Source organism: Phascolarctos cinereus, unplaced genomic scaffold (genome assembly GCF_003287225.1).
Source record: "Phascolarctos cinereus isolate Bilbo 61053 unplaced genomic scaffold, phaCin_HiC Scaffold_4;HRSCAF=312, whole genome shotgun sequence".
NCBI lineage: Eukaryota > Metazoa > Chordata > Mammalia > Diprotodontia > Phascolarctidae > Phascolarctos > Phascolarctos cinereus.
This window is the reverse complement of record NW_027555847.1, coordinates 678,947,699-679,079,209: the sequence shown is the minus strand read 5'-3', so window position 1 is coordinate 679,079,209 and position 131,511 is coordinate 678,947,699. Positions and strand designations below refer to the sequence as shown.

General features: G+C 48.6%; 1 protein-coding gene across 1 annotated transcript; it reads left to right on the top strand.

Annotated features, from left to right (window-relative positions):
* The first annotated feature begins 39,982 nt into the window (after nt 1-39,982).
* MAST3 (microtubule associated serine/threonine kinase 3) lies at nt 39,983-123,234 on the top strand. The gene is given in 29 exon segments (XM_078154158.1): nt 39,983-40,123; nt 40,763-40,852; nt 65,370-65,458; nt 65,694-65,766; nt 66,330-66,350; nt 68,148-68,226; nt 69,114-69,274; nt 69,566-69,641; nt 71,080-71,289; nt 72,526-72,627; nt 74,151-74,283; nt 76,888-76,955; nt 79,739-79,824; nt 80,173-80,381; nt 81,312-81,450; nt 82,882-83,014; nt 84,726-84,891; nt 85,760-85,861; nt 86,873-86,995; nt 91,474-91,583; nt 96,270-96,418; nt 98,615-98,859; nt 99,294-99,491; nt 100,631-100,857; nt 104,938-105,060; nt 105,492-105,628; nt 109,351-109,532; nt 114,032-114,741; nt 114,743-123,234. Coding segments are annotated over 29 exon segments (4,596 nt in total). The 5' UTR covers nt 39,983-40,076; the 3' UTR covers nt 115,151-123,234.
* Nucleotides 123,235-131,511: the final 8,277 nt, after the last annotated feature.

Here is a 131,511-nt window from a genome sequence, read left to right as displayed (position 1 = left end):
CTGGAAAAGGAAATGGCAAACCATTCCAGTCTCTTTGCCAAGAAAACCCCAAACAGGATCACAAAGAGTCAGACACAACTGAACTATGATGTAGGAACATACTATGAACTTGTGCAAAGGGAAAGGAGCAGAAACCAGAGAACAATACAAATGATAATATAGTATTTATATAATTATAATAATATAAAAACAATACAAAGAAAGAAACATGGTTAAGAAATACATCTTTGAAAGACTTCCGAACTCTCTCAATGGAATGACCCACCAGAAGACCTATGATGATGCGTGTTACCCACCTCCTCACAGAGCTGGATGAACACAAGATGCAGAGACACGTCTGTGGACACGGCCATGCTACGGGTGTGTTTTGCTTGGCTACGATGTCTATTGTGAGATTGTTTTTTGCTCTTAATTTTTTAAATTGGAGGGGCAAGAGTTTGGGGAGATGAAGTAATAATGAACTCAAAAAATGAAGGCCATTAAAATATTTTTAAATGCCCAGAAGAGACCAGAACAAAACACAGATAAGCAAGACAGTTATAAAAATATTGTGTAGAATTTCTTATAAAATATTTTAAAAAGCAAATGATATGAAATGGAGCTTTGTGATTTCATATACAGTCCTCTGTGTACTGCTATGTCTATAGAGTTTGTTTGGTTTTTTTTGGTGTTTAACTTCAGAGCAATAATAATAACAATAACAATATCGAACATTTATATAGCACTTTAAGGTTTACAAATTGCTTAAATGTTATCCTGTTTGATCCTCAAGACATTGGGAGGAAGGTGCTATTATGATCCATATTTAACCAATAAGGAAAAACTGGCAGACAGAGGTTAGGTGCCTTGCCCAGGATCACACAGCTAATAATAATAACAGTAGCTAATAGTTAACATTTATATAGCTGTTGCTATGTGCCAGGTACTGTGCTAAGCACTTTACAATTTTCTCCTTTGGTCCTCATAACAACCATGGGAGCCAGGTGCTATTTTGATCCCCATTTTACAATTGAGAAAACTGAGGCAAACAGAGGTTAAGTGACGTGCCCAGGGTCACACAGCTACTAAGTGTCTGTGGTTGGATTTGAACTCAGGTCTTCCTGACTGCAGGTCCACTACTCTATTCACTGTGCCACATTGTTGCCTGGATAAGAATAAAATGATAGAATTTTTTAAAATTAATTTTAAAAAATTTCTTCCAGCTCTCATCTTATCTCCTGAGGGTCCTCCTAGCTCTGACATCCTCTATTCTAAGGCTCCCCACCCTTCTGTGTTCTAAGAGACCTCTCAGCTCTGACCTTTCTGTGTCCTACCACTGGTCACCAGGAGAGGGCTGCCTACTCAGCTCATTGAACCCAAAGGTGACTGAGGCTGCACCTTATCCTTTAGCATCAGTAATTTGGCACAAACCAGGGGTTCCTAACCCTTTTCTAGTACAAGAACCTTTTTTCTCTCCCCTCCCAATTCAGCAAATATTCTTAAAATACCTGCTTTGTGCAGAGCCCTGAAAGAGAGGTTAAGCTGAATAAGAGGGGGGTCCCCATCTTTGAGAACTTGGACGCTAGCAGTCATGAGAAAAAGCAGGACCCCTTTATCCTCCAAGAGTCCCACTGTACCACTACCCACCCAGACCCCACCAAGACCTCCCCCTCTCCACAGTGTATCCAAAGGCCTGCTGGACTTTTCTTTATACCCTGCTGTAGCACCCGACAGAGCTCCAGGCTTCTCCATCTGCCATGAACGCCTGGCTGAATCCTACAGTGTATGTGCTGTTTCCCAGTTTGACTGTGAGCTTATGGAGTGCAAGGACTATCTTGTCTTTCTATTTATGTTTCGAGTGCTTAGCACAGAAGGATTATGTGTTTTCTCAATGAACAGATACAGTTAGTAGGTCTACTTTCATGAAGGGGTCCAAAAATATTGATGATGATGATGATGATAAGGAGGAGGAGGAGGAAGAGGAGGAGGAGGAGGAGGACGAAGAGAATAATATTTATATAAAGCTTTAAGGTTTGCAAAATGCTGTATATATGTTATCTCATTGGATTCTCACAATAACCCTGGGAGGGAGGTGCTATTATTATCCCTATTTTATTTTTTATTTTATGCTTTTTTTTTTGCTGTCTTATCCCTATTTTACAGGTGATAAAACTGAGGCTCATAAGAGGTTAAGTGACTTAAGGGTCACACAGCTAGTCAGTGACTAAGGCAGGATTCAAACTCAGGTGTTCCTGATTCAAAGTCTAGAGCTCTATTCAATGAGACCTGAGTTGAAATGCCACTCCAAAAGTTTGCTAGCTACGTGACCTCAGGCAGGTTATATAACCTCAGTTGCTCCATGTGAAGAATGAAGATCAACCAATCACCAAGCATTTAGTAAGGTCTTACTACGGGGAAGCTAGTGCTGTGAATTGAGCTCAGGGCCTGAAGACAGGAAGACCCGAGTTCAAATCCAGCTTCAGACACTGACTAGTTCTGTGGCAAGTCACTTCACCTCTGTCTCTTCATCTGTAACATGGTGATGATAATAACACCCACCTCCCAAGGTTTTGTGAGAATCAAATGAGCTAATTATTTGTAAAGCACTTAGCAGCACATAGTAAGCACTATATAAATGCTTATTCCCTTCTCTTACCTGGTCAAGTTATTTAACCCCTGTCTACTTCAGTTTCTGCCTCAGTTGTGAGAATCAAAGATATCAACTGTAAAGCACTTAGCACATAATAAGCACCGTGTCAATGTTAGTAGTTAGTAAGAGAAACTGATCTTAGGTTTGTCAACATAAGGGAAGGTAATAACACACTACCTGCGCTACCTGTCCACAAGGCGAGGAGAGTGTCTTGTCGACATTCCAATGTGAGTTATTATAAAGCAAGGAGCAGAAAGCAGAAAACTTGGCTTTAGCATGCTCAGAGTCTCATTCTGCCAGCTTGTAAAGACTGTAAGCTCCTCAAGGGCAGGGACTAACTCATTTCACTGTAAAATGACAAAGTTCAGCTAGAATGGCATCGGAAGTCCCTTCCAGTTCCAGCACTGTGACCCCATAATCCGTCAAGCGAGAGAATTAGATTTAAGAGATTCAGACCTCTTACAGCTCTAAATCCTATGGAGAAAAACAAAAACAAAAAAAACCCCTTTAAATTCCCTGAGCTTCAAGTGAGGTCGGCATTATTATTCCCATTTTATTGACGGGGAGTAGAGTCAACTGATACTTAGTCACACCACTGATAAATGCTGGAAAAAGGATTTGAACCCAGGTCTGTGTTGACTTCAAGGGGGGGGGGGAATGTCCTTTTCCTATGTTCCAGGCTGTTGTTGTTTATCCTTCATTCTCCAAGAAGACATGACATCAGGAAGGCGATGCCATGACTGGCAAGCGCATTCGATTTGAGGGAGGGAGGGCTGTGCAAAGTCACCAGCCTCACTCTCTCCTCTGGAGCCTTCTGCATCCAGTGGCAAGATTTAGATAAGAATGACTGGAGATGGCCCTGGATGCAGTGTGGGACCTTGGCCTTTTTAGCTAAAGTCTTTCCCAGGTCTCAGTTTGACTGAGGCAACACCCAGTCAATGATCAAGGCTAGGTAAGAAATGAGGCAAGGAATGGCATCTTTTACCTAGTCAAAAAAAAAAATCAATCTGGGAGGGGAAGACCCTCAGGGGTTTCTGGCAAAAACAGGAACAATTACTATTTACACCCACTCTGAGCCAATCAGGGTCCAAATAATGACCAAATGGGTCTTGGCCTGGGACCTATTGTTAGCCAATCAATGAGAGCCTGCATGATTTGGCTTTGAGGCATTGTCCACAAGAAAGAAGTCTAGGCAGTAAAACCCAAGATATCTTGGGATGTTACAGGCACTGAGGATATGAAGATACTAGTTATGTCCCAGGACTTGCTCTAAGATCATAAATTACAGAACTGTTTGCCTCAGTTTCTTCAACTGTGAAATGAAGATAATAATAGCACCTACCTCCCACAGTTGTTATGAGGATTAAAAGGGAGAATATTTTTTAAAGCACTTGCACAGGGTCTAGCATGCAGTAGGCACTATATAAATGCTAGCTATTGTTATCATCATCATTATTATAAAATAGCTGCAGATCTGTGTTGGTAAAAGGAATTTTTATATTATGAACTTTCGATATTGATGAGATCTTATTTCTACCTCCCCCCTCCAAAAATAAAGATCTTATTGGACTAAATACAGTGTCTTAGCCTGTCAAAAGCTTTCTGGATTCTATTTTTGTGGCATCTGCAAATCTAATAAGTAAGCCATCTCTACTTCAATCCAAGTAATTGATAACAATGTTAAAATGCACCAGGACAAGCACAGACTGCTAGGATATTCCATTGACTCTGAACCATTGATGAGTACTTTTTGGTATTAGTTCCAAATTTACCTGAATCCAGAACAGAGGGGGAGTATAGAGCCCCAACCCCTGGGGGCCCAGTAGAGGCTTCTTATTATTAGATGTGGGGACTTCCTCCAGTTTTTGATAGGATGATTCCAGTAAACCCCTAGCATTTAATCTCTTTGGGGAATCCCACACAAGCTGAGGCTCATATGACTTTGTTTGAATTCTTTTTTAATTAATGCTTCTCTGCATCTAATCCTATAAGTTAAAAACTCCATTTGGATTGCTCATGCATTAGCAGGGATGCTTTGGGGGAAATTTTGGGTGCCCTAAAATACAGAGAACCAGAAAAAATTTTTTTAGTCTGGATTTCCTGTAGGGTTGCCCTAGTTATGCTGGGATCCCAGGAAATTTTCTCCTTGCAAGAAATATACTCCATCCTCTGAGTCAGGCATTTTTACTGGTTGTCCACCATTTCTGGAATTCTCTTCCTCCTCATCTTTCCCTCCTGACTTCCCTTACGTCCTTCAAGTCCCAGCTAAAATCTCACCTTCTATAGGAAACCTTTGCTAATCCTTCTTAATGTTAGTGTCTTTCCTCAGAAACTACTCCCAATTTGGAGTAGGGGGTGTATAGGATGTTCAAGAAGGACTTGCACCTCTAGTGAGGGCTTGCTGAGCCCTTTTCAGGGCCGCTCATCCATGTTTGGTATCTACCTGGCACTCAACTCTCAACTCTCATCTGTGGCTCCAAGAAACTGTAGCACGCACAGCTTCCACATCCCGGTAAACCATCTTGGCAGTTGGACTGAACCAGGTTGAGGGTAACTGACTGGCCTCAAATCCATCACTGAATTAGCGGTTGTCTACCCCTAGTATGGGAAGACTTTTCCCCAAGGAGTGGTGGATGAGAACAATTTGTTCCAACAGCCATGAAGGTGGCTGAAGCAGGCGCTGTGGTGAACTTAGAGCTTGGTCAAAGATGCCAAGTCATCCACTGTATCCCAGGTCATCACCAATAGTCCTGACCTTTGTCTTGCCATTGGACTTCGATGACTCTGGAAGAGCAAGTGAGCCTGATGACTTTGTGCAGCTCTGCCTCACCGAAATCCAATTTACCCACAAGTCATCATCCCATGATGTCACTGGACCTCTTCAAAGATGAAGGATGCACAACTCCCAATTTATCCTGTGTTTATATCTTATTTGTACATAGTTGTCTACATTATTGTTTCCCCCATTATTAGGATGAACTCACCGAAAGCAGGGACTGCCTTTTGCTGTTCCTTGTATGCCCAGCACTTAACACAATGCCTGGCACATAGTAGGTGCTTAATAAATGCTTCTTGACTGAGGGATGAAATCTGATACCCTTTCTCTGCTAGCCTCACCTCACTCAAAGACAGGTACAATATTCTATGTCTCCTGCTGTCTAGACCTCCTAGTAAATGCCAAGTCCAAGATCATAGCCCATTGTATGACCAGCTAAATTCAATCAATTATAATCAAATGTAGCTTTAAAAAGTCTAACCAGAAACGAAGCAGATACCCATCCATTGGAGAAAGGTTGAAAAAATTATGTGGGTAATGGGAGCCCCAGAGAGGTTTTGTTCAGACATCTGCTGCTGGGTTCCCTAAAGGGAATCATGGAAGAATTTTCAGCCAGGACAGTTTGGTTTCTCACCTGGGGATGAGGAGGTGACTTCAGGTCAACTCCAGGTCCCTAATCCCTTTGGGGTGGGGTGCGGCAGATGAGCTGGAAGCTCATTCTGGACTAGAATTTCTCTCTATGACGGACAGGCTTGGTTTTCCCTTTCCCTTCCTCTATTTAGCTCTTTTGGTTTTTGTTTTATTCTTTTGCTTTTGCTTTAGTTGCTTGGATGTGGACAAGCACTTTTTTTTTTTTACTAAGTCAGTAGTTCCCTGAAAGCAGGAACTATCTTTTGCTTTTCTGTGTATGTTCAGCATTTAGCATGATGCCTCGCACATAGTAGGTGCTAAGTTTTGGGTTGAGTTTTTTTTTAATCTCTGCTAAACTTCATGAAATGCCATTTGTGAACTAGCAAACTTTGTATTTGGGGATGATTGTGACCTCTAGACCCACCAACTGCAGTAGGCCTTTCCTTAAAGTAGGATTCTCCCTAATGATTATTTAAAAATTGTACCACATGGACTGTTTGAGATTCTGGTGAAAGACACTGTAGGATGTACGTGCAAAGACAATGCTTGACTGTCTCCAAGACCCCAGGATTGGAGATATAAACAAATGGGCCAGATGCACCCCAGTCAATTTGCTGAGGACAGCAAATATGAGGGAAGAGGATAGGGAGTGCCATCCCATGCACCATTCTCAGAGTTGCCATGGCTGGCTCTAGTCAATGCAACTTTGGAAACTTTGGTGCTTGCTTCCAGTCACATGATCACCAAGCACCAAAAGAACCTTGCATTTTGGTAAAACGTGGCACACCCCAAATGGTCCATTGGTTTTCCACTACCCTGTGACAATGGCAAGGGAGGAGGGCGCTCTCTCAGTTAAAAGAAGAGGGTTTCCACCTTGTACTCTTCCTTTGACTCTTTAGCTAGCATCACATAACCGTGAGACTCCAAGTGAGAGATGGGGAAGGGCTAACTTTTCTCTACCACAACATCATGATGACAGTCTATACCCATGTGGCAACTAAATGAAATTATATCTGGACCCCTAACTGCCCTTTTTAAACTTTTGTGTTTCTTTACTGATTTTAGGTGTATGGGTATCTACCCAAAACAGACATGTCTGGGCTTGGAGGTGACCTTGTAAATCTGAAAGATTGAAATACCTTGTATCCCACTGTGTCCAAGCTGAATGATGGCAGTAGAGAAGTCCCCAGACACCACTCCAGTCCTCTCTGAGAGGAGTAATGTTCAAAAAAACTAGGAAGGTGGGAAAGAGTCAAACTGTGAAGAGTTTTAAAGAGAGGAATTTGTATTTAATTCTAGAAGTAAGAGGGAGCCACTGAAGTATTTTGAGGAGGAGAGTGGCAGTTAGATCTACGGTTTAGGACTATCAATTGGCCAGTTGTGCGGAGTCTTCTTCCACATTACTCCTTTCCGTATGCTCTATGGCCCACTGCTGGACCACCAGGGGCTGGGAGACTGCAGGATGCTCTTTTTTTGTATCTAAGCATGTGATTTGGACTAGACTCAGTCCTGGGGAGTCTGGCCTCTAATGAAAGGATTTAGGTTTCCTTTTCTTGCACTTTTCCGTTCCTTAAATTCCCAACCCAATGCTCCAGGAACAAATGTACTGATAGTTTTCTTGGGCATACCTCTCATCTGGGTCTGCCCACAAAATGGGGGAAATAAAAAGATACTTGATATACAATATAAATCATGCACGGTACAAGTAATTTGTTTCTATATACCCAAGAAATACTAAACATGAAAGACTCATGTTAACAGAACAACTTAAACAGGATTCAGTAACAACTTAAACTACCTTTAAAATCTGTAAAGAGACTGTTCCATAAACCTCATGAGAACATGGAATGGGTTGCAGAAATGCTAACTGGGCATTCTACCTTTCACTTCTCTGTCCTATCCTAGATTCAGGCCTGGGATCTTTCTTTTGCTGCTATCAGAAAATAAATGCCAGCATTAGGTCCGTATCCCAAAGAGATTTTTTAAAAAGGAAAAGGAAAAGAACCTCTTCAATACAAAAATATTTATAGCAGCTCTTTTTCTGGTGGCAAAGAATTGGAAATTGAGGGGATGTCCATCAATTGGGGAATGGCTGAACAAGCTGTGGTATGTGATTGTGATGGAATACTATTGTACTATATGAAAAGATAAGCAGTAGGCTCTCAGAAAATCCTGGAAAGAGTTACTTGAACTGATACAAAGTGAAATAAGCAGAACCAGGAGAATATTGTACACAGTAACAGCAATATTGTACAATGATCAACTGTGAATGATTTAACTATTCTCAGCAATACAACAATCCAAGACAACTCTGAAGGATTTAACGATGAAAAATGCTATCCATCCCCAGAAAAAGAACTGGAGTCTGAATGCAGATTGAAGCATACTTTTAAAAAAATATATTTTATTTTTCTTGGCTTTTTTCTTGGTTTGTGTCTTCTTTCATAACATGACTAATATGGATATATGTTTTGCATGACTGCACATGTATAACCTATATCAAATTGCTTAACTTCTCAATGAAGGGGGAGGGGAGGGAGGCAGGGAGAGAATTTGGAACTCAAAATTTTAAAACATGAATGCTAAAAATGTTTTTTACATGTAAGTGGGGAAAAATAAAATATTAAAAGAAAAAAAAAGAATGAGGAGGCCTCAACCCCAGGGTCATACTATAGATTTAGGTGACTATACAGGTCCCTGGAGAAGTGGTGCTCACCAGAGGAAGGAGTTTCTAAAGTCTCAAGCAACCCCATTGTTCCTGACGAACTGCCTTCCTTGGGGATCTACACAGTCCTCCAGACTCGGAGCACTACTGCTCCGAGGTTGAGACCTTCCAGAGTAAAGGATTAGGGATGAGTTAAGAGACCACACTCTTCCTCTGTGAGCCCAAAGGATGCATCGCCCAAGGATACAAACATTACTAAAGATCTGTTTACTAGATCTCCTTTGAAATGGCAAGTCCAAGGTCATAGTTCAGATGATGACTAGCCATGACTCAATTAATCATATTCAAAATTGACTTTAAAATGTCCAACCACAAAGCAGATGCCTACCAACTGACTGTTCCACAAGCAAGCCACTCCATCTCTTGCCTCTGGACATTTTATCTGGCTGTGTCTTATGCCTGGAATGGACTCCCTCATCTGCTTCAACTGAGCTCCCTGGCTTCTTTTAAGTCCCAACTACAATCCTACCTTCCAAGTGAAGTCTCTCCTACCCCCTGTTAATTCCAGTGCCTTCCCTTTGTTAATTATTTACAATTTATCCTGAACCACAGCTTGCTTTGCATACTGTTGTTTGACTATTGTCTCCCCATTAGATTGTGATCTTCTCAAGGGTAGGGACTTTCTTTTGCTTCTTTTTTTATTCCTAGCACTCAGCATGATGCTTGGTACATATCGGACATTAATAAATGTTTCTTGATTGATTGAATTGGGGAAGGGTTGAAAAAACTAAGGTATCTTAAGGTAACATGAGGATTGTTGGAGATCATTTGAGCCCTCCATCACCTGAAAAGGCCCCAAAGCTGGACTAATCAACCAGAAGAAGCACCCTGCTTGGCATAATAGACATGCTTTGCAAGTGAACCCAAAGGTCTCCTGCTGGATTTCGCTGATAGGGAACATTCTTCTGACAAAGACTAGGCCCACCGGATATTTCCTTTATCTTGTCTTAAGATTCATGACTCTCCTTTGTTAGCCATTATCTTGAATAATGGCACCCCTCTTTCCTGTAATTATATTATGTTATGTCATGTCATGTCATGTCATGTTATGTTTAGGATAGAGGAAACAGACATCCTGGAATAATAATTTGACTAACAAAAGGCATCCTGAGTCAGGAAGGAGTTGGGGAGGAGGCTTGCTTTGCTCTGAGAGTATAAAGGTTCCTTCCAAATGTTCTTTCTTGGAGTTCAGAATTACTTTCTGACTCCCATGCATGCATTTTTTACTAGTTTAAAGGAATAAACAATATGTGTGTGTGTGTGTGTGAATACACACACACACACACACACACACACACATATATGAAACCTAATTGTTTGCTTCCTTTTAACCAAACTCTGAAGGTTGACAAACAGAATATTATTGTGTTGTAAGGAATGAAAAATATGAGGAGTTCAGAGAAGTATGGAAAGATTCATAGAAACTGATACAAAGCAAAATAAGCCACACCAAGAGAACACGATGGACAATGGTTATAACGACCAATAAAAATGAAGAAGAGCATTAAAAAGAAGTCAGACTCCAAGTAACTGAAAAACCAATGAGGTAACAGGAGAAGCGGTCATGAAATATCCCCCTGCCCCCAATTATGTTGAAATACAATTATCACAATAGATTTTTGGGTTTTTTTTTTAGGTTCAGAGACCCCAGGTTGAAGAAGCTCTAGTGACCTTAGATGCACAAGATCTGAGCTGTGGTTGATAAGAAACAAGGTCCTGTTTTCTGACTATAATCGACTGATGCCCTGAATTAGAAAAATAATCCAGCTTGAAAACATAACTGAGAATGGGATGGAAATTTTTGACTTATATTTTGTTCTGCTTATCTGAATCTCTCAAGGGCCCAGGTGACTCAGAGGAAGGAGCAAGCTGGAACAGATTTTGAACCTTTCTTCCATGAAGGGACTGTCCTGGGGTAAGGGTAAAGAGTTAATCAGTCAGTCAACAAGCATTTATTAAGCACCTATTATATACTAGGCACTGTGCTAAGTGCTGGGGATACAAAGAAAGGCAAGGGGACAGCTGGGGGGTAGTGGATAGGGCACTGGCCCTGGAGTCAGGAGGACCTGAATTCAAATCCAGCCTCAGACACTTGACACTAGCTGTGTGACCCTGGGCAAGTCACTTAACCCCATTGCCTTAGCCAAAAACAAAATACAAAGAAAGGAAAAATATAGTCCCTGCCCTCACAAAGCTCACATTCTAATGAGGGAGACATAATGACTAGCATTTATATAAGCACATTAAAGTTTGAAAAATGCTTTAGAAATATTTTATCTTCACTACAACTCTGAGTTGTAGGTGTTATTATATCCCTATTTTACGATGAGGAAACTGAGGGAGATGAAGTTAAGGGACTTGTCCAAGGTCACACAACTAGCAAGCGTCTGAAGTCGAATTTGGACTCAGGTCTTCCTGACTCCAGGTCCAGTGCTCTATCCCCTTTACCAACTAAAAGTTTTGACATGTAAATAACAAATAAGCTAGATACAGGCTAAATGCATATATGGTATAATTCCAATACCTGCAACAGAGATTGATTATAATTTCAGGCCCCTTTTTCCTTTCCTTTTTTTTTTTTTGGCTAGTAAGTGTCAAGTGTCTGAGGCCAGATTTGTACTCAAGTCCTCCTGACTCCAGGGCTGGTGCTGTATCCACTGTGCCACCTAGCTGCCCCTCAGGCCCCTTTAGAGGAAGCTTCTGGGCAGAGTAGAGATACCACCATCATGGCAGGAGGAAAAGATAGACGCCTGTGGGATCACACGAGGCTGAGCTGGGCCACACTGAGCTTCCACTCAGAGCATGCTGTAGCTCAAGAGGCGCTAGAAATTCTGCTTGACGATCAGCCTGGGTGAACTGGCTAAGAGCCTGCTTCCTTTGTCCCTGAGGAATACTGTGAGAATCCGTCCTCTCCCCTCAAGCTTTATGAGCTACAAGAGTGCATAGTGAATTTTTCAGCTCTCAACCTGATGGAGGATAGGAAAGAAATAGCAACATCCATCCCAATGAGGAGTAGGAGAATATGTTGATTTTATTTTAATTTCAATTTTGCATACAGCAAAACCTCAGTGACATATGTTGTCTCTCCAACTCATTTGGGTACAAAAGAAGAAAATGATGGGATGAAGCATCTTAAAGGGTGAGGGCAGAGCCACGATAATTGTAGCAAATATTTTCTTTATATTTAATTAATTAAATTTTATTTATTTAATTTATTTATTTGGATATTTGTTTATTTTATTATTTTTTAAAATTTTGATTTATTCATCCATTAGATTAAAAGCCAGGAGGCAACAACAAGGGGGTAAATGGGCTTAGGGACAAAAAAAGAAAGGCAAAAAAGGTCTGACACCATGAAGGAAAACAGGCCAGGCTTTGAGCAGCACCCTCTAGTGGCCACAACAGAACATTGCAGCTAGCTGAAAGACACATCCTTCTCTTTTCCCTCTATACTATTTCGTTTGGTGATCTCATCAGCTACCATGAATTCAACTATCATCTCTATGCTGATGATGGCTAACCTCTTTTCTGAGGTCTGTTCTCACATCTCCAACTGTTTTCTGCACATCTGTGGGCAGCAGAGAGAGCTAAAGGAACTCCATTGTGCCCATAGTTCCTTTATCTTGCCTCTGACCCCGTTTGGACTGCAGCCCCTGCCCCTATCTGCGACCCCTTACTGCTGAAACAACAAGGACAGTCCTATTTATGAAGATGGGTTTACAAGAGAAAAATAACCTGAACAAGAACTCTTTCTGTTACTAGCCACCCCTCGCCCCCCCCGAAACAGCCCTGTTGGATCTAGAGGTACCCCATACCCAATTCACCTCCTGCCTAAATTGAAGCCCACATAAGCTTTGTCTTTTTATTCCTTCAGGGAGTCTCCCCACCCCCAGCACATGGTGAGGCTCCCTTGCTGGCTTAATAATAGTAGCATTAGTAGTAGTAGCAGCAACAGTAGCAGTAGTGGTATAGTAGTAATAGTAGTAACCATAATAGTAGCAGTAGTAGTAGCAGCAGCAGTAGCAGCAGCAGCAGTAGTAATAGTAATAGTAATACTAATAGTAATAGTAGTAGTAGTAGATAACATATAGAGTGCCAGACCTAGAGTTAGGAAGATTACTCTTCCTGAGTTCAAATATGACTTGACACTTACTAGCTGTGTGACCCTGGGCAAGTCACTTCACCCTGTTTGCCTTGGTTTCCTCATTTGTAAAATGAGCTTGAAGAGGAAATGGTGAACCACTCTAGTATCTTTGCCATGAAAATCCCAAATGGGGCCATGAAGAGTTGTACTTTACTCAACAACAACAACAACAGGCATAGAAGTAATAGTAATAGTAAAAGTAGTCGGTTGGTTGTTGTCTTTTGTGCTCAGAGAGGACCAAAATGACACCTCTATGTTGGAGTCAAGGTACAGTGTGTCCGACTGTGACTGATCAGACCAATAGGAGCTCAGAAGGCTCTACCACAGGTGGGCACAAACACTACACATGAACATTTGGAGTGGAGAGGTCTCCTAATTTGTGCCACTTATGTTTCTTTTGAGCTACTGCAATTCTGCCTTGTTCATAAAGCATAGCACCTTCTTTGATGCCGGCATGCCATACTGGGGGGTTCTCTGCCAGTGTCTCCCATGTCTCACAGTCAATTCCAAAGTTCTTCAGAGAGACCTGGAGAGTCTCCTTGTATCACTTCTGACCTCCATGTGAATGCTTGCCTTGTGTGAGTTCTCCATAAAATAGTCTTTTAGGCAAATGTATGTCTGGCATTCAAATGAGGTTGCCAGCTCACAGGACCTATGATCTGCAGTAGAGTTTGAATGTCTGGCACTTCAGCTCAAGAAAGGACCTCAGTGTCTGGTATCTTATCCTGCCAAGTGACCTCCAGAATCTCCTTAAGATAATTCAAATGGAAGCAATTCAGTTTCCTGGCATGGCACTGGTAGACTGTCCGAGTTTCACAGGTATACAATAACGAGGTCAGCACAACAGCCCTGTAGACCTTCAGTTTGGTAGGCAGTCTAATACTTTTTCTCTCCCACACTTTCCTTTGGAGCCTCCCAAACACCAGACTAGCTCTGGCAATGCATGCATCAACCTCACTATCTTTGTGGACATCCCTGGAAAGTACACTATCAATGTACATGAACTTATCCACAGCATTCAAAACTTCTTCAATTGCTGTAACTGATGGTTCCACGTATTAATGGTATGATGCTGGCTGGTGGAGCACCAGTGTTTTCTTGGTGTTGATTGTTAAGCCAAAATTAGCACGAGCAGCAGAAAATCGATCCCTACTCTGTTGCATCTCAGCCTCAGAGGCTGAATTGAGTGCACAATCATCTGTGAATAAAAAGGCACACACCAACTGTCCCTCCACTTAAGTCCTGTCTTGTAGCCTTTTCAAGTTAAGTAATTTGCCATCAGTGCAGTAGCTGACCTTGATACCTTTTTTACCTCATTGAAGGTGTCTGACAACATGGCTGAAAACATGCTACAAAGCATGGGAGCAAGGACACGGCCCTGCTTCACTCCACTGGTGACTGGGAAATCATGAGAGCACTGTTCATTAACCAGTACTCCCGCAGGTGTGCCATCATGAAATTAATGTACGATATTCATGAACTTCTCTGAGCAACCAAATTTTGCCATGATCTTCCACAAGCCCTCATTACTGACAGTATCAAAGGCCATTGTCAGATCAATGAACATTGTGTCCAGACCCCTGTTCTGTTCCTAGCATTTCTCCTGGAGTTGTTGGGCAGCAAACACCACATACACCATCCTCAGCACTTTCTACTAATGGTGTTTTTGTTTTGTTTTGTTTTGTTTTTTGGCTAGGCAATGGGGTTAAGTGACTTGCCCAGGGTCACACAGCTAGTAAGTGTTATGTGTCTGAGGTCAGATTTGAATTCAGGTCCTCCTGAATTCAGGGCTGGTGCTCTATCCCCTGCACCACCTAGCTGCCCCTAATCCTCAGTACTTTCTGAAGCTACACTGGCTCTCGGGTAGATGGCCATTTTCCAGGTGAAGGATCAACCTATCAAGGAGGACTCTGGCAAGAATATTGCTAGCAATGACTAAGATAGAGACTGTCCTCCCTCCACTGCATTGTCACAGGACAACAGATTTCCTTTTCCTTTCTAGAGCTGGACAATGGAGGCATCATTGAATTCCTGGGGGATAACCTCCTTTTGCCATATAAACCAAAAGATTTCAGTCAGCTTTTATGTGGGCAATGGACCCCCATCTTGTAAATCTCAACTGGAATAGAATCAGCACCAGGTGTTTTGCCACACAAAAGGAGTCTAATAGCATTCAAAACCTCTTCTTCAATTGGCAGTTTGGTTAAAGAGGAATTGACCTCAACCTGAGGTAAATAGTCAATGGCTTCAGTGTTGGCTGACAACCGTCTGTTAAGAACACAATTGAGGTGCTCAGCCCATCTCTCCAGAATCACGTCCTTATCATTGAACAGTGTGGTTCCATCAGCACTGAAAAGTTGAGATGCGCCATAGGTCTTTGGCCCATAAATAGCCTTCAGGGCCTCATAAAAGTGCTTTAGATTATTACTATCAGCATAAAACTGAATTTCATCTGCTTTCATACTGAGCCCAAAATCCTGCATCTCTCTAAGCTTTACTTGCACTTTACTTTTGATGGAGTTAAACTCTGCCTTCTTAGAGATGAATGAACCTATCCTACTGTGGAGTTCTTGTTTTTCATTTAGCAGCTTCTGAATTTCCTCATTATTTTCATCAAACCAGTCTTTTTTTTCCCCAGGCAATTGGGGTTAAGTGACTTGCCCAGGGTCACACAGCTAAGTAAGTGTCAAATGTTTGGTCTGAGGCTGGATTTGAACTCAGGTCCTCCTGACTTCAGGGCCGGTGCTCTATCCACTGTGCCACCTAGCTGCCCCTCATCAAACCAGCCTTGCTGTTTCCAAGTGTTCTGGCTCAGATGGGTAACTGCAGTGCTGTACACCAAATCTCTGCAAACCGCCACTCCTTTTCTGCTTCACTGTTGCCAGCTTTGTGTTGACTCAGCTTCCCCTCCAAGCTAGCAACACACTGTTCATCATTAGAAGAACTCTAATCTGTTGACAAGTCTTCTGGTAGTCTTCTTGCCTCGGGGCCACTCCTTTTGTTGAATGTGAATGTTTAGCTTAGAGAGGATAAGTCTATGACTGGTCCAGCACTCTGCACCACCCTTTGCCTTTGTTACTCTCACATCCTGGCTGTCTCTTCTCCTTATAATGATGCAATCTATTAAATGCCAATGTGTGCTGCTAGGTATCCACGGAGTTTTATTTAGTTTAGGTAAATGGAAGACAGTGTTGATGATAAGAGCATCATGAGATGTGTAAATCTTCAGTAGTAAGTGACTATTCCTGTTGCTGTTTTTCACTCTATCCCCGCCAAGGATTCTGCCATGTCTGACAGCCTGTGCCTGCTCTGGCATTAAAGTCACCCAGAATTACAAGCTTGTCCACTTTCAGCACATTGTTGATGAAGGTCTCCATATCTTCATAAAATTTTTCTTTGACCTCATCAGGGTTCATCATGGTGGGAGCATGGGCACTGATGATGATGGCACAGTACTTTCCTGCAAGTGGCAATCACATCATCGTGAGCCTATTATACATTCCTCTTGGGAGGCATACAAGCTTTTTGACTAAGTTAGTTTTGACTGAGAAACCTATGCCAGCTTGACAGTGCTTCCTATCACTTCAGCCACTCCTGAAAAATGTGTATCCAGCTCTGACTTTGGTAAGATAGCCTTCATTTGCCAGCCTTATTTCACTTAGGGCTGCTATTTGGGTGTGATACCTGCTGAGTTCTCTTAAAACAAGTGCTACTTGTCTTTCAGGTCTAGTGTATTTCTTATTGTCCGTAAGCATATGCACATTCCGTGTACCAATGGTGAGGGGAATCATCTTTGCAAAAGTTTTTGTACATCTTCTGTGTGTTTCATCCACAGGCTAGGATCCCTGCCTGCTACATTAAGCAGATACTTTTTTGGGTGTCTCTTCTAGCCCCTTCTTCACTCTAGGAGGTGAGCAGTGCGGTCATTAAAAAAGGCTGCTCAGACACCCGGGGGGCTGCTGAATTCCAGTGCTGCTTCAGTCTAGTAAGAAGACAGCCCTATGGCCCAGGCCTACTGTGTGCAAGGTTGTGACTACAGCTCCCGGTGTATCTGCATCTGCTGATTAGTCACTTGCCTGTTGCAGGACCCTAGTGTAGGTAAAAATGGTAAAATGGTATGGGCGATGTCTTTTGACTTGTGCATAAATTAGATTTAAGTGAAGCAGAAGTGCTCAAAGTCACGGCCTCATTTTCTCTTCCAGTCATCAGAGTCTGGTGGCAAGACACAAATCAAGATGACTGGTGATGGCTTGTGATGTGGTAGATGACCTGGGCGTCTTCAATGTTTAACCAAGCTCTAAGCCCTCCACAGAACCTGTTCACATCCACCTATTCTGCCAGGGAAGTCTTCACATGCTTGGGATAGACACCCCCCCCCTAACTCACCAACAATTTTGTGACCCCTCAGTTATGCTCGAACTGGTTTAGCCTGACTGCTGAAACAGTTTATTGGAGTGTGACTACTGTGCATACTGCAGCCTCTCGGTGCCACAGGTAAGAATTGGGTGAATCAGGTGGACATCTAAGGTGAAAAGCAGCCTTGAAAAGTGCTCAGCAGGTACCCCATCGCACCTATCAGATTGGCCAAGATGACAAAACAAGAAAATGATAAATGTTGGAGAAGATGTGGGAAAATTGGAACACTAATACATTGTTGGTGGAGTTGTGAAATGATCCAACATTTGGAGAACAATTTGGAACTATGACCAAAGGGTATAAAAATGTGCATACCCTTTGACCCAGCAATAGCACTTCTAGGGCTGTATCCCAAAGAGATCATACAAATGGGAAAAGGACCCACATGTACAAAAATGTTTACAGCAGCTCTTTTTGTGGTGGCCAAGAATTGGAAATTGAGAGGATGCCCATCAACTGGGGAATGGCTGAGTAAGCTGTGGTATATGAATGTAATGGAATACTATTGTGCTGTAAGAAATGATGAACAGGGTGACTTCAGAAAAACCTGGAAAGACTTATACGGTCTGATGCTGAGTGAAGTGAGTAGAACCAGGAGAACTTTGCACACAATAATAGCCACATTGTGCAATGACTAATATTGTAAACTTAACCCTTCCCAGCAATACAAGGATCTAAGACATCTCCAAAGGCCTTTTGATGGAAAATGCTATCCTTATCCAAAGAAAGAACTATGGAATTTGAATGCAGATCAAAGCATACTATTTGGTATTTTTTTTCTTTTCTGTTGAGTTTTGTTTCCTCTTTCTGGTGGTTCCTCCTATTGGTTCTAATTCTTACTTACAACATCACTAATGTGAAAATATGCTTAATAGGAATGTATATGTATAGCCTATATCAGATTGTGCACTGTCTTGGGGAGGAAGGGGGAGAAAAAAGCATATGGAAGTGATTGTTGATAAATCAGAATAAATTAATAAAAAAAAGAAAAGTGCTCAGCAGCCCTGATACCAGAAGTAGTAGTCTTCTCTGAACTCCTGAACACCTCAGTAGCAGTAGTAGTAGTAACAGTAGTGATAGCAGCAGTAGAAGTAGTAGTAATAGTAGCAATAATAGTAGTAGCAGCAGTAGCAATAGTAGCAATAAGAGTAGAAGTAGAAGTAGTAGTAATAGTAGTAGAAGTAACAGTAGTAGTAATAGTAGTAGTAGCAGTAGTAGTAGTAGTAGCAGCAGCAGCTAACATTTCTATTGTGCTCACTTACTATGTATCAGGCACTGTGCTATTATTATCACATTTGATGCTTTAGATACTATTTCCACAGGAAGAAGGAAGTGGGGTGGTTTGGGTCAGTTTGGTTTTTGTTGCCATTGGAGTAGTAAGAAATAGAGAAGGGGAAAGAGTTTGAAATTGTTTCTATTAGTGGACTAGAGAGACAGGATGATTGGGATACAGTTTCCATTGGATGACTAAGGAAGAGGATGCTTTTGAGTAACAAGTCATCTTGAGAGATAAGGAAGAGGGACAGTATATTCATGAGCAGGGTCCTTTGAAGTTAGTCAGTAGGTTAAGCAATTGTTTAAAGCTCTCCTGAAAAGAATCAGGGTAGTCCCTACCCCTTACCCCGCCCCCAGCCTAACCTGGGCATGAAGCCCTCCGGTAGGCAGGGATGGGATGGGGGGATAGTTTCCCTTTTAAAGTCTGAAGTTCTGGCTTAGGGCCAGCCCCTCTGATCATGCCTGGCCCCGGATGGAGCAGCCCTGCCCAGGGAGGAGACAGGGCCAGAGGGCCTGTATGAGCTCAGAGCTCACAAGAAGCCTATGTCTCTGGGAGCCAGGGTGCCCAGTGCAATGGGACAGAGGACCATTCACCCAGCGCCCAGGCAGGAACAATTGAGGTCCTTTATCTTGGTTTGAAGGGAGGGCTGGGAGGAGGAGAGAAGAAGAGAGGGAAGTAGTACTTGGAGCAAAAGGCAGCCCAGGTGGAAATGGGATCAAGGGTCCATCCTCTCACAAACCACTGAGAATGATTGGCCAGTGCTTAGCTCTATCACCTGGCCCCTTTTTGAATGCAAAATAGGAATGTGTCCTTATTGTTACCCTTTGGGTGTGGGGGGGCACCATCATTGTCTTCATGAGCAGCAATGTTCTGGGTGGCCCCAGAGGTCAGGAATAGGACCAGGAAGGAGTGAGGGGAATTATCCAGAGGCAGATTTCAGCTATCTATAAGGAAGACCTTCCTACTAGTCAGACCTGTCCATCAATGGAAAGGGCTGCTTCTGGGAATGTTCAAGCAGAGGCTGAATGACACCCCTCCCTCTTAATCAGGGACATGGTAGAGAGTATCTCTATGCTGGGCAAGGGGGTTTGAGCTAAATGACCTTTGACCTCCCTTGTAGCTCTGGGATTCTGAGTCTCAAAAGTGGGACCAGTGATACATCACTAGCCACCTTGATTTTTCCCTCCTTGCTCCTGGCACACAGAAAGCCCTTTCTTCCCCCCTCCAATCCATCAGTCATCTGATCATGGCACTCCTCTGCTCAAAAGTCTTCAATACCTCCCTACCTTCAAACACTTCTATTATTTTCTGGCATTCAAGTCTCTGCAATCTGACACCACCTTATCATCCTGTCTTATTTCATAGCCTTTCCTCCATATGAACTCCAGACAAAGCGGACATGACTCTATTCTTCCCATACCCACTGTACATACTATGGCTGATGCCTAGAATCCTCTGCTTTTCAGGCAATTCAATTTGACAAGTATTTATTTCAAGAAGCTGAGGTTACAAAGACAAAAACAAAACCTGCCCTCCATGAGCTTCGCTCAGGGCTCTGCATGCCCAAGGAGTTTAACCAATGTTGGGTGAATGAGAGAAGGAATGAATAAATGAATGAATCCAGCATCCAATCCCAGGGTCTCTTCCCTTAGACCAGGGGTTCGTAACATTTTTTGTGTCATGGTGCCCTCTGGTAGTCTGGTGATGCCTATGGCCCCCTTCTGAGAATCATGTGTTTAAATAATTGAAGGAAATGCTAAGTTTCAGTTAGAGGTTAGTGAAAACAAAGGTGTAATCTATTCACCGAATCTGGGGGTGGGGTCCATGAACCCCAGGTTAAGAGTTTCTGACTTGGATCCTGTTCTTCCATCAAGGGCTATTTGATATGTAATTGGGGAAGGCAGGTATTAATGGGTCACAATGGGTCCCACTGACCCACTTCTTCCACATAGTTTTAAAAAAAACCAGCAATCATTTATTAAGCACCTACTATGTGAGAGGGGTGGGGCAGCTAGGTGGAACAGTGGATAGAACTCTGGGTCTGGGGTCAGAAATACCTGAGTTCAAATCCAGCTTCAGACACTTACTAGCTGTATGACCCCAGGGAAGCAATTTCATCCTGTTTGTCTCAGTTTCCTCACCTGTCCAAAAAGCTGGAGAAGGAAATGGCAAACCCCTCCAGTATCTTCACCAAGAAAACCCCAAATGGGGTCATGAAGAGTCAGACAGGACTGAACCATACTGGGCTATCACAGTACCACTGATACAGAGCTGGGAAGGACCTCAGTCAGAGAGCGTCTAGTACAAGCCCATAATTTTATGGAAAAAGAATCAAACACAAGGTCACACAGGCAGTATCAGAGAGGATCTGTGCCTACCTCCTTTGATGCCAGAGCCATTGAATTTTTCACTCTCAAAACAGAAAGCGCCTGGTAGAATGAATGGGAGAATTTTAAGAAAAGAAAAGAAAAGCATTCCTTAAGTATTTACTATGTTCCAGGTACTGTTAGGATGGGGATGTAAATACAAACAAGCAAGATAGTATCTGCTCTCAAGGAGTCTACATTCTAATGCGGAAGATTTGGGGAACTCAAGCTAGAAGATAAGGAGTTGCGGGAGGGAGAGAGAAGATAGGCAAGTGACAAGGTGGCCTCATTCCCAGTAAGTTAGGATGAAAGTTCAAGTGTATGAGCCCAGAGTCCCAGGGGTGAGAGTCTGAGTTGGGGGGAGGAGAGGGTCAAAGTGACATCGTTCGTAGCTGTCTGGATTTGGAGTCAGGAGACCAGGACCTGGCTCTGACAGTTACCACCTGAGAGACTTTAAGCAAGTAACTTAGCTTCTCCTGGTCTCAGTTTCTTCATCTGTCAAATGAGGGGCTTGAACTAGATGACTCCCCCCCCCGCCCCAAATTCCTTCCATTTCTAAATTCTGTGATCTCCAAACTCTGAGTACCTGAGACTCCGCAAGTAGGAGGGACCTTGTCAGCCCTGGCTGGGCCACCCAATCAAATCCTCTTATTTGGGAGAGAGGGAAGGGAAATCGAGGCCCAGAAACGAGAGGTTTGCCTGAGGTGGCACGATTCAGGACTTTCCAGGAAACTCTGATGCTTCGGCACAAAAGGAGGGGTGAACATTTGTTGGTGTGATGGTGGACAATCCCCTTCTCCTCTCTGGGCCACAGTTCCCCTCTCTGTAAAATGGGAGGAAATAGTCCCTGCCTCCCTCCCATGGGTGCTGAGAAGATTCGATCAGAGAATGTCCAGAAAAGTGCGCCCTGGGGCCCTGAGTCGCCCGCCTGCCCCTAGTTCCGCCCCTCTCTTTGGGCCCCCGAGCTCTCCTCTTTTCTCTGGCTCCCTCCCGCCCCCTCTTCTCCCGGGCCCTCCCCCGTGCTAGGGCTTCCCGGGTTTGGGGGGCCGCAGGCGGGAGGGTCCGAGAAGGATCAGCTGACCCGCCGCAGCCCAATCGCGCAGGAAGGAGGCGAGCGCGGAGCCCAAGCGGGAGCGGGAGCCAGAGCCGAGAGTGCGGGCCGCCAGCTGCTGCGGAGGACAGCCAGCTCCATGGACGAACCGAGCATCCTGCGGCGCCGGGGGCTGCAGGTGAGACTGGCCGGAGCCCCGCCCGTGGGAGAGGGAAAAGGGGAGGCACTCTCCCCGCCCACAATGCACTGGGCTGGGGTGGGGAGAGCATCCCTTTAGCTGCTGGGGAGCTGGGTCTGGCGAAAGGGAGGTGGGTGTGGACTGGGTCCCGCCCTGGGCGTAGGTCTGGTTTAAACCAAGGGTTTGGAAGGGTCTGACGGTCAGGAATCCAGTCCTGCCCCGTGTTGCCCTAGTTAGGACTTCTCATTTCTGGACCCTTGCCTCAGTTTACCTTCAGTGAAGACTGTGGGGAGGGAGGCTGAGGGGATGGTGGGGGCTAGGGAGCTTAGGCGACAGAAGCTGGGAGATCAGGAACTCTGAGGGGACAGTAGGGACTGGAGGGAAATGTTAGGATCCCTTCCCTACCACCTCTGAACTGGAATCTCTTCAATTTACCTGCAGGGTAAGGGTGGGGTGGTTATAGGGTTCTGGAGCAGGAGGAATGAATCCTGGGAGAAAGAGTCGGACAATAGAGGGGAACTGAAAAGATAGCCTGGGACTGAGAGTCAGTCAGGAGACCCCCCCCCACACACACACACAACCTTGAGGGGTGTAGGGCTCAAGGACTTCCCTCAGCCTAGGCAGAGCCCCGAGGGGTGTGGTCTGGGCCAGGCAAATCTAACCACAGGCAGCAAAATGATGAAGTTACTCCATTTCCTTTCGGCTGCTCTTAGCCTTCCCTTCATGTAGTTTCCTGCTATCCTCTCCCCTTGAGGCAGGGGCTGACTTCACGCTGGCAACACCCTCCTTGAACCCTCCATCCCTATCCCCAAATCTCACACCTGCATAGCACCTTACAAAGCATTCTTCTCTCCATTCTCTCATGAGAGCCTATAGCATCCCTCTGAGGAAAACAGGGACTATACTCCTCATTTTACGGATGGGAAAACTGAGGCCCAGAAAAGGCATAGGTATTGCCCTTAGTCACACAACAGATTGGTGTCAGAACTAGGCCTGATACCTGGGTCTCCTATTTCATCTGTCTTTCCATTGCACCAGCATCCTGTTCTCTCCTTGTGTCAATAACTTATGTCTTCCTCTGAATTTGTATCTGAGTTCTGTCTTTCACCACCCTCTCTCCTCTTTTAAGCATACCCTGACATGCAAAAAACTGGGCAAAAGCCCCCATCTCAAACCTTCTCACTCTTCAAGTAGAGGAGGAATGGAATGAAGTCATGTCAGACATAGGAGGGGCTCACCCTGTTTGTGGAAGATCTCTGGCCTCTTAACTCATGCTCCATCCTCAGATTCTTCCAGAAGTCCCTAGTCCTGGTCCTAAGTTCCATCCCTGGCAGAATGGGATTGTGCCTGAAGAAAGGGAGGCCTTCACCAAATATCTGAAGGGGGCTCACTCAGATGGAAGGGGAATTAGGCTTGCTCTGTTGGCCTCTAAGAGCAGAAGTGACAACTGTTGGAGGAAGTGCACCGAGGCAGGTTTAGGGTCAATGGCAAGAAAAACTTCCTAATAATGAAAGCTGTCCCGGAGTGTCATGGAAGGCCTCTGGACATCTCCAAGCTCAGCCCAGATAGTCACTTGTCAGTTATGCTGTAAGGGTTACTCTGACTCAGCCCTGGGTTGGACTAGATGTCTTTTTCTGAGGGAGAGAGAGGGGTAAGGTCCTTTCCAGCCCTGAGAGTCTAAGATTCTGATTCTGCGGGTTTATTTTCCTTCTGATCTTCAGGCAATCAATCACCAAACCTACTATGCATTTAAGAGGACTGGAGTAGCACTAGGAATACAAAAACAAAAATGTAACATTTCCTGCTCTCAAAGAGCTTACCGTTCTGGGGGAGGAGGAGAGGAGAAGGACAATAGATACATATATAAAGTGGATACAAAATAAGTACCAGGTAATTTTGGCAGGAAGGAGAGGGGAGTGGAGGGAAGTTGGGGGTGGGGTTGCAGCTCAGAATGGACTTCATCCAGAATGTGGACCTTGAGCTGAGCTTTGAAGAAAACTAGAGATTCTAAGTGGTATATGTGAGAAGGGAGGGCATTCTCGGCAAGGGGGAGAGCCTGGGCAAAGGTTCAGACAGAAGATGGAGTATCATGTATAAGGAACAGTTTGACTAGATTGTAGAGTCTGTGAGGAGGAATAGCCACTTGTAATGAGGTTAGAAAGATAGGTTGCGGCAAAATTGTCAAGAGCTTGAAATGTAGAAGTTTGCACTTGATTCTTGTGGTACTAGGGAGCCCCCAGAGTTTGATGAGTAGATTAGTGACACGGTCAACAATCACTGTAGTGCCTATGTAGAGGGTGAACTGGAGAGGGGACACATGTAAGCAAGAAGAACGAAATAAGAAGCTATTTCTGCATGAGGTACTGAGGACCTGAATGGGGGGGGGGTGAGGGGGAGAAGGGACCAGATGGGAGGAATGTTAGGGAAGTGGAATCACTAAGAGTTGGCAACTGATTGGAAATGTGGGGTGAGGAAGAGTTCAAAATTGAGGAAGACCCCAGGGTTGCAAACCAAGGAGACCAGAAGGAGCAACTAATACAAAAGATGCTGGTGGTAATCTTGGTGAAGGGGTTCGTTTTAGAGGAGAAATAATGAGGAATATGTCTCCAAGATGTCCAGTTTGAAATGTCCAACAGGCAAATGGTGATGCAGGAACCAAGCTCTGAATAGAGCCTGAGATCAGATAGATACTTCTGGCAATCATCAGCACCTAGGTGATCATTGAACCCAAGGGAGAGATTAGCCAGAGACAACTGAAGAGGATCGGGCCTGACCTTGAGAGACACCCACAGTTAGAGGGCAGGATAGAGGCCCTTATTATTTTAGCCTCCCTAGTAGACTGGCATGTACCTCCAGTGTACATCCTAGGAGCCCTACAAATGTCCAGAGAAGGCTCTTCAAGCTGTGGGCTAACTGTACTTGAGATCCCCCTGTATCTGCTAGGGGCTCCCCCTCCAAATTACTTTGCATTTTATATATATCTCTGTGTGTGTGTGTGTGTGTGTTTGTATTATATAAACACACACACATATAGTATTTACTTATGCCTCTGTTCAGTTTTCCTCAATAAGATTGTAAGCTCTGTAAGCAGGACCTGCTTCACTTCTGCCTATATATCCCCAGGACCTAGTATAATGCCTGGCATACAGTAGGGGCTTACCAAATGCCCATTAATTGATTGGTGTCTGAATAGATTTGAGACTGAAGATGTTGATTAGTGTCCTTAGCCCTCAGGATGTTAGAATCCCAGAATCCCAGAACTGAAAGGGACCACAGAGGGCGTCTAATACAACACCAGGACTCCATTCCATAAGCATGTATTAAATGCACGCTATGTGCCAGGCACTGTGCTAGGTGCTGGGGATGAGAAGATTAAAAATTGGAGGAACAAATCCTTTCTACAGCGTCCCCAGGCTCTTTTTGAACAGTTTGTCTGTCCCTTGTTGGGCCATGTGTGAATGGCTGTGTCAGGCAGTAAGCATTAATTAAGCACCTACTATGTGCTAGGCATGGTGCTAAGGCAGGGGATACAAATATGTAAAAGAAAGAGAGCCCCTGCCCTCACTGTGCTTACAATCTAATGGGGGTAGCTAATGCGGAAATTTGTCTGCATGACTATACATATTTGTCATGGATTCTATTTTTCTTGTCTTCTTAATGGCTAGGGGAGTGTGGGAGAGGGAGAGAATTTGGAACTAAAAATAAAATTGAATTTAAAGCAATCTAATGGGGGAAAACAACACCCAACAGAAAGCTAAAGGGGGAGTGAGGAGGTGAGGGATGGTAAAGAAGTCCAGAAAATTACATACAGCCAGATGGGAACTGAAGAGATAACTGGACTGAGTGCCCTCCTTACATGGAAGTTTGGGGAGGAGCACCTCCAATCAGAGAGATCCCATGTAGAGTTTGTGTATGTATTGTTTGTGTATGTGTGTACTAGTCAAAAATAATGTCAATGGTGCATATAGATTGTTTGCACAGCCATATGTATACAGGTCTGTGTGAGCACGTGTGTGAAAGGAAGCATGGGCCACTGGATAAAATGTTGGTCTTGGCCCCTTCAGGAAGATCTGGATTGAAATCTTGCATCTGATGCTTACTAACTGTATGACCCTTGAGTAAGTCACTTAACATCTACTGGCTCTCAGTTCTCTGAATCTTAGCTGTCTTAGTAGGTAGTGCTAAAACTATCTACCAAGACAAAGATGACAAATAGCAGATGGCTGTCCCCCTATTCCTGAAATGCCCTGCCTCCTCATCTCCGCCTCCTGGCTTCCTTCAGGTCCCAGCTAAAATCCCATCCTCTGCAAGAAGCCTTTCCCAGCCCGCTCAGTACTAGCTAGTGCCTTCCTTCTGCTGATTATTTCCAATTTATCCTGTCAGTTTCTTATTTGTACCTGGTTGTTTGCCTGTCATCTCCCTCCCTGTGCCCATTAGACTATGTTTGAGACCAGGGATTATTTTGACCTTTCTTTGTATCCCTAGTACTTAGCACAGTGCCTGGCACATAGTAGGCACTTAAGAAATGCTTGTTAACTTGACCAGATGAGTTTCAGCCTGTAAGTTCTATTCCTGTGCACTTCTGTGTTTTGAGTATTAATTTCAACTCACCAAATATCTAGTAAGTGCCTTCTGTGTGCTAGGCACCCTTAGTAAACAATTCCTCCAAATTCTACTGGGCAGATCAGACGCATTCACAGATAAGTATGATATCATACCTGGGCGTAATGGGACAAAAGAGAAATTGAGACAAAGTATTCTGGGGAAATGGGAAGGGGGAAGGGAAGCTTTAGGTTGGGGGGGAGGATCAGGGAAAGCTTCACAAAGGGACTGACCTGAGCTAGACCTTCTTTGAAGGAAGAAAAGGATTTAGAAAGGCAGAGAGGAGGAAGGGAACAGCTTGTGGAGAACGTGTGGAGGCGGGAGACAGTATGTTGAGTTTGGGAAGCAGAGCAGTCCAGTTTGGCTGGAACAGAGAGTCCCCGTCATGCTTCCGTGAACTCGATGTTCCAGCTAAGCTGGCTTGCTTTTTGTTTTCTGTAGTCTGTCTTCCATCTCCCATCTCCATGTCTTTGTACGGGCTTTCCCTCATGCCCAGAATGCCCTTGCTTCCTTACCTCTGCCTCCCAGAATCCTTAGCTGGGCACTACTCCACATTACTTTGTAAATATTCTGCACATAATTATCTGTGAATGTGTTATTGCCTTCCCCCAAATAGAATGTAAGCCCCCTAAGGAAAAGAGGGCATCACTTTTGTCTTTACATCCCTAGCCTAGTGCCTTGCACACAGTAGGCATTTAATAAATGCTTGTTGGATGCACGAATTGGAGTAAATTGAAATAAGCCTGGAGAGGTAGGATCAAAAGATCATAGAACTAGAGGTGGAAGGACCCTTAAAGGGTCATTTGGTCCAACCTCACTCATTTTACAGATGGGGACACTGAGGCCCACAGGGATAAAAATGACTCGCCCAAGGTCACACAGCTAGGAAGTGGCAAATCTGGCATTTAAACTCAGGCCTTCAGACTCCAAATCCATGGAACCTCTTTGGGAGAGGGAGTGGCAGGAAATGTTATTCCAGGCTGAGAAATTTTTATTTTTCTTAGAGGTCATTTTTGAGCTGAGGAGTGACCTGGTTAGACCTGTATCTGACTTAGGGAGATTCTTTTGCCAGCTGTGGGAAGGATTGATTGGAAGAGGAAGCAACTGAAGGCAAGGAGACAATTGGCAGGCTATTGCAGTCCTCCAGGCCGGTGGTGAGGAGGGACAGACCTAGGGTGGTGGCTGAGTGGGTGGAAGTGTGAGATATGTGGATGAACAAGAGGAGAAAACTGATTGGATCTGGGAGGAGGGGGGATGGAGACAGGGACAGGAACAGAAAGGCTAGAGACAGAGATCTCTGAGGTTTCAGCTAAAATCCTACCTTCCATAGGAAGTCTTTCCTGATCCCCCCCAGAACGCAGCCCCTCCTACCTTTCCAGTCTCCTTCCATCTTATTCGTACTTTTCAATCCAGTGACACTGGCCTCCTGCCTGTTCCATGAATAAGATTCTCCCCATCTCTCGGCTCTGGGCATTCTCTCTGTCTGTCTCCCATGCCTTCCATGTTCTGTCTCCCACTCTGACTACTGACCTCCTCAGCTTCCTTTAAGTCCCAGCTAAAATCCTACCTTCTCCAGGAAGCCTTCCCCAACCCCTCTTAATTCTAGTGCCTTCTCTCCTTTAATTATTTACTAATATATTGTATTTAGCTTGCTTTGTATAGATTTATTTCATGTTGTCTCCCCCATTAGATTGGGCACTCCTTGGGGGCAGGGACTTTTTTTTCCCCTATAGCTCTTACAATTCTATGTAGAGTGCCCAGTACACATTTTTTGTTTAGTCTTTTCAGTCCTGTCCAACTCTTCATGACCCCATTTGGGGTTTTCTTGGCAAAAATACTGGCGTTAGTTTGCCATTTCCTTCTCCAGCTCTTTTTACTGAGGCAGACAGGGTTAAGTGACTTGGTCAGGGTCACACAGCTAGTAAGAGGTACATAATAGGCACTTCATAAATACTGATTGATTGATCGGTGCCTTCCTTTGAGACTGTCTCCAATTTATTCATATAGTATGTTATACACAATTGTTTGCATGTCGTCCTCCCCTTAGACTGTGTGCTCTTTGAGAACAGGGACTGGGGTTTTGTGATGTAGCTGTTGTTCTGCCTTTCTTTGTATCTCCAGGGCTTAGCACAGTGCCCGGCACACAGGAGCCTTTTAATCACTGAGAGGCCTGTGTGCTGGAGTTTATGCATGTGCACAGTTTGTGTGCAGACGTGTGTGGTATGTGCATGTAGTTGGGCGTGCATGTGTTTCAGGGTGTACACGTGCCTGCGAAAATGGACTGGGGTGCTGGAGCCAAGTTTCTCTGCCCCGCCCCAGATCCTGGTGTGCCAAGCTCTTAGGGGCTTTACGGTAATGAAGGCTCCATTTCCAGGGGCTGACACGTGTGTTTGTTTACTGAGGGATGGCTTCGGACCTCTTCCCTTGGGGCACAGTAAACCCCTGAGTCCCAGCCAATCATATAGAGCGTTGCTTGAGTCCTAGCCAAGCAGATCACCCCGAGGCACCTGTCGAAAGGCTTGTTGCTGCTCAGACCAGGTCAATTCACAAAACTCCCTCGGCAAAGCCCGAGCTTCGTTCTTACTGGCCAGTCCAACAATAGGGCCGGGTAACTTGACCAATCAGGGTACAGCAGATCAGGAAGCGTAGGTAGATGCTGGACCCTGGATACGAGTTCTGTACTCCATCAGTTTCTGCCCTTAGAGTAGGGGTCCTGGTAGTGACGTCTCTAGGAGCCTGCTGAGACAGGGGAAGGGGTATGGGAAAATAAACAGTCCTATTTTCCCTGGAGTGAGTGCCGACAGAGTCTTTCTCCCCACCTCCAAGTTTCCCCTCTGCTCTGCTTCCCCTTCCTGCCCTAGCCAGGGCCTCCTGCAAAGGGAGAATTACTCCTGTCATCCATAGTTTGGGTTTGGGGAAAACATAGACCAGATGGACTGTGATGAATCGGGAGGCGGTGGGATGCTTTGGGAAGAGTGCTGAGCTAGGAACCTGAGGCCCTGAGTTCCAGGCCAGCTCTGCCACCTGGGTGACCTTGAGCATGACTGACTCCGAATCTTTAAAATGTTGAGTGTGGACGAGATGGCTTCTGAGGGCCCTTCCAGCACTAGATCTCTGATTCCTTCTTCTTCTTCTTCTCCACCACCCTGAAAAGTGTGCTTCCTAAGCTTATATATGTGTCAGTGTGGAAAAAGCAACTTGGGCAGAAGTTAGGATATCTTGACAGGATAACTCTCTTTCTCTCTTTCTCTTCTCTCTCTCTCTCTCTCTCTCTCTCTCTCTCTCTCTCTCTCTCTCTCTCTCTCTCTCTCTCTCTCTCTCTCCCCCCCTCCCCTCTCCCTCTGCCCCCCCCTCCATCTTAGTTTCCACCTCTGTAGATTAGGGATAATTATATTTTACTTCCTGTTCGACCTTCAGCAAGCCCCTAAACCTCACTGCGCCTCTGTTTCCTCATATGCAAAATAAGATAATCATTTGGATCCCTTCAAGTTCCAAATCTACAATCTGAGATATCTTTTCTCCATCCCCTAGATGATTCCATATTCGTGCAGAGGTAACTGGCTGTGGTCAGATGATCAGCCTAGCTAAGATCAGAGAGGCTCTGGGTCTGGTGGAGGAATATTTTGGCTACAGCCACCTAAAAAGACCATCTACAGAAAAGGAAGGAAGAGCTTGGAAATGCCTAGCTGGAGACTGAGGGAAGTAGTCATCCTAATGAAACAGCAGGAGCAACTGGTGATAACAGCATCTGGGTCCTACAATACATGGTCCTGGCTTAAATTCACTTCTCAAAATAGGGTCTTGGGGCAGCTAGGTGGCACAGTGAATAGAGCTCTAGCCTTGGAGTCAGGACGACCTGAGCTCAAATCCAGCCTCCGACACTTAACACTTACTAGCCGTGTGACCCTGGGCAAGTTACTTAGCCCCGTATTGCCTCACCCCCCCAAAAAAAAAATAGAGTCTTGTCAATTTTTGAACGGGAGTGGACATGTAGGGAAGGGAGGAGAGGAGAGGGTCCAGAAAAGAAGGTACCTACTTTGTAAACTGCAAAACTTCATTAATTCAGGCCCCATTAGTTAAAAATTAAGGAGAACTGGAAGAAGCCTCTATGGGCATATCTATTTAAATCCAGAAACTGCCTCTGCAACATTCCTGATGGGGAGATCTCCATTCCCTATCTGAACATCCCCAGTGACAGGGAGCTCACTACCTTCTGAGGCAGCTGATTCTATTGTCGCCTGCTCTGATTGTTTTCCTTATACTGGAGCTGAAATCTGTCTCCTGGTGACTTTTCTTCCTCCAGCACTCCTCATTATAATTATAGTTCCTATTTCTCCAGCAGTTCAAGATTTACAAAGCATTTACCTCACCATCATTGAAGTAGGAAGTATGGGCATTGTTATCTTTATTTTTGAAACAGACTTATTTTAGGATGTGCCTAGCAGGAGATAGAAACTGAAGGGCAAATTGTTTAAATGACTTGCCCAGGGTCACACACCTAAAAGTTTTGCCTCCTGAAGACATAAAGAAAAAATCAGTCAGTGAACAATCATTTATGAAGTGCCTACTATGTGTCAGGTCCTACTCCAGAGTGCCCCAAAAATGTGAATTTAACTGTCTGCATTAGAGAGGTACTGAGGACTTTTGAGCAGAGGAGAGGTATCATCAGATCTCTGCAAAAGGATTGTTATTTTGGGGGGAAGGGGAAGCACAAGAGAAACCAGTCCCTGCCCTCAGGGAGCTTACATTCTTTTTTTGGGAAAACAAGAAGTACATTTATAGGTATCTATGAAATAAATATAAGATGATTTAGAGGAGCCACTAACTGGTGGTATCTGAAAAGGCCTCCTCTAGGCATCTGAGCTGAGCTTTGGAGGAAGCTAGGGATCCTAAGAGGTATGGGTGAGGAAGAAGGCCATTCAAGATAGGGGGGACAACCGGGGCAAAGGTACACAATGTGGGGGATTGAATGTTATGTAGGAAGTATGACAAGAAAGCCCCTTTGGCTATAATGGAGAGTAATGTATAATAAGTCTGAAAGGATACCTAGGAACCAATGTGTGAAGAAGGGCATTAAATGTCAAATAGAGGAGTTTGGTCCTAGCAGAAATGCATTTGTAATTGTATTTGATAGCCATTGGAGTTTATTGAGAATAACCTTCTTGGACTATTTTTTGTTGGTTCATGGATCACAGAATTTCAGAGATGATGGAGTGAGTTGTAAGGAACCTCAAAGGGCATCTGGTCCAGCCTGGGCCTGAGCAGGGATTGACTGTACAAATCCCTGACCAGGGCCAATTCTGCCTTTCCTTGAAGGCCTCCTATAAAAGGAGGTGCCCACCAGCTATTGGGATATCCCTTTTCACTTTGGGACAACTCTGGTTTTTTCTTACCCTGAGTTGCACTTTGCCCCTATATAACTTTCTTTTTCTGACCTCAAGGGCCAAGCAGAGTAAACCTACTCTTTCTTCTGTGTGATAGCCTTTCAAATACTTGAAGATAGGTAGTAAAGAACCTGTCGTCCTCTGGTCTTCTCTTCTCTGGGTTTCTTCAGCTGAGCCTTGAATGCTCTATGCCCCCTCACCATCAGGAGTGACCTCCTTTGGACATGCACCTGATTGCCAATGTCCTCGCTAAAGCTGGGGCCCTGGAACTGAACACGATACTCTTGATGTTGTCTCCCCAGGGCAGAGGGCAGGGGAACAGTCCTGGCCTTCATCCAAGACACTCTGCCTCTCTTAATAATGCAACCCAAGATCTAATTAGCTAATTGTGAAGGCCATTCCACTTTTCGCCCCCAAATCTTCTCTTCTTCAGGCCATATATCCCCAGTTCCCTTCCTCCAGCAGAGGGAGTCTTCAGAGATTTCCCCCCCACCCACCCCCACCTGTGTTTGGCTTCAAAGGGAAAGCTGATCTTTTGTCTCTCTGCCAGTGACTGGAGATCTTTGACGTCATCCGTTTCCATGGCAAACGCCTGTTGCCTCCCAGGATGTTGCCAGGAAGGCTGGGATGTGGGCAGCCCTGAACCTCCCTGGGCCCACCAAACCAACCCTGGAGGCAAAAATAGCTGTGTTCCCGAACCAGCGGCCCACCCCCAGCCCAGCACCCAGCCCACTAAGCACCCTCTGGGGCCCTGGGGTGTGGGGGGAGAGGGTGGTAGGAACACCTCCTTCCCCCATCAACCATGTGTCCTGTCCCTGTGGGGGAAATCGTGGGAGAGCAGGGAGTGAGGGCCTGGCAAGCCAGGGGAATTCCTACAGAACACAAGCTGTTTTCTCACCTGGAATGAACTTCCCCTTTCTCCCCACCTCCCCCCCATCTCCACCTGTCAAAAGCTTCCTAATCCTTCCAGGCCTGGTTCCAAAGCTACCTTGTCCTGGAAGCCTCCCCAGGCCCCCCAGCAGCTGGATGTGACTGCTCTCTCAAACAATCATAACGTGATTATAGGCTTTAGAGCTAACAAGGACAGAATCCTAGAAGCTGAGGGCTCCCGAAGGTCTTAGAGATCATTCAGTTCAGTCTGTTCTTCAGTCAATTTAACGAGCATTTTTTGCCCCCAGGCTTTGAGACTTGCCCAAGGCAGTGTGGTCAAGCAGTCAGTAAGCGTGTGTTAGCCGTAAGGTGGTACACAAAGAAACACAAAAACATGCTTGTGCCTGCCTCTGCCTCTGGCGCAGCTGGCAAAGGTCTCCGGGTTAGGCATTCAGTCAGTCAAGCAACAAGCATTTATGAGGCACCTGCTGCGTGCCAAGTATTGTGCGGGGTTCGGAGAGTATAAAGAAAAAAGTGCAAGTCCCTGCTTTCAAGGAACTTACATTTTAAAGAGGCAGACCTCATGAGTACACACTCAGGGACGCGCACTCGCGCACTCGCGCACGCTTGTCAGATCCACTTGAAATTGGAGTTGATTGTTCAGTTTGTATGGTGAGCTTTTACACCTCCAGAATCAGTAAACTTGTTTTACTGTTTGTTGAATGTCTAGACTTAAGAAGAGAGTGATAGAAAAAATGTTAATACTGCAGATTAAATTTAAACGTATGCCCTGCATCCATTTCTTTTCCCAGAGGGCTGGTTGTTAAACATTTACCAGCACACTGCTGTATGTCAGTATATATGAACACATACAAAGCAAATATTCTCTAAGGTGGCCCTGGAAAAGAAGGCAGAGCAGCTGGGGGGACCAGGAAAGCCTTCAATTCAGTAAACATTTATGAAGGACCTTCTACATGCAAGGCATTGTGCTAGGCTTTGAGCTGGCTGATTCCCCTACCTATGCCTCAGTTTCCCCCTTTAGGTGGTTATATTAGACAGTCTCTAAGGTCCTTTGCAGCTAAGCTTAGAATGAAGAAGAACTTGCCTTTTTTTCAAACAAAAAAAATTTCTAATAATTTATTTTTAGTTTTCAACATTCACTGCCATTAGATTTGGAGTTTTACATTTTCTCTCCCTCCCTCTCCTCCCCCTTCCCTAAGAAGGCATGTAATCTGATAACAGGCTCTACTTACACATTCATATTAAGCATATTTTCACATTAGTTATGATGTAAAGAAGAATTAGAACTAATGAGAGAAACCACAAGAAAGAAGAAATAAAACAAAACTACAAAAGAAAAGGAGAGCAAATAGCATGCTTCCATCTGCATTCAGGCTCCATAGTTCTTTTTCTGGATGTGGATAGCATTTTCCATCATGAGTCTTTTGGAATTGCCACATATCCTTGCACTGCTGAGAAAAGCTATGTCTATCAACCTTAGTCATTGCACAATGTAGCTGTTACTAGGTACAACGTTCTCCTGGTTCTGCTCACTTCACTCAGCATCAGTCCATACAAGTCTTTCCAGGTTTTTCTGAAGTCCGTTTGCTCATCATTTCTTATAGCACAATAGTATTCCATTACATGTATATACCGCAACTTGTTCAGCCATTCCCCAATTGATGGGCATCCCCTCAGTTTCCAATTCTTGGCCACCACAAAAGAGCTGCCATACATATTTTTGTACATGTGGGTCCTGTTCCCATTTGTATGATCTCTTTGGGATACAGACCTAGAAGTGCTATTGCTGGGTCAAAGGGTCCTTCTTGCCTTTTGAATCCTGCCATGGACACTTACTACTATTTGACCCTGGGTGAATCAGCCTCAGTTTCCTACTCTGTAAGATGAGGGGGTGGAACGCAATGGCAGCTTTCAGCTCCCGTGATTATGGCTAAAGTAGTCAGACCAGGATTAGACTCTGGGTCCTTGCAGTACAAAGCCAGATTCCTTGCCATGGCCACCACACTACCTCTCATCAAATCTCACAACTAGAAGGGACCTAAGAGGACATAGAATCTTACCCATATCTGCTTGGAAGTCTCCTTTAGAAAACCCCTGCAGGGACTGGGAAGCTCACCATCTCTGGAGGCAGCCAGTACTCCCTTTTGGACAGCTTTTCTAAGCTCTCCTAGTATTTGGAGAACATGGAGGGGGAAAGTGTGATCCCTGGCCCCTTCCCTGTTCCTTGCCCTCTCTGTGTCCTCTTAACCCTTCCCCCTCCAAGTTATTCAATAGAAAAGCCTGTGCATGAAGATTGCTAGGTTTGGGTTCTAGTTCCAGCCCTATCACTGATTCACTGTTCTCTTCTTCCTCCTGGGGCCTCAGTTTCCTCCTCTGTATAATGGGCATGCTAATTCCCCTAGGACAATTATAAGGAAAGTTATTCTTACAGATAAGGAATCACTGTTATTTTTGTCATGGTTTGTGGGAAAAGACCTGGACCAGGAGTTAGGATCCCCCGAGTTCCATTCTTGACTCTAGGAAACTGCGGGTGAGGTGGGGAATGGGCCCCTTGGGCCACCTCTGGCCCCTGGCATCTGCCTGCAGTTCCCCTAGTCTGACCTGCTCTCCTTTTTTCATTGCAGAAGGAACTCAGCTTGCCTCGACGGGGAAGGGCGTAAGTACCTGAGATGGCTGATAGCCCTTGTGAGGTAGGGCCGGGTTCTGACCAAGGTCTGGAACCTCTGTACCTTGACAGCCTCCTTAGGTAGTAGAAGCACTGGCAGATTAGGGTGAAGGTAGGGGAGAAGGGACAAAAGCAGAGGAAAAAGAAGGGGGAAGAGAGGACACCATCTGCATTAGCACCTACCAAGTGCCAAGAACTGGGCTAAGTGTTGGCAATACAAAGACAAGAGTGAAATAATGCCTGGCCTCAGAGACCTTACATTCTTTTCTTTTCTTTTTTCTTTCTTTTTCTTTTTTTGTGAGGCAATTGGGGTTAAGTGACTTGCCTGGAGTCACACAGCTAGTGAGTGTTATGTGTCTGAGGCCAGATTTGAACTCAGGTCCTCCTGACTTCAGAGCCAGTGCTCTATCCACTGTGCCAAGAGCTGTCCAAAAGCTTACATTCTAAGGGGGTGGAAGTAGAGGAAGAGACAACATGTACATATACAGGTGTATACAGAAGATAGATACAAAGCAGGTAGAAGGAGACCTTAGAGGCACTAGCAGAGAAGGAGATTTTCCCAAGGTCACGTTCTGGGTTAGTGGTCTTCTCTGAGCTTCCTTCTATCCCTGATTTACTGTAGGACCTTGGACAAATCACTTCCTGTCTCTGGACCTCAGTTTACCAATTCTATAAAATGAAAGAGTTGGACCCCAAAGTCTTAAAGTTCCTCCTACCTCCAAAGGCTGCTGGGGAGGAAGGAAGAAGAAGAGGCAGCCTAGGTTTGGGACCCAGCTCTGTCACTCACTCGCAGTGTGACTTGGGCTAAGCCTCTCTGGGCCTCAGTTTCTTTCTTTAAAGAACAACGGGGATGCTCTGTGTGAGCTCTCAGGTCCCTTCTAGCTCTAGCAGTGTGTGTATCTGCAAGGGAAAGGATGATACAGAAAGGAAGAAGAGGAGGAGGGTCCAGGAGAGAAGGGAGGAAAGGGACTCCTGGCCCTGGGCCACTGCTGTCCAGTCTGGGGCATAGGGTTTTGGAAAACAAAAACAAAAGACAGATTTGGGGGCAGCTAGGTGGCTCAGTGGATAGAGCACTGGCCCTGGAGTCAGGAGGACCTGAGTTCAAATCCAGCCTCAGACACATTAACACTTCCTAGCTGTGTGACTCTGGGCAAGTCACTTAACCCCAATTGAAGAAAGAAAGAAAGAAAGACAGAAAGACAAGACAAGACAGATTTGGGGGGACACCAGTACCTAAATGTCCTCCCACCCCCAAACTGTGTCTTGGCCTGAAGCCAGAAACCCCACCCTTGAAGGCAGGCTCCCGGGGGAGGGGGGTGCTGCCTCTAGAAGTCTCCTGTGAAGTAGCCTGGGACTTTTCCTGGGAAGGGGGACAGGGAATGTTGTTTTTGGGGGGGACACAGGGAGTCTTGACAAGTAGGGACATGGCAAACAACGAGGGAGTTAGGAAGGGGGAACCAAAATTCAGGACTTACCAAGAGCTCCCTACCTGGCCCCAGGAGAGATGAAGGCTTGAGTACAAACCACCTTCTTCTCTCTAGGCCTCAGTTTCCTAATCTGTAAAATGGGAGCTCTATACCAAAGAGTCTCTAAGGTACTTTTCCACTGTGGCCTCTATGAATTGAATTGAATTCAACATGCGTTTATCAGGCATCTAGTGTGTACAAGGCGCTGTGCTTGACACCAGGGATACAAGATAGAAGGGAAAAATAATTGAGATCCAAGCTTTCCTATTGTGTTGTGTCAATGAGTGGCCCCTAGTGGGGAATCAAGGAATAGCAGCTCAGCACTGTGTGACTCTTGTGGATGGGGTGGGGGAACCTTCCACTGTTTCTGTACTCAGGGCATCTTAGGGCAAGTAGGCTCCAATTGAAAAACTCTCTTTCCAGTATGTGTATCCCCAGTGCTTAGCATAGCACCTGGCACTTAGTAAGTGCTTAATAAAGGCTTGTTGACTGACCTAACCCCACCTCTGACCACCCCTTAGATTCTGTTCATGGCGACAAGGCATTGTTTACAGTAGCCTCCTGCAAGGATGATCATGCATTCATGTATTCATTCTTGCAACATGTATTGAGATGGGCAAGAAAACAGATAGATAGATCCCAGTCCCCTGCCTCCACAGAGCTTGTAGGATAACAGCGAAATGATGCCTTGTGGTTCACTTCTCATGTGATCCTCACAGCAATCCTGTGAGAGGGCTAGGACATACATGGTTATATTAAATTCCCTGGGCCTCAGTTTCCTCCTCTGTAAAATGACAGGTTGGACTATATGGCCACTGAGATCCCGAAATCTACGAGCCTATGATGCCTACAGGTGGGGAAGTTTCAACCCTGAGAGGGAACATGATTTACCTTTTGATACGTATAGAGTGAGTGGGGGAGCTGGGGCTAGGACCCAGGCTTCCTGAATCCCAGCTTAGGCTTTTTTCTACTACTCTCTGCAGAGCTGGACTCCTCATCCTACCACTGACTCTTTATGTGACCTAGACCAAATGCCTCAGCCATCCTGGGCCTCTGTTTCCTCCTCAAAAGGAGAGGGTTGGGCTCAGAGGTCATCCAGGTCTTATATTCCATGTTCTGTGCTCTAAGGGCCCTCCCAGCTCTGACATTCTGCATTCTAAGGTTACCCCCATCCAGCTCTTACATTCTGTGTCCTAAGCCCCCTGCCCCCAGCTCTGATAGTCTGGGTTCAGAGAGCAGGCCCTGGGGAGATGACATAGAACCTGGGGAGTTGGGATGGGGTAGGAGGAGGGACAGCTGTCTCTGAATGAAGACCTCTTGGGTTCACTCTTGGGCAGCCTTGATTTGGGACGAGGCAGTGCTAGGTTCTGGCAAAGCAGCAGATGGCTGTTCTCCCTTGAAATGTCAGGGCTGGCGAGGGAGACCAGGACGCACCTTGCTTCCTTCCCAGACCCTTGGACCTGGGCCAGGTTGGGATGGGCACTTACTCCTTGAGCTTCACCGAGACCCTGGGAGGCTAATCTCTTTAAGAAGCAAGGTGGGGCCAAGTGCCAGGATCACATGAGAGTCAATGAGACAGGACAGCCTGGTCCCATCCTGCCACCCCAGCATATTTGCAGACCTCCAGTGTGTCTAGAGCGTGGCGGTACTGGGTCCCAGACTTTGAGCGACGGCAGCCAGCCTTGGTGGCCTGGCTCCTTGGAGATACCACAGGCCTCTTGGGTGGATTTTTGGGGATAAATCATTCATATTCCTTCCCCCCTCCCCCAGGTAGCTCTGGAGCCTGTAAAGAACACTGGACTTTGGAATCATAAGAGATCTGGGTTTGAACCCTGCCCTGACTCATACTAACAGTGTAGCCACAGGCAGCTCACTTAACCTCTCGAAGACTGAGCTTCTTCCTCCTCTGAGAAATGGGGGGAATCGCATCAGTAGTACTCATCTCTGAGAGGCGGCTTGGACAGAATGCCAGCCTTCAGCCAAGAAGAACCCGAGTTCAGGCGCCACTTCTGACACAGGCTGGGTGACCTGGGCCTCTCAGCGCCCTAGCCACTAAGACTTAACCACATTAGTAGAGGGCGTTTTCCTCGCCATACAAAAAGCATTTTGTAAACAAACCTTAAACTACTATATTAATATCAGCTATTATTATTAAGGAGAATACCATTCTGCTTGAGGAGGTACTATACTGAGTAGTACCCCCTTCCACGGAAACCAGCTCTATCCTGTGTCCCCCTCCCTCCCAGTTGGTCCCCTTATTATTAGCCCCACCCTGGGACAAGTCCCTATTCTGCCCAGCCTTCCACCTGGCTCCCCCCACCATTGTCCTTCCTTGGGGCAATTCCCTTTTCTGCTCCCTCCCTTTCCTATCTAGCCTTCCCCCCATTCTGAGCCCCTCCTTGGGGCAGGTCCCTATTCTGCCCCGCCTCCCAGCTGGCTCCCCCCACCATTGTAAACCCCTCCCTGGAACAGGTCCGTATTCTGGCCAGCCCCTTACCTGGCATCTGGCCCCTCTTCTAAAGGCCCCTCTTTAGGTCAAGTCCCCTTTTCCAACTGGACCCCCGACTCCAAAGGGCCAGCTTCTCTTCTCCCGGGAGGGCTCAGGGTTCTGAGGGCCCAGTTGTGCACGCGGGGCGGACTCCCTGGAGGAGGTGCAGGGAGTGACGCGCGCGTAGAGGGGGCGGGCGCGGCGCAGCGTGGAGGCCTTCGCCGGGCTTCTGTTGGGGATCCGCGCCTGGGACCGCCCCCCCCTCCACTCCCACCTCCTCCTCCCTCTCCCTCCCTCCGCCGTGGGGACAGGCGGATTGACAGCTCAGGAAGGAGAGAGGCCACCGGCCTTCCCTTCTTCCCCCACACTCTTAGCCCCCTCCCGTAGCCATGAAATCCCGGCGGGACAAGCTGAACATCCCGGCCCTGACTTTGGAGTGAGTAGCCTGGGGGGCTGTCCGGAGGCGGCGGCGGCGGCAGCAGTTTTGAGGGAGGTGGGGCTGGTGAAGCCCTGTGCACGAGAGTGCTGGCCCCTCGGGTGAGAGTTGGCTGGCTAGGGGGATTCTGGAGATCCTAGTCCTGGCCACTGTTTCAGGTTGCTAGGAGACTTGAGCTGGGCCCTTTAGGGTTGATGGGGGCACGGAGAAGGTCCGTGATTTCGCCTCTTCTTGGGGTATTCCAAACTCCCCTTCTCCACGAATCCATAGCCTCCCAGTCTATGTCTTCCTAATGATCCCTGAGCCTCCTGAAGGAACCAAGGAGGCGGTACTTTCCCTCGGGGAATTTGGGGCAGTTTGAGGGAGAGGTTTCTGCTCCCCAGTCCTCAGCAGCGCCCTTCCCTGCCTCCTGGCCTGAGATGAACCTTTCTCTTGACTCCCGAGCGCCCCCTTGCCCAGCCGGTTCTTAGCGGATTGGACCAGGTCCTCTGGGGACCCAGCCTTGATATCTCTCTTTTCCCCTTCCCTCACATCTCTCATCTGCCACTTCACAACCAGCCAGGATGTGGGGAGCTAGCAGGGCAGGGGGTACCTGGCCCTGGGAGAGAATCATAAGGCTCTGGTCCCTCTTAATTGCAGTTTGTCTCCAAGTAACCAGAGCGCGACCCTGCTGAGCCCATGCAGTCCAGCTAGCCCCTGCAGCCCATTACTGACCCTGCACCCCTGGAGGTAAGACCAGGCCAAAGAGGAAGACCTGGATTGCCTTCTATGGGGGGAGGGGGACTCTTGCACACGAAGGACTAGTCTGGGACTCTGCGTCCTCTACTTTTCCAGGGAACCTGTTGCCTATTACCTCCAAGGATGTGTGTGTGTATGTGTAGGGAGGGGTGCCCACTGCATCTCTGCCAGTTGTTTGATGGTAATGGCAACCTCAGCAAAGGATGGCTATGCCTAAATCTGACAATGAATGTCAGAGCTGGGGAGGGGCCTTAGAACACAGAATGTCTGTGTCCAGAGGGGCCTTAGAACACAGGATGTCAGATCTGGGAGGGTCCTTAGGACCCAGAATGTCTGAGTCCAGAGGGGCCTTAGACCCTCAGACATGGAATGGCAGAGCTGGAAGAAGTGGGAGTGAGGAAATGCTTAGAAAATGGAACGTCTCATGTTGGCCTTCCAAGGTGATTCCAACTTATCTCCTATATCCCAAGCCAAACTAAATGACTCTTAATCATTCTTATCTTCCTCTCTGGGTCTGTTTCTGGACCTGGAAAGGACTCTTTATCTTCAAGCCCATCTGCCTAGGCCCCTCCTTCAGAAGATTTTACTGCTTCTACCTGGTGAAAGTGATTTCTCCCATCTCTCCTCACACTTTGTCCTAGGCTTCTCTTATCTCATTCATGCCTGTCTATACTCTTGGACCTGCGATATTGCAGTTTCTACCTGAGTTCTAGCTTAACTGTTTCTACCAGAGTTATTTGTGAGCTTGTCTTCTAGCCCTCCCCTAATCAGACTGTAAGCCCCTGGAGGTCAGGCTCTATGTTTGATCTACCTTTCTATCTCAAGCGCTGAGCATGGGGCTCTCTTAGATATATCTTTGTCGGAATTTAATTTGTTAGAAGGGAGCCTAGCCACTCATTTTACAGATGAGGAAACTTAGGGTCAGAGAGGGAAAAGACATTTGGGGAATGTCCCACACCTAAGTTTGTGGCAGACTGGAACCCAGGTCTCCTGACTGGAAGACCAGGCCTTACCATTTGTGCGATATCTCCACTCCCCACCCCCTTTTGTAAATAGGAGTAGAGCTATAGACCTTCTGCTGGGGAGGACTTTTCCCTTTAATTACTTTATCAGCCAATTGACAAACATTTATCAAGCTTCTACTATGTAGCAAGAGCTGCTGCAAAGAAACAACTTATTGATAGCAAACATTTATTATCTACTATGTGCTAGGCACTCTATTAAGTGCTGTACAAAGGCAAAAACAAAACAATCCTTGCCCTCAAGGAGTTTATAGTCTAATGAAGGACTGTACATGTGTATTATATATAATATGTAAATGCAAGATAATCTTGGAGGGAAAACAGCTGAGGGAAAGTTTCCCTAGAAGGGGGGAATATGCATTTTTATACCTCCTACTATGTGCCAGGCACCATGCTAACCACTTTTATAAATATGATCTCGTTTGAGGTAGATGCTATTGTTGTCCCCCTTTTACAGTTGAGGAAACTGAGGCAAACTGAGATGAAGTGATTTGCCCAGGGACACACAGCAAGTAAGTATCTATAAGGCTGGATTTTAACTTAGAGCTTCCTGACTCCAGGCCCAGCCCTTTGTTGACTTCACCACAGCTGCATTCTAGACTCCAAGTGAATGAGGGCTGAGTTCACTTTCTTGCCAGAGTGGAAATCTCAGAGTCCAGTGAACGCCTGAGAGTCAGCCAGGACGGGGAGCTGCCTTTGGGCTTCTAGGACAGGACAAAATGATGTGTGAATGTCAGCCACCATCGATATGAATGTGTAGGGGCCTTCTCGAGGCCCTTTCATGGCCATGATATCTTAATGGGTCCCCTGGTTTAGGAGATAAGAGCAGGTGACAAATTCCCATTACAAGCATAAGGAAGGGAAAAATCATTTACTAACTGTGCTAAATGCTTTACACATATTATCTCATTGGATAGGATATGATATTTACAAGTATTATCTCATTTGATATCTTCACAACAACCCTGAGAGGTAAGAGCTATTAGTATCTCCATTTTTACAATTGGGGAAATGAAGGCAGACAATGGTTAAGTGACTTGCTCAGGGTCACACTGCTAGTAAGTGTCTAAGGCTGGATTTGAGCCCAGGCCTTCCTGATTATCTATCTACCTGGTCAATCTACCTGGCTGAGATTCAGAAAAGGGAAGGGACTTGCCCAAGGTCATACTGCAAGCCAGTGGTAGAATTGTAGAATCCTACATTTTGAACTAGAAGGAGCCTGAGGTCATCTAGGAGAGGAAATTGAGGCCCAGAGAAGCTTGCTTAAGATCTAAATGATGGGAGCAGGATTAGAACCCACATCCTTTCAACCCAAATCCAGGGTTTGTTCCAAGAGCAAAGAAGTCACTTGCCCAAAGTCACATGGGGAGTTAGTGGAAGAGGAAGCATTTGAATTGAACTCCCTTCTTCAAACCGAGTTCCCTTTGCCATATCACCCTGTCAAAGTCAGGGCTAAGATAATGAATCCCTTGACTCTCAGGTCCCTAGAGCCTTATCTCTACTGGACCAGCTGTTTGGTGTCTCATGCCTGGCCTTTCCTGGCCCCTACCCAGAATGAGGCTGACCACCCCACTGAGCCAAGCCAGAGGAACAGCTCCAGCTCCAGAAGGGCCGCTTTGGGAGCTGTGGAATCTGGGACTCAGGAACCCAGCTCCCCAGGCCCAGTTAGCGAGAAATGTTCCTCTGATCTGCCCATATGTTAACACTAGCAGCAGCATGTTGCCTGTGGTCTCCTCAACAGGGCCTGGGAACTGCCAGGGCCTAAGAGGCATGGCAACCAGATGGAAGAGGGAATCCCAGCTGTCTTTGTCCCTCTAAGTCCCACACATCTGGCAATGAATCAAGGCAATGGTTTGAGGCACCATGGTGAGGTGGAGAGACTGTTTGATTTGGGGTCCCTACTGCTCCATTTTACCTGTGTGACCCTGGGTGGGTTAGACCACCTCCCTGGGCCTCAGTGTCTTCAGCTGTAAAAAGAGAGGGCTGGGCTAGGTGACCTGAGAGGTCCCTTCCCACTCTTAATCTGTCAGTCTGAGGGTTTGGAATGTTCTGTGGATCTGAGATTCTTTGGGAAGCAAGATGGGGGGGAGGGGAATGCCTTTGGCCCAGACTGAGGCAGGGCTATTGACTCCTAAGAGGATGGGTCTCAGAACAGAGCCTGAATTGCAGTGGGGAAGAGAGGGAGCAGGATGTATTGGAGGGCTAGAAAACAGAGGTGACAGGGGCAGCTAGATGGCACAGTGGTTAGAGTACCAGGAGGACCTGAGTTTGAATCTGGCCTCAGACACTTACTAGCTATGTGACCCTGGGCAAGTCACTTAACCCTGATTGCCTAAAAAAAAAAGCTTCATTCCTTTTTCTGGGTTTTCTGAGGGCTGGCCCTAACCCTACTTAAGCCCCTTTCTTAAGAAAACAAAAACTGAACAAATAAAAGAAAGAGAAAGGAAACACTTGTAATCAATCAATAAACATTTATTAAGTGCTTATTTTGTTCTAGGCTTGTTCTAAGTGCTGGGGCTTAAAAAAAAAAGATACAAGAGGGTCCCTGCCCTCAAGGAGTTTATAATCTAATGGGAGAGACAAAATGCAAACAAATATATACAAAGCAAGCTCTATACAGGATAAACAGGAAACAGTTAACCAAGGGAAGGCAATAGAATAAAGAGAGTTTAGGGAAGGCTTCTTGTAGAAGGTGGAATTTCAGTTGTGACTTAAAGGAAGCCAAAGAGGTCAGTACTGTGAATGGAGGAGAATCAGCATTCCAGGTACGGGGACAGCCAGAGAAAGTGTCTGGAGATGAGGGTCTTGTTTACAGAACCGACAAGGAGGCCAGTCAAAGAGTATATGTGGGGGGGTAAGGTATATGAAGGCTGGAAATGTAGGAGGGGGCCAGGTTATGAAGGTTTTTGAATGCCAAATAGATCATTTTGTATTTGCCCCTGCAGGCAATAGGGAGCCGCAGGAATTTATTGAATAGGGGGGAGTGACATGGTAGGACCTGAAGTTTAGGAAAATCACTTTGGTGGCTGAATGAAGGATAGATTGGAGTGGGGAGAGACCTGAGGCAGGCAGATTTCCCCCCTACCCAAGCAGGCTATTGAAATAGTTCAGATGTGAGGTGATGAGGGTCTTCACCAGAGTAAGGCCAGTGTCAGAAGGAAGAAGGAGGAATATTCAAGAGATGTTGCAGAGGTGAAATTGACAGGCCTTGGCAACAGCTTGGAAATGGGGGTGAGAGACAGTGAGGAGTCCTGGATGACTCCTAGGTTGGGAGCTTGAGAGACTGGGAGGATGGTGTTGTCCTCCACAGTAACAGGGAAGGTAGGAGGTGGGAAGGGTTTAGGAGGAAAGACTTTGGGCATATTGAGTTTAAGATGTCTACTGGACATCCAGTTTGAGATGTCTGAAAGGCAGTTGGAAATGAGAGATTGGAACTCAGCAGAGAGATTGGGGCAGGAGAGGTAGATTTGAGAATCATTAGCATAGAGATGGTGATTAAACCTGTGGAAACTGATGAGATCACTAAGTGAAATAGTATAGGAGAAGAGAAGGCTGAGGGTTAGAAGGCATGATCTGGTGCAGAATATGGCAAAGGAGCAGGGGGGCAAGGGTGGGGGGAAGCAATGAGATAGGTAGAAGAACCAGGAGAGAGTGGTGTCCTTAAAACCTAGAGAGAAGAGAGTATCAAGGAAGAGAGAGTGACCCACGGTGTCAAAGGCTACAGAGAAGTCGAGGAGAATGAGGATTGAGAAGGGCCATTGGGTTTAGCAACTAAGAGATCACTGGTAACTTGGAGAGAACAGTTTTGGTGGAATGATGAGGTCACAAGTGGGATTGTAAGGGGTTATGAAGAGAGTGAGAAGAGGGAAAGTGAAAGTGCCTATTGTAGGCAGCCTTAGCCTTTTCAAAGGGTTTGGCCATAAAGGGCAGAAGAGATATAGGAGAAATGTTAGTAGGGATCATATAAGAGTTTTTCAGGATGGGGGAGACATGTAGGCAGTAGGAAATGAATAAAAATATACATATCAAGCAAAGCAAATTCCCTCCCTATGTCCAAAAATCACATCTCATTTTGCTCCCAGGTCTATCACCTCTCTGGCAGGAGCTTCATCATGGGTCCTCTGGAAATCATTTCATTGATCAGAGTGCCTAAATCTTTCAAAGTTATTTTTCTTTCTCAATTCCATATTATCTCCTCTTCCCCTTCCCCTTCCCCTCCCCCCATTGAGAAGGCAACACATTGTATACTTTATTTTGCTCATTCTGTTCACCTCACTCTGCATCAGTTCATAGAGGTCTTCCTAGTTTTCTCTGAAACTGTCCATTTAATAATTTCTTAAAGTGCGATAAGATTCCATTATATTCATATACTATAACTTAAGCCATTCCTTAGTAGATAGATACCCCCATAGTTTCTTCTTCTTCTTCTTCTTCTTCTTCTTCTTCTTCTTCTTCTTCTTCTTCTTCTTCTTCTTCTTCTTCTTCTTCTTCTTCTTCTTCTTCTTCTTCTTCTTCTCCTTCTTCTTCTTCTCCTCCTCCTCCTCCTCCTTCTCCTCCTTTTCCTTTTTTTTGCTACTACAAAAGAAGTATTATAAATGTATTTTATACATAGAACCTTTCCTCATTCTTTGATCTCTGTTAGAGTATATGCCTGGTGAAAGTATATGGGTGGAGTATATAGCTGGTGAAAGGGTATGCCAGTTTAGTGACTTTGGGGGCAGAGTTCCAAATTACTTTACAGAATGACTGGACCAATTCACTGCTCTGCTAATAATACATTAGCGTATATCTTGAACCCCGTCTTTTAAAGAGAAGTCTGTGAGCAGAATTGTTCCTTGGGGGGTAAAGGGCTGATCTTCCCTACACACCCTCACATACTGTACCAACTTACACCCACTTTAGCCCTTCTTTTCCCTAAGCCTTTTTCTGAGAATTGACTCAAGAAGGCTGCTGTTGGGAAATGGGCTAAGCTGTTACTCTTAGTGGCCAGGAGGGGGCAGCATGTCCCACCATCATACCTACAGAGACTTGAGGCTGCCCTGATTCTGGGGGCCCTTGGCAAAAAGGAAGCTTCATCCTTCAGGAAGGGGTGAGCTCTGGAAGCCCCACTGAGGCTGCCTTTGGCCACTTCAGGACTTCACAAGCCATGGTGGGGAAGAAGCTTCCAAGGCCTGCTGTACCCCCTGCCTCACAATAGTGCAATAATGATAACTGACATTTGTACAGTCATCCACAGTTGGCAAAGCCCTCTACACACATTTCCTCATCTGAACCTAAAACAACCCTGAGAAGTAAGTAAGAGAGGTATTATTGTGTCCATTTTACAGATAAGGAATCTGAGGATGAGTTGCCTAAAGTAACATATCAACAGAAGAAGGAAACAAGCATTTATTAAATGCTTTCTATGTGTGTCTGGATACACATACAAGCCAAAAGACCGTCCCTGCCCTCAGGAAGCTTACATTCTTTTTTCTTTTAAATTAATTAATTTATTTTTAATTTTCAACAATCACTTCCATAAGCTTTTAAGTTTTAAATTTTCTCCCCCTTTCTTCTCATCTCCCTCCTCAAGACTGTGCACAATCTGATATAGGCTATACATATACATTCCTATTAAATATATTTTCACATTAGTCATGTTGTAAAGAAGAATTAGAACCAATAGAAGGAACCATAAGAAAGAGGAAACAAAACAAAACAGAAGAAAAAAAAAGAGAGCAAATAGTATGCTTCGATCTGTATTCAGACTCCATAGTTCTTTCTCTGGATGTGGATAGCATTCTCCATGAGTCTTTTGGAATTGTCTTAGATCCTTGTATTGCTAAGGACTAAGTCTATCAATGTTAGTAGTCATCGCACAGTGTGGCTGTTACTGTGTACAATGTTTTCCTGGTTCTGCTCACTTCACTCAGCATCAGACCATACAAGTCTTTCCAGGTTTTTCTGAAGTCCACCTGCTCATCATTTCTTATGGCACAATAGTATTCCATTACATTCATATACCACAACTTGTTCAACCATTCCCCAATTGATGGGCATCCCCTCAATTTCCAATTCTTTGCCACCACAAAAAGAGCTGCTATGAATATTTTTGTACATGTGGGTCCTTTTCCCATTTGTATGATCTCTTTGGGATATAGTCCTAGAAGTGCTATTGCTGGGTCAAAGGGTATGCACATTTTTATAGCCCTTTGGGCATAGTTCCAAATTGCTCTCCAAAATGGTTGGATCAGTTAACAACTCCACCAACAATGCATTAGTGTTCCAATTTTCCCACATTTTCTCCAACATTTATCATTTTCCTGTTTTGTCATGTTGGCCAGTCTGATAGGTGTGATGTGGTACCTCAGAGCTGTTTTGATTTGCATTTGTCTAATCAATAGTGATTTAGAACATTCTTTCATATGACTATAGACAGCTTTGATTTCTTCATCTGAAAACTGCCTGTTCATTAGGAAGCTTACATTCTAATGGGAGGTGGAGGGAGGAATGAAAGTTCTCCACAAACAGTGGGAGAAGGGAGCTGGCCTGATGGAGGTGTGTTTGAGGGTGAGAAGGGCTCCAGAACGATGAGACAGCTAGTTCAATGTCAGAGATGGAACACAAACTCAGGCTGACATGTTACTTTACATGTATAGACATGAGTAGTGTAGTAATAAGAGGCCTGGGTCTTGGTTTTCTCATTTATGAAGGAAGAGGATTTTTTAGATGATTTCACGAATATTTTAAAACTATACATTGTGTCCTTGGCATTGTGCTCAGTGCTAAGAAGAGGTCATCTCTAAGGGTCCTTCCAGCCCTGACATTCTGTGTCCTAAGGGCTCTTTCAGCTCCAATCCTGTATTCTAAGGACCCTTCCAGCTCTCAAATTTTCTGTTTCAAGAGCCCTTCTAGCTCTGACATTCTGTTCTAAGAGCCCTCCCAGCCCTGATATCCTGGGTTCTAAGGACCATCCCAGCCCTGACATTCTGAGTTCTAAGGGCCCTCCCAGTTCTGACATTCTAGTTCTAGGGCCCCTCTTAGCTTTGAAGTTATTTGTTCTAAGGTCTTAGCGACAGCCTGGGGATATAGGTCTTAGAATATCAGAGCTGGAAAGGATCTTAGAGAGTGTCTAGTCTTTAATCCCCTCATTTTACAGATGTGGAAATTGAGGCCATGCTTTGCCCATAGTGAGTCGTTGGTAGATCTGAGACTAGCTACCCCATTCATGGGTCTTTCTCCCCTGTTGCCTTCCAGTTGGGTCTCCACCAGGCTTAATTGTTAGATGGATTTTTCAGAATTGCCAGTTCCATAGTCCAAAGGGCAAAACCAAAGTAATTCCCTAGACTCTCTCCAACCTTGTGTATCTCTGATGGCAGGTCCAGGTTCACTGCAGCCACTTCTCCAGGACTGGCCAGGAAGGCAGGAGGACACCAGGCTGGTGCCATTCCAAGTATGCTTTAACCTCTGGGCCCCAGTTTCCTCATTCTGAAAATGAGAAGGTTGGAGTAGATGATTTGGGATCCTGATCATAGGAGCATACATGTCAAGATGGAAAGGAACTCAAAAGGTTATTTAACCTAAATCCATTTTACAGATGGGGAAACTGAGGCCCACAAAGATCAAGTGACTTGTCCAAGGTCACTTAGGTAATATGTGACAGTGACAGGATTTGATCTCAGGTCCTCTGACTCCAAAACCCATGCTCTTCCCTAACCTTTTGGGCACTGATTTCATATCACACCTCCAATTCTATCTATATGGTCCTGTGATTTGCTGCATATGTGATTCTAGAATGTCTAGCTGGGCCTTCAGAGCCCAGTGGGATTTCAGAAGAACTAGCTGTCATTCACTGAGTATCACTTCCCTTGCTGGAACAAGTTTGGAAATCTGTTCCCAACCCCTGTACTGCCAACTTCCTCAGCCCAGACCATCTCCCAGGCCAGGGCCAGCCCTGGGGCGGGGAGGGGTGGGGAAGGGGTTTTAGAAAAAAGGCAATCCTAGCATGCTATCATTATCTCCTAGTAATAATGCCTATTTCTAAAGTGCCTTATAATCACATAAGTCTCTGAGCACCTCTGGGAAGGGGGCAGGGAAGGGCTGGTTGCGTCTGTCTTGAAGGCTGGGAAAGTGAAATTCTTCTAAAGTCAATCCACCAGCTAGTTTTTATTAAGCACTTACAACATGCCAGGCAGTGTACCAAGTGCTGGGGATACAAAGAAAGGCAAAAGACAGTTCCTGCCCTCAGAAGACTTACATTCTAATGGAAGAGACAACATGGAAATAATGGGGATATAGACGGAGTAGATGGAAAGTGACCTGAAGGTGGAAGTGATCTGCTCGAGGCTGCCCAGTGGTGGTGGTGATGGTGGGATTAGAAACCTAGTCTCCTCTAGGTCCAGTGCACCCCAAGGGGCCTGAGAAGCCATCTACTCCATCTTCCAAGGGATCACTGTGACAACATCCCCAACAAATGGTCATCCCCAGCTTCTACTTTAAGCTGTCCAGTGTTGGGGAGCTCCCATTCAATTAATCAACAATTTATTAAGCACCTACTATGTTTCTATGGCTAACCATTTACTAGGCACCTACTATGTGACAGGCAAGGTGCTAGCTTGTGAGGAGATAAAGAAAAATGAAATAACCCCTGCCCTCAAGGAGCTTACATTCTCTTGGGGGAAATAACATGTACATACAAGTTGATGCAAAATACATAACAAAGAAAATAAAAGGTAATTTGATGGGGAGAGACACTAGCAACTGAAGGATCTGGAGAGGTCTCCTATAGGAGACAGCATTTGAACTGAGCTTGGAAGGAAACTGAAGGTTCTAGGGGGTAGAGGTGAGGAGGGAGTGCATGGGGGCAGCCTGGGCAAATGCTTAGAGGAGTTTGGAAGTGGAGTTCCACATATGAGGAGGTCAGCTTGCCTAGAGCAAATAGTTAGTGAAGGGGATTTCTAATTTATATCAATTATATAACTTATGATAAGACTGGAAAGATGGGCTGGAGATAGATTTTTGAAGAGCTGCAAATGTCAGAAATAAGGGTTTGTAGGTGTTCCTAGAAGCAATGGGGAGCCACTGAAGTTTGCTGAGCAGGAGAGTGACATAGTAAAACCTCTGCTTTAGGGTTGTTACATGAACAGCTGTTTGGAAGATACACCAGAGAAGGAAGACACCAATCAGGAGACTGTTGCAGGAATCCAGGAGGAAGGTGATAAGGATTTAAGATAGGGTGTTGTCCATGTAAGTGGAGAGGAATGTAGAACTGACAAGACTTAGCTTCTGATTGGATGAGGGGAGCGAGGAGATGAAGATGGTTCTAGGGTTTTGAATGTGGCAGACTGGAAGGATGTGGGCATCTTTGACCAAAATAGGGAAGTTCAGAAGAGGAGAGAGTCTGGTTTTGAACAACAAGGGGGCCCATTCCTTAGTGGGGCAGCTCTGGTTGTTAGTACCTGCCTTCCTGTGAGGAAGTAATAGGTGTAGATTAACAGAGAAAAATTCAGAATAGAACAAAGGAAGTTAGAGCTAAGGCCCAAGGGCCTTAGACTGTAGGATATTTGAGCCAGAAAGGGAGTTGTCTAATGCTACAACTGGAAAACACTGTGTGACATAGACTATAGACTGTTAGAGCTGGGAGGGACCATGCCAAGTGAACTAAACAAGCATTTAAGTACCTTTAGTATGCCAGGCACTGTGCTAAGCATTGGAGTTACAAAGAAAGGCCAACCCCCCCCTACACACACACTCACTCAAAAACCCATTCTCTGATCTCAAGGAGCTCAGAATCTAACATGGGCGGCAGCATGCAAACTGCTGTCTACAAACAAGGTATATTCAGGATAGAGTGGAGATGTCCAATAGAGGGAAGGCTCTGGCACTGGAGGGGGGATCAGAAAAAGCTGCTTTCAGGTTGGATTAGCTGAGACTTGAAGGAATCCAGGGAAACCAGGAAATGGAGATGAGGAGGGAGAGAATTCCAGACATGGGATGCAAGGCATTGAAAATGGCCAGAACATATACAATGTATATCAAATTGTTTACCATCTTAGAGAGGAGGGAGGGAAGGAAGGAGGGAAAAAATTTGGAACTCAAATTTTTATTTTAAAATGAATGTTAAAAATTGTCTTTACATGTAACTGGAAAAAAATTAAATACTATTTAAAAGGAAAAAGAAAATGCCCAGAGTGGAGAGACGGAGCATCATATTTGAGGAACAGAAAAGAGGCCAGTGCTCCTGGATATGGGAATTCATGGAGAGGAGGAAGGTATAAGACAGTTGGAAAGGGAAATTATAGGGGACTTTAAAAACCAGGCAGAGGGACAGCTAGGTGGCTCAGTGGACAGAGCACCAGCCCTGGAGTCAGGAGGACCTGAGTTCAAATCTGGCCTCAGACACTTGACACTTACTGTGTGACCCTGGGCAAGTCACTTAACCCCATTGCCTAGCTGGAAAAAAAAAAAAGAAGAAAGAAAAACCAGGCAGAAGGGGCAGCTAGGTGGTACAGTGAATAGAGTGCCAATCCTGAAATCAGGAGACTGTACTGAGTTCAAATCTGGCCTCAGACACTTGACACTTACTGTGTGACCCTGGGCAAGTCACTTAACCCCATTGCCTAGCTGGAAAAAAAAAAAGAAGAAAGAAAAACCAGGCAGAAGGGGCAGCTAGGTGGTACAGTGAATAGAGTGCCAATCCTGAAATCAGGAGACTGTACCTGAGTTCAAATCCAGCCTCAGATACTTACTAGCTGTGTGATCCTGGGCAAGTCACTTAACCCCAATTGCCTCCAAGGGCAGGAAAAAACTCAAATAGAAGATTTCATATTTGATCTTGGAGGTAATAGGAAGCTACTGGAGATGATTAAGTAGGAGGTAAGACTTTCACTTTAGGAAGATTAATTTGGCTAGTACTAAGCAAAGGATGGACTGGAATAGAGAGAAACCCAGGGCAAGGAGTCTAGCAGGCCATTACCATAATCCAGATATGAGGTGATTTGGGCCTGTACCAGCATAGTGGCAGTGTCAGAGGAGGGGGTAGGGGATCTATAGGAGATAAGTTATGAAGGAAGAATCAATAGGACTTTGTGACTGACTAAATATAGGGAGGAAGAGTGAAGAGAATGAAGACTTAAAGAGAACAGAAAGGTTTCAGGCTTGGGTGACCAGGAGGATGGGGGTGTCCTTGGCACCACTATGGGAGAGGGCTGGGCTTGGGGAGAAGGAGGAGTTCGGTTTTGGACATGATGAGTTGAAGATGTCTTCAGGGCCTCTAGTAAGAGTTATCCAGGAAGAAGTTGGAGATGTGAGGCCAGCAATCACGAGAGAGGTTAGGGCTGTTTAAGTAGATCTGAGAATCAGTATAGAGATGATAATTGAATCAAAATCAGGAATAGAAATAATATAGAGGGCAGAGCCCTGGGGAACACCCATAGTTAGTGCTGTGACCTGGGAGTAAAGATGTCTGAGGAAGAACCATGAGATAGGAGAACTAGGAGGGAAGGGGGTGAGAACAGCATGGAAGGATGAGGATGGAGAACAGGCCATTGGATCTGACAGTCAGGAGATCATTGGTTCAGTGCTAACAGTTAAGAGAGAGGCCGAGGGAGGGATAATGGAATGTAGACTATAGAATGTCAGAGCTGGGAGGGACCTCCGTGTAGGCCAGGCCCTTCGCTGTGCAGGCCCACAGATGGGAAGTGGTTTGCCTGTGGTTACACGGCAAATACGCGCTTGGTGCCAGGTTGGGGGCAGGAGACCCCAGGATGCTGATCTGCCAGTTTGCTGTAGGAGGGTGCTAGCGTTCAGTCCCTCAACCCCTTATCATGCCCTTCTTTATTTATGGTTCCTACATGAGCCCAAGCCCTCTCTCTCCCAAGCTACGAATCCTCTGACCACTGAGGGGACAAAGTGAAACAGGGACTTGAGGAAGATGTTTTCCAACTTCCTGTTTGGTTGCAGAAGAAGGGTGGAAATTGGGTAAAAAGAATCCTTTTGCATCATTCTGGCCCATGTTTGAGCCACAGAGCTGGCTTGAAGGGCTTGAGCCAGAGTAGTTTAAGACTTTTCCTGGCATCTGAAAATGAGAAAGAAATCTATCTTTCAAGGAGTCATCCTTACAGTCACAGAACACCAGAGCTAAAAGGCCTTTACAAATCAGAATGTCAGAGCCCCGAGGGCCCTTAGAACACAGGATGTCAGAGCTGGGAGGGCCCATAGAACATGGAATGTCAGAGATAGGAGGGATTTTATAACAGAGAATATCAGAGCTGGGAAGACTCTTAGAACACAGAATGTCAGTATTGGAAATTCACAGAACAAATCCCCTTAATAAAAGGATTTGTTCTTGTAAAACTTGGACTCAGTCAAAAGGCCTTACCCAAAGACCTAGAAGGCCACATGTGGCCTTGAGGCTGCAAGGTTCCCCACCCCTGACTGAGAGTGTCAGTTGGGAGGGACCTTAAAACATTAGACTAGAATAGACACTCAGACCTCAAAGGGAGCTGCTCAGAGATCTAATCTAGAGATTCTTAACCTAGGCTTGGTTCACAGACTGTAAGGGGTCTGTGGGTAGATTTCAGGGGGAGTATGTTAACTTGGATGGGAAAAAAATACACCTTTACTTCTATATAACTGGTTTCCTTTGTAACACTGTGTTTTTTATGCATTTAAAAACATTCTGAAAGGGGTCCATGGCACAAAAAAGGTAGAGAACTCCCTATGTTGCCCAACCCCTTATTTTACTGATGAGCCAAAGCAGAACCCCCCCAGGATCTTGGGCTTTTTCTTTCCCTACTATGCACCTTTGGTTGATCAGTCAGTAAAACATTTTTTCATCACCTACTGTGTGCCAGGCACTGGGCTAATGCTGGGGATACAAAGAAAGGCAAAAGACAGTTCCTGCCCTCAAGGAGCTCCCAGTCTAGGGGCAGAGAGCATGCAAATCATTGTGTACAAACATAATGTAGGCAGGTCAAATAGGAGATAATCAATTGAGAGCTTCAGGCTCTAACATTAAGGCCATCAGGGAATGCTTTCTTAAGAAGGTGGGATTTTAGCTGGGTTTTTTTTTTTTGGCTAGGCAATGGGGTTAAGTGACTTCCCAGGGTCACACAGCTAGTAAGTATTACGGGTCTGAGGTCGAATTTGAACTCAGGTCAACTGAGGAACTCCTGAATCCAGGGCCGATGCTCTATCCACTGTGCCACCTAGCTGCCCCGATTAGCTGGGATTTCTTCTTGTTTAATCATTTTTTTCAGTTGTGCCAGACTCTCTGTGACCCTTTCTGGGGTTTTCTTGGCAGAGATACTGGATAGGCTTGCCATTTCCTTCTCCAGCTCATTTTACAGATAAGGAAACTAAGGCAAACAGGGTGAACTGACTTGTCTAGGGTCACATGGCTAGTAAGTGTCCAAGGTCAGATTTGAACTTCTGTCTTCCTGACTCCAGGGCCAGTGCTCTATCCATTTTCCCACCTAGTGACTGATTTTGCCATTTGTGTTAGACCCTGTGGGCAGGTGCTGGAGTTCTCTTTGGGTTTGTGGGTCTGATCCCTCTCTGACGCTCTATGAGCACGGGGGGAGCTAAAGAATGGAGTGGGAAATAACATAACTTCTCTGACAGCAGCTTGATCAGGCCCCAGGCCTGGAGTCGTGGTTGCTATCAGCCCAAAACCCAGGAGCTCATGGAAGCTTCCCAGGGATCCTGCTGCGGCCACCGCAGGAAGTGAGCAGGTACCACACCGGCCTGGGGAGATGTGTTACTTGCCCCTCTCAAGGCCTGAGTTTCCTCTAATTCACATCCCTATTTTATAGATGAGGAGGAAATATCTAATGTGCTGGGAAACTGTTGCACAGATCCTGAAAAGGGTTGGCCATTGTCCCCATCTTTCCTGCTCCCTGACCATGTATGTCCAGTGTTGCTGCCTCTTGGAAAGTGTGAGCCCCCACTCCAGTAAGCTCACACAGCAAGTTTGTGGTGATGTTGAAGACTAGGCTTGGCCCCAGGAAGGGGAGGGACTGGCTTGGGCCTTAGACAAGGAGACACCTCAAAGTGGAATCAGGTATCTTTGACAACTGTGACATTTCAAGGTCTGGAACTGTGGGAGCCAGGGCCCCTGGGGTGAGCGGGGAGGAACATGTGGGAGCTCTTCAGTGTGTTGGCCTGGACAGGGTTATCCCCAGGGTCCCAGGCCAATGCTTGGTCTCTCTGTATGGGATACCATCTGATATAGCCAGGACTGGGAGTTGGAGGGTCTGTTTGGGGCCAGGTGGGAAGGTCCCTCATCCATGACTTTGCAGCACTTCCCTCAGCAGGGGCACCACCAGGGCCATAAGCAGGTCAAAAGCCCAGGGGCGGATGCAGCATGGTCCCGACCTGCAGCTTGGTCCACATGAAGCCTGGACCGCATTGCTTCACCAATGGTCCACGGGCCCCTTCCTTTTAGGCCAGTTCTGCTGCTGTTCACGTGTGTACAATTGTTTGTGACCGCATTTGGGGTTTTCTTGGCTAGGGTACCGGAATGGTTTGCCATTTCTTTCTCCAGCCCATTTTACAGATGAGGAAACTGAAGCAAACAGGGTGAAGTGACTTGCCGGGTCACACAGCTATTAAGTGTCTGAGGCCAGATCTGAGTTCAGGAAGATGAGTCTTCCTGATTCCAGGCCCATCTAGCCTTAGTCCGTTACCCTCTTAAGAAAGGGCAAAGCCAGGATCTGTCCATTGGTCCAAGGTCCTGGTAGGCTTGGCACATAAGCTGTGAGTGGTCAGATGGGACCCTGGTGCCTTGGGCAGGGGCCCCTAAGGCATTCCCAGGTCCCTGTGCCAGCCTTGTTACACAGCGAAGGGGTGGTGATGCAGGTTAGGTTGGTAGATGTCAGTATAGCTTGGTGCACGAATTCAGGACTCAGCAGTCCATCCCTTGTGCCCTGGGACAGTCCTTGCTTAAAGCCCCAAGCTTGGCACAGGAGGGGGCCATCTCTTGTGCCCTGGGGCAGTTCTTGCTTAGATACCCCAAGCTTGGCACACCAGTGCAGGCAGAACTCGAAGGCCCCAACGCCGGGGATCACTGCCTAGATTTGGGCAGGGGGTCGGTGGGGGCCGGGCCACCCTGTCCACCCCTCCCCTGTGGCTCGGCCCCCTCCTGCACGTGGGCCGGGCCGCCCAGTCTTCCGCCCGACCCGGCCCCGCCCCGCCCCGCCCCTCCCCACCCGGCTGGCCCGGGGACGCGGCTGCTGCTGCTGCTGCTGCTGCTGCCGCCTGCCTCCTTGCCTGCCTGCCTGCCGCCCGCGCGCGCTCGTTCCGCGCGCGCTCCTCCTCCCCGCCCCCGCGGAGCCCCACGCGCCCGGCGGCCTGGCGCGCGCCGCCCTCTCCCCCTCCCCCGCCCCCGCCCCCGCCTCCGCGCCCTGCGCGTGGAGCAGCGCCCCCGGGCCGTGCCGGGGCATGGCCACGGCCGCGGCTGCGGGCGCGCGGCTCCCCGGGCGGCTCCCGGGCCCCGCGGCGCGCTGAGCCCGCCCTCCGCCATCCGCCCTCCGTGCATGCCCCGGCGGCCTGGCCCGGGCCGGGGGGGCGCCCGCCGCTGCGGACAAAGGGCCCTAGCATGTCGGACCCCAGCTACTGGACGGCCGCGCCGGCGCCGGGCCACCGGAGCCGCCTGGCCAAGGGCGCGCTCCTGCAGCGCTCCAAGAGGTACCGGGACGGGGCGGGGGAGGGGGCAGGGCCGCCGCCTCTGAGCCGCCCGCCCGGATTGCAGGCTGGGGCCGGGGGAGGGGGCAGGACGCGTGGGAAGTTCCCAGCGGCTCTCGCCTGGCCCCTGCCCTGGGAGCTTGCTGGCGAGAGCCGTGTGGAGGGGGACTTCCCCATCTTCCCTCCCATCGGGATAGACGGGGGGGGGTTGGGGAGGGGAGCTTGATTGCTACCTGTGCCTCCTGTCCAGCCTCCCCCTCGCCCCAGGTCGCCCCAGGATGGGAGGGTCTGCCTGGCTCAGGCTGGGGTCCTTTCCTGGGAGGGGCTGTGCCCCGGAGCCGAACGTCCTGAGTCGGGATTCCAGGCTCAAGGTGGGCGTGGGGTGGGAGAGGGAGAGAGAGAGCCCGAGCTCTGGGCGTATACCTCGACGCTGTCTAGCTTTGTGACCCCCCCCCAAGGCAGGCCACTTTGCCTAGGCCTCAGTTTCCCCCTCCTCCCAAAGGGGGGCAATAGTAGCATCCTACCCTGTGGGGCATTGGTGAGGATCCTAATGAGGTAAATGTGTGAAGTGTCCCACACCTTGAAGTCCTATGGAGATACAGGCTCTTGGGTAGGTAAGAACGAGGAGGGCGGGGATGGGGCTGATGATCTAAACTCATGCCTCCCCCTCCCCCCTTTTCCAGTGATTCATGCCCTTCTCTATTCCTCGGCCCTGCTCTTCCCCCACCTGGACAGTCTGGGGTTGGAGTGACCCAGCCAAGAAGGCGTCTCTGGCTCGTCCTCCCGCCCTTTGGCAGCACAGGGAGACTGAGGGATACCTTATGCGCCAGCTTGCGGGGAGAGAGGAGCAGGAAGGGGTTGCTGTCTCAGGTGTTGACAGGCTTGATTGTCTGCTCTTTCTAGGTGGAAGCCTTCCCTGTTCTGACCCCTGTTTTGTCCAGAGCAGCCCCTTTTCCTTGGTAGGGACTGGTTGTGATTAGGTGTGAGTGGACAAGGGGAATCCTAAGCCACACAACTGGAAAATGCCCTTAGAACATAGAACCTGACACCGTGGTCCTAGATCCGGAAGGGCTTCAGATAATTATCCAGTGCAGCCTCAGACTTAGCCAAGGTCTCACAGCTAGTAGGAGTAAGTAATAGCCTCAAAGAAGACTCGGGTCTGGGGGGGGAGGGGGGTGACATGACACACTCAGATTCTCTGAGTCTCAGTTTCTTCCTCTGTAAAATGAGGGTTGGATGAAGCAGTCTCTGAGCTCCCTGGCAGCTCGAAATGCGTGATCCTGTATTCTAACTTGTGAGCCTCACAGGGTCCCTGCAAGGAGGAATGTGCTTGTGTGGGTTTTATTATTTCTTCCTTTTGCGGAGGAAGAAACAAAGATTTCTGAAAGGTTAAGGGGCTTGCCTGTGGTCATGTAGGTACTAAAGTCTGACTTTGAGCCCAGGACCCTGCCTGCTAACTGTACCAACAGGATTCCTAGCCTGGCAGAGCTGGGAGGAACGTTAGAAGGCTGGGACCATTGGAACAGGAGTCTGAGGCAGATGTGAGGAGGGAGAGCGGCCCAGGCATGGGGTGGCAGCACCACCTGAGCCAAGAAAGTGAGGGGGGCAGGGAGGGGTGCTGCCCAGAGTATAAAAAATGCTCTCAGGAAACCACAGTTAGCCTATCTTGTCAGCCAGCGAGGCTGGATTAGAACCTGTGCTGTGCAGTGATGTCAGAGCTGGGAGGGCCCTTAGGATAGAGAATGTCAGAGTGGAGAAGGCCCCCAGAACATGGAATGTCAGGGCTGGGAAGGTCCTTAGAACACAGAATGTCAGGGCTGGGAAGGCTCTTAGAACATGGAACATCAGCACTGGGAAGGCTCTTAGAACATGGAACATCAGAGCTGGAAGAGACCTTAGAACAGAACTAGAAAGTCAGATCTGGCAGGGAGGGAAGCAAAGAAGCACTTATTAAGCACCTGCTATGTGCCAGGCACTGTGCTGAGCACTACACAATTATTGTCTCATTTGAACTTCACAACAACCATGAGAGGTAGGTGCTATTACTGTCCCTATTTTACAATTAAGGAAACTGAGGCAGACAGGTGAAGTGACTCGCCCAGGGTCACACAACTAGTAAATATCTGAGCCTGTATTTGAACTCAAGGCTTTCCTGACTCCGGGTCCAGCACAGGGCCTTAGAACTGAGAATGTTAGAAGTGGGAGAGCCCTTGAATGCTGAATGTCGGTGTTTTTCTGAGTCTTGCTGGCAGATACACTAGCCTGCTGGGGTTTCCCGTGAATGATGACCTTTGAGCATCCTTTGATACACTGTGCATGTGTGAGTGAGGGGACTGAGCTTCTCTTCTCAATGTGCAGCCTGTGTGCTCCCGGGCTCAAAGCAGTCCTAGCCTGTGGTGCAGGGGTAGTCAAGGAGGGAGCCCCAAGATTCACATGAAATGAAAAAAAGTTTTTCTGGGGTCTTTTTTTTCTGATTGAGTTGTTTCTTTAAGTTATTCATTCACCAGCCCTTCTGTGAGCCCTTGCGATGGAGCCTAAGAACAAGGTGCCTGCCCTCAGGGAAGCTTACAGTCTAAGAAAGCAAGGGTCTGTCTGTGAATCTGATTTTTTTAAAAAATTATAACTTTATTTCAATATAATTGGTTTCCTACGTTGGGATTTCTGTATTCCAATGTGATTGGTAATCCTCAATGTTTTATTTTCTGCATTCATAACCTTGTTCTGAGGTAGGGCCTTGGGCTTCAGCAGACTGACTGCCCGAGGGGCCCATGACGCAAAAGGACCCCTGGTCCAAGGAGTGTTGCGTGCCACAAAATGGTGGGACAAGGCAGTGTGAGGTGTAGCCCACAGGCCTGGAGGAAGGGAGGAAGAGGGGATTGGGGCTGGCTTCCTGGAGGTGGCATTAGAGCAGGGTCTCCAAGGATTGCTCCCACATCCCCAGGGAGACATGAGGAAGAGTACCTTCTCATCCAGGCCGAAGCCTCCTGGAGGCAGAGCCCCATGCAAGGTGCTGGGGATTCAGAGGCAAGATGCCTTCTGGGGGAAGCTCCCTAGGGCAGATCTGGATTTCAGGTCCGGAGCTTCCACCAGCTCCCTGGAAGTGGCAAGAGCTTCGGCCCCAGAGTCAGAGGATCTGGGTCTAAATCCTGCCTCCTCTGCTTATTCCCAGTTGTGCAGATTTAGCTCCTTCAGCAGGGCCCTCCACATCTGGACCTCAGTTTCCCCAGCTGCAGAATAAGAGAGCTGGGCTTGATGATCGTTCAAGGGCCCTCCTTCTGCAGTCTTGCAGGCCTCTTCGAGTTCTTAGAGAAGGGAGGGATCCCTGGGGACAGCAGTGGCCTAGGAAGGCTCCCTGGAAGAGGTAGCCTTGAGCTAGGCCTCAAAGGAGAAGGAGGATTGGAGGGGATGGGGGGAAAGAGGTAGCAACAGCCTCCCTTGACCAGCTGAGGCCAGTTTACCCCTCAGGGTGATAGGTGATTTTCTCCCTCTCTCCTGGGCTCAGCCCTGTGATAATACTATCAGATCCTCTAAAAGGGGGCAGGGAGTGGGTTCAGTTTTTTACCAGTTCAGGTTCCGTTCAGGTTCATGTGTACACACACACGCACACACACACGCACACACACACACACACACGGAATCCAGCTGAGCATCAAGGGCAGTGCTTCCTCCTGACCCGACACAAGGCCATTAGTGCAGGGAGCAGCTTGGCCAGGCTCCCCTCTTGCTCTCCCCGCTGCTAGGCTAGAGTTCAAACACTGAGAGATGGGGGTGGGGGAGACGCCAGCTCAGGACCAGCCAGGCATTCAGGGACAGGAAGTTTTGCTGAGACTTGACTCAGACTCCTCATAAGCGTTTATAGCCACCCCCTAAAGAGACTGGGCTGCTTCAGGAGAAAGATAAGATGGATGGATGGATAGATAGATAGATAGATAGATAGATAGATAGATAGATAGATCACTCCCAATCACTGGAGGTCTCCAAGCAAGGGTGGATGGTCCCTTGTCAACAGTGTTACAAAGTGGATTTCCTATAGATTGGGTCACATAGATGTCTCTTCTCATTGTTCTCATGGAATCATACATTTAGGGGCAGCTAGGTGGCTCAGTGGATAGATCAGCAGCCCTGGAGTCAGGGGGACCCGAGTTCAAATCCAGCCTCAGACATTTGACACTTACTAGCTGTATGACCCTGGGCAAGTCACTTAACCCCGTTGCCTAGCCCCCCCCCCAAAAAAAATCATACATTTACAACAGGGATGGACCTTCGGGTTATCTAGTACAACCCCCTCATTTTACATTAGAGGAAACTGAGGCATACAAATGTTAAGTAAGTGGCTGAGCTAAGGTTTTGAGCTGAGGTCCTCTGCACTCTCTGCAGGGCCCCTTTCCAGTCATTCAGTAAGCACTTACTATATGCCAGGCACCGTGTTTAGGGCTGAAGATACAAAGAAAGGCAGAAGAGCTTACAATCTAATGAGAAAGACAACATAGCGCTAAGTATTACAAGCACGCTGCGTGCAGGATACATGGGAGATGATTAGCAGAGGGCGGGCACTAGAATTAAGGGGGATCAGGATCTTCCTGCAGAAGTGGGGTTTTAGCTGGGACTTGAAGGAGCCAGGAGGGGGAGATGAGGTGGGAGAATGTTCCAGGCATGGAGGAGAGCCAGAGAAAATGTCTGGAGATGAGGGTCTTCTTCATGGAACAGCGAGGAGGCCAGTATTGCTAGATCAAAGAGTACGTGTTGAAGAGTAGATGTAGGAAGACTGGGAAGGTAGGAGGAGGCTGGGTTATGAAGGGCTTTGAATGTCCAACAGAGCATTTTGTGTTTGCTCCTGGAGGCAGTAGGGAGCCACTGAAGTTTCTTTAGGAAAGGTGTGATGTGATCAGACGTGAGCTCTAGGAAGATCACTTTGGTGGCTAAATGGAGGATGGACTGGAGTAGGGAGAGGCTGGAGGCAGGCAGACCCCGCCCCCCAGCAGTATATTGTAATGGTCTATGTGTGAGGTGAGAGGGTATGCACTAGAGGGGTGGCAGAGTCAGAGGAGAGAAGGGGGCGTGTTCCAGAGGTGTTGCAAAGGTGAAATCAGCAGGTCTTGGCAACAGCTTGGATGTGAGCAGTAAGAGATAGTGAGGAGTCCAGGCTGACTTCTAGGTTGGGAGCCTGAGGGCCTGGGGGGATGGTGTTGTCTTCTCTAGTAAGAGAGGAAGTTTGCAGAGAGTGTCTTGAGGGGTAGAGATGATGAGTTCTCTTTTGACAGGTTGAGTTAAGGGCGGTCATAGAAAAGAAGGAATCTTCACTGCTGCCTAGACCAACCATCTTGTTTTACAGGTCGGGGAACCAAGGCAGCAAAGGAATGCCCCACATGAGTCAGGGGCAGACCTGGGACGAGAACCCAGGCCCTCGACTCCCAGGCCGTGGCTGATTTTTACTGTTACGCTGCTTGGCCTTTTACGTTCAGCAATGTATTCTTTCAGCGAACATTTGGTGGCACAGCGGATAAAGCCCTGGGCGCGGAGTCAGGAGGACCTAGGTTTGAATCTAGCTTCAGATACTTGCTGGCTTTGTGACCTTGAGCAACTCTGGCTCAGTTTCCTCACCTGTAAAATGGGGATAATACTTCCTTGTACCGATCTACATCACAGGGTTGCTGTGCGGGAATGTTGGGACCTGTACTTAGTAGCAGCAGTAGTAGTCCAACTAGACTACTGGGAATTCCCTTCTCGAGTTCACAGCCTGGGTTTTCTCTTCTCTGTGAAGGCCTTTGCAGAGTGAGTGCTCAGAAATGTCAGCATTTCTGACTCCATTTCCCTGCCTGTCAAGCCTGCCCTGTTTCCCTCCACAGCCTGAAATGAGCGTGCATTAGGAGGGGCCCTGGCCCCCATGCCCCGTGGAAGTATGAGGTGCTAACAGGCCTCATCCAGCTTGGGTTGTGAAGGCTTCCTGTTGCATTCTCTCCCCTCTCCGTGTACACATGTATGATATTTTATACATATGTGTACCTGTGCGTACACATGTGTGTGTGTGTGTGTGTGTGTGTGTGTGTGTGTGTGTGTGTGTGTGTGTGTGTGTGTGGAGGGGTGTGAGAAGCACCCACCCTGTGGAGCACCAGGGAGTGTTGATGGGTTCTGTGGGCAAAGCTTGACTTGTTGCAGTGTCCGGAGCCATTCTTTGGGCGACTGTGTGGGGTGGGGGCGGAGAGGCGGAGGAGGCTCCCTCCTTTCCCTTCTGTTCATCCTTGTTAGGACGGCTGGGGAGCACCTGTCCTGGATCTCTCCCAAAGCATCCTTCTGGAGCCTGGACACATTTACTGACCTGGCTGGCCAGCCTGAGGCCAGATGCCCTGCATGGTCCATGGTCTGGTTGGGGAGACAAGAATCACACTCCCAGAAGGGAGAACAAGAAAGGGGCTCTGTGGGATCAAGGGTGAGGGGATGAGGCTCAGAAAGAGGAGGGATTGAGGGAGAGAGGCAGAGATGGAGACAGTGGGAGGGAGGAGAGACAGAGAGGAAATGTGGGCAGAGTAGTTAGGGAGGGTCTCCTTGAGGGCAGGGGGCCTAAGCTAGGCCGCAGAAGAGGAGGAAAGACATTCTGGGTATAAGAGGGTACCCACAGGCAGCCCTAGTATCTGACACAGGGAGGGCAGACTTTGAGTGATTCTGTTTCATAAGCCTGCTGGGCTGTGGAAGGCCATCAGAATCTAGGTGCCCACCCCCACCCCCCACTATACTGCAAGGACCTTGACCAGGGAAATGAATAGAACACAAAGTGTCAGGGGCTAAATGGAGAGAATGGTGGATTTGGAGTCAGGTCGGCCTGGTTTTGAATCATTCTTCAGATATTTATTAGCTGTATGATGCTGGGCAAGTAATTTAACTTGGTGTCAGTTTCCTCATCTGTAAAATGGGAATAATTATAGCACCTATCTCACAGGGTTATTGCAAAGATCCAATAAATAATATTTATTAAACACCATGCAAACCTTAACATATGAATGTTAAATACAGAGCATATTTTGTCAGAGCTGGGAGGGCCCTTAGACTACAACATGTCAGATCCAAGAGGGCCCTCAGAACATGGAATGCCAGAGTTGGAAGGGCCCTTAGAACAAAGGATTGTCAGGGCTGGGAGGGTCCTTAGGACATGGAATGTTCTAAGCAAGTGAGGATCCTTCGGGACATTGACTGTTTTGGTTTTTTGTGTTTGTGTCCCCAACACTGAGCACTGTGCCTGACACACAGTAGGCATTTAACGATGGCTCGTCAATTGCTTGGCCGGCTTTAGGCCAGACATGGGTAACTGGAGAGTGTTGACCGTGGCGGACGTAGGGGGGTGGTATGGTGGACATCTTCGGGTGTTTGAGGGGCTTTCCTGTGGCAGTGGGCTTCATGGGCTTCGCCCTGTTCTGCTCAGGCCCAGGGAGCAGAGACAGGAGCCACTCTGGGGAGCCAAATTCAGGCGAGAGGTCAAGGAGAAGCACCCAGCTGTGAGAGGAGCCCCCAGTGGAATGGTGGGGTGCCTTCGGAGGTAGTGGGAGTGTCTAAGCACAGGCTGGCCTCTGGGGCTCCTCTCAATTCCTGGGGCCTTTGATGCTGTCCTTAGCACCTGGATTATCAGAACTAGAAAGGATCTTTGAACCTGGGGCCCAAAGAAAGTTAGAAGTGGCCAAATAGACCATCTCACCCGGGCTTCTGTGCCCAGGCATGGCATCCTGGCCCTGGTACATAAGGACATGGGGTCCTGCAGTCCGGCCAGGGATTGCCAGGCCCACTGATCCGGTCCCTGCCCGCTGACTTTCTCCTGCTCTCCTCCTCCCTTGCAGCTGCCGCAGCGGCAACAGGAAGAGCCTGGTGGTGGGGACGCCCTCGCCCACCCTCTCTCGACCTCTGTCCCCACTCTCCGTGCCCACTGGTGAGTATGAATGGTTCTGGAGTGTGAGCTGGAAGAGGCATTGGAACATGAGATATCAGACTCAGAACAAAAAACACAGGACCCCCCTCCCCCAAGCCCTCTTCACCCTCTCATCCCCATCTTGGGGGGTCTCAAGGCCGAGTGGACATCACGAACACCAGGCAGAAGGCATGCCCTCGATGTGTGGGGAGGGATTGGTATCAGAGCTCCATCACTCAGTTTCTCTTCTCCATAGCTGGCAGTAGCCCCTTGGACAGTCCCCGGAACTTCTCGGCCAGCACAACTGCGAACTTCCCCTTCACACGAAGGTGAGTCTCCCTGCTGTGGTGATGAGGCCTGGGAGGGGGTGAGGAGAAAATGCCGTCTTTGGGAGGGGAGGGGGTTTCCTTCACACTCCAAGGATCCTGAGCCCAGGGCTGGAAGGGACCTCAGAGGTCATCTAGTCCCAACCCACCCATTTTACAGAAGAGAAAACTGAGACCCTGGTGGTGCAGTGATTTGTTCAGGGTCACACAGGGAGTTGGAAGAGCTGAAGGTAGAACTCAGGTGTCCTGCCTCTCTGTCTAGAGCTTTTCTCAGAATACTTCCACCAAATCACCTTCCTCCTGCTCCTTGGGAGCGCCTTGGTCTGCACCCAGAGCCGGTGAATCCACTGCTGTTCCCTAAACCCAGCTTTAGGTGATGTCAATGCTGAAGGTTTTTCCTGCAGCCCCAAGTGCAGATAATTGAGAGGTGGCTGTGCTTGCCTGCCTGGGGGAGGCCCCAAACCTCAAGTCCCGTCTTTCTTCCTCTGTCTGTCCCCATCCCTGACTCTGTGCTCCCTTCTTCTCTGTCTTTCCCCTTCTTGGCTGACCCACTGATCCTCGTGCAGTCATGGCCCCCGGACTGACAGGTAATTTTTTCCAGGAATTTGGTACGGGCAGTTTCCTTTGGTGGAGCAGAAAAGGGATGGGGGATGGCACATGTGTATGGGAATGGCTGGGAACAGGAGATGACTTTTAACGGTGGGGGGTGGGGGTGCTGTGGGAGTCACATTTCCAGCATGAAGGAAGTCAGCTGACACCCACCCACCCCCCACCCCCGCCCTGATCTGAGAGCTGCTTCCAGAACCCTAGAGTGTCGGCTCCCTCAAGAAATCCCTGCAGGGGAAGTCTTCCGTGAGTCTGTTAGAAGTGTCCTCACCTCCTCCTAGCGCCTCAGAAGAGGCTTCTCAGAGCTGATTCTGGGCCAAGGAGGAGGGGTGGAGGTGGTAGGGGGAGGGGGCGTTCTTTTGGCTCCAGGCGGGGGACAGGAGCTTCCCGGGCCTGGCTGCTGCTGCCAGGGAGCCGGCTTCTGGGCTTGCTGGGGAGGTGAGACCTGCCAGCAGCCAGGAAGCAGTCGTGCAGCCAAGTGAGACAGATTGGGTTTCACCGCTGAGGTGCGTGTGGTCTTGGCATTAAGTCCTGCGAGCTCCAGGAAGAGGAGAGATCATCGGCGGCAGCAATCTGGGCAGGCCTGCTGGAGGAAGTGGGCTGCTACCCGCTCACACGGCTTGCGGATCTCCTCCGGTTGGGGCTGGCCTGGCAGCAGAATGATCCCATTCGGTCCTTCCTGGCTTTTTCTCTCACTTTCCTCCCTCTGCATTTTCTCCCCTCTTCCATCTGCCTGTTCCTCAGACCCTCTGGGGTGAGTGGCATTCCCAGAGTTTACAGGGGTCTCACTGGTCCTTTCAGGAAGCCAGCCCAGCCCATAAGAGCACAGGGATGTGACTCCTCCGGTAGACTCAGGATCCCAGGACCGGGTGGCACCTCAGGGAGCCTCTAGCCTGACCCAGACCTGTACGGTCATCATCCCCTCTGCAGCCCCCACAGGCAGTCCGTCCCCAGCACCAGCTTGGATGCTCCCAGGGATGGAGACCTCACCCCTTCCCGAGGCAGCCAGGTCCGCTTGTATAGAGCTCTCCTGGTTGAGAAGGGTTTTCTCCTCCCAATCTGGAGGGAGCTGAAGTCTGCTTCTCTGGAACCCATTGCTCCCAGTTCGGCCCCTGGGGCCAAGCAGAGCCAAGCTCATCCCTCTTCCCCTCAACATACCTATACTGTTGTCCCTTCTCTGCCCCCACCTCGAGCCTTTTCATTTCTCTCTTTTTTTCTTTTTTTCAAATTTATTTTGAATTTATTTTTAGTTTTCAACATTCACCTCCACAAGATTTTGAGTTCCAGATTTTTTCCCCTTCTCCCTTCTACCACCCCAAGACAGTGTGCATTCTGAATACTCCTTCCCCTAATATCCCCTCCTTTCTACGCCCCCCTTCTCTTACCTCCTTCCCCTTCTATTTTCCTGTAGGGCAGGATAGATTTCTATACCCCATTGCCTATATATCTTATTTCCCAGCTGAGCCTTTCTTTTCATTTCTCACCCTCATTTCCTTCATCTGATCCCGCTGTGGTTAGGTTTCTAGGCCCTGTCCCTCTCGGTCACCCTTCTAGATAGGCTCTAGGTTTTCAGTGTGTCCCAGCAGAAACTGGATGACCACTTGTCCTAGATTTTGTTTAGGTATGAGTTGGATAAGAAGTCCTCTGAGATTTCTTGCAGTTGTGTGCCTCAGTTCCCCAACTGAACACAGAGCACTCAGTGGGGTCTGAACACACCCTTCCCCCACCGCTGCCCCTGGCCTGGCTGCCAGCCTTCCACGAGTTGTTTCTTCTTCCAGGGCTGATGGCCGGAGATGGTCACTCGCATCCCTCCCCTCCTCTGGCTATGGGACCACTACGCCCAGCTCTACTGTTTCGGTAAGGCCCTCTGGGTTCCCTGGCCGGGGGTGGGGGGTGGGGGGTGGGAGGGAGCACCAGGAAACCCGGGTGGGGGGTGTCTGGAAACCCCCGACGCCTCTGCTCCCATCTCCGAATTTGAGCTGTTCCCCTATAGACTTTATGAAGCATCTCATTTCCCTGTCTGGCACCTTCTGTGACCCACACAACTGTTTGCTGAGGCTCACCTGGCAGGGACTCGGGAAGTGAAAACATCTTAGCCAAAGCCACGTAGCAGACAAGTGGCAGAGCCAGAAATGGTTAGACAGATGAGGGCACTGAGGCCCATTCAGCATATGTTGGTTTTTTTTTTTTAAATTTTTAGGCATTTGGGGTGAAGTGACTTGCCCAGGGTCACACAGCTAGTAAGTGTCAAGTGTTTGGTCTGAGGTCAGATTTGAACTCAGGTCCTCCTAACTTTAGGGCCAGTGGTCTATCCACTGTGCCACCTAGCTGCCCTCTCCATTCAGCATATTTTAATTGATCTATCTGTCATTTGCTCAGGGCAGATGAAGACCCGACTTCAACAATTATTAAGCACTTACTATATACCAGGGGGAAATGAAACTGTCCCAGCCCTCCAGAAGCTTCCATTCTACCGCGGGAGTAAATAGCACATACACAGACAGCTAGGGCCCAGGCCGTGCCTTCACGGGGCTTACAGTCCAGTGGAGTCTAGTTGGAGTAAGACTTGTTAGGAAGTGATTTGCTTAATGGGTTTCGTGACAGTGGGGGCGCGGAAAGGAAGTTCCCCCAACTGTGCCATCACCACCAGGCCCTGTCTGACCTCAAGGTTGGGCTCCTGGCCCCAGGGCCCGGGTGGCAGGTGAGCCTGAGGCCCACAGCTTTTCTCTCTTCTGCTGCTCAAGTCCTCCTCGTCCTCCCGAGAACGGCTTCACCAGCTGCCATACCAGCCAACACCAGATGAGCTCCACTTTCTTTCCAAGCACTTCCGCAGCTCGGAGAGCATCGTGGATGAGGATGGGGGCCGCCGCTCACCCTGCATGCGGCCTCGCTCCCGCAGCCTCAGGTGACTGGTGCTGGGGCCGCTCTTGTTCGTCGTCTTGAGCCCTCCCCACGCTGTGGCCCCAGGGCCTCGTCTCTGTCTCAGATGCCCAGAGATCTGAGCCCTGGCAGGGCAGGACTGTAGTTCCTTCATGGGCCAGTGAAATTTAGTGGGACCCCAAATCTGGGGGTGGATGTTGGGTGGGGAGGAATGTGGGTGGGAGGCTGCAGTCTCCCACCCAGCCCCTTGTTGCTTGGCCTCATTTAGATCAGGAGAGACCTAGTATATGAGCTGGTATTATTTCCCCTCTTCCAGCCCTGGGCGAACCTCAGGAGCCTTTGACAGTGACATTGTCATGATGAATCATGTCTACAAGGAACGATTCCCCAAGGTTAGACTCGCCGGTGGGAGAAGGCCGCTCGCCCGCTGAATCCTGGGTGGAAGTGGGGGAGGTGGCCGGGGAATGTTCTGCATTCTGCCTGGCCCCTGAGGGCAGAACGAGGAGCAGGTGTAGGGGAGACAAAGGCAGAGAGTGCAGCTTGATAATACGGGAAAACTTCCTAATAATTGTAATCATCCAGAAGTGGAACCAGCAACTTTGAAAGGCAGTGAGTGTCTCACTGACAGTCTCCAAGGGGAAGCTGGAGGACTCCTCATCTGGGATGTTGTCGGGGAGATACTTGCTTAGGAATGAGGGGGGTGATGTGTCCTTCATAGACACATCTGGATCTGATGTTCTGTGGTTCATGGAACATTCCCTTCCTACCCTGGGTTATGGGGTAAGGCCAGAACTGCAGGTAGTTGTAACAGTGCTTGGGGCAAATTCAGTTAAGAAATGGAGGCATGGTTATCCTGGGAGCTGGGAGGCAACCTGTCCCCCAGACTGTGGTCTCCATGGGAATTGGGAGGAAGGTAGGCCCTAGGTGGGGAAGCCAGAGGAAGGTGGCAGGCCACAAGATATGGGAATGGAAATTGAAATGGAATGGAAGCACCCCACCCCCCAGTATCAGCACCCTGGGGCAGAGCCCCATTTGTCCCACATCGGTTATGGCTCTGCAGAGAGTCTCTGTGCCTTAATGGGCTGGAGGAGGCAGTACCGTTGGGATCCTTTTCTATGGTCGCTACTGGAGTTCAAGCATCCTGTTTTCTCTAACAGGATTTCACATGTACGTAACTGTCTGTAATGGGGTTTCTTAGCCTTTTTTTATGTCATAGACTCCTTGTCAGAATCATGTTGATAAAGGCATAAAATATATTACATAGGATTACAAAGGAAACTAATTCTTTTGAAATCCAGCTATCAAAATTTTTTTTTAAAAAATACCATTCCTAACCCCCTTGGGGGTCCATGGGCCCTGGGTTAAGAAGCCTGTTCCACATGCACTGTCCCCTTTGTCCCTCACAGTGCCCCAGTGAGGTAGGGAGTGTGAGTGTTGACATTCCCATTTTAAATAATATGAGAGGAAGAAACTGAAAAGCACTCCATCTAACGTACATTTATTACATGTTGTGCATTATATGTCCTCAGTGCTGAGGGCAATGCAGAACTGAATAAGACAGCATCTCCCTGTCTGCCGTGGAACGGAAGAGGTTAATACACACAAGGGGAGAGGAAATGATTTGCCAAAGGTCACTCAGGTTGTAAATGATGAAGCCAGTAGATGTGACCTCTAGGACCATTGAGCCCAGCCTCTTTATTGAGGAAACTGAGGCCCCCAGGGAAGTTGCTTTGCCCAGGTAACCCACCAGGGCTCCGATGTAAAGCCTACTGTCTACCCCCTTCTTCCTCTGGTCTATGTCCCCTTCCTCATCCTCCACTCCTTGCACAGGCCACTGCCCAGATGGAGGAACGGCTGCAGGACATCATCACCACCTTCTCCCCCTCCAACACCCTGGCCCTGGCTGATGGCGTCCTCAGCTTCATTCACCATCAGATAGTGGAGCTGGCCCGGGACTGCCTGGCCAAGGCTCGGGAGGACCTGGTCACCTCCCGCTACTTCTTGGAGCTCCAGGAAAAGTTAGAGAAGATGCTGCAGGATGTGAGTGTCTCTCTTCCTTCCCCTTTCTTCCTTCCCCTCTTCCCTTTTCTCCTCCCTTCTTTCCCTTCCTCTTTCCTCCCTCTTTCCCTTTTCTCTTCTTCTACCTTCTTTCCCTCTTCCTTCTCTTTTCTTCCCTTTTCTCCCCTCCATTTCCTCTTTCTTCTTCCCTCTTTCCCTTCTACACTTCTCTTTTCCCCTCTTCTTCCTCTTTCTCCTCTCTCTCCCCTCCTTCCTTCCTCCTTTCTCTTTTTCCTCTTCTTCTTTGCTTCTTTTTTCCTGCCCTCCCTTCTCTTCCCTTGTTCCCATTCTCTTTTCTTCCTTCTCTGAAACCTCCAGGTCAGGGGAAATGGGCAGGAAAATAGATCCCTGAGAACCTGTCAGAAAAGCCAGGAAGGGGCTGGAGGGAGGTAGGGAATCATCCTTCTATGGAACAACAGTCGCATTTATAGCATGTTTTTTTCAGAACAGCCTTAAGAGATCATCTCCATTTTACAAATGAAGAAACTTGCAACTCAGAGGGAGGTGGAAGGACGGTTTCATGGTTAAAGAACTATGGATCAGGGTTGAGACTAGCCTAGATCTCCCAGCTTCTAAGCTAAGGGCTTTCACCCTTCTGCCATGCTGTTTCTCCTCAACCCCACCTCTAGCCTTCCATAGCTCCCTAGCAGAGGAGAGGAAATGACAGATAGATCAATTAACACATGCTGAACATGTTCCCTAATCTGTCAAATGGAGATAATAACAGAGGTCCTGTCTGCTCCCACATGGGATGCTGAAGGGGTTATGGAGAGAATACTGGGCAGAGGACACCTAGCCACTTTTAAAGAAACTCCAGTGAATATGGGGGCCCTCAGCCTGCTCAGTCCCAAGAGACAATCAAGAAGTCTTAACAAGAAGAGATTTGGTGACAGCATGAGTGGGGAGGCCATCAGTGGATCCAAGAGACCCGGGTCCTGGCTAGGGAAGCCTGTGGCCTCTCTCAAGTCAACAGATGTCATTATGTGTATCTGTATATATGTGTATATTTATATGTGTATATTTACACGTACATCCATACTTTATAGATCTGTTGTGAAGCTGTAGTGTGCAGACAGCTACAGGGAAATCCCATTAGTCTCTGGTCTAGGTTTGTTCTCCCTGGCCTCGTGGTGCCGTGAAGGGCAAAATGGCTTGTTTGGAGGCAGACCCCTTCCCAGTTGGTGATGCCGTTTGCCCCTCTTCTGTGTGACCCCACAGGCCCATGAACGCTCAGAGAGCCAGGAGGTCACCTTCATTGGCCAGCTTGTTCGAAAGCTCTTAATCGTCATCTCCCGCCCAGCTCGTCTCTTGGAATGCCTGGTGAGCATGCACTGCCCGGCTCAGGTGGGAACAGCCTACCTTGGGGAAGAAGGGAGAGGCTCATTGAGCTGAGCCTTATCAGGCTGCTCACCCCGAGTGACTTGAAGAGAAGGCTCTCCCATTGGAACTTCTGTCCCATGACAGCCTGTTGTGGGAAGAATTGTCCTCACCTGTGGATTACACATAAGCCCATGTTGGTAGCAGGAAGTCACACATGTTGGATAACAGAATCAGGATGTAAAAAGGCTACACTGATCTAAGAGTTTGAATTCAATAGGTCTCAATGTAAAGTTTGGTACTTGACTCCAATAGTCACTAACCCAAGTATAAGATGTGGGAGGCAAGGCTAGACAATCAGGGAATTGAGGGGAGGGGGAGTTAGTGGACTCGGAGTTCAGTATGAAGCACAATAAGATGGCGCTTACTGTTGTATGGCAGCCAGAAGACTATATCTAGAGCCATGATGCCCAGAGCAAGGGAAGTGATAGGCCCTCTGTCTTCTGTCCTGGTCGTACCTCATCTAGATGTCTGGATGGGCCCTTGGGGACTGGTGTAGAAAGGATTCTTGTGCATATACAGGTTGAATTAGATGATATCTCAGGTCCCCTTTTGATTCTGGAATGGCTGATGCCCCTGGTATATCTGGCCTTGTGGTTGGGTTGGTGGGAGGAGACATAGTCCACAAGCATTTATTAAATGCCTCCTGTGTGCCATGCATGGTGCTAACTGCTGGAAGAGATATGGGGAAGAGGTGAACCTTCTTACGTCGATGGGACCATGGGCAAGTGTTCAGCATCCCCAGGCTTTACCTCTTTGTGCCTCAGTTTCCTTATCTGTAAAATGAGGGGATTAGAGTATATGACTTTTTAAGACCCCATCTGGTTCTAAGTTTATGATCCTGTGGCATGGTCCCTGTCTTCCTTCTGGAGCCTGGCTCACCCACAAAGCATGTCTGAGTAGTGGGCCAACAAGCATTACAGACCATCAGGGCTGGAGAAGGGCAATTGCCCCGTGGCTGAGGCGATTCAGGAAGTCTCCTTAGAGAAGGTGGTATGGGAGCTGGCCTCACAGGATGGGAGACAGGGTTTGGTTTGACAGGGTGAGATAGGAACAAGCATGGCGCCTGGCTGGTTGGATGGGGATGGGAGAAGCCTCTAAGCCGCAGCACCGTTCCTTCCTGTTGGATGCATTGTTGGCATGGGCTGGTGACCTCCCTGGAGTGGGGACTGTTCCCACCGCCTGCATACATTGGCATCTCCTCTCCAATGAGTAATCTCAGAGAATTGCTGGGGGGGGGGGCAGTGTTGAGCAGCCTGCCCACGATCACACAGCTTGTATGTGTCAGAGGAAGGACCCTGCCTAGGATTTTCCCTGGGCTAAAGGCAAGAACCTTCAGATCCATGTGCCTAGCTGCATGCTCAGCCTCTTCCCGCCACCCCCGTCAAGCACTGGCCCACTGAGCTTAGGCAGCAGTGCTAGGATTGAGGCTCCATTCCATCTGTTCTTCCCACCCTGCTTGCCAGGAGTTTGATCCTGAAGAGTTCTACCACCTCCTGGAAGCAGCAGAAGGACATGCCCGAGTGGGTCAGGGCATCAAGACAGACATTCCCCGATACATCATTGGTCAGCTGGGCCTCACCAAGGACCCTCTAGAGGGTAAGTGGAGGGAAACTGAGTCAGCCCTTGCTGAAATCCTGACTATACTAAAGTTGGGAGCTAAAAGACTTGGGTTCTAGTCTGGGCTTTGCTGTTTGTTTGCCTTGTGTAAGTCATTTTTCTCTGGTCCTCAGTTTCCCCATTTGTAAAATGAACAGGTTAAACTCTAGGAATTACTAGTTCCTGCTAAATGTGATGTTCTGTAGTCTGTGTGCTAAGGGCCCTCCCGGCCCTGACATCCTGGGTTCTGAGGGCCCTCCCAGCTCTGACATCCTGGGTTCTGAGGGCCCTCCCGGCTCTGACATCCTGGGTTCTGAGGGCCCTCCCGGCTCTGACATCCTGGGTTCTGAGGGCCCTCCCGGCTCTGACATCCTGGGTTCTGAGGGCCCTCCCGGCTCTGACATCCTGGGTTCTGAGGGCCCTCCCGGCTCTGACATCCTGGGTTCTGAGGGCCCTCCCAGCCCTGACACTCTGGATTCTGAGGGTCTCCCCCAGTGTAGACAGTTTTTTCAATAAATTTCTCAGGTCAGAGAGGGACAGAGAGAGGGAGAGAGCTGGAAGAGTCAGGGGAGGGCTTTTTTAGGAGTATATTTGTAAGCAGAGTTGAGAGCCTATGGAAAGGGAGAGACTGAAGAACCAGAGAAAAGCGAATGCCCACTGGGACATTGTCCTGGAAGAGATGGGAAGAAAGAAGTTGGGATGAAAGGACCAGTTCTGATGACTAGGAGGCTGTCTCTTCTCTGGTCAGAGGGCAGGTTCAGAGTTCCATAGGGGTAAGAAGGTTTAGGCATGAAGGAATGGAGACTGAGGAAACTGCCACCAGGACTGACAGCCTCCGTCCTAGGGAAGCAGGAAATGAATCATCTGCCATAAATGTGATGGTGAGAGAAGGAAAGATTCTTAGCGGTCAGGATGGGAAACAGGCTAAGGCAGGGATGGGGAACCTGTGGCTTTAAGGCCACACATGGCCCTCTCAGTCCTCAAGTGTAGCCTTTTGATTGAATTGGATTCAATTCAGTAGCCCTCCCCCCATCCCAGCCAATGGAATTAGGTTCGGTCAAAGGGCCACACTTGAGGACCGAGAGGCCGCTGGTTCGCCACTCCTGGGCTAAGGAGTCAATAAGGACAGCATAGACGGTGCTTCTAGCATTAGCATATATTCTGGGTTTGGAGTCAGGAAGATGAGTTCAGGTCCTGACTCGGATACTCTTTGTAATACTGGGGGTGTTACTTAAGCTGCTCAGAGGTTCAAGCCTCACTTGTAAAATGAAGACAGTAATTGCCCTGGGCCTACCTCCCCAGGCTGTTGTGAGACCCAAGTGAGCTGAGCTATATAGAGCTCTTTGCATCATTTAAAGTACTATATATTGAATTATTTCTGTCATTTTTTAAAAAATCCTTTTTGGGGTAACGGCCTTCTACATATGGCTGACAGAGGCAGCTGGTTGAGCCAGCTGACCTCTGAGGCCCCTGCAGCCTGTAGAGTCTGCAGCTCCCCAGATGCATTGCTGTTTTTCAAGGAAGCTCAGTCCTTGGAAACTTACAGGTGATGGGGGGCGGGAGGAGGAGGGGGAAGAAGCTTCCTGGGTGTATGCCAAGAACCCTGTGCTAAACAGATGTGATATGGAGGCGGCTAACTGCTGGGTGCTAGGATACTTGGCTGTTTGGCATTCTTCCTAGAGCAGAAGACTTGGGTGCTTTAATCCTGAGACTTCTAGGCCTCATGTCACTGAGGACCTACCAGCCAGTCAAGCTATTTAGAGGGTAATCAGAATCTGGAAAGTCAGAGCTGGAGGGCCCTTAGAACCCAGGATGTCAGAGCCGGGAGGGCCCTTGGAACCCAGGATGTCTGAGCTGGGAGGGGTCTTACAGACTATCTGTTCTAACTCCTTTATTTTGTAGACATAGGACCGTGGAGGGGAAGTTGATAGGCCTGCCTTGGAGGTGGGGGGGCTGCTCTCTTTCTACTGAAATCTTTAAACAAAGGGTTATAGGATTTTGAGCTGAAAGGGGCCTCAAAGGTCCCCTAGGTCAATGGTGTCAAACTCAAATTGTAAGGGATCCCTGCTGGCTGCCTATTGACTTAGAAAAGCACAAATTCACATTAGCTATGTTGTACTGTATTTTTTTTTTTGGTAAACATTTCCCAAGTCCATTGTAATCCGGCTCAGACAGTACTGGAGAATTTTGTGGGCTGCTTGTCTCCTATTTAGTCCAACCCTATCACTTGACATCCAGGGAGGGAGGTTTTGGCTTGCCCAGAGTGACACAGATAGTAAGTGGGGCCATCTCTCCTGAAGCTGGCCAGCTTTGTGCAAGAGGCATCTTTGATCAGGTCTTAGGTGGATGGGATCCTTCCACTCCCTTCCCACTGGGTCCCAGCCAACTTTAGGGTCTTGTGGTTCTGGCCTGGCCTAGGGAGGCACTGAGTGAGGGGTAGAGCTGGGACTGACATATGAGGGCATCTACCCCCTTGGGCTCTTCCCAGGCCTGAGCCAACATTCCCCTGAGCACCCGTGTCTCAGACCAGACCTCCCGCCTTCGTGTGCTGGCTTGGGCTCCTGAGGCCCCAGGCTAACCCTCACTCTGTCTTTGTCTCTCCAGAAATGGTGCAACTGGATCCTCCGGATGCCGGCTCTTCAACTGCCCCTGAAGCCGGAGACCCCCCAGAGGTGAGTGTGCCAAGGCTCTGGGTTTGAGAGCTATTCCTCCCTGGTGCCAAGGCCCAGTAACAAGGAAGAATTGGAGATGGGGGAATGGTGAATGAGTGAGGGATTGGTGAAACATATGTTGTGTCTGGGCACCAGCCATGGCTACTGGCAAACTTCCACTGGTTGGAGGAAGCAGCCTGATGTAAGGGCTGAGGGGCTGGGCTTGGAGTCAGGAAAATCTGACATCTGAGCTTGCCGTAGATGGACTTGCTAGCTGTGTGACCCTGGCCAAGACACTTACGTCTCTCAGCCTCAGTTTCTTCTTCTATAACATGGGGATAATAATCGTCCTTACCTCCTAGGTGCAAATGAGGTAATAGATGTAAAGTACTTTGCCAGCCTAAAGTTGCCTTATCACTGTGAGTGATCATTATTGTGGTGGGATCTCCCTAGCAGAGGCCGCTGATGGACAGTGGGGGATACTCAAGAGATTGTAGAAAAGGGTATTGCCTCTGTGTAAATTGTGACCTTTGACCTGGCACCTGCTTCCTTTGGAGGGAGCCCAGTCCTTGTCTGAGCCTCAGCAGGACCGGGCCAGGGCTCCTCTGGTTTGGTGTTGGGGTAGGAGTAGGCAGCTAGCTGGTTGTCACAGAGGATCACGGTTCCCAGGAAGCCCAGGCTCTGACTGCTTACACTGGGGGAAAGGGGGAAGAGAAGTGTCCCATCTTGGGGGCACGGCTCTGGCTGGAGAATCCAGGAAGGTGGGAGATGGTATGAAATGTGGTTTCCTTGAAAGACTTCAGGAAAAAATGCTGCTTGATTTATAGCTTTTCAGTTGGGAAAGTGCCAGAGGGGAGGTTCTGGTCTCAGAGCGGGGAGGGACCTCAGTGGTCATAGGCCCTCTTCTCTTCTCCCCTTGCTGATCTCATCAGCTCCCAGGGATTCAATTATTTCTCCGCTTATCATACTCAGATCTATTTTTCCAGCCCTATCCTTTCTACAGACATAATAGGTGCTTAATGAATATCTGACTGAAAAGCATTTTATTAAACACATACTATCAACCAAGCACTTTGCTAAGTATTGGGTATACAAATAAAAATCAGTCCCTGCCTTTAAGGAGTTTGTATTCTAATGGAAGGAGACAATACACATAATGCTGTGGTGGTGGGAAGGGATGTTTTGGTTTGGAAAGTTACAGGGATGGTGAGTGGAGCTGTAAGGGAGTTGATTGAGACACTCTTTCCAGGAACAATGACAGTTTCTTTGATTACTTTGATTTCCAGTAGTGGGAGGGGTGAGAGGGTGGGGGGGCAGCTGGCATGGAAAAGTCTAGAAGTGGAAGTGAAACATGGCTGCAGCCTAGGGTCTAGATGGAATGGGCAACTGAGGCAGCCTGCAGTGGGCCTGGGGGGAAATTCCTGCCGTGGAGGGGCTTGGAGTGTGGACCAGGCGTCATGGCAGCTAGAGAGGCATGGGGAGTGAAGGGAAGGGATCCCCTTTCACAGAAGCCCTTGCAGAGCAGTTGTGTGACCTCTCCTTGTGTCCTTGAAAGGGCTGGCCGATGTATTTACCAAGCTTTTGTCAGTAATATGTGAAAGATCGTGCAAAACCAGAGAAGGGTCACAAAGCTGGAGAAGCGTAAATGTGGCCCTGTTTTTGTTTTTGTTTTTTTTTAAAGGAAGAGAACAGTGTGTACACTGTAGGTCAGTGAGCTTGGCATGAATTCTGAGAAAACTCTAGAATGGATGTGAAAGAGATGGCTGGAAGCAGCGATCACAGAGAAGCAGCATGGTGGCTTCATCCCAAACAGGGCATGTCTCACTAATCTGGCTGGCTCTGAAGGAAGTGCCCCAGGTGTTGGTTTGCCTAGATTTCAGTCACGCATTAGCTAAAGTATTTTACACTCTTCTTGTGGAGAAGATGGAAAGATGTGGACTAGGTCATGATATGAGTGGTAGGATGGGTGGTCAGATAATTAGATGATGGATAATCAGAACTTGCTGGATGGCCAGATTCAGCGTCAGTATGGTGGGGGGGGGGGGAATCTGGGCTTGGCATGCTTATTGGATTTGTGGATAATGAGAAGCTGGAAGGGACAACTGACACATTGGATGATAGGATCCAAGGGGATCCTTTTGGGTATTGGTTGGTCTGGAATGGCCACTGAGGTCCCAACTCAAGCTCTTTGACTGTATGACCTTCAGTGACAGGGGACTCATTACCTCCTAAGGCAGCTTGCTTTCCTGTGGGACTGATCCACTTCTTAGAAAATTCTTCCTTAAATCTGCCTCCCTTCGAGCCCCCAATATCCCCCCCGAGGTGATCTATAGGATTTATTGGAGCTTTGAAGAGACCTTAGAGATCAGACAGTCCCATCCTCCCACTTTACCAGTGAAACAATTTGCCCAAAGGCTTTGAGGTTGTGATAGCAGTGATTCAGGTTTGGAACCTCCAGGTCATAGGACCCCCAAATCCAGAGCTGGAAGGGGATGAAGTGACTGCCCCAAGGTGACACAGGGGCAGAGTTGAGATTTGAACTCCAGTCCTCTGACTCTAAAGTTCACTGGTCTTTTCCCTGAACCATTTCTGCCCTCCGAGGCAAGGCACAAGACCAGCCTTTTGGACCTTTGAGGAAGCCACAGGATGGCCTCCCTCCCCTTCCACCTCCTGAGGGTTCCTGAGTCCAGGGCAGAGGATTTTGGGGGTTCTCAAGCAGAGGGTGCCTCTCCCCATGTTGCCCCTGGGCGTGGTAGGCACTGGAAGCTGAGGGGTCCTAGCCAATTTCTATCCGGTCTTTTCAGAACCGATCTCTCCCTGTCCCCTCCCGGAGGAAACCCTGTGAGAATGACTTTGAGACCATCAAGCTGATCAGCAATGGGGCATATGGGTGAGTGGGAGATAGCCTTGCCCTCTGAACTGTGGACACCAATGTCCTTGGCCCTAGAGCTGACAAGTAACTGAATTTATTGGGCTTCTCCTCCTGGGCGGGCCAGAGGGGCTACTGAGGCAAGATGCTGTGGGCTTTGTTAGCAGAACATGGAATGGCAGAGCTGGGAGAGTCCTGGGGAGAACCTTAAAACACAGAATGTTAGAACCCATCAGGACCTTTGAACACAGAACATAGAATGTCATGGTTGGAAAGGCCCCTTGGACTGTAGACTGTCAGAGCTGAGAGGGTTCTTAGAGCATAGATCATTAGCCATCCTCTCGTTCGCCTCCTCTTTTCCCCAACTAGGGCTGTGTATCTGGTGAGGCACCGGGAGACCCGCCAGCGCTTCGCTATCAAAAAGATCAACAAACAGAACCTAGTGCTCCGGAACCAAATCCAGCAAGTGTTTGTGGAGCGGGACATCCTCACCTTTGCCGAGAACCCCTTCGTCGTCAGCATGTTCTGCTCCTTCGAGACCCGCCGGCACCTCTGCATGGTCATGGAGTATGTGGAAGGTCAGTACTAGGCAGCTGGACGTGCTGGCAGGAGCACGCCACCTGGGGGGTCAAGACTCAAAGATTCCCTCCCAGCTGTACTCCAGACTTTCTGTGTAACTGGGTGCATCTCTGGGCCTCAGTTTCCCCATCTGTGACATTAAGGGGTTAGACTGGGTAGTCTCTAAGTGCCCCTCCTAGCTCCAACATTTTGTGTTTTAAGACCCCTCTCAACTCTGACCTTCTATATCCTAAGGCCCCTCCCAGGTTGGACAGTCTACAGTCTAAGGGGCCTTTCCAACCGTGACATTCTATGTTCTATGTTCATAGGTCCTGATGGGTTCTAACATTCTGTGTTTTAAGGTCTAATTTTTGCCTAAGGGCCCTCCAAGATCTGACACTGTGTTCTAAGGACCCTCCCAGCTGTAACATTCTGGGTTCTAAGGGCCCTCCCAGCTCTGACATTCTGTGTTCTAAGGGCCCTCCCAGCTTTGACATCCTGTGTTCTGAGGGCCCTCCCAGCTCTGACATTCTGTATTCTAAGGGCCCTCCCAGCTCTGCCATCCTGTGTTCTAAGGGCCCTCCCAGCTCTGCCATCCTGTGTTTCAAGACCCTCAGATGACAGACAGCTCTGCCAAAGGCTTTAGCAGAACAGTCCAAGGGTGGTGCTCTCCCTGTTTCCCTCCCTTGGCTCTGGCTCCAGAGAAGGCCACAGTGGCCCTGGCTTCCTGCCTCCCTCGGTCACTCTCTGTGGCCGGGGTCATTGCTCAGGCCGTCCTTCAGCTCATTCACTCATTCGTTAGGCCTTTCCTGAGTGAAGCCTGTGGAAGGTGCTGAGACGGGAGCCATTCTCCAAGGTCTGGTTGTCTTGTGGGTTCTTCCCTCCTTACCCCCTTCCCTGTGGAGGCTGGGTCGTGCCTCACCCCGCCCTGGTGCCCGGTGTTCCTGCAGGCGGGGACTGCGCCACACTGCTGAAGAATATGGGCCCCCTCCCCGTGGACATGGCCCGGATGTACTTCGCAGAGACTGTCCTGGCTCTGGAGTATCTACACAACTATGGCATCGTGCACCGGGACCTCAAGCCAGACAAGTGAGAGGAGGCAGAGCCTGGGAGGGAAGGCTGCTGGAGAGGCAGCATTCATTGGTGGGCTAACCCCGACCTAGGGTGTGGGGCCTGGGGGTGGAGCACTCTGCGTGGAACCCAAGTCCCCAGAGCAGAGAGAGAGCAGCCCTAGGGCTCCTTTGGTCCAACCCCTCGCTTTACAGATGAGGAAACCGAGGTCTGCCTCAGGGTCACACAGATAGGAAGAGCAGACCTAGAATCCAGATCCAGGTTCTAGGCTCCAGCTCCTGTTCACTTTACACTCCTCTGTTTGGGGAGAAGTTTCCTCCTTTGAGTCTTTATCATCCCTCATGGGGAAGCCCAGCTTAGCCCTTGGCTTATCAGAAGGATCTGGGTCCTGGACCCAGCTCTTAACGTTGACTTGAGATGTGTCCCTGGGCGACTCACTTCCTCTCTGGCCTGTCGAGGTGCACCCCAGACAGTCCCTGTTCTTCTTGTAGTGGAAAGAGTCCTACCCTGGGCTCCAGGGCCCCAGGGTTTGTGTCTCCTCTCTGCCCTGCCTCGCTGTTCTACTCTGAGCCTGTCCCAACCTCCCCTCCCCCACCCCAGGCTTGCTTCCTCCTCTAGAATGCCAGAGTCTGGGTCTGGATCTGAAGGACCTCTCTTCTTCCCTCTAAATTCCTGGGCTCTCTCTGCCCACGGGATGACTGTGCAGAGGAAGGAGCTTAGTGCTCGGCTGCACTTGACATTTCTCTTAATTGCCCATCAGCCCTGGGTTGCATCACCTAAGAGTCTCCGTCCTTCTCTGCTCTTCTCCTCATCCTTACGCCCCACCTGCTTCTTTCAGGGGCTTGGAGCAGATTACAAGGTCTAAATCACACCCAGCAGGGCAGCCAGGGAGGAAGAACACCCTTGCCCAGAGGAATTGAGAAATGGGTGTTCTCGGGCACCTGGGCACAGTTTCATTTCTGTGGTTGGCCCCAGGGGTCACTGAGAGCTTCCCGCCAGGGAAGACAGAAGGGGAAGTAGAGGGGGCCAGCTGTGGTTCTCGGGCCTCCCAGCCCAGAGCACACCTCCCCAGGCGTGGCTTCAGAGGTAGCTGCAGAATCCTGGGAGGGGGGTGTCATCCTGCACCTCCTTGGGTGAGGTAACACAGGGTCAGTGTCCACTCCTTCGCTCCTCAGTCAGAGACACTGTGGGTGGAAGGTTGCGGGGGGGAGACCTGAGGTCCTTCCCAGCTCTGGGTGCAGGTGCCTGGGTTCCTTGTGTTCCAAGGTCTTCATCCAAAGGTTCTATCCAAAGATAGAACCAGAGGACCAGTGGCCTAGGGGCAGGAGAGCTCAGTTCTGTCCTGCCTGGAGCAGTGGGTCCCAGCTTCCCCGGCTGTCTGAAGCCTTGTGTGGCCCCCAACGCTGTCCTTCCCCGCCGACAGCCGCGCCCCTGCCTGCTCTGTTACAGCCTCTTAATCACGTCCTTGGGCCACATCAAGCTGACGGACTTCGGGCTGTCCAAGATCGGGCTGATGAGCATGACCACAAATCTGTATGAGGGCCACATCGAAAAGGATGCCCGTGAGTTTGTGGACAAGCAAGTGAGTGTCTCCTGTTCCCTTTGAGGTTTCGAGAGGAAGGGGCTTAGGATTCCGGGGTGGGGGAGGGGGTTGAGGGTGACCAGCTAGGGCGGGAGGTGAGGCAGACATCGTCTTTTCCAAACTTCCTCGAGAAGCTTCTTTCCTGTCCACTGCCCGGCCTGATCCTGTCCAAGCCAGTGAGCATTTATTAAGCGCCTACTGTGAGCAGGACACTTCGCTAGGCACATAAACAAAAAACAGCTTATATGCTGCTGGAGGAATGCCAGGCGCATGCACACAAGTCTAGACAATCTAAGGATTTGTTCTGTAAAATTTGGATTCAGTCAAAAGGCCACACTTAAGGATGTAGAAGGCCACATGTGGCCTGAAGGCTGCAGGTTCCCCACCCTGGGGCCACATCACAAAACAGGCCAAGAGGACTGTAGAGCAAATTCAGGCTGACAAGGCAGGTGAGGGCCAGATGGTGACGGCTTTAGGCCCTGAACACAGGGGTTGGTAGTAGATCCTGCAGGCAGGAGGGAGCTACTGAAGGCCACAGATGGAAGGGGGGGTGGGGGGAAGAAGAGGGAGGTTTTCCAGCCCGAGTGCCTGGAAAGATGGTGGCGCTATTGGCAGAGAAGTTTGGTGGAGTAGCGGCCGTAGAGGGGACGCCAGGTCAGGACCATATCCCTCAGTGCCAGAGCTGGGCATGGAACATGTAGGAAGCCCTCTGCCCCCACTGGCCTGGGTAACTACTGCTGGTCAGATGATCTAATAATAATCACTCTGATGAGCCGGCCTGAGTCACTCAGGATCACAGATGGAGAACTGGAGGTCACCTTAGCTGCCTAGTCCAGTCTTTCCAGGTGAGGAAACTGAGGGCTTGCCCATGGTCACAGAGGCAGAAAGTGGCAGAGCTGGAATTCACACTGAGGTCCTGCTTGATCGATCGATTGATTGATCTCCAAGGAGGTTGAATGGTTTGCTAAAAGAGTTAACTTGCTCAAGGACCTGGGGTTTGCAACCTGGTTCTCTCACTAATTCACTGTGTGTGTGTATCTGTGCCTGTGTGTCTCTGTCTGATTCTGTGTCTGCCTGTATCTCTGTGTGTGTGTGTGTGTGTGTGTGTGTGTGTGTGTGTGTGTGTGTCTGTGTCTGTGTCTGTGTGTGTCTGTGAATGTGTATCTCTGTCTGTCTGTATCTGTGTGTGGGTGTCTATGTGTCTGTCTATATCTGTGTGTCTGTGTCTTTTTGTCTGTGTGTTCTCATCTGTAGAAGGAAATAAATATTGTTTGAGGTTTCTTCTAACCGTTAATTCTACAGTTGGCAAGGAATGTGCTTTGAGTTAGCCGTTTTTCCGAGCTTCCCCACCTTTGCCATCCAGCAGACCACACCTGGGCCTGTCTACTGTGGGACCACAGAATCCCTCCATCTACACAAGGCTTCTCCCAGTGCCTTCCCTTCTGAAGCTACCTTCCTTCTATTCTATGTATCTAGTATGTGCCTGTAACAGATGTGTTATCTTCCCCCTTAGAGTATGAGCTCCTTGAGGGCAGGGACCATGCTTTTGCCTTTCCTTCTGTCCCCATCGCTTAGCGAAGTCCCCAGCACACAGTAAGTGCTTAATAAATGCCTGTTGGCTGATTGAATGGCCGAGCAGGAGTATCTAGCCTCGGGCCCTGTGGTCTCTTGCCAAAGGCCAGGCCTCACCTGGGCATCTCTCCTTCCCCAGGTCTGCGGGACCCCTGAGTACATCGCACCTGAAGTGATTTTCCGACAAGGTTACGGGAAGCCGGTGGACTGGTGGGCCATGGGCGTCATCCTCTACGAATTTCTTGTGGGCTGTGTTCCGTTCTTCGGCGACACCCCCGAGGAGCTCTTTGGCCAGGTCATCAGCGGTATGTCTCCCTCTGGGGCTTGGGGCTCAGCTGGGGCTTTCCCCTCAGCCCCCTGAAGGTGCGTGTGAGAGGCCGTACAGTGCTGTGCAGAGCATGAGCCTGGACTTGGGGGGAGGGACAGTCAGGAGACCTAGGGCTGAGTCACCCTTCTCCCACTGAGTCACTGTGATGTTCTGGCCCAGTCTGGCCCCAGGTTCCAACTTGATGGCCAGGGAGAAGGGAGCCTTCCCACTTAAAAACATTTTTTTCAATTAACAGATTTATTTTCTCCCCCTCCAATTGGGAAAAAAAAAAGAAAGAAAACCAAAACCCCTGTAACAAATATGTGTAGTTAGACAACAGATTCCCACGTTGGCTGTGTCCAAAAGCCTATGGTTCATTCTGCAGCCTTGATCCTCCCACCCATCAGGAGGTGGGCATCCTGTTTCGTCATGGGTCAGTGGAAAGAACACTGGATTTGGGGTCACAGGAACCTAGGTTCCAGACTCAGCCTCTGATGCTTCTTCTCTGTGGGTTACTGGGCAAGGCCTTCTCTAGGCATCGGTGTCCTCATCTGTAAATTGGGTACATCTGATGTCCCTTCCAGCTCTGGAACGTAATCCATGGGGAAGGGCGGGGGAGCTATTCCAGGCTTCCTCCCAAGCTGCTCTCTTGGTTTACTGAGACCTCCCCCAAAAAAGAGAGAACTCAGCATTGACAGGGTGGGGAGGGGTATCAGGCTGGAACCTCGTGGCTGTGCAGAGCATGGCCTGTCAGGCCCTCCGGCCCCTGGCTGCACAGGATTCTTCTGCTCTTGGACAGGGCTTGGGGACCAGAGGCTCCCTCAGCCATTGCCACCCCTGCTGTGAGCTGACCCTTCCTTGTTTAGATGACATCATCTGGCCCGATGGAGATGAGGCGCTGCCTATGGATGCTCAGGACCTGATCACGAAGCTGCTGAGGCAGAGTCCCCTGGACCGATTAGGCACTGGTACGCGGCCTGGGGGTGGATGCCTGCTGCTCCCCTCCCCCAACAGCCAGAGTCTCCCCGGCTGCTGGGCCAGCAGCCTGGGCCCCGCCACCAACCCCAGTCATGCTTTCCTGCCGGGTGGGCTGGGATTGAGTTCTGTTTTCCTTCCCACTGTGTGTCCACCCCTGGAGTGCCCTTTTTCTCTGTGTGTCCACCCTGAGGGCCGCCCCCTGCTGAGCCGACTCAGTCTGACACTGGTTTTTCAGATCCTTTTTTTTTAATATATTTTTTAATTTCATTAAATATTTCTCAACTCCATTTAAAAATATTTTAACATTCATTTTTTAAAATGTTTCAAATTCTTTCCTTCCCACCCACCCTTCCCCAGCCCTTGAGAAGGCAAGCCGTATGATCTCAGTTATTCACATGAGGTCAGATCCCTCCTTGCTTAACTTGAGGCCTCCTAATGTGCTCTCCTTGAAACATTAGCCAGCTGGCCCCTCGGTCTCCTCATCTCAACAAGCAGTTGTTAGTGCCTGAAGTGTGGCAGGTGCAGACACACAGAGCAAAGAACCAGAGGGTTCCTGCCCTCAAGGAGCTTATATTCTCCCTTTTTGCCTTGGTTCTCCCAATATTTCCTACCACTGCTCCACCCTGCCCTCCTGACACTGGTCCACCTTGACCTGCCCCTTTCTGCCTGGCCCTGGCCACCTCCCACACCCCAATTCTGCTTCATTCCCCTTCCCTCCAAGTGGTTTATATAAACACAGAAACCAGCAGCTGGTGGTTGTTTAAAAAAAAAATTTTAAACCCAGAGGTTATATGCCCATAAAATCTCACTCCAAAAATCTTTCTGAAAATTGGTAGCAGCCCACTTGAGCTACAGAGAACGAGGCGAGAAGGGCTCGTGGAGGCAGGAGCCTGCGGGGCAGGGAGGCAGGATTAGAAGCCATGGGGGGGGCAGGTTGGGCTTCAGGGGCCCCTAGAAGCAGTCCAGTTGGCTTAGGCAGAGCCCAATGGCTGCCCTTGCAGGTGGTGCCTACGAGGTAAAGCAGCACCCCTTCTTCCACAACCTCGACTGGACGGGTCTCCTACGGCAAAAGGCAGAATTCATCCCACAGCTGGAGGCGGAAGATGACACCAGCTACTTTGACAGTGAGTGGGAAGCAGTTCTCTGGAGGTGTGGGGGAGGGTGTGTGCTCCCCTACTCTAGGAATCAAAACTGTATGTGTTAGTCAGAAGGCTGAAACAAGTAGGTTCTGAGGGCTCTCCCAGCTCTGACCTTGTGTTCCAGGACCCTCCCAGCTCTGTCATTCCATGTTCCAAGAGCCCTCTCATTCTGACATTCTGGATTCTAAGGGCCCTCCCAGCTCAGACCTTCTGTGTTCTAAGGGCCCTCCCATATGTGTTCTAAGGACCCTCCTGGCTCTGACATCCTGTGTTCTAAGGGCCCTTCTGGCTCTGACCTTCTGTATTTTAAGGGCTCCTCCCATCTGTGTTCTAAGGGCCTTCCTGGCTCTGACATCCTGTGTTCTGAGGGTCGTCCCATCTGTGTTCTAAGGGCCCTCCTGGCTCTGACCTTTTGTATTTTAAGGGCTCCTCTTGTCTTGTGTTCTAAGGGCCCTCTTGGCTCTGACCTTCGGTGTTCTAAGGGCCCTCCAGGCTCTGATGTCTTGTGTTCTAAGGGCCCTCCAGGCTCAAACATTCTATGCCTGTGAGTCTGCTACAGCAGATGGTAACATCTGTCCAGGGTCCTGAAGCCTCCTACAGTGGGAGGGCTGGGGGTCCCTGGGTCTTTTGCCCAAGGAGCTGTGTTTCGTTTGGCCTGGTAAGCCCCAGCCCAGTTCCCTATGTTGGCTCTTGACAATCCTCAGCCTGCCAGTCTGGGCTGTTTGGATTGCTGGATCTAGGCAGGGTAGAATGCCGTCCCCTGTGGCCAGGGCTGGGAAGCGGTTGCTGACCCGGGGCTTGGAGAGGAAGTGAGAACAGCAGAGGGGCGAACTGTCTGTGAAGAGACTGAGAGGAGGAAGCCTGGCGCTCTCTGCTTTGGGAGGGGCAGGAAATGTTGTTAACCCCAGCCTGGGGTCCATCCTAAACCGCCGGTTCCCATGGTAACAGACAGGAGTCTCTTTGATACCTCGGTATCTCTGAGCTCTCCCCTCCGTGGGGTGGTAAATACAGATCTTCAGGCTGGAGCCGGGGATCTGTCTGAGGTGTCGGAGAGCCGCTTTCTCTTCCCATTCATCCCGAAACCCTGGGAGAGGGCCTCCTCATCTCTGAGTCTCAGTTTCCCCATTTTACAGAGAGTGCTAGATTCCTGCCTTCAAATGTTTGAAGAGCTGTCCTATAGAAGAGGTCAGTCAGTCAGTCAACAAGCATTTATGAAGCACCTATTGTCTGCCAGGCACTTGAGAAAGAAAGAACAGAGGAAAAATAGGCATTAGACTTGTCCTTTCAGTCCCAGAGGACAGAATTTGGACAAGTGGATGGAAATTACCAAAGTCACAGATCCCACATCCTTGTAAACAACAGCTTCCTAGCCATTATGAGCTGTGCAGAAGTGGGCTGGGCTGTCTCTGGAGGGTGGGAGCTCTCTGTCACTGCTGTTCCACCGATGGAAGCCAGAGGACCACTTCTCAAACATGAGATTCCTGTTTGGGCCCAGGTGGCCTCCCAAGGCCCCTTGTGGCTCTGAAATCCCAGGAGTTGGGGATGGGCATCCATATTAAAGATGAAATCCTACAGCCCAAGACTGAGTTCTGGGGGCAGCTGGAGGGCTTTGGGCCTCCACGCCATGGTGCCCCTCCCTCCCCCAGCAGTCCCAAGAACCCCGTCTCTTCTGGCTGTAACACATCCTCCTGGCCCGGGGACAAGGGAGCTAGGCGTTGTCTCTGGGCGTCAGAGCTGCTGATGTCCCCAGCACTTCCAGGAAGGGAGCTACGCGTCAGGGCTCGGGGGCTTGCTTGGACGATGGCCCAATGCAGGATTTCCTGGAGCTGATAGAGTTGCACGTGACTGACTACCTGTTGCCCTCCCCAGACTCCTTGGGCCCTCGTTTAATATTTCAGGTGCGCCCGGGCCAAAGCTGCCATCCCTGCTGGTGTTCATCATCCAGAGGATGAGCCCTGTTGTGTGCGGCCTCAGAGGAGGCAGCAAGGCCCGGCTTGGCTCACTACAAGGAAAACTCTCCCTACTGCTCACAGCTCTCTCGGCCCCATCCGGGCCATCCTCCCCACAGCTGGTGAACCGATATTCCTCAAGGTCGGGTCTGGAGAGGTCACTCCCCTTGCCCTTACCTCATCCCCTCCCCACAGCTGATCAGAAAACTAAACTGGCTTCCTGTCCTCTCTCCAGTCAGATTCAGAGTCCTCCAGCGCTGAAATTCTTACATCACACTCTGGTGAGCTATCTTTCCAGCACCAGCTCTGTGCTCCGGCCAATACCTATTTGATCTGGCTGGTACTCGTGTCAGGTCCTGTCCCCTGAGCGTGAATTTCACGTGTGAGACGCTCTCCGTCCTCGCCTCCACCTTGCTTCCTTCACAGCACAGCTCACATATCTCCCCTCTTTTTGAGAGGCCTTTCCTGACGCCCGTGGCTGTCTGTGTTCTCCCCCCCCCCCCCCGCGCAGTTATCTTCTGTCCACTTTGCGTTGTGGTTTTGTCCTTCGTTCGTCAGGAGGACCGTGGTGTCAGGGAGATGATGACGTGACTTGAGATTGACTTTGACCGGAGTGAGGGAGGGATGACTTTACGTGCACATGATGCACACACGCACACACACGTACTTGCATTCACACGTCGTGTTTATTTCTGTGTCTGTATGGCATTATATCTTCTGCACAGCCCCCCCCCCATGGTGGAGTGGAAGCTTCCTGAGGGCAGAGACTGTCTTGATTGACCTTGGTATCGCCAGCATTTAGCACAATAACTGGCAGGTGACTGAGTGAGCACTCAGTAATCGTGGAACTGATGGAAAGAGCCACCTTGGGAGGGGAGTGGACTCTGTCGCTGGAAGTCTTCAGGTCGAGGGCTGACACTTTGTTGGGAATGTTATAGAAAGGATCGTTCATTCCAGCACCAGAGTTTGGATTGAATGCCCTCCGCCATCTTTGGAGTGTCCTGCCTGATCTCAGGTTCTTGCCTCTTGGTTTCTGTTGCCAGATCTTCCTCTATGAGTGTCCCCCAAGGCTCTGGCCTGGGCCTCTTCTTTTTCCCCTCTCCCGTTTCCCGTGATGATCTCATTGGTTTCTTTGTCCAGCCCCGCCTTCGCCTGACCTCCATTCTCACCTCTCCAGCTGCCGACTGAACATTTTGAGCTAGATGTCTTGTAGACAGGTCCAGAATGGAACTCATAGTCTTTACCCCCCAGACCCCCTGCTGCCAGCCTTCCTCGTTTGCAGGTGTCATCCCTCTCACTCCCAGGTGGGCAGTCAGTCGCAGGGTCCTATTGGTGCTGCCATCTTGACACATCCTGCGTATGCTCCCTTCTCTTCTTCGACTCTGTGGTGCCCCACTTGGGTGAGAGCTTCCTCACCTCACCCCTGGACTGTTTGCCGTGACTTGCTCAGGGGTCTCCCTGACTCGAGTCTCTCCCCAAACCAGTCTGTCGTCCACTCAGCTGCCAAATTAATCTTTCCTAAAGCCCAGGTCTGACCGTGCCATCCCCAGCCCCCAATTCGGTTACCTCCAAGGTCACATAGAAAAGTCTCTGTTTGGCTTTTAGAGACCTCTGTAAGCTCTGTCCGTCCTGCCTTTCCCGTCTTCTGCCTCTGCACACCCAGTGTCCTCTGCAGTTGCCATTCCCAATCCTGGAACTCTCTCTCCTCGTCTTCCTCTTCTGGCTTTCCTGGATCCCTACAATCCCCGCTCCTGCAAGAAGCCTTTACAGATCTAGTGCCCTCCTCCGAGGTTAGCCCCAATTTACCCTGTACATATTGTCATCTCCCCCATCAGACTGGGAGCTTCGTGAGGGCAGGGACTGTCTTTTCCTTTCTTTGTGTCTGTCACTTAGCATGGTGCCCATCATAGTAGGCACTTAATAAATGCTGGTTAACTAACTGTTTGACTGCCTGAGTATCTCAGTCCAAACCCTTCATGATACAGATGGGTAATGTGAGGGACCTCGGAAAGGAAGTGATTCACCCAAGGATGCGTAACCAATCAGAATCAGAGCTGGGCCCAGACCTCGGGTCTCCTGCCCCCAGCTCCCATCTCACAGGTCAAAGAGACAGCTTTATTGCAGAGCTGGGCTGGGTGGAAGGGTCTTCTGTCTTCTCCCTCAGTGATGAGTGAAGAGGGGAGGTAGGAGAGCAGAGTAGAAAAAAAGGAATTTCCCTAAGGTAGGGACCCCGGGGAGAGGCAGGAGGAGATTCCAGGGCCGGCTGTGCTGCTGCCTGCCTGGGTGGCTTTGGGCATAGAATCTCTGGGCCTCAGTTTCTTCATCTGCGAGATAAAAGAGGGTGGCCCGGATGGCCTCCAGGGTCCCATTCAGCTGTGCCCAGGGTCCATGGGGCCCTTGAAGGGCAGCTGTGAGTCAGCAGAATCCCAGGGGAAAGAAGAGGCCTCACAGACTGGGACAGGAGGCATCATCCACTCACCGACCCGTGGGCACGGCCCTTGTTTCTCTTTCCAGCTCGTTCGGAACGGTACCGCCACCTGGGCTCAGAGGATGACGAGACGAATGATGAAGAATCCTCTACAGAAATCCCCCAATTTTCTTCCTGCTCTCACCGGTTCAGTAAGGTACAGGAGGGTGCTGTGTTACGAAAGAGGGTGTGTGTCTGTGTGTGTGTCTGTGTCTGTGTAAGGTATGGGAGGTGTTGAGACCAAAGAGGGTGTGTGTCTGTGTGTGTGTGTGTGTGTGTGTGGTATTAGCCTCTTATCTTCTTAAGTCTGCAAATTCAGCACTCAGAAGCATGATTAATTCCTCTTGGGGACTTGGCCTAGGCAGCCAGTCCATCATTCAACACACGTTTATTAAGTGCCTGGTAATCTGGCTAAGCTGCCCCCGAGCACTTTTTGGTTAGACAGCAGTTTATCTGAAAGAGATCTGGGGGTTTTGGTGAACTGCAAGCTCTATATGAGTGTGATATGATAGCTGTAAACATATCTAGTGGGATCGTGGGCTGCATTAAGGGGGAGTAAGAGGGAGGCCCTGGCCAGACCACCTCTGGAGTAGTATGATCCATTGTGGGGGCCAGCATCTAGAGGAGGGCGGCCAGGCGGGAGGAGAAGGGAACCTTGGGCTCTAGCCCTAGACAGGGATCTATGGAAGGAACTGAGGAGGTTGAGGCTGAAAAGGAACAGACTTGGGGGGCATGACCGCTCGCTTCAGTATCGTGGGGGAGGGGGGATTCGGACTGTTCTGGTTGGCCCTGGCTGGGGGCAGACCCAGGGGCAAATAGGCAAATGAAGGCAAGGAGCTCTGCCAGCAGAAACAGGCTGCCAGGCTCCTCCTCATCCTCACCCCAGCCCCTTCTGATGCAGAGCCACTGTGGCCCATGGTCTGAACAAGCCACATCTTTGAGCTGAGCTGAGCTCCTGGAGAGCTGGGGCTTATCCTTTTATTCTTCGACACCCCCAAGAGATGAACTGTTCTTACATTAGTGGATCAGAACCAGGCTTTTTTTTACCCAATATTCTTTCATTTTGTCCATATGGTTAACGAGAGACATTGTAATAGAACCCACATTGGACCAGCCATGGAATCAAGGAGTCATGGGGGTCAAGTCCTGCTCTTGCTACATGCTGGCTGTGTGACTCTGAGCAATTCACTTACCCTCTCAGTGTCCCCAGGCACCTTTCAACTACAGATGAGTGATTGATCTGCCCCAGTGTCTGAGGTCCCCATCTCTTTCTTCGTCAGGATAATAAATCCTGAGTGTGGGGCAGGGAGGGGTCTTTCACTACCCTCCTCCTCTAAACAAAGAGAAGGAACAACCACCACCAGGATGGGAATGGTTGAGATTCCTTCCAATAGATTCATCTTCCCTGGATGAAATTAGAAGTCTGAACCCAAAAAAAACCTTTGCAAAAAATAAAACTTTTTTATTAAAAAATTTTTATCACTTTCATATTCAAATATTAATATATTCCAGCCCTTCCCACCCTCACTTCCTTAGCAATTGGGGGAGAAAAACAGTTCAGTAAAACTAACCAATACGTTGACCATGTCTAGTGAGTTTATACGGTATTCCATACCCGTAGTCCCCCACTTCTGCTGTGCAGAAGGGAGGGAGATGGATATTTTTTTTCTTGGTGAAGCAGTTGGGGTTAAGTGACCTGCCCAGGGTCACACAGCTAGTAAGTGTCAAGTGTCTGAGGCCTGATTTGAACTCAGGGCCTCCCAACTCCAAGGCTAGAGCTCTCTCCATTGCACCACCTGGCTGCCCCTGAGATGCATTTTCTCCACTCTTCTCAGGCTAATCTTGATCAGGATAAATTACGCTGTGTTTAGTTTCATTTACAAAAGCGAGGTTCTCGTTCCCAAAGTCCTCCATTACTGCTTTGTTGTATCGCGGAGGATGATTTGGGTTTTCAGAGTTGTTGGGTGAGTTCTGGCAGGTTCCATGTGCTCTAGAAAATGGATGAGGTTTTAGGTCACAGCAACTTTGTCAAAGTAAGTAGACTTAGTAAGTCATAGAGGGGTTGAGCAGCCCTCATCCACACTGACCAAATCACAAATCCTTGGGTCACTGAAAATGGAAAATTCTATTTTGGTTGGGGTTTTTTTTTTTTTGGTAAAGAATATTTTTAAATTTATTTATTTTTAGTTTTCAACATTCACTTCCATAAGATTTTGAATTTTAAATTTTCTCCCTCTCCCATTTCTCTCCCCCCTGCCCCCCAACAGCATACAATTCTATATAGGCACTACATATACATTCATGTTAAACATATTTTCAAAAATGGGAATTCTTTTTTTCCCTCTTTTTTAAAAAATAAATTTATTTTGATTTGTCAACAATCACTTCCATAAGCTTTTGAGTTTTAAATTTTTCTCCCCCTCCATCCCCAAGACAGTGTGCAGTCTAATATAGGCTATACATATACATTCCCATTAAACATATTTTCATATTAGTGATGTTGTAAGGAAGAATTAGAACCAATAGGAGGAACCACAAGAAAGAGGAAACAAAACACAGCAGAAGAAAAAAATAGCAAATAGTACGCTTCAATCTGCATTCAGACTCCATAGTTCTTTCTTTGGATATGGGTAGCATTCCATCATGAGGCCTCTGGAGATGTCTTAGATCCTTGTATTGCTGAGAAGGGTTAAGTCTGTTAATATTAGTCATCGCACAACATGGCTGTTACTGTGTACAACATTCCCCTGGTTCTGCTCACTTCACTCAGCATCAGTCCATACAAGTCTTCCCAGGTTTTTCTGAAGTCAGCCTGTTCATCATTTCTTATAGAACAATAGTATTCCATTACATTCATATACCACAACTTGCTCAGCCATTCCCCAAGTGATGGGCATCCTCTCAATTTCCAATTCTTTGCCACCACAAAAAGAGCTGCTGTGAATATTTCTGTACGTGTGGGTCCTTTTCCCATTTGTATGATCTCTCTGGGATACAGCCCTAGAAGTGCTGTTGCTGGGTCAAAGGGTATGCCAAGAAAATGGGAAATTCTTATGAAAGTACTTTGGCCTAACATTGAGTGTCCCTAATCATCAGAGTTAGAAAATAAACAAGCAGGGGCAGCTAGGGGGCACCAGCCCTGGAGTCAGGAGGACCCAAGTTCAAATCCAGCCTCAGACGCATGATACTCACTAGCTATGTGGCCCTGGGCAAGTCACTTAATCCCAATTGCCTCGCAGAAAACAAAACAAACAAACAAAAAAAACAAGTAGAGTGAGATTGAAAGAAATAAAAAATCTTGGATAAACCTTGGTTTCTTTCTTAACTAATTCTAAACTTATGTTGTTAAGTCTAACTGTAAACTTTTTAACTTTGAGCCAAAAGTCCTTCCCAAATATGTGTCCTTGTTGAGGCGTTTGGCCTCAAAAACCTGACCTTTCCCATCTGGCTTCTCATTTGTCACAGCCACACTTGATCTGTTTAACCAGGCTGTCCTGGGGTCTCATCAGAGAGGTGGTCACTCCATTCCTCTCCTCTCCTAGTTTTCCTCCCTCTATCCATGTATGGAGACAGAAAGGGAACTTAGAAAGTATACCCCTTCCAGCAGTGTAAATAAACTGAATTGTCTTTTTATTGTAAGGGCTCTCCCAGCTCTGGCATTCTGGGTTCTAAGGGCCCTCCCAGCCCTGACATTCTGTGTTCTAAGGGCCCTCCCAGCTCTGACATTCTGGGTTCTAAGGGCCCTCCCAGCTCTGACATTCTGGGTTCTAAGGGCCTTCCCAGCTCTGACATCCTGGGTTCTAAGCCCTCTCAGCTCTGACATTCTGGGTTCTAAGGACCCTCCCAGCTCTGGCAGTCTGTGTTCTAAGGACCCTCCCAGCTCTGACATTCTGTGTTCTAAGGGCCCTCCCAGCTCTGACATTCTGGGTTCTAAGCCCTCCCAGCTCTGGGGCATTTGGAGTTAAAGATTTACAGAATTTGAGAGTTGGGAGGGACCTAAACATCCATTGAATCTAACTCATGCTCAGAAGGAATCCTCCCCACCCAGCCCCACCTCTGCCGATCCAGTTTGTGCTTGATGACTTCCAAGGAGGGGAAGCCCTCCATATCTCTTGGTTTAGCTTTTTTTTTTTTTTGCATTTGGGGTTAAGTGACTTGCCCAGGGTCACACAGCTAGTAAGTGTCAAGTGTTTAGTCTGAGACCAGATTTGAACTCAGGTCCTCCTGATTTCAGGGCCAGTGCTCTATCTGCTGCATCACCTAGCTGCCCCACTCCATATCTCTTGGAAAGGGAAGCCCATTCCCTTTTTGGACAGCTCTGATTGTTAGAAGTTTTCCTGACTTCTAGACTAAATCTGCCTCTTCAGCTTCCTCCCTGCTCCTGGTTCTGCCCCCCAGAGCCAAATGGAACTAGCCATTTCCTCCTCCATAAGAAAGCCCTTCACCTCCTTGAAGACAGCCGCCATGTTCCCCTGGGCCTTCTCTCTCCAGGTGAAGCACATGCAATCTATAGGACTTCTTAAAGTCCCACAGCCTCTGTCCACTCTGATGTTCTGTGCTTAAACATCTTCTCAGAGAGAGAAGGGAGTCTAGTTTCTCTTCAGGAATTAGGGCGTGTTTGGCTCATGTGGAGATATGTTTTGCCTGATTTCACATGTATAATTGATGATCATATTGCTCACCTTCTCAGTGGGTGGAGAGGAGGGACAGAATTTGGGACTCAAAATTTAAAAGGAAAAGAAAATGCTAAAAATGAATAAATAGCAGTTTAAACAACAAAAGGATTGGGGGCACCATATCCTTTCTGGGCCAATGTGTGCCTTTCCTCCATTCTTTCCTGAAGGTTTATAGCAGTTCCGAATTCCTGGCTGTTCAGTCAAACCTGAGCTTTTCCGAGAGAAGCTACAGTGAAGACAAGGAAGAAAGATCGGAGAGGTGGGATCGGGGCTCAGCAGAGGAAGAGAAGACCCGCCCTTTGAGCACAGAAGTCAGGTGAGTGGGAGCCGATGGGAGCAGGCCCAGGCAGGGCCTGCCCGTGTCCCCACTGCCTCTGGGCTGGGCTTTCTTCACAGCCCACGTGGGGCAGTGGGGGCCACAGCACAGGCCCAGGGGGGCAGCTTTCTGGTCCTTCTTCCCTCTGCCTCCCATTCTGGAGGCACGAGGGCAGAAGGGCACCCCTGGCATTTTACCCAGAACCTGGTGTTGTCTGGTGTCGGGGGCCTCCTGGCTCTCTGAAAAAGTCTCTCTGAGCCTCAGTTTTTTTCATCTGTAAAATGGGGCAGTAATCCAGGTACTGCCAAGCTCATGAGGTAGCTGTGAGGAAAGGGTCCTGTAAAACCCACACAGCATTGTAAAATCACATAACAATCAAAATTGTCCAGAAATGGAACTCTGCCCATTAAGATAGCGAGTTCCTCATCACTGAAGGTGCTGGTGGCCACTTGTTGGAAATGTGATGAAGGGGATTCCTGTTTACGTAGATCAGGGGTTCTTAACCTTGTTTGTGTCCTGGGCCCCTTTGGCAGTCGGGCTGGCAAAGTCTGTAGTCCCCATCTCTGAATAATGTTTCTAAATGCCTAAAATAAAATACTAAGTTTACAGAGGAAGCCATGACAGGTATCAACATTTTATCTGAAACATGTTCACAGACTTCAGGTTAGGAACCTCTGATGTAAGAGTCAGAGAGACAGCTGGCCCTGTGGCACTTAGGTGACTCTCTCAGATGACAAGTCATCAAGCAGTTATTAAGCACCTACTGCATGCCAGGCATGGTACTGAGTGCTAGGCATCCTCAGAAAGGCAGAGGACAGCCCAGAGGAAAGATCCTCGTGTTCATGAAACCTGGAAAGGCTTCTGGCAGAAGGTGGGATCCTAGCTAAGACTTCAGGGAAAGCCAGAGGACGCAGATGAGGAGCAGAAAGCAGGGAAAAGTAATAAGTATTTTTTTTTCACATTAGTCATGTTTTAAGAAAGAATTAGAAACAGTAGGAGGAACCACAAGAAAGAGAAAACAAAACAGAAGAGAACGAAAGATCAAATAGTATGCTTCGATCTGCATTTAAACTCCATAGTTCTTTCTCTGGATGTGGATAGCATTTTCCATCATGAGACTTTTGGAGATGTCTTCAATCCTTGCTTTGCTGGGAAGAGCTAAGTCCCAAAGTTAGTCATTGCACAACGTGGCTGTTATTGTGCACAACGTTCTCCTGGTTCTGCTCACTTCACTCAGCATCAGTCCATACAAGCCTTTCCAGGTTTTTCTGAAGTCTCTCTGCTCATCATTTCTTATAGCACAATAGTATTCCATTACATTCATATACCACAACTTGTTCAGCCATTCCCCAACTGATGGGCATCCCCTCAATTTCCAATTCTTTGCCACCACAGAAAGAGTTGCTATAAATATTTTTGTACATGTGGGTCCTTTTCCCATTTGTATGATCTCTCTGGGATATAGCCCCTAGAAGTGCTATTGCTGGGTCAAAGCGAATGCACATTTTTATATCCCTTTGGGCATAGTTCCAAATTGCTCTCCAAAATAGTTGGATCATTTCACAACTCCACCAACAATGTATTAGTGTTCCAATTTTCCCACATCTTCTCCAACATTTATCATTTTCCTGTTTTGTCATGTTGGCCAATCTGATAGATGTGATGTAGTACCTCAGAGTTGTTTTGATTTGCAGGAATAAGTATTTATTGAGCACCTGCTGTGTGCCAGGCATTGTGCTAAATGCTGGGGATACAAAGAGAGGCAAAAGACAGTGCCTGCCCTCGAGGAGCTCCTAGTCTGAGTGGGGAGAGAACCTGTAAACAGCTCTGTAGAAACAAGATAGAGACAGGAGAAGTAGGGGGTAATCCACAGGAGAAAGGCGCTCACATTAAGGAGGAATCGGAACAAGCAGGTGGGATTTCAGCTGGGAAGCCAGGAGGCGGAGATGAGGAGGGAGGGCAGCAGGAGAAGGTGCCCAGAATTGGGAGGGGCCACTGGAGCATAGCAAGAAGCAAAATGTAGGAAGACTGCAGAGGTAGGCAGGGCTTTGAATACCTTCCCTGGCAGAGAAGGGGCCATCCTGCACTGGCAGAAACCCCCACGCACAGCCAGCTCCCCAGCGTCTGGGCTCGGAAGGACTTTGGCCCTGGTGCTACCTCTGAGCTCCCTCCATCCATTTGCCTTCCTCCCTCCAGGGTGAGGTCCTGGACATCCTCGGGCTCGCTGCGGCACTCCTCCTCCTCCTCTTCCCAGCCTGAGCGCAGCCAGAGCCCCTCATCCCTGAGCACCACCTACAGCCTGGACCCCATGCCCAAGTTTGCCTTCTCCTCCGAGGATGAAGGCTGTAGCCAGGGCCCTCCGAAGCCGGAGAGGCCAATTTTCGTGTTAGGGGAACCCGAGGAGCCAGTGAAAGAGACGGCCAAAGCATCTGCCCTCACAGGTGGGTGCTGACCCGGAAAATGGGTACAAGATGGGTGGGCTGGGCAAACCTCCATTCTGCCCTTTCTCCTCACTTCCCCCAAGATGAGGCGGAGGATCACTGCTGTTTCCCATTGCCCCACAATGGCTGTTGGAGCCTCCTTGCAGCCCAGGGCGGGCTGGGTCCCGCATGTCTTCTTATTCCCATTTTCTAGATGGGGAAGTTGAGGTCACCCAGCCAGCAAGTGTCAGAGGATAGAGTTGAACCCAGCACTTCCTGACTCCAGGCCTAGCCTGCTGTCCGCTCTACCACGTGTGTGGGATGGAGGAAGGGGTCTTGGCCTTCCTGGCTGATACCACTGAGAGCACTCAGGGCCTCCCCCAAGGACCCCAGCCTGTGCTCCGGCGCAAGGGTCCGCTCATGCCGATTGTCTGCCCCTGTTGCCATTCATATAGCCGACGGTTCAAGCCTCAGCCACGTCCGATTACGGAGCAATAGCACCGGAGCAAAGAACTCCACACCTCGGGGCCTGGAAGGCGGGGGGAGCCGGCGCCTCGGCGGCCAGAAGGAAACACCTGAGAAGCAGAAGACATCCGGGGGCCGGGTGCCCAAGTCGGCCTCGGTCTCGGCCCTCTCCCTTGTCATCACTTCAGGTATCACCGAGCCTGTGAACTGCATCCTCCTTCCCCCACCATCCCATCCCAGCCCACCTTCCCTCCTCCCTGTCTGAGCGCGTGGCGGAGGGGTTTTCTGGGCTCCGAGGAATCATGGCCCCAGGTGACCTTTGTACAATGCCTTGCTGCTTACAAAGCTCAGCTTAGCTCAGCACTGGTTTTGTTCAGTCCCCAGTGAGAGAGGCAGAGTGGGAATTTGTGGCTTAAAGAATCAGTCGATGGATAAACAGTTATTTTATGTGTCAGGCACTGTGCTTAGTACTGGGGATACATAAAGAGGCAGGAAGTTCTTGCCCTCAACAAGCTTACAATCTAACGACAAGAAAAAACTTGTTCTACTCGGCCTCTAAGGAAAGAACCAGGAGCAGAGGGGTAGAAGTCTCCTGAAGGGAAACTACTTAGATTTGATGTCAGGAAAAGATTGCTACAATACAAGCCTTCCCAGAGTGGAACAGGCTACCCCGGGGCGGTGCACTGCCCCTGTTGGGGGTCTTCCAGCAGAGGCTGGGGGGCCAGAGAGGTCATAGCCAGGGTTCTTTTGGGAGAAGGCTGGGGCTCAGTCTTCCCAAGCCCCGAGGGTCCTTTCTCACCCCAAAATTCTGCTGCTCTATGAAATCAGAGTATTTAGAATGGAAAAGAACTCAGGGATGACCTAATCCAGACCCCTCCTTTTACAATTGAGTCAGGAGTCCCTGAGAGGGGAAGTGACTCATCCCCGTTTTACAGAGGAGGACCCAGAGGCTCAGGGAGACTTCAGTCGCTTATTCCAGAGGTCACAGAGTGAGTCAGTGCCCAGGCTGGGGGTCACAGCCTCAGCCTTCTGACCGAGGCGCTGTGGCTGCTTAATGGTCTGCTCTGGAAATGGCGTTCTGGGCTCACGGATGAATCATGGATGAGAAAACAAGCTCGTTCCCAGCCATAAAGGGCAGAGTCGCTGTTTTCCTTCCTTCCCTGCTTTCATCCTTTTGTGTTTACATGTGGTAGTAGGTCTGTGTGGTATTTTCCCAAAGCAGAATGTAATCTCCTCCAGGGCAGGGCCTCCTCTGTTTTGTCCACGTGTCTCTGCTCGGGGTCTGGGGCTGGCGTTAACGAAGGCTTGTTGAATTGAATCCCCACAGACGACTGCAGTAGTGGGGCCCTCATGAGTCCCATCTCCCCCCATTCCCTCTCGTCCAACCCCTCCTCCCGGGACTCCTCCCCGAGCCGAGACTCCTCCATTGGCATCGCCAACCTGCGGCCACCCATCATCATCCACAGCTCTGGCAAGAAGTTTGGCTTCAGCCTGAGGGCCATCCGTGTCTACATGGGCGACAGCGATGTCTACACAGTGCACCACGTGGTCTGGGTGAGTCCAGAGAAGCTGGGTGTGATGAGGAACGTACTAGGGGAGATTAAAATGTAGAGTGTCAGCTGGGAGGGCTCATAGAACCCAAAACGTCAGAGCTTGGAGGGTCCTTAGAACAGAAGATGTCAGGGCTGGGAGGGTCCTTAGAATGCAGAATGTCAGAGCTGGGAGGGTCCATACAACCCAAAATGTCAGGGGTGGGAGAGCCCCTAGAACACAGGATGTCAGAGCTGGGAGGGTCCATACAACCCAAAATGTCAGGGGTGGGAGAGCCCCTAGAACACAGGATGTCAGAGCTGGGAGGGTCCATACAACCCAAAATGTCAGGGCTGGGAGGCTCCTTAGAACAGAAGATGTCAGGGCTGGGAGGGTCCTTAGAACACAGGATGACAGAGCGGGGAGGGCCCTTAGAACACTGAAGGTCAGAGCTGGGAGTCAGTAAACGCTTATGATTTATCTTCCTGCTGGTCTAGTGATTAGGATTTGGCACATTCGTTGGCCACAGTTTGATTCCTGGTCAGGTAACTTTCTTGCAGCTAGGTGGTGTAGTAAATAGAACACTTACTAGCTATGTGACCCTAGGCAAGTCACTTAACCCTGTTTGCCTCAGTTTTCTCATCTGTAAGATGAGCTGGAAAAGGAAATGGCAAAGCACTGCAGTGTCTCTGCCAAGAAAACTCCAGATGGGGTCATGAAGAGTCATATAGAACAGAACAACAGAACATTTATGAAGTGCTTACTATGTGCCGGGCACTGTGCTACATACTGGGAGAGAAAGGTGACAGTCTCTGCCCGTCCTCAAGGAGCTCAGAGTTTAATGGGGAAGAAGAGCTGCAAACAATGTGTAAACAAACTAAATACAAGATAAATTGGGAGTAATCCCAATGCTCAGTGCAGGGCCTGGCGCATAGAAGGTGCTTAATGAAGTTTATTGTGTCATCAGTACCTGGGAAGAATCTTAGAGACCACCTAGTGCAATTCCATTTTTGTAGGAGGAAAGTTAAGCTCCAGTTGGTACAATATCTTGTGCCCAAGGTCTACTGTCATTAGTGCTGGAGCAAGGCCCAGAACCCTCATCCCTTGACTCCTGATTTCAGGCTGTGTCTCCTGGACCATAATTGCTTTCCAAGATGTGCATAAAACCCCTCTCTGGTAACAGCCTTTGTCACTCAGACGACATGTGAGAAATCCAGTTCATTGCCTTGAAAACTCATTTCAGATGTCCAAGAGAAGTTATGTCTTTACTCCATATGTTATATATGCCCCAAATAGAATCCACCCTGAATAACCAAGAAGATTGAATATCAGTCTTGGAAATAACAGAATGTGGAATGTCAGAGCTTGCATTGACCTTACACCATGAAATGTCGGAGCTTGCATTGACCTTAGAACATGGAATGTCGGAGCTTGCATTGACCTTAGAACATGGAATGTCGGAGCTTGCATTGACCTTAGAATGTAGAATGTCAGAGGCAGAAGGACCTAGAATGAGTTAGATGGAAAGGGGCTTTAAGGACCATACGGGCCAGGAGTTCATAACTGCCTTTTGTCCTGGCTGCCTTGGGGCAGTCAGTCTAGTGAAGCCTATGCACCCCTTCTTAGAATCATGTGTTTAAATGCCTGAAACAAAATATGTCAGCTTGCAAAGGAAACCAGAAGTTAGTGAAAATAAAGGCATAATTTTTTTTTCTCTTCCAAGTTCACGGACCTCTGGCCCCCAGGTTAAGAGTTTGAATCAGTCCAGCCTCGTTTTACAGCTGTGTGAGAAATGAATATTTCTTTCTTACATTTAGTAACCAATTATTGTATTAGAACCAAGGCTTTTCCCTTTTTCTTCTTCATCCAGAAACCAACCAACGCGGGAAATATTTTTTAAAGATTTACCCAGAAAATATTGATTCTCCCTATTACCAAGGCAGGTGATATGGAAATTGATGTTTCTTTGACCAAATTTGAGTGACCTAAATCATGTACCCCAACATAGCCCATCTCCCATTTGATTAACCAATCAGAGTTTAGTAGGACCCTTTGGGAACACTCTTTGATGGGCATATGAACGGTGAACCTACCACCGTTGGGGGTCTTTGGTCTAAGACAGCCAAATGACCTTCCTTTTATTAATAACCTGCTGGCATTATTAATAAAATGATTAAATTACCCACAAACTATGCCTCTCGAACTTTTTAATAATCACAGTTAGGATAACTGAGGCCCAGTGGAAAGAAGTAATTTGCCAGGATTCTTTTTTTAATTAATTAATTTACTTTTAGTTTTCAACATTCACTTCCATAAGCTTTTGAGTTCCAGATTTTCTCCCCTCCTTCCCTCCTCCCACCTCAAGACAGCATGCAGTCTGATATAGGCTCTACATATATATTCCTATTAAACACATTTTCACATTAGTCATGTTGTAAAGAAGAATTATAACCAATGGGAGGAACCACAAGAAAGAAGAAACAAACAAAAAAAAGAAAGAAAATAGTATGCTTCGATCTTCATTCAGTCTCCAAAGTTCTTCTTTCTGGATGTGGATAGCATTTTCCATCATGAGACTTTTGGAGATGTCTTAGATCCTTGCGTTACTGAGAATAGCTAAGTCTGTCAAAGTCAGTCATTGCACAACATGGCTGTTACTGTGTACAACATTCTCCTGGTTCTGCTCACTTCACTCAGCATCAGGCCATATAAGTCTTTCCAGGTTTTTCTGAAGTCCACCTGCTCATCATTTCTTATAGCACAATAGTATTCCATCACATTCATATACCACAACTTGTTCAGCCATTCCCCAACTGATGGACATCCCCTCAATTTCCAATTCTTTGCCACCACAAAAAGAACTGCTATATTTTTGTACATGTGGGTCCTTTTCCTGTTTGTATGATCTCTTTGGGATACAGCCCTAGAAGTGCTGTTGCTGGGTCAAAGGGTATGCATAGTTTTATAGTTCTTTGGGCATAGTTCCAAAATGCTCTCCAGAATGTTTGGATCAGTTCACAACTGCACCAGCAATGCATTAGTGTTCCAATTTTCCCACATTTTCTCCAACATTTATCATTTTCCCGTTTTGTCATATTGGCCAGTCTGATAAGTGTGATGTGGTACTTCAGAACTGTTTTAATTGGCATATTCTAAATCGATAGTGATTTAGAACATTTTTTCATGTGATTATAGCTTTTAATTTCTTCATCTGAAAACTGAATATATACTTTGAGCATTTATCAATTGGGGAATGAATTGTATTCTCATAAATTTGACTCAATTCTCTATATATTTTAGAAACGAGGCCTTTATCAGAGACACTGGCTATAAAATTGTTTCCCAGCTTTCTGCTTCTCTTCTAATCTTGGTTGCATTGGCTGTGTTTGTACAAAAACTTTTCGGTTTAATGTAATCAAAATCATCCATTTTGCATCTCATAATGTTCTCTCTCTCTTGTTTGGTCATAAATTCTTCCCTTCTCCATAAATCTGGCAGGTAAATCACTCCTTGCTCTCCTAGTTTGCTTCTAGTATCAACCTTTATATCTAAGTCATGTACCCATTTTGAGTTTATCTTGGTATATAGTGTAAGATGTTGGTCTGTGCCTAGTTTCTGCCATATTTGCCAAGATTCTGCAGTGAATTTAGTATCAAGCACTTATTAAGTGCCTGCTATGTGCCAGGCACTCTGCCAAGCACCAGGGGGTACAAAGAAAGGCAAAATCCAGTCCCTGCTGTCAAGGAGCTCCCAGGCTACTGGGGGAGACAGCATGCGAACAGCTGTGTACAAAGAAGATCCACACAAGCTAGATTGGAAATGACCTCAGAGAGAAGGCCCTGAGGTTGAGATGGTGGCCATCAGAACTGGAGACTGGGCACGTTTAATTCAGTTCGGCGAGCATCTGTTACGTGCCTGTGTGTAAGGCACAGTGCCATGCCTGGGCAGAGAAAGGCAAAAGAACTCTTACTGGGCTGGGTCTCCTGCCCTTTTGTTGCCGTTTTGCTAGGTAGGGCAGTGTTCCTGCAGGCATCTTCCCCCTCTTCTCAAGAAAGTCTTGAACAGGGTTGCTTTGGGTCGCTAACCTGCCCCTCTTTCCTTCAGAGTGTGGAGGAGGGCAGCCCTGCTCACGAAGCTGGACTGCGGGCTGGAGACCTCATCACCCACATCAACGGAGAGTCGGTGCTTGGACTGGTTCACATGGACGTCGTGGAGCTGCTGCTGAAGGTATCTGCCGCCCACACCCCTGTGAGGCCTGAGGCGTCCCGCTGGACCCTGGGGACTCCAAGGCCGAGGGCACTTGGGATCAAATGGGGGCGGGCCTAGGCACATGAAGAAGTGACTGAGAGGAGGGCCACGGACAGGCGGAGGCAGGGCACTGTGAGAAACAGGATCACTTTCACGTGGGGATGAGAAGGAGCCAAGGAAGGGGGGCCTCGAGGTAGCGGCATCTCGATAAGCTGTGGAGGGACAGCAGAAGATGGGAAGGGGCAGGATTCCATGCCAGGAAGGTAGTCACATGGGCAAGGGCGTGGAGAGAGAGCAGGACCAGAGTGGCAGGAAAGTGGAGAGGGATGCGGAGGATGGACGGGGCTCTGAATGCCAGAGTCAGGAGCTAGCCATCAGCCACGCTTCCGCCTTCGCAATCTGTCCTCCAGAGCAACAGTAAGATCTCCCTGAGAACCACAGCCCTGGAGAACACCTCCATCAAGGTTGGCCCGGCCCGGAAACACAGCAACAAAGGCCGGCTGGCCCGCCGGAGCAAGAAGAGCAGGAAGCGGGAGAGTCAGGACAGGTGCGCGCTGGGCGAGGGCAGGCACGCGAGCTGCAGCGAGGCACCTGGGCGGTGGGGGGTGGGGCGCCAGACAGGGGTCCCCGAGAAGCCTTCCCAGCTCCCTTCCGTCGGAATGGCGTCCTTCTGAGATCCTCTCCCATTTGTCTGTGTCTTGTTTGCCCGTAGATGTTTGTGTGTCATCTGCCTCATTAGACTGGGAGTGCCTGGAGGGCAGGCCCTATTTTTTGAGCTTTTCTTTCTTTGTTTTTTGTCTTTTTTTCTATCCTCAGTGCTCAGCACTTTTGAGCCCTGTTAAAGACCTTACTTAGCTCGAAAAGGCCAAAGTCTCGCACTGCATCCTGGGCCATCTCCAGGTGTCCTGATGAATATCTGGCCACTGGACCCAGATGGCTCCAGAGTAGAAAGTGAGGCTGGTGACTTTGCACAGCCTTGCTTCACTGTAATCCACTTTACTTGCATGTCATGGCATCACCTCCCTGACGTCTCTTTCTTTCTTTCTTTCTTTCTTCCTTTCTTTCTTTCTTCCTTCCTTCCTTTCTTTTTCTTTCTTTCTTTCTTTCTTTCTTTCTTTCTTTCTTTCTTTCTTTCTTTCTTTCTTTCTTTCTTCTTTCTTTCTTTCTTTCTCTTTCTTTCCTTCCTTCCTTCCTACCTTCCTTCTTCCTTTCTTCTCTGTCCGCATAAGGTTTCACAACCCTGCGGGTACTCTGCCCAAAAGGGATGTGAATTTTAATCTCTGAAACTTTTTTTCTTGTTTTCATTTTTTCTCTTAAAGACCAGCCTTAACCCCAAATCACTCTGGTACACAGCCCTGCCTCGCATAAATCCCATTCATTTGCATATCATGGCATCACCTCCCTGATGTGTCACGGTCCTCTTCGAGGACGAAAGACAGACACCAAGCAACCTGGAGTCAGGCAGGCTTGCGTTCAGATTCTGCCTCAGACATTAGCTGTGTCGTCCTGGCCAAGTCTGCCTCAGTTTCCTCTGTAAAAGGGGAGTGATATAAGTAGCTCACCTCCATAGTCGCCATGAGGATTAAGTGAGATAAAATATACAGAGTTCCTTGCAAACCTTCCAGTGCTGTGTTGTGCTCGTCTTATCGTAGGTCTCTCCTTCATCTCTCAAGGTACCAGGACCACCCTTAGGTCTGAGCAGGGTTTCTAATGGTTTGGAGCTGGGGACCTGAAGGCTCAGAGTTCTAGATCTTGGGGGAAGTCACTTCCTCTGTTTGGGCCTCAGTTTCCCCAACTGTAAAAAAAAACAGGGGAGGGGGATTTTTAAAGCATTTTCTAGTTTATAGCCTGTGTTCTATGGCCCCTTCTTACTCTAGTGACCGAGCCTCAGGAAGGTGAGTGGTCCCAAGACCTTGCCCAGGACGGCTCAATTTAGGGAATTGGGGATGTTTGCCCGTGGGCAGCTAAGTGATGCAGTAGATAGAGCACCGGGCCTTCAGTCAGGAAGACCTGGGTTCAGATCTGGCCTAAGACACGTGCAAGCTATGTGACCCTGGACAAGTCACTTAACCTTGTTTGCCTCAGTTTCCTCATTGGTCAAATGAGCTGGAGAAGGAAATGGCAAAACACTCCAGTATCTTTGCCAAGAAAACCATAGAGGGAGTCACGGAGGGTTCAACACTACTGAAACAATTGAACAACCAATTACATTCCTTAACTTGTATAATCTTCAGGTGTGCATGTTGTACTGGGCCAGTAGGGGGAGCCATAGCTCACACAGTGTCAAACCTGGAGTCAGGAAGACCTGAGTTCAAATCCAGCCTCAGGCACTTAGTAGCCGTGTGACCCTGGACAAGTCTCTTCACTTCTTGGTTTCCTCATCTGTAAAATGGGGATAATTACAGCACCTACCTCTCCCAGGGCTGTTGTGAGGATCAAATGAAATGATGTGTGTGTGTGTTTTGGGTGAGGGCAGTTGAGGTTAAGTGACTTGCCCAGAGTCACTCAGCTAGTGAGTGTTATGTATCTGAGGCCAGATTTGAACTCAGGTCTTCCTGACTCCAGAGCTGCTGCTCTATTTACTGCGCCACCTAGCTGCCCTGAAATGATATTTTGAAAGTGCTTAGCACAGTTAGCTGCTAGAGTAGGTGATATAGAAATGGTAGCTGTTATTATTATAGGTATTCAGATAAGGAAACTGAGGCTCAGAGATGTTGAATGGTTCGCTTGTGGTCGCATACGTGGCCAGTGAGTGTGGAAGGTAGGATTCAAACCTGTTCTCACCTGACTCCCAATCTACTACCGGTAACTTCCCGTGATGCCACTCTGCAAACCAGGGTCTCCTCCCCTTTGTTGTATCCAGGCCCCTTTGGCAGTCAGTCTGGGGAAGCCTGCGGATGGACCCCTCCTCAGAATAAGGTTTCTAAATAATTGAAGCAAATGCCACATTTCAGGGAGCGGTTAGTGACAGTAAAGGTGTCTTAACTTCACAGATTCTCCTGAAATCTGTCTGTTGTTTGTGGACCCCAAGTGAAGATCTCCTGCTCTAAACTGTCTGTGTCTCCTTTGATTTTCACACCAAAAAACGCCTGGAAGGGACCTTGCAAAGTAATCCAGTCCAGCCTGCCTCCTTCCCTGCTTTATTTTCTGTGCAAAACACTTCCTTATGGGGTTTCTCAGAGCGAGGCGGGTGTTGGGAGGAACAGGGAGAGCGATTTCATAAGCTCTGAAAAAGAAATGAGGAATCTGTGGTTTTAAAGCGATGGGTCTTGCTCAAAATAAATCTCTGGCAGAAGTTTGGAGCAGGGCAGGGGCCCTGATTCCTCAGGCTCTGCTGGCTAACCCAGCAGGGCCATTTATGGTGCTGCCTCCAGGCTGTCTGCGATGACCCTGTACCGTCCAAGACTGCTGAGAACCAGCCTCCTCCAGAGGACACAGCTGTGCCCAGGCATCCCCCAGAATGTCACCTAGATTCCTTCCACTGCCTCTGAGCACTGGGGGCTGCCTGCCTTGAAACTTGCTGCATAACTGCACAGAAAATACAGTTTTTTTCAACACTTCAAGCTAGGGGATGATGTCATTTAAAGTAATTTACATGCAGAGATTTGCCCTGTCATAATGTAAAATGATACATTCAGAGATAGGCCTGAGAACTTGGAGTGCCAGGGATAGGCCCTTAGAGTGTCAGAGCTGGGAGAGCCCTTAGAACCCAGAAAGGTAGAGCTGGGAGGTCTTTTAGAACACAGGATATCAGCGCTAAGAATGTTAAAATATAAAATGTTAGAGCAAGAAAGACCCTTAGAACATAGAATAAAGACTGTCAGGGCTAGAAGGGACCTTTTAACTTAGAATACAGTGCCAGGTCAGAGTGCACTTAGTACAGAGAACATAGAATGTTGGAGCTTAGAGACTATCTTGTTTGGGAGTTCTTAGAGATTTTAGGATGGAAAAAATTAAATTACATCTTTATTTTCACTACCTTTTGGTTTCTTTTATAATCCTATGAATTTAATTTTATGCCTTTAAAGTCACTCTTAGAATTGATCAATCCATCTCTGGGCTTCCTCAGACCTCCAGAGGGACCCATGTCACAAAAAAGTTTAAGAATTCCAAAACGATGAGGAAACTGAGGCCCAGAGTGGGAGAGGGACTTAGGATAGTCACCTGTGTTCTGGCTTTCACAATCCCCGCGTCCGTTCCAGTTTTAGCTGGGGCTTATTTCTTACTCTCTGACATGGGCACCTCATTTGTTCTTCTCTGCCTTTGAAGGAGGAAGTCTCTCTTTAAAAAGATCTCCAAGCAGTCAACGATGCTGCACACGAGTCGAAGTTTCTCTTCTGGGCTCCACCACTCCCTGTCTTCCAGTGAGAGCCTTCCTGGCTCTCCAACCCACAGCCTGTCCCCCGGACCAGCCACCCCCTGCCGCAGCCCTGCTCCTGATGCCCCTCCAGGTACCAAGCGGCTCTTTCCTGTTTGCCTGGTGGTGTCTGGGAAGGAGGGAAGGATGCTCACTGGACTTGGGACCCACCTGGCGTTTGGGTCCACCTCTTCTTTTTCTGTTTATTTGCCAGTTTAATCGGTGTGTCCTGTTAGTGTGCAGATCTTTGTAGAAAACTCCAGATTGAGGTGGGTGGTTAGCTGTTACTAGCGGCACGCTTCTGAGCTCTGAGGATGTTTGCCTTCCTGAGCACCGTGCTCCATTCTGCCTTTTTCTTTTAAACTTATTTGTGTGGGTCTCTTGGCATGGTCTCTTGTATGCCAGCATGGACTTTAAGGTCATCCATACAAGCATTTATCAAATACCTGCTATGAGTCGGGCTCTATGCTAAGCACTGAGGAGACAAAGAAAGGCAAAAGATAGACCCCGCCCTCAGAGAGCTTACAATCTAATGACAACATGCAAAATAACCATGTGCAAGCAAGCTCTATGCAGAAGAAACTGGAAATAATCCACAGAGGGAAAGCACTGAAGTAAGAGAGATTGGAAAAGACTTCCTAGAGAAAGTGGGATTCTCACTGGGACCTGAAGGAAGCCTGGGAGGCCAGGAGGCAGAGATGAGCCGGACGTGGGAAAAAAGTTGACAAATTTATTTTCACTAAGGCTGTAACTGAAATTCCCCAAATCCTAATTTTCTTCCATTATTTCAAAACCTTATTTTGAGAGTCATTTCCTAGGCCTCACTAGGCTGACCAAGGGGCCTGTGAAACAATTAAGAATGAAGAACTTCTGCCCTCGTCCGACCCAGAACCAGATAAGAATCTCCCCCCAAACAGGGCCAGCGGGTAGCTCGCCTGCCTTTACTTGGAGACCTTCTGTCTTTTTCCTTTCTTTGAATCTCCAGTGCTTAGCATGGTGCTGGGGACGCAGTAGGTGCCAAATAGATGCTAACCAACTAACTCTAGGTAATCCAGTCAACTTTTGCATAGTTTTTTTGTTGTTGTTAGGCAGTGGGGTTAAGTGACTTGCCCAGGGTCACACAGCTAGTAAGTGTTATTGTGTGTCTGAGGCCGGATTTGAACTCAGGTCCTCCTGAATCCAGGACTGGTACTCTATCCACTGCGCCACCTAGCTGCCCCCCAACTTTTGCATAGTTTTAAGAAGGTAATTTATCATTCTCTCTTCCTCTACCCCCTAAATCCCTGATTCCTTTCACCGATTGTTATATGATACCATCCCAACCTCTTCCATTATCCATCATTCCAACCTCCAATTTTTCTACAACACTTTCACATTTTCAATGTTCTTCCTAAACCGTGGCATCCAGCACACAACGTGACCATCTCTAGATGTTGTCTGACCAGGGCAGAGTACAGTAGGCCTGACTGACGCTTCCTTGGTCTTCCGATGGTAATTCTGGCAAGACCTGAATCTAGAGCCCACAACAAGGTGGATGGATGGGGCCGTCCACATTGGCCTCATCTCCAGTGCCTGATAGCTGGCAAGATTCAGAGATTTTGTCCAAGCCATAGCTGTTCAGAAGCCTGTGGCCCAGCAGCAGACCAATACAACTTGTGTATGTCAGAGAGAGGGCTGGAACCCAGGAATTCATGAGTCCAAGGCTGACACCCCTCCTCCCCATTACACCATGGTGCCTCTCACAAGCCATCATAGCTCCTATAGGGGTAATAAACAAGACAGCAGATGACTGGCTCTGTCACCACATGTTTTAGGGTGATGTACTTGTTACCATGGATTGCCAAGCACTTAAGTGCAAAATAATTTGCTTCACTCCTGGAATTCGGATTTTCATTGCATACCATTTGAATTAGGCCTTTTGATTTCTTTCTTTTTTTTTTTTTAAATTACACATTTTTTAAAATTAATGAGTATTTATCATCTCTCCCTCCTGCCTTCCCCCTATTAAAAAAAAAAAAAGAAAAACCCTTGTAACCAGCATGCCTAGTTGAACAAAACAGATTCCCACTGTGACCACGTCCAAAAATGTGGGTCTCGTTCTGCACCCCGAATCTACCATCTAGGACTGCATCCTCCATCATGGGTCCTCTGGAGTCCTGGCTGGTCCGTACATCGATCAGAATTCTTGAGTCATTCAGTGCTGTTTGTTTTCACAATGTTGTTGTCAGATAAATTGTTCTCCTGGCTCAGCTCACGTCACTTTACATCTGAAAATGTTGTTTTCCTCATTGCTGAAAGCACAACAATATTCCTTTGCATAATTCCATGGGGGTTTTCTTAGTAGTACTTAGCGGCACTCCTTGCCATAATTGTTCAGCCATCCCCCAGTTGAGGGGACCCCCGGATGGCATCATTCTTTGCTGCTGTACACATGGTTCTTTTCTGGGGTGTGTGTGGGGCAGACCTGGTTTCTGGACCAGTTTTGATAAATCCCGTTGGCTGTGGTTCACAGACCTCCTGCCCCGTCTTCTCTCCTTGGTGCACCATTCTGTGTTCATACATCACCCTCCCCACCAACAGTGTCCAGCATGTGGCCCCTTTTGTGTCTTAAACTCTACTCCAGCTCCTTTCAGTCAATCAATCAGGACACATCTATTAAGTGCCTACTGTGTGCCAAGCACTGAGAATGGCTGGCCTGTCCTTCGCACCCCAAGACCCATGGCAGATGGAGGCAGCGAGCAGAGGCAGCTTAGAGGCGGATGGGGTAGCAGTGGCTTCAGTGCCTTCTCCTCCTTGCCACCCTTCTGTCTTCGGACAAGTCAATCCAGTCCAACCAGCATTATTTTTTTGTTTTTGTTTTTTGGCTAGCCAGTCAGGGTTAAGTGACCTTCCCAGGGTCACACAGCTAGTGAATATCATGTGTTTGAGGCCACATTTGAACTCAGGTCCTCCTGACTCCAGTGCTCTGTCCCCTGTGTCACCTAGCTGTCCCTTCTGCGAACATTTGTTATGTGCCACGCTCTGGAGTAGGTGCTGGGGGTACAGCAACAAAATGGAAAATAGCCACTGACCTCAAGAGATTCCATTCTACCACAGGATCCGGTACGTAGTACAGATAATTATCAGGGTGATGTTTTGAGGAGGGGACTAGTGCTAGGGCCAATTGGGGAAAGCATCTTGTGGGGTGCTGAACACCAAAGGCCACTAGGGGGCGCAGCGGCTGGAGCTCTGGACTTGGAGTCAAAAAGACTTGCGTTCTGATGCTGACCAGACGCTTTGTAGCTAAGGGAACCCTTCTGCCTCAGTTTCCTCATCTGTGAAATGGAGACAGTCATAGCACCTCCCTCTCCCAGGCTCGTTCTGAGGGTGAGGCAATTTTTGCAATGGGCCTTACCGACTGTTGAATGCTATGTAAATGTTAGTGATGAAGATGGCGATGGAAGGAAGCCGGGGATTTTTCAGAAGCAGGGCTGGAGGGGGGGAGTGTGTTCCGGGCACAGGAAGCGTCTGGGCAGAAAACAAGTCTAGAGAGAGAATGGGGGACAGCAGGTAGAGAGCCATTCATTCGAAACCTGGAGTACATCCAGGGAATCCTTGGGGCAATGGAGCCGAACACACAGGCCTGGGCCAGACGATGAGGGACTTTCAGTAGCAAGCAGAGGCATTAGGGAGCCACCGATTATTCCTGAGGTCTCCTTAGTTTTGTGGGCCTCGGGTTCATACGTGCAACAAAGAGACGGGACTAGATCAGGGATGGGGAGCCTGCCGCCTCAAGGCCATGGGGCCTTCTGGGTCCTCAAGTGTGGCCCTATGACCGGATCCAAAACAATCCCGGGGAGTTTTCTGTTAAAGTTTGGATTGAGTCATAGGGCCACACTTGAGGACCTACACGGCCCCATGGCATTGAGGCCTCAGGTTCCCCACCCCGGTCTAGATTATTTCTCAGGACATGTCTAGCTCTAAATCTGTGATCCTGACTTAGAACTTCTCTAGAAGCAGCTTGGTGGTGCAGTGGATAGAGTTTCAGGCCTGAAGTTAGGAAGACCTGAATTCAAATCCAGCCTCAAAACACTTGCTAGCTGTGTGACCCTGGGCAAGTCCCTTTATATCTATCTGCCTTGAGTTCCTCATCTGGAAAATGGGGATAAGAAAAGCACCTCTGCCCAGGAGGGAGGTTGTGAGGATTAATAGACAGTAGTTGAAAAACACTTAGCACAGTGCTTGGCATGTAGTCGGCACTTCATAAATCCTTCCTCCCTAAGGATGTCTCTCATTGTCCAAGGCCACCCTGTTCATTCACACATGAGCTGTTGCTTCCACTCATTGTTGAGGTGTGGTGACAAAATCACCATATCCAGGCAGCCCGCCCTCCTGAGGTCTAACCCATCCATATCGCTCCGAAGGGCTCAGCTTGGGTTCATCGGGGGAAAGGCACGAGGAGGAAGGGTCCCTGGACCCCCAGGGAGGCTCGCTGGAGAGGACGCAGCTTGTCAGAACATACATACCCTGGGTCTCTGCCTTCTCTTGGTGGCCTGGGTCATTGGGGAAGGGGCTTGGCTTGGGTTCCCACTCTTGGTGTTTCTCATTTTTCAGATACTGCATCTCCACAGAGCACTTCACCGTCCTCCAGCACTCCCACCTCCCCAGCGGGCCACATCCGGCCTAGCTCCCTGCACGGGCTGGCCTCCAAGCTAGGGGCCCCACGATATAAAGTCGGTCGCCGGAAGTCAACGAGCAGCATCCCCCCATCGCCGCTGGCCTGTACTCCATCCCCAGGACCCCAGCCCCCGTCGCCACAGAGGTCTCCATCTCCTTTACCAGGTTACCCCAAAAATCTCTATGCCTTCCAGGGTAAGACCTTGTCCCCCCCGATGATCACCAGGCAGACTTCTCGGCCGCGAAGTGCCGAGACCCCCCGATCTCCTCTCCTGAAGCGAGGGCAGTCTGCTGACAAAATCGCCCCCTCCTTGGTGGAAAAGAAGCCATTGGGGGGCCGTAAGCTCACCCTTGAAATGCCAGCAGGAGATGGGGATGGCATCGAGGAGACATCCTTGCAGGCCACCACAGGGGCTGGCAGTGGTGGTCCCGGAGACCACGGCCGGGTGAGCTGGGGGAGAGACTGGGCCGCAGACCGCCACGAGCGGGATCAGGAGGTGGTGGTCATGCGGCGCCTGAACCTCTCAGAGCGCCGAGACTCGTTCAAAAAACAAGAGGCCGTCCAGGAGGTGAGCTTCGATGAACCCGAGCCCGCGGGCTCAGGGGACGAGGACTCCTGCGGGCAGGAGGGCCAGGCGGAGCCGAGGGGGGCCACGGCCAGGGGCGCGTGAGCAGAAGCCCCCGCCTGTCCCCCAGATCGCCGTGCAGGGCTTGGAGGGCGAGGTGCACGATCCAGGCGCGGCGGAGTGGGAATGTCAGGGCTCTTATCCTCCTCTCCAGCTGCTGGCCAAGGTCTACACTGAGCAGACGGACGGGACCAAGGCAGTCGAGTACAAGAGTCTGTCATCCCAGCGGCGGAACAGCAGGGACCTCCGGGACTTGAGCTCAGGGCAGCAGCCCCCCAGGGTGGGCCGAGCCCTTCGGGGCCCCCTGCAGGCCACCAAGTCCCTGCCCATCCTTCAGCTCTCGGGAGGCCAGGAGCGGGCAGGACCTGACCCTCGAGCTCCCCGAACGAGTCCTCGAGATGCCAAGAAGAAGGATGGGGACCGGCGCTAAAAGCCACACCCGAGATGGGAAGTCACAGGAAGAGGTGCCTGCCAGCCTGTCCCATGGGGGCTCCCAGGCCTCTGCGCCCCGGCGAGGACCCCCAACCCCTGCCCATCCCACCCACTCTGCATCTGCCTCTCAGATTGAGTCAAGTCGATGCATGCGTCCTTGTGACAGGGTACGGGAGAAAGGAAACTCGCCATCTTCCAAAAGCCACGAACCTCAGGAAGAGCTAGCCTTTGGGATGTGCCCATTTGGGGTGGGAGGAGGGAATAAAGCAAAGAACACCAGACCCAGCTCAAGGAAACCACGGACCTGAACAAAAACCACCACCAGAAGTTTTTTTTCTACGAACTGGAAAGAAGTCTCCTTATTTTTGTAGCGTGCAGGCGCTGTGGGTGAGAGAAGGCCTTTCCTCAGCCGGTCGGGCACTTTTGTAAATAGCTGTGAAGGCAGATCCCTACAATTAATTTATTACTTTTATAAGCTAAGATGAGACTTGAGCACAGAGCTTCCGTGAAGGCACCGTGACCCAGGGGTGCTGTTTCCTCACCCACGAGCAAGGAACAAACCCTCTGGGTCACTCCTGTCTGGGGTTTTTCTATTTTTTTGGGTGGTGGGGGGAGGGTTTGGTTTTTAACTCTTGCCTCAAACAGTAGCGTTGTCCCAGTGCCCAGGGGTCCAGCGAGGGCTCGTGGGTGCTCCAGATCTGGCTGTGATGGAGTCAGGGAAGGGCTGGATGCTGCACAGCTGTCTCCCTCCCACTGTCACCCACCTGCTGTGGGTGGGAGGGGAAGGGGGTTCTTTCTGCTGAAGTCAGAAATCTGTTCCCTGGCCCTGCTCAAGGGTGGGCGGAAGGTCTGCCTGGCCAAAGGTGTTTGGATCAGGCTGTATGATTCAGACGCAATAGAACAACCTTCCCCTCCCCCAAAAAAGCACCCGGTTTTCTCTTTTGATGAGATGCCTACCCACCCCACCCCCAGCCCCATCCACATGCACACTCGCAGCAGAAATGTCAGAACTGCAAACTTGCCCTAAACTGTTTGTCATGGACTGTAGCTGCTAATTGTAGGCCCCTTCTCTATGTTCAGTGACCTTAAAGAAGGAAAGATTAGGGCTGGAAGGATTCTCTTCTCTCCTTCCTCTCTACCCCGCCACCCAAACTGACCCTGCATGTTTACTGTAAACCAGCACTTTGGGAGAGCCCTGGGTTTAAGCCTCTGGGGATACCTTCTGCCAAAACACAAGTTCTCATGGGATGTCAGAACTGGGGTGTGATTTCCCTGGACGGTTTTGGAGTCACTGAATAATGTCAGAACTGGGAGGGCCCTTAGAACACAGGATGTCAGAGCTGGAAGGGCCTTAGAATACAGGGTGAGAGAACTGGGAGGGCCATTAGAACACAGGATGACAGAACTGAGAGGACTTTTAGAACGTGGGATGTCAGACCTGAGAGAACCCTTAGGACACAGAATGTCAGAGCTGAGAGGAACCTTAGAATCCAGAATGTTAGAGCAGGGTGGGAGGGCCCTTAGAACACAGGATGGCAGAACTGAGAACTGAGAATGTTAGAGGTGATATAACTTGCCCGAGGCCACCTAGTGGTAGAGCTGGGCCTAGAACCTGACTAGAACCCTGCCTCCCAGCCCTGGGATCTGTTCCCTCCTCCAGCAGTGCCCCATTACTACCAGAAGCCAGCTGGAAGTTCCCCTGTGCTTTGTTTTTCTCTAGGTCACCCCTGCAAACCCTGCATCAGTATTCCCCTTCTCTGGATCCTTTGGGGCGTGGGGCTTCTGCTCTCACTCACTGGTTTCAGCCTGTGTTTCAAGTGTCTAAACTTCCAAACATCTCCTTGTGGAGAAAAAAAAGGCATGGGGACGTCTGGGAATAAGACCGCAGTCCTATAACTTAAGACATTCTTATTCCAAGATCCAAGTCACTGTCCTCTTTAATTCACCTACCTTACCTTTGTTGACATCTTTCCTAGCCCATCTTGTCAGGACCAGAGGGGTATTTTAAGCAGCGATGCCTGTGGGACCAGAAGGGAAAAGCCAGACTCCCTGTGGAATGCAGTCCAGCCTCCTCTGAAGGGTGAGAGCAGAGATTCCCATCCCCAGAGAAGGCTTCTCTTCCTGTAGGTTGGCTTGTAGGAGGCCACAGTCCTGAGCTGGGCTTTTCCCCGTCATCCCAGCTTGGCCAGAGGGAGAAGGCCGGTTTTGTTCTCTCCTCTCGCTTCTAGGGAGTCAAGCCTGCCTCATGATAGCATTAATTACACTCCAGCAGGGAGTGGGCCCTCAAAACCTCAGCTGAAAACGTGGAATTTCCACCATCCAGGATGTTAAGATTGTGGATTAGCTCTTCGGGTGGTTGTTTTTAAACTGTTTGAGATTTATTTGCGGGGTCTAAAGGGCCTGAAATTCCTTGACAGATCTCGTATACTTGGGAGTGCAGGTAGTAAACAGAAAGTCAAGAAGACCCAGGCCTTTTCTGGCTTTGTGACCTCAGTTTCCTCATCTGGGGAATGAGAGGAGTGGGCTTGATGAACTTGAAGACCCTTCAATCTCCAAATCTAGTCCTGCGATCCTCCATGCAGGTAGCCCCTCCATCAACATTGGTAACCACCCCTCTTAGTAGATGATGTTGTAGCTAAAAAATGGGTCATCTTGGGGCAGCTGGGTGGCGCAGTGGATAGCGCACTGGCCCTGGAGAACCTGAGTTCAAATGTGGCCTCAGACACATAACACTATCTGTGTGACCCTAGGCAAGTCACTTAACCCCATTGCCTAGCCCCCCCTCCCCAAAAAAATGGGTCATCTTATGGCCAACCTTAAGGTAACAGCAGACCCATAGTCCACCAACACAGCCTTTTCAGCCTGTTAGCACCCGCAGACCCCAAGGTCAGTCCTACGCCAGAAGGTTCTTACTGAATCAGCTCACTGGGGGAGAACCGAGGGTATCCCTTCTTTGGCCCCACCAATTTAAACCTCTTGGTTCCAAAGGGAACGATTGGGAAGGAGTAGACTTTGACCCTGTTAAGGTTAAGAGATGCATCTTTAGGGGCAGCTAGGTGGTGCAGTGGATAGAGCACCGGCCCTGGATTCAGGAGGACCTGAGTTCAAATTCGGCCTCAGACACATAACACTTACTAGCTGTGTGACCCTGGGCAAGTCACTTAACCCCATTGCCTAGCTAAAAATACAAAAAATAAAACCAAAGAGATGCATCTTCACTCAATAGAACCACTGGTATTTATTAAGGACTTGTGTCCCTAAGCTCATAAACAGTGAGACCAGTCCTTGCCCTCTGGGAGCTTACATTCTTCTGAAATAAACTCAGGTTTTTGAATGAGCTCATGGCCCCAAGCTCTGAGTTCTCTGCCCTCATAGCCCAAAGGAAAAGGCCATTGAATGTCAAGCTTTGGTTTTCTGGAATAGGAATGTTCAGAAAAAAAAAAATGAGGCAGGGCAAGATAAGGGTAAGCATGTATAAGTTTCCCTGTCAAACAGATTTTTGCCTTTTTAACATCTTTTTCAATTCCTTTGCCCTTGGCCCCTGTTTGAGCTTGAGGACATGCATTCTGCCCTCTTTAATTATCTGAATTCGGATAATGCTTTAGAATAATGTGAGTTCCTGTCTTTTTTCTCAGCAGCAGGGGAATAGATGGAACGAGGTTCCCCTTCTCCCTTTCAATTTGACATTTTACTTCCCAAGATGTAAAGCATCAATGGGGGTTTCCCCTGTGGTCCTTAGTGGAGCTGGAGCCAGGACTCTCCATGCTTCCCCAAACCACAGTCCGTCCCTAGGCCCATAGTCAAAGGCACGAGTGAGGAATCTTCAGCCTTCAGGCCACATGTGGCCTTCTAGATCCTTAAGTGTGGCCTTTGACTGAATCCAGATTTTACAGAACAAATCCAAAGGATCTGGACTTAAGGATCTGGACCACCTGCAGCCTTCACCACCCCTGGTCACCCCCATCGCCTCTGGTTTTCCCAGTGGCTGGGACCTAGAAGAGCTGAAATAGCCCAGGGTCAGTCTCAGTGACACCATGAGGAATGACCTTGCTTCCTCGAATGATCTGCCCATGTTCTCACCATTTGGGTACATCCATAGGAGGTCATGGTTTTGTTGGCTCCCTCCTTGGACTGTGTCTCCTACAAATTCCCGGTCCCCACCACCACTGCTGTTCCTCCTTCTGGAAGCTAGCCTAGTGCTTGGTGCGTAGTGGATGTTTAATAAAAGAAAAATCCCAGTGACCTGGAGAGAGCTTTCCTGATGGGCTCTGCCCAAGGTCATGATCGGTAAAGCGTTTATTGAGCACCCACTTAGAAGCTCGGAAGTGGGTGAGAGGTGAGCATTAAAGGCAGTCACGGATCTCATGATGCAGCTGGGCTCAGCAGAGAGTATCTGCTCCCCGTCAGCACACGGGGCTGAGTCAGGAGGCTGGGGCTCCAGGCTACGGTTCCTCCCCTTTTTTGTATGTGGTCCCCTTTGGTGTGGTGGTGAAACCTGTAGACCCCTTCTCAGAATCATGTTTTCAAATATTTGAAGGAAGCGGGGCAACCAGGTAGCACAGTGGATAGAGCACTGGCCCTGTAGGCAGGACGACCTGAGTTCAGACCCTAACTAGCTGTGTGACCCTGGGCAAGTCACTTAACCCCAATTGCCTCCCCCACCCCCAAAAAAGAAGAAAATGTCAGGTTTCTGTTAAAGGTTAGTGAAAGTAAAGATGTTTTGTTCCCATCCATGTTTGCAGACCACCTGATAAGTGTCCACAGACTCCTTGGGGTGGGGGTAGGGGGGTGTCTGTGGACCCCAGGTTAAGAACTGCTCCAGAACCAGTTCTGCCCCCACCTTACCATGGGACCTTTGGCCAGTTACTTTCTTTCCACGGGCTTTGAACTCCCTCCCCTGTAATACAAAGGGACTGGATGAGTCCGACAGTTTCTTAACCCCTTGTGTGTGTGTCCTGACACCCCTTTCTGAGAATCGTGTTTTTAAATGCTTAAAACAAAACACAGGATTACAAACAAAACTTGACATTGAAGTGTAGCTATCAAAAGACTAAGTTTAAGTGTTCACAGATGACCGATTAAGAACTCCTCATTTAACTGATGTCTTGATGGCCTGGTGGATAAAGGCTGGGCCTGAAGTCAGGAAGACCTGAGTTCAAATCCCACCTCAGATGCTTACTGGCTATGCGATCCCAGGCAAGTCATTTCACCTCTGTCTGCCTCAGTTTCCTTATCTGTAAAATGGGGATAATAACAGCACCTACCTTGAAGGGTTATGGTGAGGATCGAATGAGGTGATATTTGTGAAGTGTTTAGCACAGTGCCCGGCACATGGTAGGTGCTTTATTCCCTTCTCACCAGAGAGAGCCCCCTTAGGGTCCATCTTCCAATATGATGATGTCTGCTGTAAACTTGTTTGAATTATGGAATGGCACATCTGGAAGGGAGAACCTTAGAATTTGCATAGAACAGAAGGAACCTTAGACTATAGAATATTAAACCTGGCAAAGAAAGGTCAGAGTTGGGAGGAATCTTAAAAAGGGTTCTCTGAGCTGAAAGTGTTGACGTGTTCCCTCTCTTGAGAGGGCTTCAGGCAGAGAGGAGGCCACCGCTTCTGGGTGTTACTGTAGGGAAGAATCCAGTGAAGCCTGAAGATGTTAGCTCAGAGATTCTGAAAGGGAGCTCCTGGCCCATTCAGAGACTTGCCCAAGGCCATGCATGCTTAGGCAGCCAGTAGTAAAGTCAGGACTGGCCTTCTGGCTCCAGGTGGGGTAGTCCCGGCTTCCTGCTTCTCTTACCATGCTGACATCTCTTTAAAAAAAAGGCCCACCCCTCTTTTCTGAGAGCAGATAAAACTGAAAGCAGCAGTAATGAGGAGAGGAATCTATTATCTATTATCCAGCAACATTGGGCTTGGAATGGGGCAAGGCTGAAAAATGTGGGTGCACGTGCTAGGGGCTTCAGGACCATCTGTAGGACAAGCTTATGACAAAGCCAGGAAAGGCTTCCTGCATCTGGGATCCCTGCTACTGGGGAAGCTCAGGATTCTGAGCTGCGGCGGGCTAAGTGTGGCATTAATTTGGGGAGCCCCTGGGAGTAAGGGGTGAACCAGCTCAGACAGGAAACAGCAGGTCAGAGCCCCGCTCTGATCAGCGGTGGGATCAGGCCTGGGAGTGAGAGACCAGGCCTCAGAAATAAAAAAAAGTTTATGATAAAGGCATGTTGGCTTTGCAGGGACTTTCCAGGGCTAGTTTACTAGCATAACCCCCATGGATCTGTTTCTCTTGAGTTTCCTTTAAAACAGGAAATAAACCATTTTTAAATGATTTTTTTTCTCCTTTGAAGCCAGGTGGTTGCATCCTTTAAGGCTTAATGGCTTAGCCACAAGTTTAATCTTGGATTCTTCCAGACCTTAGATGTTTAGCAAAGCATTTATTATGGTAGAAACTAGAACCGCCCCATCCAGCCGGGGAAAACCTTGCATTGTGACGTGCGTGAACTCTCGTGTTGTGTGACAGCAGTGTTGGCTTCCTCTTGTAGGGAGCCCCAAGAGCTCGCCCACAGAATTCCCACAGGGTCCCAGCTGACTTCCCGAAGCTTGTTCATGGACGTATAGAGGAAGTAAATCATGCTGTTGAGCAAGACAGGCATTTGTAACATTAGGTGGCATTCGGGCCTCTTCTGACCTGCAGCTCAGGAGTCCAGCTTGTATACAGTTGCTGTTAGAGGTACATCCCTTGGTCAGAGAAATGCATCATGAATGAATAGCCCACGTTCCTATTGTCTGGGACCAAAAAATGAGCCATCTGCAACTGGAGTGACCACCTTAGACATGTGAAGTGGCCATAGAGCTGGCCAGTGAATGTCAGGGGTAGACTTTAAAACCAATCTTCCTGGCTCCAGATCTACTGCTCTTGCCCCTATACCACCCTGATAACAACCCTCTCATTTTACAGATGGGTAAACTGAGGCCTGGAGGAAAAAGGATCTGCCCAAGTTCACAAGCATAGGAGCCAGGGCTAAGAAGCCAGATTTCCTGAGGACCAAGGCCTTCTCCCCATCCCCCTTTCCTTTTTTGGTTAAATCCAGAGAGGAAAAGGGGATGATCAAATGAGGAAATTCTGCCCCAGACTCTTGAGGGAGTAATTCATTCGAAAAACCTAGGAAATATTCAGCATGTCTATGGGAATTTTTATATTTTTTTCCAGCCCTTCCCCCCCCAAAAAAAAAAAGTTGGAACACAAAGAGAAATGTCTGGGCCAACATCTTGTTTGTCTTTTGGGAAAGAAACATTTCGTATAATTAAGACTTGCAATGGAAAATCCAGCAGTGAGGGAAACTCGCAGCCATGGCATAAGCTGTCTGCTTCCTCCTACGGTTTTCAGGACAAGAATTAGCCGTAGCCACTTCCCCGCTTCGGTGGCCCAAGTGCCGTTTCCCACAGCCCCTCATCCGGGGGGCCGGGTTCTTGGCCGGTCCCTCTCGGACACATGCCGCTGCCAGGGCTCTGCGTGAGTTGGTGAGCTTTGGATGCTCTCCCTGCCCCCCTCTCGTGATGGTGAGTTTCGTATGAAGTTGGAGCCGCTGCTTCCCGTCGCCCTTGTCTTCTGCGCCATTAATGTTTACATTTTGATATGCATGTGTGCGATTTCTGGGGTTACATGCTTGCCTCGGTTGTGCTGAGAATCCTGGGCACCAAGCCTTTTTACATGTCGAATTTATAGACCTGTACAGTTTGCGTTGCTGCTGATGAAAGACAGTGTCACGTTGCCAGCCTGTGTCGAGTGTGATTTTTCTAATGTGACCAAAGCCTTTGAGTAGTGTCCCCCTTTTCCCTTCCCTGCCCCCACCCCCAGGCTTCTAGGTCTGTTGGGCCTCATGCCTTTGCTCATTTCCCTGAGGTCTGTCCTCTCCCTGTCACCCAAAGACAGGCTTCCCTCTGCACAGAAGACAGAGGTCACCCTGCCCGTTTCATCACTAGCTGGCCACAGTGCATGCCTTGTCCCCCCATCTCCATTCGCAGAAGCCTGGGAGCATTTTCTGGGTTTTTGATTGAATAAAAAATTAAGACAAAAAAGAGAAGCATCTGTGTTCATTTATGCTGAGTCAAATCAATAAGCATTTATTAAATACCCACTCTGTGTATGTATGTGTGTGTGTGTGTGTGGCCCTGCACCCAACAGCAAACAGCCTTGGCTTTCTAGGCTCACATTCTAATGGGGGAGGCTGTATACAAGCAAGATACAGACGGGATAGATTGGAGGTCATCGACAGAGGGAAGACACTTAAGGGGACTGGGAAAGGCTTCTTACAAGATGGGGATTTTAGGTAAGATTTCAATGAAATGGCTAGGGAAGGTAATTCGGTGAGTCTCCTGTAGCTGGGAAGGGCCTTACAGGTAATGGAGTCAAGATGGGCTTCAAACCAAGACCTTTCTGCTCCAAATCCAGGCCAACATTCTCGTTTACAGAGAAGAAAAAAGGAGGAAGCAGCTCACACAAAGTCACAGTGAATTTCCCCTACATGAAATCCTGACAGAAGAGGAAGGTGATGCCAGGGTCCCTTGGTGGGAGAAACTCAAATACCATTCCTATAGTACGTTAAGGTTTTGCAAAGTTCTTTCTTCATAACAACCCTGTTAAGGTGGACAGGAGGAGGAGTATTATTCCCATTTTGCAGATGAAGAAACTGAAGCTCAGAGAGGTTGAAATGACTTGCCCAAGGTCACATGGCAACTCTGGAATCAGGTAATCAAAAAGCATGTATTAAGTGCTTACTGTGGGAGTTACAAAGACAAAACAATATGTAGTGCCTGCCCTCAGATGCTTATGTTCTAATGGAGGAGAAAGCATATGCATATACAAATGGAAAGTTATCTTAAGAGGAGAAAGCATTAACAGCTGTGGGGACTGAGAAGGGCCTAAAGAAGATGACATCAGGAAGCTGGGGTTCTAAATGGGGAGGGTGTTCAAGGTATGGAGAAAAGCCAGTGCAAAGGTAGAGAGGTGGGAGATAGAGCCCTTTGTATGAGGAACAGCATGTACAGGATAGGAAGAGCTTTGAATGCCACTTGGAGTTTATATTTTCATTGATCAACACCTACTATGGGCTTAATAGTAGGCTAGGCATTAGAGATACAAGAACAAAGGATAAAAATCCCTTCCCACAAGGAGCTTATATGCTAATGAAGGAGACATGCAAAAATATGTAAGTGTGCTTTTGCATATATTTACACATGTAAATATATATGCCATAAGTGAATATGAACATATATTTACACATTCAAATATAGTTGCATATGTAAGTTTATGCATATATGTTTATATGTATGTGTATTTACATGTATGTGTGTATTATGTATACAGTATAAATGGAGAGTGAAGAAATCCAGATATACAGAAGAGAGTTTGGTAGAGAGGGCACTTGTCTACAGATGAGGTGATCAAGAAAGGCATCGTGCAGAAGATGGTGCTTGGGCTGTGTCTTGAAGAGAAGGCATCTATGAGCTCCCTTTTCTCCCATTCTCTTCATCTCAAAACCCCTTGATATCATCTCAGATTTTTTTGGAGGCAATCGGGGTTAAGTGACTTGCCCAGAGTCCCACAGCTTGTAAGTGTCTGAGGCCAGATTTGAACTCAGGTCCTCCTGACTCTAGGGCTAGTGCTCCATTCACTCCATCACCTAGCTGTCCCTTTAATATCATCTACTCTCTTTTCCTTTCTCCCAGTCTATGACAGAGATACAGTAGTTTGCCTTGCCAATGCCAACCCCTTTATATGTGCACTTGATCTCCTCCCCTCCCATCTTCTCCAGCAGATTGCATCCTCAAGCATCTGCCCCTTCCATCCCAACCCCCTTCACTCTCCACCCTCTATCTATGAATGCATTCCAGTCATGGGGCATGGTCCGTGCAAAGGATCAGAGAGGGAATGTCGTGCATGTGTGAAGAGCAGAGCAGAGGTCAGTTTGGCTGGATCTCTGGGTACGAGAGAGGGAAGAATAACTGTATGGAAAGGTAGGTTGGGGCCAGGTTGGGTCAGTCCTTAAGAGGTGAACAGAGGAGTATATGTTTTATTGTAAAGGCAGTAGGAAGATGCTAAAGCTGCCGGAGAAGGGGGGTGACGCGATCAGATCTGTGCTTAAGGAAAATCACCTTGGTCACTGTGTATAGGATGGAGCAGAATAGGGGGAGACTTGGAGCATGGAGGCCAATTAGGAAGATGTACAATGATCTAGGTAAGAGGTGATGAGCTGTGAACTAAGCTAGTAGCTTGTTGATTGGAGAGGAGTTAGATTTGATGATGTGGTGGAAGTAAAAACACAAAATTTGGCAATTGGATATTACTGGGAATGGGGAGAGAGAATGAGGAATCCAGAAGAATGCTTAGGTTATGAACCTGAGAGGATGCTAGGTGGCACAGTGTATACAGCACTGGGCCTAGAGTCAGGAAGACTCATCTTCTTGAGTTCGAATCCAGCCTCGGACACTTTACTAGCTGGGTGACCTTAGGCAAGTCACTTCACCCTGTTTGCCTCAGTTTCCTCATCAGTAAAATGAGCTGGAGAAGGAAGTGGCCAACCACTCTGGTATCTTTGCTGAGAAATCCCACTATGGGGTCACAAAGAATCAGACACAACTGAAGTGACTGAACAGCAAAATGTGAACCTGAGACATCGAGGGATGGTGGTGTCTTCGATAGCATAGGGAAGTTTGGAAAAAGAAGAAAGAGGAGTTCAGTTTTGGACGTATCGAGTTTAAGATGCGTCCACGACACCCAGATTTGAAATGTCCAGTAGGTAATTGGTGATGTGAGATGGAAGCTCAGAGGAGACACTGGGTCATCTGCATAGATGGGAGCTGATAGAGTCAGAGAGAGTGTAGAGAGGAAAAAAAAAAGAGAGAGGAGCCTAGGACAGAACCTTGGAGAACACCCACAGTTAAGGGACATGAGGTGGGTGAGAGCCAGCCAAGTAGATGGAAAAGGAGCAGTTGGGCAGGGTGGAGGAAAACCAGGAGAGGAGAGACTCTCTAGGAGTAAAGGGTGGTTACTAGTGGCACATGCAGCAGACAGGTTAGACGGATGAAAACCAAGAAAAGACCACCACACCTGGCAATTCGGGGATCGTGGGTGACTTTGGAGTGCATTTTTGGTTGAGTAATGAAATAGAAGCCAAATTGCAAAGGGTCAAGGACCAGGTAAGAGAAGAGGAAGGGGAGGTATTCAGTGTAGATCGCTTTTTCTAGGATTTTGTCTGATAAAGGGGAGGAGAGGTAGAGGATGAAAGCCTAAGGGTAGGGTCAGGTCTAGTGAAGGCCTTTTTTTTTTTAAAGCATAGAGCAGTTTTGGGGCATATTTGAAGCCAGAAAGAAGGAGCCAGTAGATAGAGGTTGGAGATTGAAAGGGGATGGGATGAAAGGGGCAGATGCTTGAGGATGCAATCTGCTGGAGAGGATGGGAGGGGAGGAGATCAAGTGCACATATAAAGGGGTTGGCATTGGCAAGGCAAACTACTGTATCTCTGTCATAGACTGGGAGAAAGGAAAAGAGAGTAGATGATATTAAAGGGACAGCTAGATGATGGAGTGAATGGAGCACTAGCCCTAGAGTCAGGAGGACCTGAGTTCAAATCTGGCCTCAGACACTTACAAGCTGTGGGACTCTGGGCAAGTCACTTAACCCCGATTGCCTCCAAAAAAATCTGAGATGATATCAAGGGGTTTTGAGATGAAGAGAATAGGAGAAAAGAGAGCTCATGTTTATTGGTCTCAATTTTCTCTGTTAAGATACAAAGTCCTTATCCCAGAGATTGGGGCTAGGGTGGAAAGAGTAAAAAGAGAAGAAAAGGTAAAGAATAAGAAAGGAATCAATTAGGGAGCAATAAAAGGATTGCCTGGCTGCGGTGAGAGCCCAATTGAGAATAGAACATGGATTTGCAACGGGCCCATGCAAAAGAGAGCGTCTGGAGTTTAAGGAGTAGAGGGATGGGATGGTCAAGCCTGTTTTCTAGGAAAATAGTGGACAACCATTCAGTGGGGTGGGGAGAGATGAGACAGATAGACCAGTTCAGATTTCAACAGTCTATTGGCCAGGTGATGAGTGCCTGAACTGGAGCAATGGCTATGTGAGCATTATTCTTGTTAAGCACTTACTCTGCACTGGGCATACAAAGAAAAAGGAAAAGATGGCCCCTGCCCTCAAGGAGCTCCCAGTCGAATGGGGGAGACAACATGCAAGCTACAGATAGAGTGGGTTGAGGGCAATTTCAGAGGGAAGGCACTGGGATTAAGGGGAATGAAAGGTTTCTCAGAGAAAGTAGGATTTTAACTGAGACTTGAAGGAAGCCAGGAGGCAGAGATGAGGAGAGAAAGCATTCCTTGGGTTTAGGGAACAACAGTAGAAATGCACAGTCTGGAGATGGAGATGTTCAAGGCTCAGCAAAACCGGTGTCATCCGACTCCAGAGTAGGAGGGAGGAGGGCTGTAAGGTACGAATTGTTCCGGTTTTTAAGGGCTTTAAAAACCAAACAGGGATTTTTACATTTGATCCTGGGAACGATGGGGGAGCCAGGGAGTTTATTCAACAGGAAGGTGATACTGTGAGGCTTGCAATTTGGGAAGATCACTGAGAGCTAAGTAAAGGATGGATTGGGGTAGGGAGAAACTTGGGGCACAAGGCAGCAAGCAGGCTGTTAAATGCTGAAGCTGAATGAGAATTGAGGAACAGCCATTAATTAGATTGGGTGGTTAAGAGAACGGCTTTGGAAAGAGCAATTTCATTTGACTCACAGGGCTAGAAGCCAGATGGCAGAGGGTTTAGAAGAGAATGAGAAATCGCTTTTTTTGGGGGGTGGGGGGAAGCGTTAGGTGAGAAGGGGTGTTCTTGAATATGTGGATGATTGCAAGGTCAAAGGTATATGACAACAGTATCAAGGTTAAGTGCATCAAAGGGAGAATGAAGGAGAAGGTAATTGGAATTGAATAGAGTGAAGAATTGGAACGTTATGGAGCATCAGCAGAGAGTTAAAGTCCCGTAATGGGAAAGCAGGTGTGGGGTGGAGAGGCAGAGGGTGAGCCAGGCACAGAACTCACTGAGAAAAGGAGAGAATACGTCCCGGGAGTGTAGACTATAACCCCCCGGGATGTGGATTGGGGGATCAGTTTGGGTGTCATGAACCTCAAAGGAGGAGAGGCGGCTGAGTGATGAGTAGTGGAGATGTATAGAGCCTGGATAGTGGAAGGAGAATATTCTGAGTCTTCGCTGGGCGAGGGTCGTGGGCATGACAGAAAGAGCAACCAGGACTGACTGGAAAGGATTTGCTGTCATTTGGGAGGAGCCAGATCTCGAGAGCCAGAAGATGGAAAGAGAAAAGAGGAAGAGGTTTTAAATGAAAGGAAGCTTGCTAATTAGAGAGCTCCAGGGGACACTACGGAAGGAGAGGGAAGATCCGGAGGGGAGGGAGAAGGGGAGTGGGAATGAGGAGTTGGTCAGTACTGGGGAGGGGGGTGGTGCCAAGGTTCTTTATCACTGAGAGTAAGAGGTAGTGGGGGTATGCTAACCAGTGGGGAGTTGTTTGTCCTTTGTTTCTTTTTCTTTCTTTCTTTCTTTCTTTCTTTCTTTCTTTCTTTCTTTCTTTCTTTCTTTCTTTCTTTCTTTCTTTCTTTCTTTCTTCTTCCTTCCTTCCTTCCTTCCTTCCTTCCTTCCTTCCTTCCTCCCTTCCTTTCTCTCTTTCTTTCTTTCTTTCTTTCTTTTCTTTCTTTCTTGGCAATTGGGGTTAAGTGACTGCCCTGGGTCACACAGCTAGTTAAGTGTCAAATGTTTGGTCTGAGGCCGGATTTGAACTCAGGTCCTCCTGACTTCAGGGCCGGTGCTATGCCACCTAGCTGCCCCTGTCCTTTGTTTCTTAAAGAGGACCAATGACATCATGGTTGATGCCTTGACTCCTGTGTGAATGGGATCTAAGTGAGGCAGAGCTGCTCAAAGTCTTCAGCCTGCCTCTCTCTTCCAGAGTCATCAAAATCTAGTGGCAGGACAAAAGTCAGGGTGACAGGTGATGGCCCAGGATGACCTCGGAGTCTTCCATGTCTGACCAAGCTCTCCCCTGCTGCAGCTGCCTTCCCGGCCATTGGAACAAATGTTTCTCATGGGCCCATTCCTCCAGGGGAAGTCTTCACATGCTTAGGTAGACATCCCCCTAGCTCACCGACTTTATGTCTGCTGTATCTTCTCCTGCTGTAACTTCTGGGAGCCACAGGTGAGAGTTGGGTGAAGGTGGATGCTCAAGGAAGATGAGAAGCCCTGAAAAGACTCAGCAAGCCCCCACACCAGAGGCCTTAGTTCTCCTTGAACGGCCCATACCCCCTCCTCCCCCCGATGAATGATGGATGAGAGGAGGTCCATTGATAAAAGGCAGGGGATTGCTAGGTTCAAGGTCTTTCTGCATGTAGGCCAGGCCCTCAACTTCCCGGCAGATAATGATGCTGGTGGAGGGACTGGGGAGATCAGGTAAGGACTGAGCAAGAGACGTTGTGTCCCTGATACGTAGCAGCAGGAAGGGGTAGGCTCAGGCATTTGGCCAATCAGTAAACCAGCATTAAGTGGCTTCCAGGAACGAAGTAGACCCATAAAGAGAAAGGTAAAAGACAGTCTCTGCCCTCAAGGAGCCACCTGTCTAGTGGAGGAGACAGCCTGCCATGGGCTTCAGTCTTGAGGAATCATTTGACTCTCCTCCTTTTTTGTGCTTTGCTCCCTGTGGCAGTCCACTTCAAACAGCCTTGGGCTTTTTTCCAGAGAGGATGAATTTACATAAATTCACTTAGGAGTGGATGGAGCACAGGCCCTAGAGTCAGGAGGACCTGAGTTCAAATTCGGATTCAGACACTTGACACTTACTAGCTGTGTGACCCTGGGCAAGTCACTTAACCCTATTGCCTAGCAAAACAAACAAACAAACAAATTCCTTTTGGAGCCCTTGTTGGGATGCATCTATGGGCACTTTTTTGGGCACCCATATGGGCAGCCTTTTCTTTTGTGGCCTGGGAAAGTGCAGGGGGGGACTAAAGAGCAGAAACTAGTCATCCCTAAAGAAGCCTAAGGCTTCAGGTAGAGAGAGATTGCCCCAGGAAAAGGACTGGAATGACCCAAGCACCCTTCTATTCAATTATCCAATTCAAGAGTTACATAACTGGCTGTTTAAAAAAAACGAATACACTAAAGACAGCACACTGGCAGCCCTGCCAGCCCATTAACCCGTGCTAACGAGAGGCAGGTGCTGGCCTGCCCTGCCCAAAGGGCCCAAGGGACCCCACCCTGCTGAGCCAGATGGCCCCCCTCTTTGCACAGCTACCTATTCCCACACAGGGAAAGGAAGGTAGAACAGAAAGCCAGCCTGAAGGGAGGACACCCCCACAGAGGTGGGGGAATGGTGACAAAGAGCCAAAGATGCCCATATCTTGGGTGGGGAGACTGTGAGAAGACATTGCCTTAAAGAGTAGAGAAGACCAGAGGAGATCCCCTGCTTAGGGAATGAGGATGCAGGGGATGTAAGGGGTGGGGTGGGTGCTGAAAGGGGGAAACTTTCCATTGTGGGGAGCTCAAAGAAAGTCCATATGAGGAGGGGCAGAATTGAGGGAAGGAAGTCCCCATGGTGCAGGACTGAGGGGAGGAGACCCCACATCAAAGAGATTATCAGGGGTCAGTTTGCAGTAGGAGAATGAGGTTGGGGGAAACTTCATGAAGGGGACCCCCAAAAAGGAAGGGATTAATCTCTCATAAACCCCACACTGAGGAGCCCTTATCCTGAGACCTGGTAGGGAGGAATGGAGTGGAGGAGACCCCAAGCTGAAAGGAGTGGAGATCTCATCTAAAAGTAGACAGATTTCATACTGAAGAGATTTGGGGGAGAGGAAGGAGATGAGGGCAAATGAATGGGAGAGATTTCATACTGAGAAAATGAGTGGAAAGGAACAGGACAGGCAGGTGGTACAGTAGATGGAGCACTGGGGCCTGGAGTGAGGAAGACCCGAGTTTAAATCCAGCCCCAGACACTCTTACTAGTCACTCAAGCTATTTGCCTCAGTTTCCTGATCTGTGAAATGGAGATAACCACAACACCTACCTCTCAGGGTTGCTGTAAGGCTCAGATGAGGCGTTTGTAAAGTGTTTTTGCAGACTTTAAGGTGTATGTAATTGCTAGCTGTTGTTATATTTTGGAGCAATTTGGCGTCAAATGGATAGAATGCCAGGCCTGGAAGACTCACCTTCCCTAGCTCAAATCTGGCTAAGACACTAGCTGTATGACCCTGGGCGAGTCACTTAACCTTGTTTGCCTTAGTTTCCACATCTGTAAAATGAGCTGGAG